At 42.0% G+C, this 126,167-nt stretch overlaps 3 protein-coding genes across 5 annotated transcripts; all 3 read right to left on the reverse strand.

The window, feature by feature from the left end:
- Positions 1–44,055: 44,055 nt before the first annotated feature.
- Positions 44,056–55,081, reverse strand: crlf2 (cytokine receptor like factor 2). The gene is made up of 4 exons (XM_064944873.1): positions 54,726–55,081; positions 47,838–47,983; positions 44,418–44,562; positions 44,056–44,222 (listed from the first exon to the last, which is right to left on the reverse strand). Exons 1-4 carry the CDS (start codon positions 54,853–54,855, stop codon positions 44,056–44,058), a joined length of 588 nt encoding a protein of 195 aa, XP_064800945.1. The 5' UTR covers positions 54,856–55,081.
- Positions 55,082–72,393: 17,312 nt separating this feature from the next.
- On the reverse strand, positions 72,394–88,717 carry asmtl (acetylserotonin O-methyltransferase-like). The gene is made up of 15 exons (XM_064945134.1): positions 88,662–88,717; positions 87,500–87,608; positions 87,124–87,255; positions 86,946–86,993; positions 86,788–86,852; positions 86,628–86,692; positions 86,339–86,447; positions 85,504–85,804; positions 85,082–85,321; positions 83,633–83,801; positions 83,295–83,476; positions 82,323–82,455; positions 81,961–82,101; positions 74,685–74,807; positions 72,394–73,841 (listed from the first exon to the last, which is right to left on the reverse strand). Exons 2-15 carry the CDS (start codon positions 87,593–87,595, stop codon positions 73,636–73,638), a joined length of 2,010 nt encoding a protein of 669 aa, XP_064801206.1. The 5' UTR covers positions 87,596–87,608; positions 88,662–88,717; the 3' UTR covers positions 72,394–73,635.
- Positions 88,718–89,177: 460 nt separating this feature from the next.
- On the reverse strand, positions 89,178–117,259 carry upf3a (UPF3A regulator of nonsense mediated mRNA decay). 3 transcript variants are annotated; one of them, XM_064945140.1, is made up of 11 exons: positions 117,071–117,259; positions 113,748–113,854; positions 113,272–113,378; positions 110,402–110,500; positions 109,829–109,939; positions 109,696–109,751; positions 106,993–107,151; positions 103,672–103,796; positions 99,856–100,081; positions 93,941–94,018; positions 89,178–90,906 (listed from the first exon to the last, which is right to left on the reverse strand). In XM_064945140.1, exons 1-11 carry the CDS (start codon positions 117,206–117,208, stop codon positions 90,739–90,741), a joined length of 1,374 nt encoding a protein of 457 aa, XP_064801212.1. In that variant the 5' UTR covers positions 117,209–117,259; the 3' UTR covers positions 89,178–90,738. The 3 variants fall into 3 exon arrangements, with proteins under 3 accessions (XP_064801212.1, XP_064801211.1, XP_064801210.1); XM_064945139.1 differs by having other exon boundaries at positions 99,796–100,081; XM_064945138.1 differs by having other exon boundaries at positions 99,784–100,081.
- Positions 117,260–126,167: the final 8,908 nt, after the last annotated feature.

A 126,167-nucleotide genomic window follows, 5' to 3' on the forward strand; every position in this document is an offset into this window, starting at 1 on the left:
ACCAGTCAAATGTTTGGACATACCTACTCATTTCAGGGTTTTACTTTATTTTTTATTATTTTCTACATTGTACAATAATAGTGAAAGACATCAACACGATGAAATAACACATATGGAATCATGTAGTAACCAAAAGGTGTTAAAAATCGAAATATATTTTATATTTGAGTTTCTTCAAAGTAGCCACACTGCCTTGATGACAGCTTTGCACACTCTTGGCATTCTCTCAACCAGCTTCACATGGAATGCTTTTCCAACAGTCTTGAAGGAGTTCCCACATATGCTGAGCACTTGTTGGATGCTATCGCTTCAATCTGCGGTCCAACTCATTGCAAACCATCTCAATTGGATTGAGGTCGGGTGATTGTGGAGGCCAAGTCATCTGATGCAGCACTCAATCAATCTCCTTCTCGGTCAAGTAGCTTTTACACAGCCTGGAGGTATGTTGGGTCATTGTCCTTTTGAAAAACAAATGGTTGTCCCACTAAGTGCAAACAAAATGCGACGGCGTATCTCTGCAGTATGCTGTGGTAGCCATGCTGGTTAAGTGTGCCTTGAATACTAAATAAATAACAGACAGTGTCACTAGCAAAGCACCCCCACACCATTCCACCTCCTCCTCCATGTTTCACGGTGGGAACCACACATGGGAAGATCATCCGTTCACCTTCTCTGTGTCTCACAAAGACGTGACAGTTGGAACCGAAAATCTCAAATGTAGACTCATCAGACCAAAGGACAGAATTCCTCCAGTCTAATGTTCATTGCTCGTGTTTCTTGACCCAAGCAAGTCTCAAATTCTTATTGGTGTCCTTTAGTACTGATTTCCATGCAGCATTTTGACCATGAAGGCCTGATTCACGCAGTCTTCTCTGAACAGTTGATGTTGAGTTGTGTCTGTTACTTGAACTCTGTGAAGCACTTTTGGGCTGCAATATCTGAGGCTGATAACTCTAATGAAGCAGCAGAGGTAACTCTGGGTATTCCTTTCCTGTGGTGGTCCTCATGAGAGCCAGTTCCATCAGAGCACTCGAAGAAACTTTCCAAGTTTTTGGCATTTTTCGGATTGACTGGCCTTCATGTCTTAAAGTAATGATGGACTGTCATTTCTCTTTGCTTATTTGAGCTGTTGTTTCCATAATATGCACTTGGTCTTTTACCAAACAGGGCTATCTTCTGTATACCAACCCTACATTGTCACAACACAACATATTGTCTCAAACACATTAATAAGTAAAGATATTTAAAAATGAACTCTTAACAATTAATTAATTGAAATGCATTCCAGGTGACTACCTCATGAAGCTGGTTGAGAGAGTGCAAAGAGTGTGCAAAGCTGTCGTCAAGGCAAAGGGTGGCTACTTTAGCATCGAATAGTCCCAGCGATATGCAACTGTTCAGGGAAGTCAGGAACCAATACACGCAGTCAGTCAGGAAAGCAAAGGCCAGCTTCTTCAGGCAGAAATTTGCAATTCCAAAAAGTTCTGGGACACTGTGAAGTCCATGGAGAACAAGAGCACCTCCCCTCAGCTGCCCACTGCACTGAGGCTCGGTAACACGGTCACCACCGATAAATCCATGATTATCGAAAACTTCAACAAGCATTTCTCAACGGCTGGCCATGCCTTCCTCCTGGCTACCTCGGCCAACAGCTCCCCCCCCCCCGCAGCTACTCGCCCAAGCCTCTCCAGGTTCTCCTTTACCCAAATCCGGATAGCAGATGTTCTGAAAGAGATGCAAAACCTGGACCCGTACAAATCAGCTGGGCTTGACAATCTGAACCCTCTATTTCTGAAACTATCCGCCGCCATTGTCGCAACCCCTATTACCAGCCTGTTCAACCTCTCTTTCATATCGTCTGAGATCCCCAAGGATTGGAAAGCTGCCGCAGTCATCCCCATCTTCAAAGGGGGAGACACCCTGGACCCAAACTGTTACAGACCTATATCCATCCTACCCTGCCTATCTAAGGTCTTCGAAAGCCAAGTCAACAAACAGGTCACTGACCATCTCGAATCCCACCGTACCTTCTCCACTGTGCAATCTGGTTTCCGAGCCGGTCACGGGTGCACCTCAGCCACGCTCAAGGTACTAAACAATATCATAACCGCCATCGATAAAAGACAGTACTGTGCAGCCGTCTTCATCGACCTTGCCAAGGCTTTCGACTCTGTCAATCACCATATTCTTATCGGCAGACACAGTAGCCTCGGTTTTTCTGATGACTGCCTTGCCTTGTTCACCAACTACTTTGCAGACAGATTTCAGTGTGTCAAATCGGAGGGCATGCTGTCTGGTCCTCTGGCAGTCTCTATGGGGGTGCCACAGGATTCAATTCTCAGGCCGACTCTTTTCTCTGTATATATCAATGATGTTGCTCTTGCTGCGGGCGATTCCCTGATCCACCTCTACGCAGACGACACCATTCTGTATACTTCCGGACACTGTGCTATCTAACCTCCTAACGAGCTTCAATGCCATACAACACTCCTTCCGTGGCCTCCAACTGCTCTTAAACGCTAGTAAAACTAAATGCATGCTTTTCAACCGTTCGGTGCCTGCACCCGGACGCCCGACTAGCATCACCACACTGGATGGTTCCGACCTAGAATATGTGGACATCTATAAGTACCTAGCTGTCTGGCTAGACTGTAAACTCTCCTTCCAGACTCATATCAAACATCTCCAATCTAAAATCTAGAGTCGGCTTTCTATTCCGCAACAAATCCTCCTTCACTCACACCGCCAAACTTACCCTAAAACTGACTATCCTACCGATCCTCGACTTCAGCGATGTCATCTACAAAATAGCTTCCAACACTCTACCCAGCAAACTGGATGCAGTTTATCACAGTGCCATCCGTTTTGTTACTAAAGCACCCTATACCACCCACCACTGTGACCTGTATGCTCTAGTTGGCTGGCCCTCGCTACATATTCGTCGCCAGACCCACTGGCTCCAGGTCGTCTACAAGTCCATGCTAGGTAAAGCTCCGCCTTGTCTCAGTTCACTGGTCACGATGGCAACACCCACCCGTAGCACGCGCTCCAGCAGGTGTATCTCACTGATCATCCCTAAAGCCAACACCTCATTTGGCCGCCTTTCGTTCCAGTTCTCTGCTGCCTTTGACTGGAACGAATTGCAAAAATCGCTGAAGTTGGAGACTTTATCTCCCTCACCAACTTCAAACATCTGCTATCTGAGCAGCTAACCGATCGCTGCAGCTGTACATAGTCTATCAGTAAATAGATCACCCAATTTTACCTATCTCTTCCCCATACTGTTTATATTTATTTACTTTTCTGCTCTTTTGCACACCAATATCTCTACCTGTACATTACCATCTGATCATTTATCACTCCAGTGTTAATCTGCAAAATTGTAATTATTCGCCTACCTCCTCATGCCTTTTGCACACAATGTATATAGACTCTCTTTTTTTCTTCTTTTTTTTCTATTGTGTTATTGACTTGTCAATTGTTTACTCTATGCGTAACTCTGTGTTGTTGTCTGTTCACCCTGCTATGCTTTATCTTGGCCAGGTCGCAGTTGCAAATGAGAACTTGTTCTCAACTAGCCTACCTGGTTAAATAAAGATGAAATTTAAAAAAAAAAAAGTGAAAAAATGAAAAAACTTTGAAGAATCTCAAATATACAATATATTTTGATTTGTTGGAAACATATTTAACTTTTTTGGTATACGACATAATTCCATATGTGTTATTTCATAGTTTTTATGTCTTCACTTTTATTCTACAATGTAGAAAATCCTGGAATGAGTAGGTGTGTCCAATCTTTTGACTGGTACTGTGCATACAGTGCATTTGGAAAGTATTCAGACCACATCACTTTTTCCACATTTTGATATGTGACAGCCTTATTTTAAAATTGACTTTATAGCTTTTTTCCCTCATCAGTCTACACACAGTACACCATAATGATGAAGCAAAAACTGATTTTTAGACATTTTTGCAAAGTATTAAAACTATGAAACTTAAATATCACATTGACATAAGTATTCAAACCCTTTACTCAGTACGTTGTTGAAGCACCTTTGGCAGTGATTATAGCCTCGAGTCTTCTTGGGTACACTTCCCCAACTTGGCACACCTGATTTGGTGAGTTTCTTTCATTCTTCTCTGCAGATCCTCTCAAGCTCTGTCGGGTTGGATGGGGAGTGTTGCTGCACAGCTATTTTCAGGTCTCTCCAGAGATATTTGATCGGATTCAACCTGGGCTCTGGCTGGTCCACTCAAGGACATTCAGAGACTTGTCCCGAAGCCACTCCTGTGTTTTCTTGGCTGTGTGCTTAGGGTCGCTGTCCTGTTGGAAGGTGAACCTTCGCCCAGTCTGAGGTTCTGAGCACTCTGGAGCAAGTTTTCATCAAGGATCTCTCTGTACTTTGCTCCATTCATCTTTCCCTTGATCCTGACTAGTCTCCCAGTCCTTTCCAAATCATGTCCAACCAATTGAAATTACAACAGGTTGACTCCAATCAAGTTGTAGAAACAGCTCAAGGACGATCGATGGAATCAGGATGCACCTGAGCTCAATTTCATAGAAAAGGGTCTGAATACTTATGTAAGTAAGGTATTTTTGTATTAATATTTTGTATAAATTAGCAAAAAAATCGAAAAAACTTTTTTTACTTTGTCAATATGGGGTATTGTGTAGATTGATGAGGAAAACGTGTTTTACAATACATTTTAGAATAAGACTGTAACGTAACAAAATGTGGAAAAAGTCAAGGGGTCTGAATACTTTCCGAATGCACTGTACATACATGCAGTAGGTAAAATACCAGTTGCAGTAGTTCTACCCTAGCCTGATCCCAGATCTGTTTGGGACAACAGTGTGTAAAATACCAGTTGCAGTAGTGCTACCCTAGCCTGACCCCAAATCTGTTTGTGACAGCACAAACAGATCTGGGATCAGACTAGTTCTGCCACATCATCTCTAAGAACCTGTGGCAGGTTCTCACAACATGCAAACACTCTTGTGTATGCTGAGGAGGGTAATGAGAAGCATTACGACTGGCTGGCCAGGGTTAATCTTCTTTTTGTTTCCCTGCCAAACTCAGGCCTCGCGGAGCACAGCCACATTACCCAGTCTCCATTCTCACGTCAATGCCTTACCATACAGAATAAGGAACCACGTTCCTGACACTAGTGTTCCAGAGCGATTAGTGACCGGTGATGTTTTAACCTGTTGAGGAGGATAGTTTACGTTAAATCTATGAAGCCTAGGAATTACCGTTGTTTACTACCATGCCTCTTTTATGGTACTGGCACTAACCCTGTATATAGCTTAAATTCTCATGTTTTTCTTATTTCTCGTCTGTGTTTTACTTTACCTTGATATTGTAAGAAACATTTTTGTGACATTTTTTGGGGGAGTGAAAGAGCTTGCAAGTATGCATTTCACAGTACTGTTTAACATCTGCTGGATCCTGTGCACATGACAAATACACTTGACATGACTAGTTTTAACCTATGCTCATTATACTCTATCATGCTGTACATAAGTATAAGTGTTATAGCATTTTTTTCAGGAGGTCCAGAGCTAGACTTATAGGCCTTGACTATTTAAAGCCTTAGCATGTCACTAAAACCTGTGTATATCTAGTCTTGATGAAGGTGATGATTGCCGTTGCTCATCATCAATGACCGTGATGAATGAGTTGGTTGTGAATGCTTATAGCAAATCTTATAATGCACTATGGTGTGATAATAGGTGCAGTAAGTGCATCCATAATGCATTTTAAACAAGTCTTACTCTTCCCCATCTTTCTCTCTCCCCTCCTCTATTTCTCCCTCTTTCTCTCTCTTTCTTCCTTCTCCATCTAACTTCCTTTCACACTATTTTCCTTCTGTAGTGTTATGCTTTATATGAAGAATCTAAAGGCGAATATCACTTTGGTTAACTTTAATGAAACAATAAGTAACAGTGTACGACGGGTGTACGCGGACCGACTTGCCAAATCACCTTATGTCGTCATAAATATACTTGTGCAATAATAAAATAGTTCCAATACAATACATCATTTTTTCTTTGAGTCTTTTGAGACATGTCTTTTTAAAAGATCAAAACATCACATACTGTTTAAAGTTCATCACTGTCACGAGTCCGACCGAGGGTGGTTCCCTTTCCCGGGCGGGTGGCGCTCGGCGGTCGTCGTCACCGGCCTATTAGCTGCCACTGATTGTCTTTCCTCCCCCTCCTTGTATGTTTAGTGGTAGCACCTGTTTATGTTTAATTAGTTTGTCTTTATTAGACAGCCGGCCCGCCTGGTTGTTGTGCGGGATTATTTCAATGTAACCTTCGGCTCTGTTGTAGAGGTACGTGTTAGTACTTGGTCGTGTATTTTTCGTTGTACATTTTGATTCCCTGTGTTTGGGAACGTACCTATTGTGAGCACCCTGTGGTGCGTTGGTGCTATTAAAGACGCACAGCATTGAACTCTCTGTCTCCTGCTTTTGACTCCACACCCACGACACCCGGAGCATTACAATCACTCTGTAATAAAGTTTTGAAATACACCATCTTTCTCTCTTTCTAAACCCATCTCTTTCTCTTCTCTCTGACTATTTTCTCACTTTCTCTATCCATCTTTCCGACTCTCTCTCTCTAGAATGTAAAGGCGAGGTCTCAGTTTATTAATCTGAAGCTGAAAATTTACCAACCGCTCAATCTTGGCTCTTCTTTGATCTGGAGAAACTTTGGGAAATTCTCCGGTCTTGAGCTGGCTCCCCTCCCCCCAGCCCCCATCAGCCACTGCTTCATTAGCCAACCTTTAGCTGCCATGCAACAATTAGGCCTGTCGGGCGCTCACTGTAGATCGAACTCCGCTTGCCAGCTCCGCTCGCTATCTATACCCAGGAACAAATCCTCACTAATGACTGGCTAAAGAGACCTGACAGCGTGTAACAGCTGGAGACGTAATTTCATAGAAGCTCTAACAAGCATTTGAAGTAGTGGAAGAAATATTTCATAAGCTTGATGCAATTTGGTGGGTGCACATAATGAAAATAATGAGTGCGCTCCCTTCAGATTTTAACACGTAATTGATGCCTCTTCTTTTAGTTCATTGCAAATAATAACAAGCGCAGACACAGACAGCAGATCATCAGATGTGGTTCCTTTCTCCCTCTGCATGTCGAGTAGGCTAGATAAAACCATTGTTTCCTGCCATTTTACATACTAATATTTTTTTGGTCCCTTGCGTTTTTAACGAGATTGATGTTCCCATCTGCGAAACACCTGTTATACACCAAACATGGTGGCCGTTGACAACCAACTTATTAATACATGGGCAATGCACAATGAAACCAGTGTGTTCTTCCATGGGGAAAACCATTCTGGTTGTATTTAATCATTAAGCTATATCCATCTGTTACAGCTCTGCCTCTTTTAGTGTCAGCCTGTTTTTATCTATCTTGTCGCACCCAGTCAAACTGGCTTAGTTTGTAATTCAACTATGTAAAAACACACAGTAATCAGGACCTTCTGAAAAACAAACATTTTGTTATGTTAAGCACCCAGACTATCAAAATAATGGAGCATTTATGAATAATAATCCTGTTTTGTTGGCGATGGAATCTGCTCATCCTAAGAGTTAGAGAAAGGAGCAACAGAGAGGGAGAAAAGTTTTCGGCCCCCACAGTGGCCAATAAATGATGCCAAAAAAAGAAAAATATGAAACATCAAAAGATAACCCGATATCATAGAGTCCGGTTAATCAGGACATCTAGATCAGAGTGATGCCACAGGAGCCAGTAAATTAAAGGAACAAAATTATTAATAGGACCAAATGACATTGAAAAAACAATCAAATATTAAAAGAGTGTACACTACGTTTAACTTTGGCATCAAGGGTGCACAGAGAGTAATCGCCAGGCTGAAGTATCATCATTTCCTCCATTTAGTGTAACAGTAATAAAAGACTTGTCAGAGGTTTGAAGTGAAGAAGCACCCAGGCCCCTCATTACCGCCATGGGAAATACAATGTTTTCTGGCCCCTGATAATGACAATATTTTGCCAAATAAAGTTATTTTGTTAATAGGAACGCTAATAATAAGGCACTTTCTGCTTGTTTGTTTTCTAGTTTGGACATATTTACATTATATTACACTGATGAACAAAAGGACAGTCCATTTGATTGCATCCATGTCTTTGATTTTGGTTCTGGGAGCGGAGGATGGGTGCGTGTGCTTTGAATTCACTAGGGATGAATCTGGATGGGGTTTGAATATTTAAACAAGGCCCTCCTCTGAGCTTGTTTTATGAGATGATATTCCTCTTTGTATTAGGCTCCTCTATAGGAAATCATTACCTGGGCTAGTTAAGTCTAAAGTAGGTTACCACCGGACAAAGTTTGGTTGTATTGAAAAGTCCTCAGAACTCAATTGGTTTGGTAGAGTAAACTTGAGACATTTTCTAAACTCTTCATTATGTGCCAATATTCCCTGTAGAAGGCAAATAAGTAAACAGATGGTCATACTATCAACAAACTATTTGTTGATAAGCAACTGCTTATATGGGGTTTGGTTTAGAATAAGCATTAGGGTACGGGTTAAGGTTATGCTTAAAGTAGAAATGTTACGATAGTCAGTAGATAGTGTGTAGAGAGGATTTAGAGATGGACTATCCAAATAAACTGTAACAGCTCGTTACAGTTTTTGACGTTTATTCAACAGCCACAAATGGCTGCAAACGGCGAATTAGGAAAATACGAATATGACGATCCATATGGGAGATGCACCTTGTCAATATTATGAGTTTTGCTCATAGAAATGATTACTTACGCTTATAACTTCATAGACGCACCTTGGGTGAGGTGCCATTGCATGTCTAACAGAGCAGATTGACAGTCAACTGGAATTGAAGGCACCATTTTATTTTTATTTTTATTTGATTTTTCTTGCTTGTATATTTTTGTTTCTAATGGGGCACCTGGAGAAGGAAGCAAAGAACATTGTTGTGTCTCTATATTTACCTCTGTATGTATCTCTATAATGTACTAGGGCCTCGACCAAGAGGTTTGGACTTTTACTGTGTGCCACAGGAGGTTGTGTGCTTGTCCTGCTTTCACATGATTGATGGTTCAAGACCTGCTTTGTCTGTTCCCTTTTAATCACTACAACAGTATTTACCCAGAGACCATCCCTGGGCCTTGTGTCAACAGACAAAGGGCTGTGTGGCCTATCCAGCAGTCAGACAGCAACAGAGTGAGGTATTTTCCTTTTGAAACCTCTTACCCTGAAGTCAATTAAGTGATGCTGACATCTGCAACACCCGGCCCTGATCAAAGGTTAGATCGCCTGCTCGGCGGAGGGTCATTAAATCTTAGCTGCCTCGCTGCAAGGCCTGAGACGAGGCCTGATGCAGATCAACAGGTCAGGTAATTATCAGAAAGTTGGTGTTTTGCTACCTCTGCATCACCAGCGATCCCTTTTATTTATTTTGTTACTATTATAGGCACGGAATTCCCGGAGAGACGTAGGAAAATAGCTCCTCCAGGAGAGGAGCGTGTGACATGAAATGGTCCCTGCCTCAGACAAGGGCAAGAGGGAAAAAATACGGAATTAATTTGACTATGAGTAAGTGCCAGCCATTCCTGTCGTTTAATGCATCGCTCACTCTCTTCCTTTTCTAATTGCACTGTAGACAGCTTCAAGCACATTGGGGAATTCCTGGCAGAGAATACCAGTCCCCCAATCCTTTGTTGCTGCGTTATTTGCATGATAATTAGTTGATGGCAATATCTATTCTAATTCATTTATTATTTCACAACCGCAGTGAGAGGGATAGTGTGTAAGAAAGACGGGGAGACCCCATACATTAATTATAGTGATCATAGCATTCACTGAACTTGAATATGCTTATTAAATTAGTAAGTCAATTTACAGATGAGTCTTTGGTTTCCTCATTGTCATTTACTCTGGACTATTTTGGTGAATCCGTATCCATTTTTCAGCTCCTACACTTCTCCACCAGGGTCTCTATCCTTATATGGCTTTCTACGGAACATGCTGCTCAGGTTATAGCCTGTGTATTTACACTGGTTTGAACACATGACACATTAGGGCACATACAGACATGAATGAGGTGTGCTTCAACAGGGTTGGAGCAGAAACCTGCACACCTATAGTTGCACTCCAGGAGGAGACTTCACCGTCCCTGATGTAAACCAAAGTGAGTACAATTCATCAGTGCTATGCAGTGCTAACATCCTTTTAAAAATGTATGAATATCAGTACATATTACTGAGAGAAAAAGATAATTATGACCCCATTATCCACGAACAGTGAAGAATCGGTGCTCTGCAAAATTCAGAGCAACACAAAATAAAGGTTGCAGGCCAAACAAAAACGCATCAACACAAAAGTGTAGAAAGACCCTTGGTACTTCATTGCTCCTTGACAGATGGAGAAGCCATCTCCCCCTCTCCTCTCTTACTTTCCTCTTTCCTGGAGGGTCTGGGATAGTACAATGGAGGAACCACTGTGGTCCCGTTATGTTTGTGTACACACACACCACCCCAGCCTACATAACACTACAGCACATAAAAATTAAAGCACCACCTTATTGTTCTCCTGTGTGTCTATCTCGCTCCCCCAACACATCTCAAGGTGGAGCAAAGGGAACAACATGTGTGTGATAGACAGTTGGTAAGATATTTGAGATGAGTGCGTGGAGTGGTGTATGATGCAATTTGCCTAGAGAACGCCTGAGGATTCAGGCCAGTCAGTGCTAGCGGTGGAATAGGCCTGTCAGCTGGCAACCAGCAATAATTGCTTCCTATGGCAGGGCCTGATGAAGAGCGGAGAGGAGGTATAAGCGGTCCAGGTATCCCATCTCCACAACAGCCCCAATAATTGTTTGGTGAGGGATGCAGAGAGTTGTTGCCAATCTGCACGCTGGGCCGAGGCTCTGATTGACCGGAGAGATCTGGGAAGATGGAAGGGAAGGGGAATGCCTATGGTGCTGCAGACAATTTTGCCTCGAGTATCACAGCATTTTTCATTCAGAGAGAGGAGATGAGAAAGGGTAAAGTGGGGGAAAAGTTAGAGGAGAAAACAGGGAGTGGGGAAAATGTAAAGTAGGAAAGACAGAGAAAGCAGGGGATATGTTTATCACAGCTTGTGTCACTCAGAATGGATGATAGGAGAGGGAATGGAGACGAGACGAGACGAGAGGGAGGTATTCAAATCAAATTGTATTCGTCACATGTATTTGTGAACACCAGGTGTGGAGACAAACAGTGAAATGCTTACTTATGGGCTCTTCCCAACTATGCAAAGAGAAAGAAAATATAGAAATAAAAAAGCATCAATGCAGATAGTCCAGGTAGCTATTTGGTTAACCATTTAACGAGCTATTTAGCAATGTTATGGCATGGTGGAAGAAGCTGTTCAGGGTCCTGTTGGTTTCAGACTTGGTGCATCGTAATCGCTAGCCGTGCGGTCGCCGAGAGAACAGTCTATGACTTGGGTGGCTGGAGTCTTTGACCATTTGTAGGGCCTTCCTCTGACACTGTCTGGTATAGAGGTCCTGGATGGCAGGCAGCTCAGCTCGGCCCCAGTGATGTACTGGGCTATACGCACTACCCTCTGTTGCCATACCAATCAGTGATGCCAGTCAAGATGCTCTCAATGGTGGAGCTGTAGAACTTTTGGGGAATCTCAAGGCCCATGCCAAATGGTTACAGCATCCCAAGATATTCTCTTGCCCTCTTCACAACTGTATTGGTGTGTGTGGACCATGGTAGATTCTTAGTGATGTGGACACTTGGAAGCTCTTAGCCTGCTCCACTACAACCCCATCCATGTGAATGGGGGTGAATTCGGCCCTCAATTTGCTGTAGTCCACAATCAGCTTTGTCTTTCAGGAAACCCTCTTGTGCTGTAACTTTGCCGTATAATTATCCATACGTAACATTATTATTCATTTGACATGTGTTTAATTTGACAAGTGTTTCAAAAGGGTTCTTTGCAGAGGGATAGGGTTCTACCAAGAACCATTTTCATCTCAAGAACCCTTTTTGGAAGACAAGGGTTATTTGTAAGGTAAAGAACCTTTTTTTTATTGTAAGAACTGTTTATGAAAGAAAACAAGGAGCAATCTTTGGAAGACAGGAAGGGTTATACTGTCACGTTCTGACCATAGTTATTTTGTGTTTTCTTTGTTTTAGTGTTGGTCAGAGCTGAGTGGGCATTCTATGTTGTGTGTCTAGTTTGTCTATTTCTATGTTTGGCCTGATATGGTTCTCAATCAGAGGCAGGTGTTAGTCATTGTCTCTGATTGGGAACCATATTTAGGTAGCCTGTTTTGTGTTGGGTTTTGTGGGTGGTTGTTTCCTGTCGTCTGTCTTTGTGTCTATGCACTAGATAGGACTGTTTTGGTTTTTTGCACATTTGTTGTTTTGGTATTTTGTAGTGTTCAAGTTTAGGGTCTTTATTAAACATGTTGAACTCTAACCACGCTGTGCTTTGGTCCGATCCTTCGTCCACAGAAGAAAACCGTTACATATACATAGAACCCTGCTGAATCTGAATAAGCTTTTATAATGTATTTTTTCTTTTTCTTTTAAATGGTGCCTTGAACATTAGTGTTTACCTTAGTGTTTGAACTTTAACCCTCTAGAAATAAAAACAAATTGCTGTGAGGATTTTTTAACTGTACCTACATTATATGGGAATATTTGTACACAGCAAACTGGCCAGTGTTACCAAGTGTAGATTTTTCTGTGTAACATTTCTAGAGTTGATTCAGGAGTTAAATTAACACTGTAAAGAGGTAAATTAACATTTAGTTGTATAAAATAACCACAGTGCTGGTGTTAATAACCAGAGGTGAGTGTGATTTGTAAGTTTTACTCTGTGTAGAGTAAAACATTCAAAACCATGCCCATCCTTATCATATTTCCCAGCATACTCCACAGCAAGTCGATTTTTATTGTTTCAAAATCTGTTGTCTTTCCATTGATTGATTCAGCTTGTGCTACACAAAGATACACAACATCCATTTTTCTACACTAATCAAATCTGTTAGTTGTTGGACTTATTGCACCCATTACTGAGGTGATTTTTCCAGTTTAGATGGTAGTATCATTTATCAATCTTCCCTACCCTGGCAGTCATTCTGAATGTATGTTGCGAGTGATTAAAAGTTTGAATTGTTGGATATCCTAGCACTGGATTCCAATAGGAATTACATATCCCTTTGCAAGCCAGCATAATGTGACTTGTAGATCTTGCACCACTGTGTTAGGGTATAACTAGGCCGTCAAAGAAAGATAAATGATAATGATAAATGTAATGTACAGTGTATTGTCATAAAGAGTTTAATTTAAAAGCTAACAAGTCTGGTGGAACCGTTCATAGAGGATTCTAGGTAGAACCCTTCAAAGATAAAATGGTTCTCGATAGAAGCCTTTATAGGGGGTTATAGGAAGGCAGTGGGGTGCCTGGGGCCTGGGCCTTCAGTGAGGTCCTACACAGTCCCACCCGAATTAATCCACCTCTTATTACCATCATTAAGATGCCATGGCTCTAGACACTATACATTTAGACAGAAACGCAGTATAACCAGGCGTTGCGTCACCTTGAAATTGACATTTGTATTCAGAGAATTGCAGGGGAAGAGTACAATACCTTTTCCTTGTGCTGCTCCCGTTGCCCTGCGCGCTTGTTCGTTGAGCTGTAGATCCACTCGGATGTCCCCAAAAGTTTTCAAAAGCACCATTGCTTGTAAGTGCCCAGCCGTACTTTGGTGTCTCGTTGCTGCCTTGGTTAGACAACTCAAGTTTGCAAAGCCAGTGTGGCTCCAAATACCAAATCGATCCCTTGCAAATAATAGGCATTCCCAGCAGTACAGTTTGCAGTGCTTCTCGGAGCCTGTGAGCCATTTTGATAGCGCTCGTAGTTGGAGCTTTGAAAGTGGCGAACGAACCCCTTTCCCGCCTGTGACAGGTTTTGTAGCGTCGGCGTCGGCGACCTCTCCTGACATTGTCTAACTTTTCTTGAAAAGTTTGTCTTGAGAATGGCGTTATAATTATATCCTTGACCAAATCGATATCTTCTCCTCCTTCCGCCATTGTGGGTTGAAAAAACAGCTTAGTAGTACGCAAATTAATTTGTTTATCAAATTCAGTTTCCTAGTTCTGAGGTTCTGCATAGACCTGCCCATATAGGACCTGCCTCTCAATATTGGTAATCCAATCAAAAGACGTGCACGCACTACGCCTGCTAGCTGGCTCCTGTGTAACACTGGAGCCAGCAGGCGTACAATAGCCAACTCTAAAGCTGATTGGTTGACACTACAGTTTCATTTCCATTCACTTTAAGCTACAAGCGCCCGCACTGTTGATTCTGAAGGCCTGAGGGCAGATTTTAGACCCCTGGCAACACATGATGGCTGAATATGATTGGATAAAAGATCTAACAAAGACCAGCCCTCCAAATCTCAACCTGGGGCTGGAAGCAGTGCAACCAAGAAGAAAGCTATGAAACGAAGAGTACTTATAACTCTTACTCTGGGGAATAATTGAATACACATTTGTGGGAAAATATATTTAAAAAAATATATATTCTGATGATGTTTAGGCCAGCAGAGAAGGCCTTGCTGGCCCTGACGGCCCACCACTGTAGGAAGGGTTGTAGGTAGAACCATTTACAGAGGGTTCTATGAAGAACCCTACAAAAGGGTCCTACCAAGTACCCATATTTGTATACTATGTATCCCATGTGAGCTATCAGTTAGCAAACGTCAATAAAAGTGTAACCCTGACAGCTTATGACAATGCTCTATGGGGAGTGAGGCATATTTCATCCTCCGTAAAATGCAGGAAAACTCTTGATCAGACAAATAATTGATACGCTTGTCTTTAAAGAGACTAAAATCTGTCTGCCGATCTCAAGAGGTGATATCTATCATTGACCGTTTTTAAATGGGTCATTATCATATCCTTTTACTGTTCAATCTCTCTCTTCAGGCACGACCTAATCTGTCTCGCTACCGCAACACTCTGGTCTTCTCTGATCCTGGTGAAAGTAGTGCTCTGTCCCAAATGGCACCCTGTTCCCTATGTAGTGCACTACTTTTTATCAAAACATTATGGACCTGGTGAAAAGTATTGCACTAGATAGGGAATAAGGTGCCATTTGGGATGCAGCCCAGGACCTTATCACTCACCTGTCTAAAGCAAATTCCTGCCAGTGTCAAGCATAGGATTGGATTTAAAGGCACTGGAGATGCGTGGGTCGGTCTACTGTCAGCAGGTCCCGGTGCCCCTACTTAGATGTCACTTCTGGAAGAAGGCTAGCTGAACCGCTATCACAAGACATTCAATGTCACTTCTAGAGAACGCTAACTTGCTAAATTGCTAGCACGGAGCATCTTAGGTCCTCAGTGACAAGTGTCGTGCTATTATCTATCAAGGAGAGAAAGGAGAGCGAGAGCACTGTGTTGTCAAGTCTCTACATGTGTATCCATCACAGACGTCTGGGATCAGGCGGGTGTCGTGTTAAAAATGGTCCCACATGAAGGCTTGAAATCTGACATGGCCGCATATACTTCCTGTATGGAGGATAATAGAAAAGCATCTTGGGAGAAGTCTGCGACGTGACCAAGGGTAGGATTTGGGTGTTTTTGTTTTGCATGTAGCTAAGCTATAGTTCAAACATAATTTAAGAGAATGGAGCATTTCTCTATGATTCATGTATCCATTTATCAATCTTTCAATCAGAGGGCTTCCATTTTCAGGCTAGATAATCAAAGTCACACAAACATGAACACACACAGAAGTGTGTTGCGCATGTGTTTGTGTGTGCGGTCGCTGACGGCAAAAATTCAGAGGGAAATAATAACCACACACAACCACACCACCAAATCCACACAAAAGAAATCACAATGTTCGAATATAGCAAAATCAGTACAAAGCAACCCATAGAAACTCTAAGTGTATGGCTTTCTTGTCATAGCTGTATTTAAGGGCCTACCAGATTTAAGCCAGTGATTTGTAGGTCTCCCATTCCCCCTCAGGGTGCCACAGCAATGACAGAACACTGCAGCGCTACCTTCGCTAAAGCACTGTACAACACATGCCCTAAATAAAATAGTGTATAATACAGGCCTCACTAAGGAATAACCTGCTGCTGTATTCCCCCTAGCTCACTCCACTCTGAAAACACATGATTAGGTGCATCTCATTGGCGATATTTGCACATATTATTGTTAATAATTGACGGATGCTTTTGCTTCTTGCCCCTACCTCATGTCGTTAAAGAGACAGATTGGCAGGTCGTTGCTGTGTGATAGAAGGATGTCTACAGTATGTGTGTTTGTCTGTTGTGTGTGTTTGTTGACTCTCTGTGTGTGTTACCGCTACTGTCCTGTGATCTGTTTCCTTCCACCTGCATTTACACGAAGCATACGGGTGCTGTAATTACTGTGTGCCGATAGACACCCCACTGAATGTGTGTGGATGCGGTGGCTGTCGTTTTCTGTCACACTTTGTAATGCCTGCCGCAGGTCAGTGCACACCGCTAACATCCATGGAAGAGCCCAGTAATTGCCGTGGTAACAGAGCTGTTTAGGGATTGGTCGCGGTCAAGGGTGAGGGATTATCCTGAAAATCTTTCCTGATTTAAATGGCTGCCTCAGCTATCTGCCTGACTGGTTGGTTGGCCTTGAGGCATTCAAATTGACAGGATTCAAGTTTCTCACACACCCCCAATTCTCTTGTCTTTCTCCCATCTTGTGCACTCTCAGTCCAAACCTGCGTGTCCATCTACTTACACTGTATCACATCACCCCTCTCTTCACCAGAAACAGCTCAGAGCCATAGCAGGAGAGTGTATGTGTGTGTAATTAACTTACCTGTCTGATATCTTCTTGTGTGTTTGCCTGCATGTCTTTGTGTGCATAAAATGGGCCTGTTGGCTGACAGTCTGACAAGATTCCCCTTGTAAACAAACCTCAACAACTACCATGATCTGATCTTACCCACAGCATTGTGCTTTGAATTAGAATTGAATCCTCTGTCTGTCTCTTATTACACACACACACAACACACACACACACACACACACACACACACACACACACACACACACACACACACACACACACACACACACACACACACACACACACACACACACACACACAGTCAGTACCTTTGCAGAATCTTAAGTACCGTATGCAAACTGTGTGTTTGTTGGAGAAAGCACAGGCAGAGCCCTGATGAGTGTCTCATTAAGGCAACACCAGCAGTACACACTGGGTATTGCATAATCAAAGCCTGGGGGTACGGATTAATTATCTGTTTGAATAGTGATGACATTTAAAAAATGCTCTCCTTAAGGCTCCCATCATCAGCAGATGAAACAAAGAGTGATACAGCTTGCGCACTCAGGCTCACATGTGTCTTTACATCTGTTCAGGATATTTCAATTTGGTGCTCAACAAGCTGAGACTCAGATTAAAGGATAATAGTGTGTCATCCTCTCTCACAAACATCTCTTCCACGGCGTGGTAATAGCACGTTGCTAGACAAGCAGCTCTGCTCCTGGAGAAAAGAAGCTAGCAGCTGTCACAGATGACACAGACTCTACAGTCACACATGTGTCTCCTATTCGTCTATAGCCACGGCGGCTGAGGCAATGCCTCTCTCACATCACACGTACAAGTTGTCGAGGAAGAGAGGGAGAAAGAGAGAGAGGGAGTTTTTGTATCGAGATTTGCTTGATATAAATATTTATGAGATGCTTTTCTTTTTAAGAAAGCATTGTCTTTAATGAACATGTTTCAGTATTGTTTCAGCATCTATACAGGTAATTTATAAGGTAAGGCTTCATTGGCAAACAGGGCTAGTTTGTAAGGGTGAATTCTTAATAATGATGAAAAAGTGCATCCTGCACAGCCGCTGCTGAACTGGAGTAGAGGGCGGCAAGAAGCCTAGCGGTTAGCGCGTTGGGGCCAGTAACCGAAAGGTTGCTAGTTCGAAACCCAGGGTGACAAGGTGAAAAATCTATTGTTCTGCACTTGATCAAAACAGTTAACCCTCCACAAAAACAGCTCCCCAGGCATCCAATGTGGCAACCCCCCGCACCTCTTTCATTCAGAGTGGTTGAATTAAAAGCAGGAGTCAAGTTTCGGTTGGACCTTGTTTGCAATTGACCATAAAAATACATGTATTTATTTAAGACATTTCTGGAGCAGGGTTCCATAGAAGGACTATGTGTGTGTGTTCAAAATTGCAGTTGGGCTAAGCCAAATCCAACTAGGCTCAACCTACAAGCCAAGTCCAGCTAGGCCGGATTACAAGCAAAGTCCAGCTAGGCCCGACCTATATTTCCGTACAGCTCACCAGTGATCCACAGAGAAAGCCTTTCATCTGCACTAGTGGCAAATCCCCCATAAAAAAAAGCCTCTCACAAAACCGAGACATTAAACTTTGTGTTTTTGAATTAAAAACAGGATCCTAAGTCAAGGAGCTAAACCCAAACACAACACACAGTAGACTTCCTTTGGATTTGTGTAACAAGTTTGTCTGGGTGTCTCCTTTTATGACCATGGTAGAACAGTTGGAGATACACGCTTGGGAATGACAGTGTTGGTGAACAGATGAGGTTACAACAAATAACCAACGAATAAAAGGGAGATCAGCCTCGGCACTATAAGTCTGGAGAAACTCTATATTCTGTGTATTTGGGTGGGTGCATTAGCATAGAAATAAAAATACTGTAGCTGTCAAGCTTTCACCCTGTCTAAGTTTCACTTTTAGGAGTGTCTCACTCTATGCACACACCACACACACTGTTTGCAAGATATTCTTCCATTTGTCAGGGATGTTGGCAAACATGTCACCCTCACAGAGAAAATCAAATGTCTTTATTTGGCTTCTAAGTAATTAGAGGCGTTACTGTGGCGCCTCACCGTGACAACCCTTTCTACAATCAAGTGTCAGAGTGCGGAGAGAAGAGAACGCGAGAGTTCTCCTCTTCTAATCTTTAATGAAATTAAATAGGTGAGCACTGTTTTTCCCTCTTTTGCCCACCCCTCCCTCTCTCTCTCGAATATGTCAGAAAGTAAAAACATTGTGGAACAGTTTGGAATACATCTAGATAGCACGGAAAACATTTCCAATCAGTACTTCGATAGATGTTGGTCCTCAGGAATTGTTCAATTTGACTGTACAAGTGAAGAAGGCACAGCGAAACACTAGTGCCAAGAATCCAATTGAAGGTATTTGTTTCCATGTCCAACTATTTGGCAAAGACGGGACTAGATAGATATGAACGCAAAGGCTTAAGAGGAAATATGTTGATACTGTTGCCTCTTTTCTTTGACTCAAAATAATGGAACAGAGAGAGGAAGGCCTCTGCAGGGTATACAGTATATTGAATTTTACAGTTTCACCCACATCTGTTTCACCCACTTGTCTCCCCACACACACACATCTCTGCATACACCAGGTGACAAAGTGCCTGTCTGTGCTTCAATTTCTTTTAGCTTTTTGACAAGGCAAAAAGATTAACACTAGTATACAGGTACGACTTGGTCAGACTCTGCTAGGTTTGGCCAGCAGTAACACTCCTCCTCTACCACTAGACACCCACGCCGCCCCAGAGCCCTGACATATATGACATATTAAAAACAGAGGACTGGAACAAAAACAACTTCCCCTTTAAAGCTGCCTGTGTTCAACATCTCCCTCACACGACAGCTTCGGGGACAGTTTATGTGAGAAAGACAAAGACTTTGACACTGTCAGCTTCTGTCACTGATGCAGCAGATGGGTTGAGAGTTACAGTCATTGTTACAGCAAAGCCATACACAATTCATTCCCGCACCACTTGTGTGTTCTGTGCTGTCTTTGGCAGCTTGTAAAAGTGTGTGACTTGACTAACTCGTTTGTGCGACTGACTGAATATCTGAGGGGTCTTATAATAATGAGTGCATGAGCCAGGCGGTAGGTTAGGTCTTCCCACACTAAAAGAGTTCAATAATACATGAAACATTGCAGCTCCTGGTTGATTCACCAACATCATTGGAACAACAAGAGGAGCGGAAGAGCTTACTTTCACTTTAAGAGCAAAGTCGAGCTTTGATACTCATTGACTATCCTAAGCCACCTAAGAGCAGGAAGAAGGTTTCTTTTCCCGGGGCAAAGGGAGGATAATTTAGAGAGTCAAGTGTAAAGATGTAATCATCTGGGTTGTTGATTATCCTGATTACCATTATAAAGTAGCTTTTAAAGAAACATGACTGAGACATATTTACAAGGGTTGATTTATTAATCAGCAGCTATTTGTTCGAGCACACAAGAGATACAGTAGTAGAGGTATTAGCTTGGTTATACTGTTGCGTTAGGGAGAAACATACAAACAGTACAGTGGTGCAGAATAGGGGGTTCCCCAGAAGCTTCAGAGATAACAGGGATTTTTTATTTAAATGCATGATTTGCTTAGAGTTAATTGCCATGCAGGTGTTTTTTTCTGAGCAGCATACTCACAGAATGCTAGGTAGAACCAAGTATCAACAGTCTATCCATCACAGGCTGGAAGCTATCAAGCCTCGATTGGTCAATTACACATGTGATTTTGCCCGGAATTTGCATTTAGTTCAGCTTCCCCAACTTTATGCATGCTCTGTTTACCGAGCTCCTCTTACTGAAAATTACTGATACATCATTTTGTCAGCAGCCATCACCCCCAGTGAACCAGATATTGAGTACCGCATTGTTGGGAAAGAGCTTGTAAGTAAGCATTTACTGCACTGTTTTACACCTGCTCTACCCTGTGCACGTGACAAATGAACTTACCGTTTAACATCAACTGAGTTCCACAATTCTCTCTCACTGCAGTGTGGAGAAACAAAGTAACACATTAGCTAGAAGGCTCTCAGTTCAGTACTGTAAGATAGGGGTGCACTGACAGTGATACATGCACTCCGACTTTATAAACTGTGTGTGAAGAGTATTTACTCAGACAATGGTCCTTTAACACACACCATTATATTTATTAACCATTATCCTATCTTGCTAAATATTTTGAGAGTCACTGATATACAATTTATCCCGTACTCAGGTTTTTTATGGCAATAAGTCATTATACCATTAAACCAGAATTTATTCATATTATTGTTATCTGCAGTTTTTATGGAAGTCTGTGCCACCTTTCCTGGTTGTTGAGTTGCCATAAAAATAAATGATAGATTGCACATACAAAACAAATCCATATTTCAGACTGTACACAATTTTCAATCTCTTATAGTCTTGCTACCTTTCGCACTACAGTAGATCTAATTTCAAAATCAAAAGATGACTTTCCAATAGAACAGCAAAGCTTTATGGAATATGCATGTGGGCAATAATTATCAACCAATAATTATCAACCAGATTTTGTTTGGGAACCTGTCCATCAAAGCCCGTAGACATCTAAGAGCAACAGTACAAAAATTTTGCCCCATTAGTTCCATAGGATGCTTGCCTGACGACTCATCCTGAATTTAAGTCCACTTGCTCTATTGATCACTCCATGCATTCAGTCTGAAACTGCCATCCTGTCATTTATTTGTGTTGATGTCAAAATGAGGGGCATTGTACAAAATAAGTTAATCAGCGATTGGATCTTCTCTAACCAATCAGAGTATCAAAGGCAATTATGTGATTCATGATTCGTGTAGGACGGTTCTGGCCCAACCCATCAGTTTTGTCACGATCGTCGTAAAGAGGAGACCAAGGCGCCGCGTGATATGAATACATGTTCTATATTCAATGAAGAAAGAAAACAAACAAACTTACAAAACAACAAACGTGCCACTTTAGAATCTAAATGTGCAGCCACAGGGAACTAGACATAGATAATAACCCACGAAATACCCAAAGAAGATGGCTGCCTAAATATGGTTCCCAATTCGAGACAACGATAAACACCTGCCTCTAATTGAGAACCAATCTAGGCAACTATAGACATATACAGTGCCTTGCGAAAGTATTCGGCCCCCTTGAACTTTGCGACCTTTTGCCAAATTTCAGGCTTCAAACATAAAGATATAAAACTGTATTTTTTTGTGAAGAATCAACAACAAGTCTGACACAATCATAAAGTGGAACGACATTTATTGGATATTTCAAACTTTTTTAACAAATCAAAAACTGAAAAATTGGGCGTGCAAAATTATTCAGCCCCCTTAAGTTAATACTTTGTAGCGCCACCTTTTGCTGTGATTACAGCTGTAAGTCGCTTGGGGTATGTCTCTATCAGTTTTGCACATCGAGAGACTGAAATTTTTTCCCATTCCTCCTTGCAAAACAGCTTGAGCTCAGTGAGGTTGAATGGAGAGCATTTGTGAACAGCTGTTTTCAGTTCTTTCCACAGATTCTCGATTGGATTCAGGTCTGGACTTTGACTTGGCCATTCTAACACCTGGATATGTTTATTTTTGAACCATTCCATTGTAGATTTTCCTTTATGTTTTGGATCATTGTCTTGTTGGAAGACAAATCTCCGTCCCAGTCTCAGGTCTTTTGCAGACTCCATCAGGTTTTCTTCCAGAATGGTCCTGTATTTGGCTCCATCCATCTTCCCATCAATTTTAACGATCTTCCCTGTCCCTGCTGAAGAAAAGCAGGCCCAAACCATGATGCTGCCACCACCATGTTTGACAGTGGGTATGGTGTGTTCAGGGTGATGAGCTGTGTTGCTTTTACGCCAAACATAACGTTTTGCATTGTTGCCAAAAAGTTCAATTTTGGTTTCATCTGACCAGAGCACCTTCTTCAACATGTTTGGTGTGTCTCCCAGGTGGCTTGTGGCAAACTTTAAACAACACTTTTTATGGATATCTTTAAGAAATGGCTTTCTTCTTGCCACTCTTCCATAAAGGCCAGATTTGTGCAATATACGACTGATTGTTGTCCTATGGACAGAGTCTCCCACCTCAGCTGTAGATCTCTGCAGTTCATCCAGAGTGATCATGGGCCTCTTGGCTGCATCTCTGATCAGTCTTCTCCTTGTATGAGCTGAAAGTTTAGAGGGATGGCCAGGTCTTGGTAGATTTGCAGTGGTCTGATACTCCTTCCATTTCAATATTATCACTTGCACAGTGCTCCTTGGGATGTGTAAAGCTTGAGAAATCTTTTTGTATCCAAATCCGGCTTTAAACTTCTTCACAACAGTACTCAGACCTGCCTGGTGTGTACTTTGTTCTTCATGATGCTCTCTGCGCTTTTAACGGACCTCTGAGAATATCACAGTGCAGGTGCATTTATACAGAGACTTGATTACACACAGGTGGATTGTATTTAGCATCATTAGTAATTTAGGTCAACATTGGATCATTCAGAGATCCTCACTGAACTTCTGGAGAGAGTTTGCTGCACTGAAAGTAAAGGGGCTGAATAATTTTGCACGCCCAATTTTTCAGTTTTTGATTTGTTAAAAAAGTTTGAAATATCCAATAAATGTCGTTCCACTTCATGATTGTGTCCCACTTGTTGTTGATTCTTCACAAAAATACAGTTTTATATCTTTATGTTTGAAGCCTGAAATGTGGCAAAAGGTCGCAAAGTTCAAGGGGGCCGAATACTTTCACAAGGCACTGTATAATCACCTAGATGATAAACAACCCCATAAACCTTCAAAACCCCTAGACAGTACAAAAACACATACATCAGCCATGTCACACCCTGACCTAACCAAAACTATGAAGAAAACAAAGAATACTCAGGTCAGGGCGTGACAAGTATATGGAACCAATCAGAATGGTCAGAATAGGTTTACTGTCTACAAGACATGGGGGAGGAAAGCAAATCCAGACTCATTGTGGAAGAAAACTCTAGTGGGCATGGCGTTTGGCTGGAGCGATGTGTATGGGTGGTCCGACTTATAAGATGCCCAGAAGTCCCGAAGAATATTGGGAATTCCTAGTGAACATTCATGGTGAATATTGTGTTGTGTGAAAGCAGCTGAAGGCTGCCCTGCAGACCAGGCCAAATAAATGTAACCAACCCGCTTAGTCATGTTAAAAGTTTGGTGAAGACATTTAGAGAGCCTCAATTTTGTTGAAGGACGATGAATTCGACTAGAACACATTCACGATCACTGATAATGAAACATTTAAAGAGAAATCCCATGATGCTCTCCACTTTGATTATCAGAGAGACAAACAAATTATTCCCAAAAAATTCCCTTTAGAAAAAAATAGACCTCTGTTTTCCCCTGATTGTAATAGTCAGGTTGTGAGTGGTCCCCCAATGTAAGGTTAGAGCTTAGGTGCCTGCAGGTTGACTCTTCAAAGAGATGTTACCCACCACAGACTAGTTGGTTGTAAAAAATTAAAAAAAACATGAAACATGGAGATAAAATATAGAACTATTTTCCAGAAGCATGGTTGTAGTTATGAAAAACTCAAATTAGTTACATTTGATGAGGTGATGGTATAAGGGCACAAGGCAAGACCCAGATGCAGACATGGGAGGCAGATGGATTGAGTCTTTGATATTTATTGTAATCCAAAAGGGTAGGCAAGAGAATGGACGTGGACAGGCAAAAGGTCAAAACCAGTTCAGAGTCCAGGAGGTACAGAGTGGCAGGCAGGCTTGAGGTCAAGGCAGGCCGAATGGTCACGGTCTACAAGACATCTAGATAGGCAGGTACAGTCCAGACACAAGCAAGGGTCAAAACCGGGAGGACTACCAAAAAGGGAATAGAAAACGCAGGCGCACAGGAAAAACACACTGTGACAGACGGTTTGATTTAGCCTGGATGACTTGTGACACGTGACTACACAGTGAGTCAAAAACGTAGAGAGGCTGGTGTTAGCAAAATTAGGTTTGATGATGATGTTATGTTAATTATTTAGTTGTGTATTCATTAATACATTACACATACTATGTCGATGGTAATTTTTCCAGACACTAATTTAAAAAAAAATATATATATATATATATATATATATGCTGTACACTGAGTGTGTGTGGCTTAATAGTGGAAATATAGTAATAAGATGATCAAAGAATTTGTTCATTGGTTTGTCAATGTGGCAATACGCACTAGAGTATTCAGCCATGCTCTTTCTATAACCTGTGTGCTGCTGTGTCCTACCCAATGATGTATACAAACCCTGGTGATGCTGTGTATTGACCTTTAAGAGGCTTTGAAGCCCCCGGTTGGCCATATTGGCACTCCCCCTTATGAGCAGTCCTCCATATCAATCAATCAAATGTATTTATAAAGCCCTTTTACATCAGCCGATGTCACAAAGCTCGATACAGAAATCCAGCCTAAAACCCCAGACAGCAAGCAACGCAGATGTAGAAGCACGGTGGCAAGGACAACTCCCTGAAAGGCAGGAACCTAGTTAGAAACCTAGAGAGGAACCAGGCTGAGGGGTGGCCAGTCCTCTTCTGGGTGTGCCGGATTGAGATTATAACAGGCCAAATTGAAATTAATGGAATCCTACAGTATTTCAAATATATTTTTCAAGGACAAAATTAGAACAATTATTTGTTGTTGTGGTGGGGAAAGTAAAATTAGCAATCTATAAAATTATACTTGAAGGAAGCTTTATAAGTTCATTTTTTCAAATTGTATTTGTATGTTTAGCTCTAATAATTTAATTATAATTTAAACGTATGCATTAAAGTGAAATGCAAAATGTGGCAAAAACTAGATAAATTAATTTATATAGCTTCCAACAATGGGGTTGTGCTAAGATTGAGGCACGGTGGCTTCAACACAGTGCACCCCATCGGTCATTTAGTGTATAGATAAATCATTGGTCCTATCCCTCAATTTCCTGTGTCTATTTTCCTATTGCTCCAATTCATCAGTTACAGAGTCCCGGCATGGTAGAATTACAGACATTGTCAGGATTCCCCTTACAAAAAAAGATTGCAGTGTTTTGGATGCAGTAATTTTTGGATCCCTTTTTCGTATCTGTACCCGATGGTAGGCATTCCGCAGGTCCAACTTGGAGAAGATGGTAGCCCCCTGGAGAGGCTCGAAAGCCGAGGTGATGAGTGGAAATGGGTAACGTTTATGAACAGTGATGTCTTTCAGGCCCGGTAGTCAATACACGGAATTATCTGTCTGGAAGGACAGATACCCCCTGCAGCCAGAGAGTCCTCAATGTTTGTCTCCATCGCCTTGGTCTCCGGACCAGACAGGGAATAAAGTCACCACAGAGGCGGTGTAGTGCCGGGGAGAAGGTCGATGGCACAGTCATAGGGCCGAAGGAAGACGTCCCGGGGCAATGAGCGTGGCAGAACAGGCTCCAACCCTTGATCAAAATCACATCCAATTTTATTGGTCACATACACATGGTTAGCAGATGTTAATGCGACTGTAGCGAAATGCTTGTGCTTCTAGTTCCGATAGTGCAGTAATATCTAACAAGTAACATCTAACAATTCCACAACAATTTCTTAATACACACAAATCTAAAGGGGTGGAATATGAACATATAAATACATGGATGAGCGATGACCGAGCGGCACAGGCAAAATGCAATAGATGGTATAAAATACAGTATATACATATGAGATGAGTATGTAAGATATGCAAACATTATGTGGTATCCCAGGAGGTCTGCCCCGGGGGGTGGTAATAGATGGGAGATACGTGATGCAACGTTGTCTCCCTCTGCTGGGAGTACACGAGCTGGGCACCCCCAACACGGATGGCTCCAAGTGGAGGTAATTAGGAGAAAGTGCCAACCAGCCGTGGTGGCCACATAAATGGAGCACTGTGGCACACCGTGAGAGAAAACCGTGAGGGACCGACACAGAGCCAAAGCTGAGAAGAAGGACTGAGCCAAACCTATGTGATTTTCTTTGTTATATTTATTTTATGGCCTAGTAAAGTTGTTTGCTGACTAAAACCTCCCTGTCTCTGTGTTAATCTCTGCAAGCTCAACCCAACACCCCAAAGGTTACCACAATTATTAAAGTGACTAGTGATGCATTTATTAAAGTGGCCAATTATTTCCAGTCTGTGTATGTAGGCAGCAGCTTCTGTGTGTTAGTGATGGCTGTTTAACAGTCTGGCATTGGCATTGAGATAGAAGCTGTTTTTCAGTCTCTCGGTCCCAGCTTTGATGCACCTGTGCTGACCTCGCCTTCTGGATGTTAACGAGATGAACAGGCAGTGGCTCGGGTGGTTGTTGTCCTTGATGATCTTTTTGGCCGTCCTGTGATATCAGGTGCTGTAGGTGTCCTGGAGGGCAGGTAGTTTGCCCCCGGTGATGCGTTGTACAGACCGCACTTGCCGTACCAGGCGGTGATGCAACCTGACAGGATGCTCCCAATTGTGCATCTCTAAAAGTTTGTGAGGGTTTTAGGTGATAGGCCAAATATATTTGCGCCTTCTTCACCACACTGTCTGTGTGGGTGGACCATTTCAGTTTGTGATGTGTACGCCGAAGAACTTAAAAACGTTCCACCTTCTCCACTCCCTCTCCCTTCAATGTGGATAGGGGGTGCTCCCTCTGCTGTTTCCTGATGTCCACGATCATGTCCTTTGTTTTGTTTTGTTGACGTTGAGTGAGAGGTTGTTTCCTGACACCACACTCCGAGGGCCCTCACCTCCTCCCTGTAGGCTATCTCCTTGTTGTTGGTAATCAAGACTACTACTGTTGTGTCATCATCTGAAAACTTGATTGAGTTGGAGATGATTGAGTTGGAGGTGTGCATGACCACGTAGTCTAGGGTGAACAGGAGGGGGCTGAGCATGCACCCTTGTGGGGCCCCAGTGTTGAGGATCAGTGAAGTGGAGATGTTTCCTACCTTCACCCCCTGGGGGCAGCCCGTCAGAAAGTCCAGGACCCAATTGCACAGGATGGGGTTGAGACCCAAGGCCTCAAGCTTAACGATGAGCTTGTAGGGTACTATGGTGTTGAATGCTGAGCTGTTGCCAATGAACAGCTTTCTTACATAGGTATTCCTCTTGTACAGATGGGATAGGGCAGTGTGCAGTGTGATGGTGATTGCATCGTCTGTGGACCTATTGGAGCGATATGCAAATTGAAGTTGGTCTTGGGTGGCAGGTAAGACTAGTCTCTCAAAGCACTTCATGACAGAAGTGAGTGCTACGAGGCGATAGTCATTTAGTTCAGTTATCTTTGCCTTCTTGGGTACTGAGACAATGGTGGCCATCTTCAAGCATGTGGGGACAACAGACTTAGGGAGAGATTGAATATGTCCGTAAACACACCAGCCAGCTTTTCTGCGCATGCTCTGAGGATGTGCCTAGGGAAATCAACCAGCCTTGCGAGGGTCAGCACGTTTAAATGTCTTCCTCACGTCAGCCACGGAGAAGGAAGGGGGAAGGGGCCGCAGTCCTTGGTAGCGGGCTATGTTGGTGCCACCGTTTCCTCAAAGCGGGCAAAGAATGTGTTTAGTTTGTCTGGAAGCAAGACGTCAGTGGCAGTGACATGGCTGTTTTTCTTTTTGTAGTCAGTGATTGCCTGTAGACCCTGCCACATACTGTACGTCTCGTGTCTGAGCCGTTGAATTGCGACTCCACTTTGTACCTAAACCGACATTTAGTTTATTTGATTGCCTTGCGGAGGGAATAACTACACTGTTTATATTCCGCCATATTCACAGTCATCTTTCCATGGTTAAATGCGGTGGGTCGAGCTTTCAGTTTTGCACAAATGACGCCATCCATCCACAGTTTCTGGTTAGGGTAGGTTTTAATAGTCACAGTCGGTACAACATCTCCAATGCACTTCCTTATGAACTCACTCACCGAAAATCAGCGTATAAATCGATGTTAATCTCTGAGGTTGCCCAGATCATTTCCCAGTCTGTGTGATCAAATCAATCTTGTGTGTGTGTGGATTCCGATATGTCAGACCAGCATTGAATAGTTCTTGTCACGGGCACATCTTGTTTGAGTTTCTGTCTCTATGATGGTAGTAGCAAAATGTAGTCGTGGTCAGATTTGCCGAATGAAGGGCGGGGGAGGGCCTTGTATGCATTACGGACGTTAGAGTAACAATGATCCATTGTATTGCCTGCACGAGTGCTACATTCAATATGCTGGTCGAATTTAAGTAACCTTGATCTCAAATTTGCTTTGTTAAAATCCCCAGCTACAATAAATGCAGCCTCAGGATATAATTGTTTCCAATTTGCATAAAGTCCAGTGTAGATACCGTCGTGGTATCGCCTTGAGTGAGGATTATACATGGCTGTGACCATTACCGATGAGAATTCTCTTGGAGATAATATTATGGTCACAGCCATGTATATCCTCCCACCATATGGTCAGCATTTGATTGGTCAGGTGAACAAAAGGAATGGAGTTCCTGCATGTTATGATTACACCATGAGTTGTTAATCATGAAGAATACACTCCCGCCCTTGTTCTTCCCAGTGTGAATCCCGATGGCTCTGCCAACTCTGACAACATATCCCGAGAGAGCCATATTTCAGTGAAACAGAGAATGTTACAATCTCTCTCTGGAAAGCAACCCTTGCCCTAATTTTGTTTGTCTAGTTTACTAAAGACTGGACATTGGTGACTAATATACTCGAAAGCGGTGGGTGATGTGCTTGCACGCCTTCGAAGTCTGACCAGGAGGCCACTCTGTTTACTTCTTCAGCTGCGACGTTGTTTTGGGTCGGCCTTTGGGATTAGATCCAATGTCCTGGGTGGTGGTGCGAACAAAGAATCTGCTTCGGGAAAGTCGTATTCATGGTCGTAACATTGGTAAGTTGATGTTGCTCTCATTTCCAATAGTTATTTTTTTTACCCCTTTCTCTCCCCAATTTCGTGGTATCCAATTGTTGTAGTAGCTACTATCTTGTCTCATCGCTACAACTCCCATACGGGCTCGAGAGACAAAGGTTGAAAGTCATGCCTCCTCTGATACACAACCCAACCAGCCGCACTGCATCTTAACACAGCGCACATCCAACCCGGAAGCCAGCCGCACCAATGTGCCGGAGGAAACACCGTGTACCTGGCTTGGTTAGCACGCACTGCGCACGTCCCGCCACAGGAGTTGCTGGTGCGCGATGAGACAAGGACATCCCTACCGACCAAGCCCTCCCTAACCCGGACGACGCTAGGCCAATTGTGCGTCGCCCTACGGACCTCCCGGTCGCGGCCAGTTACGACAGAGCCTGGGCGCGAACCCAGAGTCTCTGATGGCACAGCTGGTGCTGCAGTACAGCGCCCTTAACCACTGCGCCACCCGGGAGGCCTTCCAATAGTTCTTACCGGCTGTATGTATTAACATTTATAAGGGGATTGTGTCTCTGGAGCCATGAAAACCACAACACAACGGGAACCTGAAGGGATTCAATAAGTAGAAACTGGATCAACTCGCTGACACTCACAGGTTGATAGGAACTGTGATAGGAATGTGTTGAACAAGGCTTCCGGGTTCCTGGCTCTCTTGGCGGCCAACATGCGGAAATCGAAACCGCATAGTCGGCCACGTTACAGGAGACTTGGCGTAGCCGGTGTAGCTTCTGAGCAGCCTCTCTCTCGGACAATGATGAATCAAACACTTTCTTCACCTCTGCCATGAACTCCTCCAGAATTAAACAAATGGTGGCTTGTAGCTCCAACACCGCTGTAGCCCAGACGAGAGCCCTCCCGGACATCAGTGTTACAGTGGCTTGCGATAGTGTTCATCCCCCTTTTTCCTATTTTGTTGGCTTACAACCTGGAAATAAAATAGTTTTGGGGGGGGGGGTTGTACCATTTGATTTACTCAACATGCCTACCACCATGAAGATGCAAAATAATTTTTTTGTAAAACAAACAGGAAATAAGACAAAAAAACTAAAAACATTGATCGTGCATAACTATTCACCCACCCTAAGTCAATACTTTGTAGAGCCACCTTTTGCAGCAATTACAGCTGCAAGCCTCTTCGGGTATGTCTCTATAAACTTGGCACATATAGCCACTGGGATTTTTGCCCATTCTTCAAAGCAAAACTGCTCCAGCTCCTTCAAGTTGGATGGGTTCCGCTGGTGTACAGCAATATTTAAGTCATACCACAGTGTCACGCCCTGACCTCAGAGTGCCATTTTATTCCTCTATTTGGTTAGGTCAGGGTGTGATTTGGGGTGGGCATTCTATGTTCTCTATTTCTTTGTGTATGGCCGAGTGTGGGTCCCAATCAGAGGCAGCTGTTTTTCATTGTCTCTAATTGGGGATTATACTTACGCAGCGCTTTTTCCCTCCTTCAGTGTGGGATCTTGTCTAGTTTGCACGGCAAAGCTCTCGCCGTAGTTGGTGAAGAAATGGTGCATGTAGTTGATGAATGCGCTGCTGCCTTTGCTGGATGACATGCCTTCAACAATCAAGTAGTTGACTTATTGTGGTATTCCTTCACAGCAGACACCAATCAAGCCAAACTTGCGAGGAGTTAAAAAGTAGCTGCATAAGGTCAGAAGGATGCACCTGCACCTGCAAACAACAAAATAATATTAAGATAAATGAAAAATAATTGTCTCACCCCTGTTAATCTGTCTTTACACCGCTGAGTGAAATATACTTGCCTGCCTCATATATATATATATATATTTTTTTTTTATTGGTGTATATCTATCCATCTATGTCGTTAATCAGCATAATAGAGGAACTGTTTCTTACTGAGCAAAATCAAAGCTGGAATGCATCCTGATGTCTTTGCTTGCTGGTTCAGAAGGGGCCCTCAGAGACAACTGCAGGTCTTGACAGGTGGTCTTGCAGTCAGCAACCATTTCTGGTAGACAGACCGCTCACTCTGAACAAGCAGGAGATGCTGCTCTTGCTTCTTCAGCTTGGCTGACTTAACAGCTTCTGGAAGATAAGCAGATCTGAAGTTGTTCCTCTGGCACTGCCAGAACAGGTCTGTCCTGTGCTAAGTGCTTGAGACGTGGGGGCATCAATTTTCTCCACAGATTCCTGAAGGAAGACAGCCTGACTCCACATACCTCTGGTATACATAAAAAATGTGAGATCAATAAAAGTAGTGCCAATTATGTTGGAAGCCAATTAAATAATCAAAATGTGTTTATGCTTTACATACCAAGTGTCGTCATCGATTCCTTGTAGAGATGCCACACTGCTGCACACACCTGGTAATACTATTTATTATTATCTGCATAGTTCTTAACCTCTAGTATCCGGGAGTGTAATCATAGCCTCAAGCTCATTACCATAACGCAATGTTTCCTATTCATGAAAATTGCAAATGAAATAAATATATTTAAACACAAGCTTAGCCTTTTGTTAACAACACTGTCACCTCAGATTTTCTAAATATGCTTTTCAACCAAAGCTACACAAGCATTTGTGTAAGAGTTTTGATAGCCTAGCATAGCATTAAGCCTAGCATTCAGCAGGCAACATTTTCACAAAAACAAGAAAAGCATTCAAATAAAATAATTTACCTTTGAAGAACTTCAGATGTTTTCAATGACGAGACTCTTAGTTAGATAGCAAATGTTCATTTTTTCCAAAAAGATTATTTGTGTAGACGAATAGCTCCGTTTTGTTCATCATGTTTGGCTAAGAAAAAGACCGTAAAATGCAGTCACTTACAATGCCAAACTTTTTTCCAAATTAGCTCCATAATATCGACAGAAACATGGCAAACGTTGTTTAGAATCAATCCTCAAGGTGTTTTTCACATATCTATTCAATAATCTATCAGTGGTGGCAGTTGGCTTCTCATCAGAAGCAAACGGAAAAATACTGCAGCTGGAGATTACGCAATAATTGCGACGGAGGACACCAAGCGACCACCTGGTAGATGTAGTCTCTTATGGTCAATCTTCCAATGATATGCCTACAAATATGTCACAATGCTGCAGACACCTTGGGGAAAACGTGGAAAACGTAAGCTGACTCCTAGCTCCTTCACAGCCATATAAGGAGTCATTGGCATGAGGCGGTTTCAAAAAATGCGGCACTTCCTGATTGGATTTTTATCTGGGTTTTTTCTGTAACATCAGTTCTGTGGCACTCACAGACAATATCTTTGCAGTTTTGGAAACGTCAGAGTGTTTTCTTTCCAAAGTTGTCAATTATATGCATAGTCGAGTATCTTTTCGTGACAAAATATCTTGTTTAAAACGGGAACGTTTTTCATCCAAAAATTAAAATAGCGCCCCCTATATCCAAGAAGTTAATGAAGTTCACCAATCGCTGCAAGTCCTCATGCTTCAGGTGTAAACTGATCTTTCTTGGGCCAGCTCTCTTTCTCATTGGAGGTATTAGACCATTCTCCTTGTATGACTGGTGAAGAGTCAGGTGTGTTCTACTGATGCTGAAAGACAAACTCCAGATACTAACATTACACACACCTCATACATGTAAGTTAATGTTAGCTAGCAAGCCAGCCATCTAAACTCAGCTAACATTAGCTAGCTAACAGCAAGCTTTAACCTCTAGCGTCGAGCAATCCCGTATCCGGGAGCGTAATCATAGCCTCAAGCACATTAGCATAACGCAACGTTAACTATTCATGAAAATCGCAAATGAAATGAAAGAAATATATTCACTCACAAGCTTAGCCTTTTGTTAACAACACTGTCATCTCAGATTTTCAAAATATGCTTTTCAACCATCGCTACACAAGCATTTGTGTAAGAGGTATTGATAGCTAGCATAGCATTAGCCTAGCATTCAGCAGGCAACATTTTCACAAAAACAAGAAAAGCATTCAAATAAAATCATTTATCTTTGAAGAACTTTGGATGTTTTCAATGGGGAGACTCTTAGTTAGATAGCAAACACCAAGGACACCAAGCGGGCACCTGGTAAATGTAGTCTCTCATGGTCAATCTTCCAATGATATGCCTACAAATACGTCACAATGCTGCAGACACCTTGGGCGCATTCACAGCCATATAAGGAGACATTGGAACACAGCGCCTTCAGAATCTGGGCCATTTCCTGTTAGAAATTTCATCTTGGTTTCGCCTGTAGCATAAGTTCTGTGGCACTCACAGATAATATCTTTGCAGTTTTCGAAACGTCAGAGTGTTTTCTTTCCAAAGCTGTCAATTATATGCATAGTCAAGCATCTTTTTGTGACAAAATATCTTGTTTAAAACGGGAACAATTTTTTATCCAAAAATTAAAAGAGCGCTCCTATATCGAAGAAGTTAACTTGGTATTTTGTTTAGACATGTAATGTTAACGTTAGCTAGCTAGTTAAAAAATGAACTAAAATCCCAATCCATAGAGTAACGTAACCGTCAAACTCCTGCTGGCTAGCTAGCAGCAGGCTTTAACTAGCAATACAAACCGATTGTCATAGCTGGCTAATTTGGCTTAACCAAATTAGGTTCAATGTTAGATTCTTACCCATATACATGGATGAAATTTTCACAGCAGACTGCAGCCCCTTTTATTAAATAAGATGTCCTGTGTCGTTTCAGTTTAACTTGAACATGTGAGGAGTTATGTTTTGCCCGTTGTGTCAAGTCACTCTGGTTCACACTGACCATGTGCAATGCCATAAGAATCATCAGATCTTTCTCCCTCTCTGTCACCAATGCCATGGTTGCCTTTAGTTTGAAGATGTAATCAGGAGACGTGTTTTATACAACAGCCTTCTGTGTTCTCTTTTCGACTCCCATTTGTCTTCAAACTCCTTATCATTTGGGGCGGCAGGTAGCCTAGTGGTTGGAGTGTTGGACGAGTAACCGAAAGGTTGCACGATCGAATCCCCGAGCAGACAAGGTAAAAATCTGTCGTTCTACCCTAGATCAATGCAGTTAACCCACTGTTCCTAGGTCATATTTGAAAATAAGAATTTGTTCTTAACTGACTTGCCTAGTTAAATAAAGGTAATATTATATATTTTTTTTAAATCATACCAGACATTCCACAGATTTCAAAACTCGGTCAACTTCTTCCATGACAGCAACACTGTTGATAGTAACCGTTTCTTCTATATCACTGTCATCAGAAGACTCATATGTTTTTACCTAAATCAGGGATTTCCTCGTCTGATTAATTTTCTTTGTCAGAGAGAATGAGCATGGAATGATCGTCCTACAGAAAGTAGTCCATCATACATTTTTCCCACTGATCTTTGTTGATAGCGCCTCATAAATTCAGGGCAGTAATGTTATTGAGAGCAGTAGGAACATATTTTCAGTTCTCCATGGCTAACGTTATTTCTTTTGAAAAAACTGCAATAGAAAGGATTATCTACGCATTACGACCAGCTCATTTTATAGACACAAGATGCTACACCGCAGACCAATCCAAACTCATCTCTCGGCATGTCCAGCCCACTCATTATCTCAGCCAATCATGGCTAATGGGAAGGTTGCCCCGTTTTTCTGTTGCTAAACCAACTAGGCTCGTAATTTAACAATTGTATTCCAATGTACAGATGGCATACAAGTTTGATATTAAGGCAAATTAAAGTTTACATGTTCGAGAAGGCATTTTTGCCAAAAAACGCATTTTGATAAAATATTTTTTACATTCAAACGGCTCTCCTGTGAAGTCGTGACTTCCGACATAAGCCTATTTTTCTGAATCGGGTCACATATAGATAAATATATGGCTTTGGCCCTAGCTAAGTGCAGGAGCAAACTAGCCCAACCCTTACATGATGTCAATTAAAACATTTAGAATATCATCTCATGCCCTGAATTGACATGTAATGACTGACTCTGTTTTCTAGAAGAAAAAGAAACGCACACCTATTAAGACGAGGTGCTGGCTAGCGAGGTAGAAACTTGAAAATAAAAGAGAGCCGCACACTCTTGGAGCTCAGATGCAAAAATTTAATACCAACGTTTCGACAGCCAAGCTAACTTCATCAGGGTATAATCACAAACACTGCGGGATGACTCGTTTATATAGTGTCAAAGGACACAGGTGTCTGTAATCACTCTGTTTTCTACCAGTCAACATCACCAATGACTCTCTGTTTATACCTGCCAGGGAGGAAATGGAAGAATGAGAGGGTTGGTGGAACAGACATGAGGATAAGACAATGAACCGTACTATCTCTGATTGTATCTTTGTTAATTTTCTCACATCTTTGTATCCTTCTATTCATGCCTCCTCCAATCATTTATTAGGAGGAGGAAAGACGAATTAGGACTAATATCTATTTTTTTGTTTTGTTATTCTGTTATTCTTTCAGGTGATCCAAGAAGACCTGTGGGTTATTCCAAACAGGCCAAGAACTGGGAAGAGAAGAGAGCGCCTGAAGAGAAGACATTCAACTTTAGAACCCGATTGGTCCAGCAGTCTGTCAAGCGGTGGGAAGATGAACGGATTCATATACAAAGACCCAGTCTTCAAATTTGACACACCAGACCTACCTACCAACTTTAACCCTGTTGAAACTCCTGTAACCAACGAGGAGTTGGTGGAATAACGTTTCACCCTAATTTTGTAATTAACTTTAGCTGGCCTAATGATGTTGTGGAATGTCATCAAAAACATGTCATGCAATCATTGGGGTTGTGTGCAATATGACTGCTATGTAGACCACCCTGAACAGCATTATTCTCCATCTAAGGGGTGTATTCATTCTGGTAAATTCATGGGAATAGAAATCAGAATAACTAGAACGGGCTTTGAACCGCTAACCCTGGTAAACTCATGGGTACATTTGCAATGGTGCCTGGTATTGTCTTGAAATCAAATATTATTGTGGTTGCAAATGCTTTGTAAACAACAGGTGTAGACTAACAGTGAAATGGTTACTTATGGGCCCTTCCGAACAATGCAGAGAGAAAGAAAATAGAGAAAGTAAAACACATAATAATTAAAATAGTAAATACACAACTTGGCTATATACACGGTGTACCAGTACTGAGTTGATGTTTAGGGGTACGAGGTAATTGAGGTAGATATGTATGTATAACTAGGAATAAAGTGACAGTTAATAAACAGCAATAACAACGTATCAGTTAAGTCAGTTAAGAACAAATTCTTATTCACAATGACGGCCTAGGAACAGTGGGTTAACCGCCTTGTTCAGGGGCAGAATGACGGATTTTTACCATGTCAGCTAGGGGATCAATCTTGCAACCTTTTGGTTACTGGCTCAACGCTCTAACCACTAGGTTACCTGCCACCCCAATCATGTGATAATTGAAAAAGTTTGTGCAAAAAGGGTCAGTGCAGATTGTCCGGGTAGCTATTTGCTGAACTATTTAGCGGTCTTATGGCTTGGGGGGGGAAAGCTGTTAAGGTTCCTGGTGGTTTCAGACTTGTTGCATCAGCATCGCTTGCCGTGCATGATGCAATAATTTCCATAGTCATGTGGAATGTTCATTCAAATCATGCTAACTGATATGGCTTATGCAATGGATTGTATTTTTTGTAATGTCAGTTGAGTTGATTCAACAAATCACAGTACAGATTGATGGGTACACTCCCTGCTTTGCTCCTCTGGGTACACTCACAATGGCCGTCAGTACACTCATTATGCCATCATTGTCTTGAATGGGAACACCCGTTCTATTCAACAAGGGGATTCGATTAATCTGGCCCGGGTAATCGTGTTTTGCACCAGATAAAAGTTTGATAGCCCATGGAGAAATGAGTAAGATTCTGAGGGAAGATCTCAGTTGCATACTCCTTGCATCCTCTCTCCACGTGTCCTTTCTTAAAACACATTGGATGAGAAAGACAAGTCAGAATGCGAAGAGTATGCAATTGGGATCTTCCCTGTGATTCACATGCAAAAGTGATTGCTTTTGACAAAAATGCTCTACCTTTCTTCCCAATGAAAACTATTTACAAAAATCAAACATATAATTTATGTAAAAGTTGTATGTTTCTGGATGATGCACCATGCTGCCTTGTTGACATGACCAAGTGGTGCTGCCTTGTTGACAACATTACCGCTCCTTCCTTACCGCTTTTACCCGTTCACGTTGGTGCTCCCGGCTCAGCATAATCAAATCCGCCAATTCTGTTTCTATTACCCCACAGTTCTCAAAACTTGTACCTAGAGAGCTACCGTCCAAAATGGGTTTTCAAGCTAACCCAAACCTAGTCAAGCTCACTCGTTGGGAGTGAAAACCTACAAGACAGTTGCTGTCCAGGAACTTGTTTGTAAACATGGTCTAATGCTGAATGATAGTGTAAATGTAATTGTAAAAGGGTTTGTACAAACAGTGGAAAGTCAAATTCAAGGACTTTCAAGTACTTTTTCAAGCACTAATATTCAATGTGTGTTGCTATTATGCAACTGTTTCTAGTCGCCACTAGATGGCAGTATATCGCCACAACCGTCATGAAAAAACCACCTTATTTACTACTCAACACTACCTTAAAGTTCTACTCAACAATACGAGTTTCACTACTTATTACTACATACATGAATGGTTAGTCAGAACTTATGATGTTGACTGGTTTCCTTATATGAATTGTAACTCAGTAAAATGTTTGAAATTGTTGCACGTTGTGTTTATATAAAATCGTTTTTATGTTTAAATTGTCTTTCTGTTTCAAAATATTTGGTCCCACAGGCTGTCCCAACACATAATTACATGAAAGTGAATTGTGACAGTGGTATAAAAGGCCTTCTGATGACTGTGAAATGTTGTGTGCTATACCCATTTGAAGAGAAACAAGTTATTAATGTGTTTGATAAGATTTAAAGACTCTCTCAGGTGACCCAATTTACATTTTAGGGGACCCCACATGGGTCTCCCTGCTTACTCCAGTGCTTCCTTTCTGTGTCTCCAGGGCACTCTGGCGTCACCCCAGGTGAGTCTGCACCACTCTCATCCAGAGTCCTCTGTTGTCCAACTGTTTGTACCTGTTTGTTTTCCTGATTTACCCCCGCATTCCCATCATAAGGCTCTCGATTTATGATCCCAATTATCCCTGTGGCTAGACCTTTCCCAGTGCACGCTCTGGATAGTCAACCATTGGGGTCCGGGCTAATCACCGAAGCCACTATCTCCCTGGCCATGGTGATGCAGGTGAGTCACGAGGAGAGAATCAGTCTGTTTCTCATTGGTACTGGGCCTTCCCTGGTTAGCTCATCATAACCCCACTATTTCATGGCAACAGAGGGCTCTCACGGGGTGGTCGTGAGAGTGCTCAGGGAGGTAGGTAGGGGTTTCCGTTGGTGCTACTACGGTGGAAAGTCCAGACCAGGTCTCCACTGTGCGCATCCCCCTGAATATGCTAATTTGGCTCTTGCCTTCTGCATAAAGAAGGCGACTCAATTAATAACCACCCCATTGACGGGGGGATTGTGCGATAAATCTCCTGGTAGACGCTGCACTTCCCAGGAGTCATGTGTATCCCCTGTCGCAAGCGGAGATGGTGGCTATGGAGACATATGTCTCCCAATCCCTGCATCAGGGGTACATTCGGTCACCCACTTCACCCGTCTGCTCGAGTTTCTTTTTTGTGAAGAAGAAGGATGGACGTTTGTGCACTTGCATTGATTATCGAGGTCTCAATCAAATCACAGTGAGGTACAGTTACCCGCTACCTCTTATCGCCACAGCGATTGAGTCAATGCACGGGGCGCGCTTCTTCACAAAACTGGATCTCAGGAGCACATACCACCTGGTTCGTATCCGGGAGGGAGATGAGTGGAAGGCGGCGTTTATGTTCCACTTCTGGACATTATGAGTACCTCGTCATGCCGTACGGGTTGATGAATGCTCCATCAGTCTTCCAATCCTTTGTAGACAAGATTTTCAGGGACCTGCACGTGCAGGGCGTAGTGGTGTATATTGATGACATTCTGGTATACTCCGCTACACACGCTAAGCATATGTCCTTGGTGCGCAAGGTACTTGGATGACTGTTGGAGCATGACCTGTACATCAAGGCTGAGAAATGCCTGTTCTTTCAGCAAGCCGTCTCCTTCCTAGGATATCGCATTTCCACATCAGGGGTGGGGATGGAGAGTGACCGCATTTCAGCTGTGCGTAATTGGCCGACTCCCACCACGGTAAAGGAGGTGCAGCTTTTTAGGGTTTGTCAATTACTACCAGAGATTTATCCAGGGTTTTGGTCAGGTGGCTGCTCCCCTTACCTCACTGCTGAAGGGGGGTCCTGTACGTCTGCAGTGGTCAGTTGAGGCGGACAGGGCTTTTGGGCAACTAAGGGCTCAGTTTACCTTGGCGCCAGTGCTGGCCCATCCGGATCCCTCTTTGTCGTTCATAGTGGAGGTGGACGCGTCCGAGGCTGGGATAGGAGCGGTGCTCTCAGCTCTCGGGTACACCACCGAAGCTCCGCCCTTGTGCCTTCTTCTCGAAGAAGCTCAGCCCGGCGGAGCAAAACTATGACGTGGGGGTCCGGGAGCTGTTGGCTGTAGTCAAGGCCTTGAAGGTGTGGAGACATTGGCTTGAGGGGGCTAAACACCCTTTTCTCATCTGGACTGACCACTGCAATCTGGAGTACATCTGGGCAGCGAGGAGACTGAACCCTCGCCACGCAAGGTGGGCCATGTTTTTCACCCGTTTTGTTTTCGCCCTTTCGTACAGACCAGGTTCCCAAAACGTTAAGGCAGACGCACTGTCCCGGCAGTATGACAGAGAGGAGCGGTCCATGGATCCCACTCCCATACACCCCGCCTCTTGCTTGGTGGTGCCGGTAGTATGGGAACTGGACACGGACATTGAGCGGGCGTTATGTGCAGAGCCCGCTCCCCATCAGTGTCCAGCTGGGCATCTGTACGTTCCATCGGCTGTCCGTGACCGGATGATTGGGCCCACACGTCACCCTCCTCTGGTCATCCTGGGATCGGTCGGACAGTGCGCTGTCTTAGTGGGAAGTACTGGTGGCCCACTTTGGCTAAGGATGTGAGGGTTTATGTTTCCTCCTGCTCGGTGTGCGCCCAGTGTAAGGGCTCCTAGGCACCTGCCCAGAGGTAAGTTACACCACTTACCCGTTCCACAACGGCCGTGGTCGCACCTGTCGGTGGATTTCATAACCGATCTTCCACCTTCACAGGGTAACACCACGATCCTGGTCGTTGTGGATCGTTTTTCTAAGTCCTGTCGTCTCCTCCCTTTACCCGGACTCGCTAGGAGGCCCTGTTTACTCTTCCGGCACTATGGGGTGCCTGAGGATATAGTGTCTGATCGGGGTCCCCAGTTCACGTCGAGGGTCTGGATGGCGTTCATGGAACGTCTGGGGGTCTCGGTCAGCCTTACCTCAGGTTTTCACCCCGAGAGTAACAGGCAGGTAGAGAGAGTTAACCAGGATGTGGGTAGGTTTCTGAGGTCTTATTGCCAGGACCGGCCGGGGGAGTGGGCAGCGTTCGTGCCCTGGGCAGAGATGGCCCAGAACTCGCTCCGCCACTCCGCCACTCCGCCACTCCTCCACTAACCTCTCTCCCTTCCAGTGTGTGTTGGGGTATCAGCCAGTTCTGGCTCCTTGGCCTCAGAGTCAGACCGAAGCTCCTGCGGTGGATGACTGGTTCCAGCGTGCGGAGGAGACCATGTCCATCTTCAGCGCACCATGCTGCGCCAGAAAGTTGGTGCAGACCGTCACCGCAGTGAGGCCCCGGTGTTCGACCCGGAACCTGCCCCTCCGCCTGCCCTGTCCGAAGCTGGGTCCGCGGTTTGTGGGGCCATTTAAATTCCTGAGGAGAGTGAACAAGGTATTTTATAGGTTACAGCTTCCCCCCCGATTACCTCATTAACCTCTCATTCCATGTGTCTCTCCTCAGGCCGGTGGTGGCTGGCCCGCTCCAGGAAGCTGAGGTGCGGGAGGTTCCTCCACCTCCTATGGACATCGAGGGGGCCCCGGCGTACTCCGTTCGATCCATCCTGGATTCGAGACGTTGGGCGAGGGGCCTTCAATACCTCGTGGACTGGGAGGGGTATGGTCCGGAGGAGAGATACTGGGTTCCGGAGGAGGATGTGTTGGACCCTTCTATGCTGCGGGATTTCCACCGTCTCCGTCTGGATCGCAGTGCACCTCGCCCTCCGAGTCGTCCCGGAGGCCGGTGTCAGCTCGCTGCTGAAGCCGCGCGTCAAGGGGGGACTTCACTGCTACCAGTTACGCACCCCTTACATGAGCTCAAAACATAATCTCTTACCCAACATCATGAACCCCAAATATTCTCAAGCTAAGCCATTCCTTTTATTTGTTTATTGTTTTTGTATGTTTTATTCAGCATTTACATTTGTGTTTGTGTTATTCTTTGTTTATCGTTCTATAACACTGGAAAGAATATAAACATCCAGACGATATAACATATACATAATTCAAAATCATATTTTTTAACATGTATGTATTAACTAACGCTGCAAAATGTACAAAATGTGTAAGAATATGTCAAAACAACAATATACACTGAACAAAAATATAAACGCAACATGTTAAGTGTTGGTTACAAGCATTTCGCTATACTTGCAATAACATCTGCTAAACATGTGAATGTGACCAATACAATTTGATTTGATTTGGTCCCATGTTTCATGAGCTGAAATAAAAGATCCCAAAAATGTTCCATATGCACTGAAAGCTTACTTCTCTAAAAGTGTGTGCACAAAGTTATTAACATCCCTGTTAGTGAGCATATCTCCTATGCAAGATAAGCCATCCACCTGACATGTGTGGCATATCAACGGATTAAATTGCCTGATCATTACACAGGTGTACCTTGTGCTGGGGGACAATAAAAGGCCACTCTAAAATGTGACTTTTTGTCACATAGCTCAATGCCACAGATATCTCTAGTTTTGAGGGAGAGTGTGCAGTTGGCATGCTGACTGCAGGAATATCCACCAGAGCTGTTACCAGAGAATTGAATGCTCATTTCTCTACCATAAGCCACTTCCAACATTGTTTTTAGAATTTGGCAGTACATCCAACCGGCTTCACAACCACAGACCAAGGGTATGGCGTTGTGTGGGCAAGCAGTTTGCTGATGTCAATGTTGTGAACATGTGCCCCATGGTGGTGGTGGACTTATGGTATGGGCAGGCACAAGCTACAGACAACTAACAAAATTGTATTTTATCAATGGCAATTTGAATGCACAGAAATACCGTGATGAGATCCTGAGGCTCATTGTGAGGCACAATTTTTTAAAGGTATATGTGACCAACAGATGCATATCTGTATTCCCAGTCATGTGAAATGCATAGATTAGGGCCTAATTAATTCATTTAAATTGACTGATTTCCTTATATGAACTGTAACTCAGTAAAATCTTTGTAAATTGTTGCCAGCTCTTATATTTTTGATCAGTATATAATATAAATTGTCCTTATTATTATTTATTGTACTACTGTTGTTTTATCTATCAGAAATAAAGAGATAAATAAGATTTCAAATAATCTATTACAAGTGTGCAAAAAAGACAACAGTGTGCAAAATTTCAAGTCCTTTGGTTGAATCATGTCACATACAGTCATATACAGTACATCATTGGTCCAAGGCCATCATCGTCACAAGCACCTCATCAGCACAATTTCAGTAATGTTAATTTAATTAAAAATGAAATGAAGATCTTGGTCCGTCCCTCACCAGAACACGTACGTTCCATTGACCTCCAAGTCAGGGTAGCTCTGGAGGCCTAGGTCTGTTAGATGAGAAACTGGGTCAATATGAGTGGATTCTTCTTCAGCTTGTCCATCTTCCCTCTCTGCTTCTTCTTCCTCTTCCTCCTCAGTCTTTGCTGTGCTGACAATTTCTATGTCAACTGTCTCACATTCCACACTGGGCTCTGTGAAAGTACTGTGCCACTGCCAACAGAGAGATAGAAAGGTAAGAGGTTAATTGAGGTACTGTAGGTCGCTACAACTCTTGTGCAACTCTGTAGAACTAAAACTCCATATGAATGGTGTTAAATAGATGTATTGTGAAGAATACCTTGTTCATACAGGTTTTATGACTACTTTATGTATACCCCTCAAAGTAAAGGTAAAGTAAGTGTTTACCAAACTATATTATCAACTATGAATATAACTTCAGTCTGTTACCTGAAACTGGTCCATACTGAAGAGAGTTTCACAGGTGTGTTTGGGGTCTGGAATGTGAGGTAGGAAGAGTCTTCTGACCCTATTGGCAAACAATTATTGCATTATGATTATATGTATGTATGACCTACTCAGGATCTACACAATTCTAAATTGCTCTTTAATCGTTAGCATATCATTGCAGAATAGAATAGACTTTACCACTTGCCTTTTCTGTGAGAAAGTGACTATCAGCAGGAAACATATCAACAAAGGTAAAATGGTCACAACATAAACAATGGCATTTATCTCTGTGGCACAGGGACCTGTTGACAGAAAGAGTACGAGTATTTGAAAAAGTCATTTTAGCCTCATTCATCAAATATACTACTGTTCCCTTATTTTGTTAATGGGCTAAACAATTGACCTATGGTTAAATGTGAGAGAGTGAGAAATAAAAGGAAAGTGAGGGGGAGAAGGAATGGAATATAGAAAGCCAAAGGCAGAACGAATCGCTCTACCTGTCTCGGTCTCATTTCTCCAGTATCTAGTTGGTGTCCATCCACTCCAAGTCTTCAGGTCACCAAACAGACAGTCGTATCTCATCCGTATCCTGAAGTAATATCTCCTCTTCCTGTCTGGCTTGTCCACCTGGTAGGAGAACTCCTTCAATACAACAACCTGTTCAGAATCAAACACAGTAATATACAGTGCATTCGAAAAATATTCAGACTCCCTGACTTTTCCCAAATTTTGTTAAATTACAGCCATGCACGGTGCCTTGCAAAAGTATTCACCCCCTTGCGTTTTTCCTATTTTGTTGCATTACAGCCTGTAATTTAAATGGATTTTTATTTGGATTTCATGTAATGGACATACACAAAATAGTCCAAATTGGTGAAGTGAAATAAAATAAAATAACTTGTTTCAAAAAATTCAAAAAATAAAAAAAGAGAAAAGAGGTGTGTGCATATGTATTCACCCCCTTTGCTATGAAGCTCTTAAATAAGATCTGGTGCAACCAATTATCGTCAGAAGTCACAAAACAAATGAAATAAAGTCCACCTGTGTGCAACCTGATCTGCCACATGATCTTAGTATATATACACCTGTTCTGAAAGTCCTAAGAGTCTGCAACACCACAAAGCAAGGGGCACCACCAAGCAAGCGGCACTATGAAGACCAAGGAGCTTTCCAAGCAGGTCAGGGACAAAGTTGTGGAGAAGTACAGATTAGGGTTGGGTTATAAATAAATATCCAAAACTTCGATCATCCCACGGAGCACCATTTAACCCATTAATAAAACATGTAAAGAATATGGCAGCACAAAAAACCTGCCAAGGAAGGGCCACCCACAAAAACACAAGGACCAGGCAAGTAGGGCATTAATCAGAGGCAACAAAGAGACCAAAGATAACCCTGAAGGAGCTGCAAAGCTCCACAGCAGAGATTGGAGTGTCTGTTCATAGGACCACTTTAAGCCGTACACTCCACAGAGCTGGGCTTTACGGAGGAGTGGACAGAAAAAGCCATTTCTTTAAGAAAAAAATAAGCAAACACATTTGGTGTTCGCCAAAAGGCATGTGGGGTTCGCCAAAAGACTGACCAAACATAAGGAAAATGCTATGTCTGGCACAAACCCAACACCTCTCATCACCCCGAGAACACCATCCCCACAGTGAAGCATGGTGGTGGCAGCATCATGCTGTGGTGATGTTTTTCATCGACAGGGACTGGGCAGCGCTAAATACAGGGACATTCTTGAGGGAAACCTGTTTCAGTCTTCCAGAGATTTGAGACTGGGATGGAGGTTCACCTTCCAGCAGGACAAGGACCCTAAGCATACTGCTAAAGCAACACTCGAGAGGTTTAAGGGGAAACATTTAAATATCTTGGAATGGCCTAGTCAAAATACAGACCTCTGTATCTGTGGTATGACATAAAGATTGCTGTACACCAGCGGAACCCATCCAACTTGAAGGAGCTGGAGCAGTTTTGACTTGAAGAATGGGCAAAAACCCCAGTGGCTAGATATGCCAAGCATATAGAGACATACCCCAAGAGTCTTGCGGCTGTAATTGCTGCAAAAGGTGTCTCTACAAAATATTGACTTTGGGGTGGTGGATGGTTATGCAGGCTCAAGTTTTCCATTTTTTTGTCTTATTTCTTGTTTGTTTGACAATAAAAAATATTTAGCATATTCTAAGTGGTAGGCATGTTGTGTAAATGAAATGATACCAACCAACCAAAATCTATTTTAATTTGGGTTTGTAAGGCAACAAAATAGGAATTATGCCAAGGGGGTGAATACTTTTGCAAGGCACTGTATTTGGGGAGTGTATGTAGTTTCTCCCATTCTTCTTTGCAGATCCTCTCAAGTTCTGTCAGCTTGAATGGGGAGCGTCGCTGCACAGCTATTTTCAAGTCTCTTCAAAGATGTTCGATCTGGTTCAAGTCCGCGCTCTGGCTGGGCTACTCAAGAACATTCAGAGACTTCTCCCGAAGCCACTCTTCTATTATCTTGGCTGTGTGCTTAGGGTCGTTGTCCTATTGGAAGGTGAAAATTCGCCCCCAGTCTGAGGTCCTGAGTGCTCTGGAGCAGGTATTCATCAATGATCTCTCTCAGCTTTGCTCTGTTCATCTTTCCCTCAATCCTGACTAGTCTCCCAGTCCCAGCCGCTGAAGGACATTCTCACAGCATGATGCTGCCACCACCATGCTTCACCGTAAAGATGGTGCCAGGTTTCCTCCAGAAGTGACATTTGGCATTCAGGCAAAATAGTTCAATATTGGTTTCATCAGACCAGAGAATCGTGTTTCTCATGGTCTGAAAGTCCTTTACGTGTCTTTTGGAAAACTTCAAGCGGGCTGTCATGTGCCTTTTACTGAGGAGTGGCTTCCGTCTGGCCACTCTACCATAAATGCCAGATCGGTGGAGTGCTGCAGAGATGGTTGTCCTTCTGGAAGGTTCTCCCATATCCACAGAGAAACTCTGGATCTCTGTCAGAGTGACCATTGGGTTCTTTGTCAGCCCCCTGTCCAAGGCCCTTCACCCCCGATGGCTCAGTTTGGCCAGGCGGCCAGCTCTAGAAAGAGTCTTTGTGGTTGCAAACTTATTCCATTTAAAAATGATGGAGGTCACTGTGTTCTTTGGGATATTCAATACTGCAGACGTTTTTTGCTAACCTTTCCGAGATCTGTGTCTCGACACAGTCCTGTCTCCGAGCTCTACAGATAATTCCTTTCACCTCATGGCTTGGTTTTTGCTCTGACATGCGCTGTCAACTGTGGGACCTTATATAGAGAGGTATGTTCCTTTCCAAATCATGTCCAATCAATTGAATTTACCCCAGGTGGACTCCAATCAAATTGTAGAAACATCTCAAGGACGATCATGGAAACAGAATGTACCTGAGCTCAATTTTGAATCTGAATACTTATGTAAATAAGATTTTTCAGTTTTATGTTTAATACATTTGGGAAAATTTCTTAAAATCTGTTTTTGCATTGTCATTATGGGGTATTGTGTTTAGATTTATCAGATAATTTTTGAATAAGGTTGCAACGTAACAAAATGTGGAAAAAGTCAAGGGGTCTGAATACTTTCCGAATGAACTGCAATTCATATCTAGTATCTGTTAGTATCAATATAATCTGTTTCCACATCTTTATGTAAACTGGCAATGGCAAGATATCTGAGCCTCTATATTGGATTTTTTTAAACCCTTTGGCAGTATGTGGGTATTTATCTTTCTGTTCGAAACCTATGCACCTGTGACTGACCGTTTATTAGGGACTGAGAAAAAGGAGCAGACAGCAACCTTCTGTTTCTATGGTAGCAACCATTTTACTTTCTTTAGCTATTATCCTACTATAGCTAACATGCGTCCTAAAATAGTTTCTCTCTGTAGGAACTTAGAAGAGCATTGAAAGTTCTGTACCTGCCAGTCCGTGTCACAGTGGTTCCTGTATTGTAGTGTGCTCTCATAGCAGTGGTCTCCTACTACACGGTTAGGGTTCCTCCACGACACAAAGACAACATCAGAGCTGTCAGATAGGTCCAAACAAATTTTGTTTGGGTTTATAGCTGGGGAAAAAATGTTGTCAGTCACTTTTAGGGTTTTATAAAAAGGTTAAGGTCCCAAATAGCTTTAATACCCTGTCAGTTTGGATGAGGCCTCAACAGTCCAGTGTTATGGATAGGATCCGTAAGAAATAATATATTAATTTAGGATATGAGAAAAAATGAATGCATTATTATGTCATTATGCTGTGGTTTGGCTATGCATTGTAAGACTTGTCATAACCATGTGTGACCCCCTAATGTCTAATTGTCATATGGTAATGATCCTGATAAATGGCAGCCATTTTTTAATCAAAAATGTAAAAATGTAAAAAATGCCCTTCATATAGAGACATAACATATATTATAATACATTATCAAAGCCCACCCGATTGTTGTTATTAAATAATTGCTTGCAAAAAAGTAAAGAAAGCCATATACAGTACCTTCGGAAAGTATTCAGACTTCTTGACTTTTTCCACATTTTGTTAAGTTACATCCTCATTCTAAAATTGATTAAATTGTTTTTTCCCTCATCAATGTACACACAATACCCCATAATGACAGAGCAAAAACAGTTAGTTTTTTTATCGGGTGTGTGCTTTTATAGAGAGCTGTGTGCTTTTTTTTATGCTCATTAAACCATTCAGTTACCACTCGTACCATGTGGATGTGGCAGTGGTGTAAAGTAACTAAGTAAAACAATGTTGAAGGGTTTTTACACATAAACGTACAACGCTTGATGTCAAATATGGACCTTCTGGATGTCTGGGTGCATGACACAAACCCTGACATTCTGGTTCTCACAGAGACCTAGCTAAACGGCTCAATCATGGAAAACAACAATGAAATGGACATTGCAACATTTTCAGATGTGATAGGCTGACAAAAGAAGGGAGGGATGGCTATATACGTGCTACACTTGTAGCATAATGTTCCCTAAGTGTCACTATTCCCAACAGATTTGAATGTTTGGTTATAGAGGCCTTGTTTGTACGCACTTGTTTGTAGCAGGGATTTATCACCCTCCTTCTGCACTGGCGGATGCTGTTTGGCACTATCTTGGAGTATGTAAAAACTTTTCTGTCATCTACATTATTACCTTATTCTAAAATGTACTAAATACAAAAATCCTTATCAATCTACACACAATACAAAGCAAAAACAGGTTTATAGAAATGTTTGCAAATTTATTAAATATGAAAAACATGAATACCATATTTACATAAGTATTCAGACACTTTGCTATGAGTCTCGAAATTGAGCTCAGGTGCATCCTGTTTTCATTGATCATACTTGAGATCTTTCTACAACTCGATTGGAATCCACCTGGGGTAAATTCTTGTTGATTAGACATGATTTGGAAAGGCACATAACTGTCTATATAAGGTCCCACAGTTGACAGTGCAAGTCAAAGCAAAAACTAAGCCATGAGCTCAAAGGAACTGTCCGTAGAGCTCAGAGACAGGATTGTGTCGAGGCACAGATCTGGGGAAGAGTACTAAAGAATTTCTGCAGCATTGAAGGTCCCCAAGAACACAGTGGCCTCCATCATTCTTAAATGGAAGAAGTTGGGAAACACCAAAAGTCTTCCTAGAGCTGGCCGCCTGACCAAGCTGAGAAATCGGGGGAGAAGGGCCTTGTTCAGGGAGGTGACCAAGAACCCAATGATCACTCTGACAGAGTTCCTCTGTGGAAGTGGGAGACCCTTCCAGAAGGACAAACATCTCTGCAGCACTCCACCCATCAGACCTTTATGGTAGAGTGGCCAGACAGAAGCCACTCCTCAGTAAAAGGCACATGACAGCCCACTTGGAGTTGGCCAAAAGGCACGCAAAGGACTCTGACGATGAGACACAAGATTCTCTGGTCTGATGAAACCAAGATTGAACAAGATTGAACTCTTTGCCAAGCTTCACATCTGGAGGAAACCTGGCACCATCCCTACAGTGAAGCATGGTGGTGGCAGCATCATGCCGTGGGGATGTTTTTAAGCAGTAGGGACTGGGAGACTAGTCAAGATCAAGGGATAGGTGAACGGAGCAAAGTACAGAGAGGTCCGTGATGAAAACCTTCTCCAGAGCACTCAGGACCTCAGACGGGTGAAGATTAACCTTCCAAAAGGACCCTAAGCACACAGCCAAGACAATGCAGGAGTGGCTTCGGGAGAATAAATGTCCTTGAATGGCCTTGAATGTCCTGAATGTCATTGAGTAGCCTAGCCAGAGACCAATCAACATCTCTGAAGAGACTTGAAAACAGCTGTGCAGCTGACGCTCCCCATCCAACCTGACAGAGCTTGAGAGGATCTGCAGAGAAGAATGGGAGAAACACCCCAAATACAGGTGTGCCAAGCTAGTAACATCATTCCCAAGAAGACTTGAGGCTGAAATCACTGCCAAAGATGCTTCAACAAAGTACAGAGTAAAGGGTCTGAATACTTATGTAAATGTGATATTTCTATCTTTATACAGTGGGGAGAACAAGTATTTGATACACTGCCGATTTTGCAGGTTTTCCTACTTACAAAGCATGTAGAGGTCTGTAATTTATATCATAGGTACATTTCAACTGTGAGAGACGGAATCTAAAACAAAATTCCAGAAAATCACATTGTATGATTTTTAAGTAATTAATTTGCATTTTATTGCATGACATAAGTATTTGATACATCAGAAAAGCAGAACTTAATATTTGGTACAGAAACCTTTGTTTGCAATTACAGAGATCATACGTTTCCTGTAGTTCTTGACCAGGTTTGCACACACTGCGGCAGGGATTTTGGCCCACTCCTCCATACAGACCTTCTCCAGATCCTTCAGGTTTTGGGGCTGTCGCTGGGCAATACAGACTTTCAGCTCCCTCCAAAGATGTTCTATTGGGTTCAGGTCTGGAGACTGGCTAGGCCAACTTGGGATCTTGAGATGCTTCTTACGGAGCCACTCCTTAGTTGCCCTGGCTGTGTGTTTCGGATCGTTGTCATGCTGGAAGACCCAGCCACGACCCATCTTCAATGCTCTCACTGAGGGAAGGAGGTTGTTGGCCAAGATCTCGTGATACATGGCCCCCTCCATCCTCCCCTCAATACGGTGCAGTCGTCCTGTCCCCTTTGCAGAAAAGCATCCCCAAAGAATGATGTTTCCACCTCCATTTAACATTTCTACAAACTTCAAAGTGTTTTCTTTCCAATGGTACCAATTCTATTATATATGCTTCAGGGCCTGAGCAACAGGCAGTTTACTTTGGGCATGTCAGTCAGGCAGAAATTGAGAAAAAAGAACCCTATCCTGAAGAAGTTAAAAAAATTGTATCTGTTTGGGCTTCTTGCGGTCCATTTGCAGTCTGCAAATGATTTGTAATTAGGGGTGCATCAGCTAGGACTTGACATAAAGGTAAACGATTTAATTTGATTGCTTTTCTGATTTCCGTGACAAGGTTGCCTGCTGCTAGCAAGGCATAATGCTATGCTAGGCTATGATAAACTTACACAAATGCTTGTCTAGCATTGGCTGTCAAGCATATTTTGAAAATCTGATATCACAGGGTGATTAACAAAAGGCTAAGCTGTGTTCCAATATATTTCACTTGTGATGTTCATGAATAGGAAGATTTTCTAGGAAGATTTATTTCCGTTGCGTTATGCTAATTAGTGTCAAGTGATGACAACAGTCCCGTTCACGGGATGGGGTGTCACTACAGGTTAACAAAGTTTAACGGTAGATTTTAGGATTCCTTTCTCTTCATGTTGAACAAGTGGATTACTCAAATCGATGGTGCCAACTAAACAGACGTTTTGGGATATAAAAATGATTTTATCTAACAAAACAACATAACATGTTATAGCTGGGACCCTTTGGATGCAAATCAGAGGAAGATTTTAAAAAAGTAAGTGAATATTTAATCGCTGTTTGTGAATTTATGAAACCTGTGCCGGTGGAAAAATATTTGTATGTAGGGCGCCGTCCTCAAACAATCGCAGGGCATGCTTTCGCAGTAATGGCTACTGTACATCGGACTGTGCAGTTAGATTAACAAGAATTTAAGCTTTTAACGATATAAGACACTTGTATAAACCTAAATGTTTACTATCCATCATTTTTATGATTATATATTTGAATTGCTCGCCTTCCCGTTTCACCAGAAGTTGTCCTGCTAGTCCATATTATGGCAAGAACAGCTCAAATAAGCAAAGAAAAACGACAGTTCATCATTACTTTAAGACATGAATGTCAGTAAATCTGGAAAACTTCAAGAACTTTGAAAGTTTCTTCAAGTGCAGTCACAAAATCCATCAAGCGCTATGATGAAACTAACTCTCATGAGGACCAACACAGGATAGGAAGACCCAGAGTTAGCTCTGCTGCAGAGAATAAGTTCAGCCTCAGAAATTGCAGCCCAAATAAATGCTTCAGAGTTCAAGTAACAGACACATCTCAACATCAACTGTTCAGAGGAGACTACAGGAATCATGGTAGAATTTCTGCAAAGAAACCACTACTTAAGGACACCAATATTAAGAAGAGACTTGCTTGGTCCAAGAAACAGCAATGGACATTTAGACCGGTGGAAATCTGTCCTTTGGTCTGATGAGTCCAATTTTGAGATTTTTGGTTCCAACCGCTCTGTCTTTGATGAGATGCAGAGTAGGTGAACCGATGATCTCCACATGTGTGGTTCCCACGTGAAGCATGGAGGAGGAGGTGTGATGGTGTGGGGGTGCTTTGCTGGTGACACTCAGTGATTTATTATGAAATCAAGGCACACTTTAACCTGCATGGCAACCACAACATTCTGCAGATATACGCCATCCCATCTGGTTTGCGCTTAGTGGGACTATAATTTGTTTTCAACAGGACAATGACCCAACACACCTCCAGCATGGTTTCGGTCTATTTGACCAAGAAGGAGAGTGATGGAGTGCTGCCTCAGGTGAGTTGAGGTCGGGTGATTGTGGAGGCCAGGTCACATGATTCCATGTGTTATTTCATAGTTTTCTACAATGTAGAAAATAGTAAAAAATAAAGAAAAACTTTTGACTGGTACAATACACTGAGTGTACAAAACCATTAGGAATGCTCTTTCCATGGCATATACATAGGTGAATCCAGATAAAAGCTATGATCCCTTATTGATGTCACCTGTTAAATCCACTTCAAATTAGTGTAGCTGAAGGGGAGAAGACAGGATTTTTAAGCCTTGAGACAATTGAGACATGGATTTTGTATGTGTGCCATTCAGAGGGTGAATGGGAAAGACAAACGATGTAAGGGCCTTTGAACGGGGTATGGTAGTAGGTGCCAGGTGCTGCTGGGTTTTTCAACAGTTTCCCGTGTGTATCAAGAATGGTCCACCACACAAAGGACATCCAGTCAACGGCAGGCCAGTGGTCAAAAGTGGGTCATTGATGAAAGGAGGCTGACACATTGTGCAGAGAAACAGACGGGCTACAGACAGTCAACTGACAGTCCAGTACATCACTGGTGCCCAAAGACCCATAAATGAATGCACAACTCATCGTACCTTGACTTGAATGGGTTATGGCAGCTGACGACCTAGCAGATTTCCACTTTCAGCAAAAATCAAGAAATTGCGGTTGCAGTGGGCTAACGAACGAAAACGTTGGACACTGGAGAATTGGAAAAACATTGCCTAGTCTGATGAATCCCGGTTCCTGCTGTTTCACGCTGATGTGAGGACTAGAGTATGGAGAAACCCACATGAGGTAGGTGCATACATCATGCCACCTGTCAACATTGCAGGCTGGTGGTGGTGGTGTGATGGTGTGGGGTGTGTTTTCATGGCACACATTGGGCCTTTGATAAAAGTTGAACAACGTTTTGAATGCCACAGGATATCTGAAAATCATTGCCAATCAGGTGCATTCCTTCATGGCAGCAGTGTATCCATCTGCAAATTGATTTTTTTTCAACAGGATAATGCCCCATGACAGTGAATTCAGCTTAATGCAGTGACCTGCCAGGTTACCAGATCTCAATCTAATTGATCATCTGTGGGATGAGATGGAACAAGCTATTCAGAGTAGCGATACACTACCACTAACGTAAAGGATTTGGGGATTTTTTTCACCCAACTTTTAACCAAAATCTAAAGACATGGTGACATTTTTTTGTTGATTTCATATTGAATTCATGTTAGTTGACAACCAAATGTAAATCAAAACTAGACATTGAAATGATGTCTGTGCCCAGTGAGTTGTCACTTTGCAATCATGAACCTTTAATAAATAACCTTTTTCATTGTACATACCTGTCTCTGTGGCTGTGTTTGCCTTGGGATCCTAGAACTCTGCTGTTTTTGACATACATTTACGCTAAGTGCAAATATCATTTGTTTTCTTTCAAATATTTTGAGCGTGTTGAGCCTTGCACGTTTGGGACTATTACATTGATTCCATTGCGCCAGGCAAGTTCAATCAAGCACAGCAAAGATACAGTATTTGAAAGAAACTGTATGCTATTTGAGCCCAGGTATGCAATCCACGATCATGAACGAGAGGGGGAAAGGAACTCCTAAAGAGTTTTGGAAAACAGACTTGTGTATTTTGTCTGGAGATGGTTTGCTCTGGCAACCTGATATATTTTGCAGGTAACTAATTTTGTGTTAACTACTGTGCACATTATTCCTAAAGACCATAGCTGATTCTTACCATGGCACAGTATAGAGTGGCACCAATGTGTGAATATTTTCATCATAAAATGCTAATTATGAACAGTAACCTGATAGTTTACAGTAAAGCACCTCTTACCTTCTCTAATGGACTTTTGATGATCTAATGGTATTCTTCTTTCTTTGGTCTTCTTTGGATAGTCTTTCCTAGCTTCGGAGCAGAGCACCAGCATAGACAAGAGCCAAGCGAAGAGAGCACTGGTACACATGGCATGCTACCCTAAAAAAATCTCCCGACACATACACGACACTCCACACACACACCAGCCCCCCTTACTCTGCAGATAAACACTCCTGAACCCTCTGTATGCAGGCACAAACATGTGAAGGCACCTGCCCTCTGCTCCTAAAAAAACTCTCTGTATCCTGAACGTTAGATTCACAAACACACACTCAAAATCTGAGCTACTGTCACTAGTCCCCACAGAAGGACACAGTCTCAGCTACTGAAGCAGTATCAACCACATCAAGACACCTCCACCTAACTCAGAGGTGGCTCATATTCTGACGTGTGATGCCTCACCAGTCAAAGGTCATATTTAATATTTTCCCATGCCTCCCACTGCCTTCCTGTAGTACCCATGATGCTACAGTGTATTCCTGCTCTTCTGCCTATAAAAGGTCATCTGTACCCACACACAGGGGTCTCCCCAGATACTTGATGCCCACCTTGTTAACCCCCCCCACCAAAGGCTGGTAGTAGGGGGAAAATGTGTTCGTGTTAGAGGTAAACAAAGGCACAATAACCTTGCAGTGATTCGACGTGTGACGAGGCTCTCTTCTTCGCTCACAAATACCAGTATTAGGGGCAAAATGACCCCTCAAAATTAGGGGTCAATGGGATAGGACACAAACCATTTTGATTTCATATTGACGCTTTGTTGTATCAAAGCTCCCCTAACTTCTGCTCTCAAGATTTTCAATCACCTGACCTGAGCAGACTGGACAGTCTGCGAGTGAAAAGTTTGCTCTCCATCACAGCACCACTGATATGAGACATATGGCTGTGGGAGTGACTATAGAATGTTATGGGAGGGAACCTACTGAGTAAAGTATTTGTTATTTGCTTTTTGCGAATCATATGACTACAAGGCTTGGTTCAGGAACTTGTGGTGTGCTAGCAAAAGCATTCCCCTTGGCCTCAAAGAGAGACAAAACTACAGGCCCTACCATAGCTAGCTATGGCTTCACTTAAGAGAAGAATGACTACACCCTTTAAATCGGTGGTCGATGTGTGTTGCGCTTGTGGGGAATACTATCCCAATAAGAGTTACAAACACAATATCTTTAATGCCAAGATTTTGGACCGATATGACAGAGGTGTACAAGACAAGTGAGGGAAGGTGTTGTGGATTATTATTGGTTATTAGATTTAGCCGAATAAACCAATTCCTATCATGGCAGGAGTTTCACAAGTCTTTCTTATTGGCTAACAAAGGCCAAGTCTGACGCATTGGTCCACCAGTTTCTCCTCACAATTGGGGTGGAAGTGAGTCTGGGAACAAGATTATCGATATGCTAAGATTCCATTTTTTGTACAACCTCAAATATATATGATCGAATTCACAGCTAGGCAATTTTTTAAGAAGCTATTGATCCTCTGTGGCTAATTATAGGCATTTTCATGATGTAGTAGGCTATTCTAAATTATTTCATTTCTTTCTGAACAGATAGCAGTAACTCTATAACTTTAGCAAATTTACTTCAATTTATCACGGGTCCTGCAGTTTCTCCAGAACCCTTCACGCGGCTATGATTCTATAAGGAAATAAATGATGAAGTGCAACGCTGTAGAGATGAGAGTTGTAGGCTCACGTCTATCACAGCATAGAGAGATCATAAAAAGTGAATCTCAAATTGGTTCTGGAAAGAAACAGTCCAAAATCGAGAGGTGCAGGATCCAGCTCAAATTAAGCACTGGGAAAAGCGCAATTGCACATTCAGGTGACACCTTCTCAATATGGATGAGTAGTAGTAGTAGTATGTTAGTATTTGTTGCTTACTGCATACGTTTTCACGAAACAGTATGTTCTAAATAGTATGTAGTAAAATGAGTACACAGTATGCAGTTTAAATAAGTAGTAGGCAAGACAGATTTCAGGCACAACCACTGTGATATGGCTGCACAAGCAGATGCTACCTACAATTGTGCTCAAAGCTGTAAAATCACTAAGGCATTTTTATCCTAATGTGAATGAGTATGATAGTAATCATACATCGACATAAAAATCCTCCTTATCCTCTTCAAAAAGGTCTTTAAATGTTTTCAATTATGATTTTTTTGTTCCATGACTGATAACACAATGCATGTTCACCCTGGCCACCCATTCTCAATCAAACCATCAACACTCGGATGGAAAGCAAACAATTCCAAAGGCGCTCGTGATCAAATCAACAAGAGGATAACAATGGAAATACGTTTTTAAATGTTTTTGTGTTATCCTCAAGGAATTTTAAATGCATTGCATGTTTAGTTTTTTTGGTCAAATAAAAACATTTCCCCACAGTTTCCACAGCCACTAATTACAGTAGACTCTGTGACATGCAGGAGGCTGAGTGTGAACCGTTTATCTCCACAGCCCATCAGACAGTTCTGTGAACATCTCACCTCAGCCAGACAACAACATTACTTAGAAGCTGTCCCCAGTATTAGGAGGAGGAAGAGGGGGAAGACAAAGATGATAGCCAAGCTCTCTTTCTCTCTTTCTCTCTCTCCCCCTCTGTAGGATGGGGGCAAGAGGTGTGTCGCAGTGCTCTAGTCATATCAGTCGTGATATTTTAATGTGGTCTGGAAATGTGCCTGTTGTGTTAATGCATGTACTTAGCGTTTGACTTCTGTACATTTAACTTCTGTTTGGTAGTGTTGAGGATATGTAGATCTGTGTTGCTGTAACAGAAACCACTACATGGTATTGCAAATTTTCAAATTGGACTTCTCTGGGTTCATCTATGGGAATTGTCTTTTTGGGCTAGATTTCAGCTAAACTGCAATACTGGAGCTAGCCTGTAGATGCAGTGGAAAGCGTGCTTCCAGACCCGAACCCTGGGGCCTTCCTTGCACGCTGCACTTTCTATTACACACTCACTGGCTACTCTTAGTTTCCACACTGGACTGTGAATCCAAACGAAAACATACAAACAATTGTGACAATTTAAAATACCCAACATTTTTTTCCAGTTCAGCACACCTGTCTCAAATAATAAACTAATCATAATTGTCCAAAAAGATCTCAATCAAGTTGAAAACAATTAAGAGCTAGGCTGGAACATAAACCTGCACACCAGGGCTGCAGTTCCTCAGCCTTGACTCTCTACTCATGGTACTCCTGGGCTGGGCTGTGGGTTCAGGATGAGAGGCGTCAGACACTCACAGACAGAACAGGTCAACGTAGGGAGGGGGAAGGAAAGCAAAGAGTCAAAGAAAGAAAACGGAGAGGATAGGTAAAGTCTTTGAATCCCGCAGATTCCTCTCCTCCTCCACTGCATGCATCCTCTGGGAAGAGATTGGAGCCTGTGGTGAGAGCAAGGTAAGACAAGGCCTGTCAGGAACAAAGCTCCAAATTCACATGATATGTTTAGCTAAAAGGGTGAAAGAGAAAATGAATCAAAGCTTTGGCAGGATAAGCGACGACGGAACAATAAAGACAAGGCATTTGCCGTGGGACCAGCAGGAGATGAACATCATTTATAAGTTGTTCTCTGAGTGGGTTGGCGGTTAAAAATAGTATGGGGGTTAAGAGCAGGGGTCAGCTTATCACAGCGAGAGAGAGCTAATGCCTCGTCTGTTTTAACCAGCAGCATTCTGTTATCTGTGGCTGAGGGACACCAACTTCACTTGCACTTGCACAAAAACAGATTCACAGTGCACTCCGTAGCCAACATAAATATCTACTCAACACAAACCACATAGGCTAAGTTGTCTATTTGTTTTGTGGTATGCGAAGGGTTACGAATGTTCTTGTGAATTATTTGAAAGGAAATTACATCCTGCCAGATGTAGTAAAATAATTTTTTTCATACATGTAACTATAGATTTGAAAAGCAGAATATTGTTGCCTATTGATGTAGTTCTCCGCATACACAGTAAAATTCACCATCTTTGATAGAGATCAGAATATAATCATTGTCATGGGAACAGTGACGTCATGACAACTTGTGTTTAGTGTAATAGTTCCACAGGTGTCAACCACAACCCAGACCACAGGTTCCTCTCAGCAGACAAGACGGAGCTCGAGTTACAATACACGTCAACAAAAAAAAAGACAAAAAAAAAAGCCTAGAACAAGTCATATCTGTTGCTGTGTTTCCTTCCGTTATTGGGGGGGGACTTACATTTTTGGCAAAATATCCAGAAAAAAAGACTAATGATACAGAGCCTTCAGAAAGTATTCATACCGTTTAACTTATCCCCTTTTCTGAACAATCTCCACACAATACCGCATAATGACAAAGTGAAAACATGTTTTCAGAAAGGTTAACAAATGAATTGAAAATTAAATACAGAAATATCTTATTTACATAAGTATTCACAACACATTGCTATTGATCCTTCTTGAGATGTCACAACAACATGATTGGAGTCAACCTGTGGCCAATTCAATTGTTTGGACATTATTTACAGTATAATTGGCTCATTCATCCCCCTCCTCTCCCCTGTAACTGTTCCCCAGGTTGTTGCTGTAAATGAGAATGTGTTCTCAGTCAACCTACCTAGTAAAATAGTGGTAAAATAAAATTTGGAAGGAAACACACGTGTCTATATAAGGTCCCACAGTTGACAGTGCATGTTAGAGCAGAAACTATACTATGAAGTCCAAGGAACTGTCCGTAGATCTCCAAGACAGAATTGTGATAAGGCATATATCTGGGGAAGGGTATGAATCAATTTCTAGTGTGTTGAAAGTTTCCAAGAGCACAGTGGTCTCATCATTTAAAAAATATGAAACTACCCAGACTGCCTAGAGCGGACCATCTGACCAAACTGAACAACCGAGCAAGAAGGACCTTGGTCAGGGTGACCAAGAATCCAATGACCTCTCTGACAGAACTGGAGAACAGAAGGACAACAATCTCTACAGCACTTTACCATTCTGGCCTTTATGGGAGAGTGGCCAGACGGAAGCCACTCCTGAGAAAAAGGCACAGAGCATAAGGCAAAATGTTCTGTGATCTGATGAGACAAACATTTTACTGCAAAGCACCATGTCTGGGGAAAAAACAGGCACAGCTCATCACCCAGCTAACACCATCCCGACCATGAAGCATGGGGGGGGGGCAGCATCAGTGCAGCAGGGACTAGGAGATTGGTAAGGGTAGAGGGAACAATGAATGGAACCAAATACAGACAAATCCTTGATGAGAACCTGCTTCAGAGTGAAAACGACATGGGGGATAGATTTACATTCCAACAGGACAATGACCCCAAGGTTACAGCCAAAGCAACACAGAATAAGAATGTGAAAGTCCAGGGCCCAGCCAAAGCCCAGACTTGAATCCCATTGAAAATCTGTGGAACGACTTGAAGATTGCTGTTCGCTGCCGCTCCCCATCTAACTAACAGAACTTGAGAAAATCTGCAAAGAATGGGAGAAAATCACCGAATCCCGATGTGCAAAGCTGATACAGACATACCCATGATGACTCAAAGCTGTAATCGCCACCAAAGGTGCTTCTAAAGTATTGACTCAGGTTTGACTACTAATGTAAATGAGATATTTCTGTGTTCCATTTTCAAAAAATGTAATTGTGATGTATGGGTAATTAATGTTACTATTAGGCTACATAAATAACTTAGCAGTTTCTAAGTCAAATGATGTAGGTTAGTAGAGCGTCCAATATGAGTATTGTGTGGTTAAGGCAAAAGTAGTATGTGAAGCGGTATGAAAACGATAAAACATGTTCCAATTAAAGCTCTGAAAATATAAACCAATTGGCCCAAATACTAAAAGGCAACTATTTTCATTTTCCATCCTATAGTCGAAGTGACAGCAATGAATCAATGGCCAAAATAATGAGAGGGTAAAACATATTGAAAGCACAAAATTAAGAAATACAGTGCTTTCAGAAAGCAGTCACACCCCTTGACTTTTTCCACATTGTGTTGCATTACAGCCTGAATTTAAGATCTTTTGTGTCACTGACCTTTGTCACACAATACTACAATGTCAAAGTAGAATTATGTTTTTCGAATTCTTACAAATTAATAAAAAATGAAAAGCTGAACATTTGGACTTGGTGTGCAATAATAGTGTTTAACATTATTTTATGAATGACTACCTCATCTCTGTACCCCACACATACAATTGTTTAAAAGTTCCCTCAGTCGAGCAATGAATTTCAAACACAGGTTCAACCACAAAGACCACAGAGGTTTTCCAATGCCTCGCAAAGGGCACTATTTGGTAGAAGTAAAGAAAAATGTAAGCAGACACTGAATATCCCTTTGAGCATGGTGAAGTTATTAATTAGACTTTGGATAGGGTATCATAAACCCATTCACTACAAAGATACATGCGTCTTTCCTAACTCAGTAGCCCGAAAGGAAGGAAACAGTAAAGAAATTTCATCATGAGGCCAATGGTGACTTTAGGAGTTTAATGGCTGTGTTAGGGGAAAACTGAGGATGGATTAACAGCATTGTAGTTACTCCACAATACTAACATAATTGAAAAGAAGGAAGCATGTACAGAATAAAAATATTCCAAAACATGTACAGAATAAAAAATATTCCAAAACATGCACCCTGTTTGCAACAAGGCACTAAAGTAATACCGCAAAACATATGGCAAGGCAATTCTCTTTTTGTCCTGAATAGAAAGTGTTATGTTTGGGGGCAAATCCAATACTGAATACCACTCTCCATATTTTCAAGCAAAGTCGTGGCTATACCATGTTATGGGTATGCTTGTAATCGTTAATGACTGGGGAGTTTTTTAGGATAAAAAGAAATGGAATGGAGCTAAGCACAGTCAAAATCCTAGAGGAAAACCAATGGGAGATTAATTCACCATCCAGCAGGACAATAACCCAAATAACCCAAAACACAAGCCAAATCTACACTTGAGTTGCTTACCAAGAACACAGTGAATGTTCCTGTTACAGTTTTGACTTAAATCTGCTTGAAAATCTATGGCAAGACCTGAAAATGGTTTGTTTTGAAAATAATAATGGCCGAATGTTGCACAATCCAAGTTTGGAAAGCTCTTACAGTCTTACCCACAAAGAGTCACAGCTGTTATCACTGCCAAAGGTATGTATTGTAAGGTAAAATGTATTGACTCAGGGGTGTTGAATACTTAACTAATGAAGATATATTAGTGTTTTATTTGTCATAACATTTTGACATGTTAGAATTCTTCTTCCACTTTCACATTACATAGTAGATTGTTGACAAAAAAATGACAAATCCATTTTAGTCCAACATGTTGAAAAGGTCAAGGGGTGTGAATACATTCTGAAGGCACTGTAAGTCAAAACACACCTAACACACACAAACACACACTCCTCTCCACCACAACATGCAAGCTGGTATGATTGACAGTCACAGTGAACGTTGCAGCGTATTGTGTGTGTGTGTGAATGAGTGGAGATTGGACCAAGTCTGTCTGCTGCTAGCTGAGATTGCCCCCGTGAGAGATCCAAAATAACAAGAAAGGGGCCCTCAGTGGGTCGGATGAAAGCCTGTCTCCAACCATTTCAGCACTGAAAGAAATGGAAAGTCCCCTCCCCTACTGTAGGTCTGACTAACTGACATCACACGCTTCATACTCGTCGCCAAACCCACTGGCTCCATGTCATCTACAAGACCCTGCTAGGTAAAGTCCCCCCTTATCTCAGCTCGCTGATCACCATAGCATCTCCCACCTGTAGCACACGCTCCAGCAGGTATATCTCTCTAGTCACCCCCAAAACCAATTCTTTCTTTGGCCGCCTCTCCTTCCAGTTCTCTGCTGCCAATGAGTGGAACGAACTACAAAAATCTCTGAAACTGGAAACACTTATCGCCCTCACTAGCTTTAAGCACCAACTGTCAGAGCAGCTCACAGATTACTGCACCTGTACATAGCCCAACTATAATTTAGCCCAAACAACTACCTCTTTCCCTACTGTATTTAATTTATTTATTTATTTTGCTCCTTTGCACCCCATTATTTTTATTTCTACTTTGCACATTCTTCCATTGCAAATCTACCATTCCAGTGTTTTACTTGCTATATACATTTCCGGTTCCGGGTTGGAGCGAGCGGTCGCATCTACACTTCGGCCCGCAGGTAGTATAACTTTTCATTACATTTCATTATAGTACAACGGTTTGATTTGTCTAATCTTAGCAATTTCTTCTTAGCTAGCTACATAGCCGTCTTTGTATCAAAGATAATTGCGTAATTATCGTATTTCGTCGTCCTAACGTAGTCTACACTGCTTTCTGCCCAGCAGCTAGCTAACGTCCACTAGCACAGCAGCTAGCTAACGTCCACTAGCACTGTAGAAACTATTACACTCAACGACTCGATTAGTGTAGTGTTAGCTAGCTACATAGTTGTCTTTGCTGTCTTCATATCCAAGGTAATTGTGTAGTTTCGAGTGTGTTGACTTAGAGTGATTATCTTAATTTACCGAGGTTAGCTAGCCAGCTATTTGTCGTCCTTAACGTAGGAGTCACTGCTAGCTAGCTAGCCAACAGCTAGCCAACGTCTTCCGAATTGAACTTCAACAACCCGGTCAACATTCCGCCTCGTTCCACAGGTAGTATCACATTTTCATTTCACTTCATTACAGTACAACGGTTTGATTTGTTTGATCGTAGCTAGCTAGCTACATAGCCGTCTTTGTATCTAAGACTATTGTGTAGTCTGGAGCGATTTTCTAGGTTAGCTAGCCAGCTATTGTCGTTCTTTTAACGTAACGTTACGTAATCAACACTGCTAGCTAGCCAGCTAGCCCCCGAATAGCAGCACTGTAGAAACTATTACACTCGACGGAACGACTTGATTAGTGTAGTGTCAACAACGTAGCCACTGCCAGCTAGCCTACTCCAGCAGTACTGTATCATTTCAATCATTTTAGTCAATAAGATTCTTGCTACGTAAGCTTAACGTTCTGAACATTCGATAAGTGTAGTCCACTTGTCATTCCAATCTCCTTTGCATTAGCGTAGCCTCTTCTGTAGCCTGTCAACTATGTGTCTATCTATCCCTGTTCTCTCCTCTCTGCACAGACCATACAAACGCTCCACACCGCGTGGCCGCGGCCACCCCAATCTGGTGGTCCCAGCGCGCACGACCCACGTGGAGTTCCAGGTCTCCGGTAGCCTCTGGAACTGCCGATCTGCGGCCAACAAGGCAGAGTTCATCTCAGCCTATGCCTCCCTCCAGTCCCTCGACTTCTTGGCACTGACGGAAACATGGATCACCACAGACAACACTGCTACTCCTACTGCTCTCTCTTCGTCCACCCACGTGTTCTCGCACACCCCGAGAGCTTCTGGTCAGCGGGGTGGTGGCACCGGGATCCTCATCTCTCCCAAGTGGTCATTCTCTCTTTCTCCCCTTACCCATCTGTCTATCGCCTCCTTTGAATTCCATGCTGTCACAGTTACCAGCCCTTTCAAGCTTAACATCCTTATCATTTATCGCCCTCCAGGTTCCCTCGGAGAGTTCATCAATGAGCTTGATGCCTTGATAAGCTCCTTTCCTGAGGACGGCTCACCTCTCACAGTCCTGGGCAACTTTAACCTCCCCACGTCTACCTTTGACTCATTCCTCTCTGCCTCCTTCTTTCCACTCCTCTCCTCTTTTGACCTCAACCTCTCACCTTCCCCCCTACTCACAAGGCAGGCAATACGCTCGACCTCATCTTTACTAGATGCTGTTCTTCCACTAACCTCATTGCAACTCCCCTCCAAGTCTCCGACCACTACCTTGTATCCTTTTCCCTCTCGCTCTCATCCAACACTTCCCACACTGCCCCTACTCGGATGGTATCGCGCCGTCCCAACCTTCGCTCTCTCTCCCCCGCTACTCTCTCCTCTTCCATCCTATCATCTCTTCCCTCTGCTCATACCTTCTCCAACCTATCTCCTGATTCTGCCTCCTCAACCCTCCTCTCTTCCCTTTCTGCATCCTTTGACTCTCTATGTCCCCTATCCTCCAGGCCGGCTCGGTCCTCCCTCCCGCTCCGTGGCTCGACGACTCATTGCGAGCTCACAGAACAGTGCTCCGGGCAGCCGAGCGGAAATGGAGGAAAACTCGCCTCCCTGCGGACCTGGCATCCTTTCACTCCCTCCTCTCTACATTTTCCTCCTCTGTCTCTGCTGCTAAAGCCACTTTCTTCCACTCTAAATTCCAAGCATCTGCCTCTAACCCTAGGAAGCTCTTTGCCACCTTCTCCTCCCTCCTGAATCCTCCTCCCCCTCCCCCTCCTCCCTCTCTGCAGATGACTTCGTCAACCATTTTGAAAAGAAGGTCGACGACATCCGATCCTCGTTTGCTAAGTCAAACGACACCGCTGGTTCTGCTCACACTGCCCTACCCTGTGCTCTGACCTCTTTCTCCCCTCTCTCTCCAGATGAAATCTCGCTTCTTGTGACGGCCGGCCGCCCAACAACCTGCCCGCTTGACCCTATCCCCTCCTCTCTTCTCCAGACCATTTCCGGAGACCTTCTCCCTTACCTCACCTCGCTCATCAACTCATCCCTGACCGCTGGCTACGTCCCTTCCGTCTTCAAGAGAGCGAGAGTTGCACCCCTTCTGAAAAAACCTACACTCGATCCCTCCGATGTCAACAACTACAGACCAGTATCCCTTCTTTCTTTTCTCTCCAAAACTCTTGAACGTGCCGTCCTTGGCCAGCTCTCCCGCTATCTCTCTCAGAATGACCTTCTTGATCCAAATCAGTCAGGTTTCAAGACTAGTCATTCAACTGAGACTGCTCTTCTCTGTATCACGGAGGCGCTCCGCACTGCTAAAGCTAACTCTCTCTCCTCTGCTCTCATCCTTCTAGACCTATCGGCTGCCTTCGACACTGTGAACCATCAGATCCTCCTCTCCACCCTCTCCGAGTTGGGCATCTCCGGTGCGGCCCACGCTTGGATTGCGTCCTACCTGACAGGTCGCTCCTACCAGGTGGCGTGGCGAGAATCTGTCTCCTCGCCACGCGCTCTCACCACTGGTGTCCCCCAGGGCTCTGTTCTAGGCCCTCTCCTATTCTCGCTGTACACCAAGTCACTTGGCTCTGTCATAACCTCACATGGTCTCTCCTATCATTGCTATGCAGACGACACACAATTAATCTTCTCCTTTCCCCCTTCTGATGACCAGGTGGCGAATCGCATCTCTGCATGTCTGGCAGACATATCAGTGTGGATGACGGATCACCACCTCAAGCTGAACCTCGGCAAGACGGAGCTGCTCTTCCTCCCGGGGAAGGACTGCCCGTTCCATGATCTCGCCATCACGGTTGACAACTCCATTGTTTCCTCCTCCCAGAGCGCTAAGAACCTTGGCGTGATCCTGGACAACACCCTGTCGTTCTCAACTAACATCAAGGCGGTGGCCCGTTCCTGTAGGTTCATGCTCTACAACATCCGCAGAGTACGCCCCTGCCTCACACAGGAAGCGGCGCAGGTCCTAATCCAGGCACTTGTCATCTCCCGTCTGGATTACTGCAACTCGCTGTTGGCTGGGCTCCCTGCCTGTGCCATTAAACCCCTACAACTCATCCAGAACGCCGCAGCCCGTCTGGTGTTCAACCTTCCCAAGTTCTCTCACGTCACCCCGCTCCTCCGCTCTCTCCACTGGCTTCCAGTTGAAGCTCGCATCCGCTACAAGACCATGGTGCTTGCCTACGGAGCTGTGAGGGGAATGGCACCGCAGTACCTCCAGGCTCTGATCAGGCCCTACACCCAAACAAGGGCACTGCGTTCATCCACCTCTGGCCTGCTCGCCTCCCTACCACTAAGGAAGTACAGTTCCCGCTCAGCCCAGTCAAAACTGTTCGCTGCTCTGGCCCCCCAATGGTGGAACAAACTCCCTCACGACGCCAGGACAGCGGAGTCAATCACCACCTTCCGGAGACACCTGAAACCCCACCTCTTCAAGGAATACCTAGGATAGGATAAAGCAATCCTTCTCACCCCCCCCCCTTAAATGATTTAGATGCACTATTGTAAAGTGGCTGTTCCACTGATGTCAGAAGGTGAATTCACCAATTTGTAAGTCGCTCTGGATAAGAGCGTCTGCTAAATGACTTAAATGTAAATGTAAATGTATATTGTATTTACTTTGCCACCATGGCCTTTTTTTGCCTTTACCTCCCTTATCTCACCTCATTTGCTCACATTGTATATAGACTTGTTTATACTGTATTATTGACTGTATGTTTGTTTTACTCCATGTGTAACTCTGTGTCTTTGTATGTGTCGAACTGCTTTGCTTTATCTTGGCCAGGTCGCAAATGTAAATGAGAACTTGTTCTCAACTTGCCTAGCTGGTTAAATAAAGGTGAAATAAAAAATAAATAAAATAAAAAATCTTTAAGGAAAGGAAAGAGAGGAAATCTCTAGTTATATGTTTGACTATGATGCATTTTTTCCAAATACAATGTTACCTAATGAGATAATATCAAAATGAACACTCAATTCTGGTCTAGTCAGTAATTATTTACAGTTGAATTCAGAAGTTTACATACACTTAGGTTGGAGTCATTAAAACTCGTTTTTCAACCACTCTCAAATTTCTTGTTAACAATCAATAGTTTTGGAAGGTCGGTTAGGACATCTACTTTGTGCAGGACACAAGTAATATTTCCAACAATTGTTTACAGACAGATTATTTCACTTATAATTCCCTTAATCACAATTCCAGTGGGTCAGAAGTTTACATACATTAAGTTGACTGTGCCTTTAAACAGCTTGGAAAATTCCAGAAAATTATGTAATGGCTTTAGAAGCTTCTGATAGGCTAATTCACATCGTTTAAATCAATTTGAGGTGTACCTGTGGATGTAATTCAAGGCCTACCTTCAAACTCAGTGCCCATGTGCTTGTCATCATGGGAAAATCAAAAGAAATCAGCCAAGAACTCAGAAAGACAATTGTAGACCTCCACAAGTCTGGTTCATCCTTGGGAGCAATTTTCAAATGCCTGAAGATACCACGTTCATCTGTACAAACAATAGTACGCAAGTATAAACACCATGGGACCACGCAGCCATCATACCGCTCAGGAAGGAGACGCGTCTGTCTCCTGGAGATGAACGTACTTTGGTGCAAAAAGTGGAAATCAATCCTAGAACAACAGCAAAGGACCCTGTGAAGATGCTGGAGGAAACAGGTACAAAAGTATCTATATCCACAGTAAAACGAGTCCTATATCGACATAACCTGAAAAGCCGCTCAGCAAGGAAGAAGCCACTGCTCCAAAGCCGCCATAAAAAAGGCAGACTACGGTTTGCAACTGCACATGGGGACAAAGATCATACTTTTGGGAGAAATGTCCTCTGGTCTGATGAAACAAAAATGGAACCCTTTGGCCATAATGACCATTGTTATGTTTGGAGGGAAAGGGGGAACGCTTGCAGGCCAAAGACACCATCCCGACCGTGAAGCATGGGGGTGGCAGCATCAGGTTGTGGGGGTGCTTTGCTGCAGGAGGGACTGGTGAACTTCACAAAATAGATGGCATCATGAGGGAGGATAATTATGTTAATATATTTAAGCAACATCTCAAGACATCACTCAGGAAGTTATAGCTTGGTCGCAAATGGGTCTTCCAAATCAACAAGCATACTTCCAACGTTGTGGCAAAATGGCTTAAGGACAACAATGTCAAGGTATTGGAGCGGCCATCACAAAGCCCTGAGCTCAATCCTATAGAAAATTTGTGGGCAGAACTGAAAAAGTGTGTGCGAGCAAGGAGGACTACTAACCTGACTCAGTTACACCAGCTCTGTCAGGAGGAATGGGCCAAAATTCACCCAACTTATTGTGGGAAGCTTTTGGAAGGCTACACAAAACATTTGAGTTAAACAAGTTAAACATTTTAAAGGCAATGCTACCAAATACTAATTGAGTGTATGTAAACTTCTGACCCACTGGGAATGTGATGAAAGAAATAAAAGCTGAAATAAATCATTCTCTCTACAATTATTCTGACATTTCACATTCTTAAAATAAAGTGGTGATCGTAACTGAATTTTTACAAGGTTTAAATGTCAGGAATGGTGAAAAACTGAGTTTAAATGTATTTGGCTAAGGTGTATGTAAACGTCCGACTTCAACGGTAGGTGCCTTTTTGTTCCATTTTAAAGAATTATTAGACAATTAACTAATTGATTGTCTAAAAGCACACATGAATAGCAGTGATACTGTACTTAACAAATTATTGTAAAAAATGTTGATCATCACACATTTATTTGAATTGATAGTTTTGTCAACTGAAAAATAGCACAATATAGTACGACATAATAATAATTGCACAACAATTAAACAAAATGGGAGTAGACAGACAATCTCAAAATGTATATATTTTTTTGTCCAGTTCCCGAGTGTCGCAACGGTCTAAGACATAGCATCTCAGTGCTTGAGGCGTCACTACAGACACCCTGGTTCAAATCCAGACTGTATCACAACTGGCTGTGACTCAGAGTCCCACAGGGCTGCGCACAACTGGTCCAGTGTCGTCCAGGATTGGCTGGTGTAGGCCGTCATTGTAAATAACAATTTGTTTTTGCAAAGAGAAAAATAGCAATATATTGGTGAAGATATACTGTATATTGGTGTAGCTTCACTTTAACTCTAAATTATCCACGTTGCTGTTTTCTTGGCCAACATTGCCCTCATGTGGGTAAACTATGGGGTGCACCAAATGCCTCACTATACAACAAAACAGTATGACTTCCCTACAACGCCTGGGCATGTTCCTGATGAGGTGGCGGATGGTCTCCTGAGGGATATCCTCCAAGACCTGGACTAAAGCATCCGCCAACTCCTGGACAGTCTGTGGTGCAACGTGGCGTTGGTGAATGGTGTCCCAGATGTGCTCAATTGGATTCAGGTCTGGGGAACGGGCATGCCAGTCCATAGCATCAATGCCTTCCTCTTGCAGGAACTGCTGACACACTCCAGTCACATGAGGTCTAGCATTGTCTTGCATTATAAGGAACCCAGGGCCAACCGCACCAGCATATGGTCTCACAAGGGGTCTGAGGATCTCATCTCGGTACCTAATGGCAGTCAGGCTACCTCTGGCGAGCACATGGAGTGCTGTGCGGCCCCCCAAAGAAATGCCACCCTACACCATGACTGACCCACCGCCAAACCGGTCATGCTGGAGGATGTTGCAGGCAGCAGAACGTTCTCCAGGCTCTGTCACGTCTGTCACATGTGCTCAGTGTGAACCTGCTTTCATCTGTGAAGAGCACAGGGCGCCAGTGGCAAATTTGCCTATCTTGGTGTTCTCTGGCAAATGCCAAACGTCCTGCATGGTGTTGGGCTGTAAGCACAACCCCCACCTGTGGACGTCGGGCCCTCATACCACCCTCATGGAGTCTGTTTCTGACCGTTTGAGCAGACACATGCACATTTGTGGCCTGCTGGAGGTAATTTTGCAGGGCTCTGGCAGTGCTCCTTCTGCTCCTCCTTGCACAAAGGCGGAGGTAGCGGTCCTACTGCTGGGTTGTTGCCCTCCTACGGTCTCCTCCAAGTCTCCTGATGTACTGGCCTGTCTCCTGGTAGCGCCTCCATGCTCTGGACACTACGCTGACAGACACAGCAAACCTTCTTGCCACAGCTTGCATTGATGTGCCATTCACCACCTGAACCACTTGTGTGGGTTGTAGACTCCGTCTCATGCTACCACTAGAGTGAACGATTCGCCAGCATTCAAAAGTGACCAAAACATCAGCCAGGAAGCATAGGAACTGAGAAGTGGTCTGTGGTTGCCACCTGCAGAACCACTCCTTTATTGGGGGTGTCTTGGTATGTTAATATATTTAAGCAACATCTCAAGACCTGGTACGGCAACTGCTCTGCCCTCAACCGTAAGGCTCTCCAGAGGGTAGTGAGGTCTGCACAACGCATCACCGGGGGCAAACTACATGCCCTCCAGGACACCTACACCACCCGATGTTACAGGAAGGCCATAAAGATCATCAAGGACATCAACCACCCGAGCCACTGCCTGTTCACCCCGCTATCATCCAGAAGGCGAGGTCAGTACAGGTGCATCAAAGCTGGGACCGAGAGACTGAAAACAGCTTCTATCTCAAGGCCCTCAGACTGTTAAACAGCCACCACTAACATTGAGTGGCTGCTGCCAACACACTGACACTGACTCAACTCCAGCCACTTTAATAATGGGAATTGATGGGAAATGATGTAAATATATCACTAGCCACTTTAAACAATGCTACCTTATATAATGTTACTTACCCTACATTATTCATCTCATATGCATACGTATATACTGTACTCTATCATCGACTGCATCCTTATGTAATACATGTATCACTAGCCACTTTAACTATTTCACTTTGTTTACATACTCATCTCATATGTATATACTGTACTCGATACCATCTACTGTATCTTGCCTATGCTGCTCTGTACCATCACTCATTCATATATCCTTATGTACATATTCTTTATCCCCTTACACTGTGTATAAGACAGTTTAGGAATTGTTAGTTAGATTACTTGTTGGTTATTACTGCATTGTCGGAACTAGAAGCACAAGCATTTCGCTACACTCGCATTAACATCTGCTAACCATGTGTATGTGACAAATAAAATTTGATTTGATGAGTGAACAGGGAGTACAACAGTGGGACTGAGCACACACAGGGCCCCATTGTTGAAGCTCAATGAAGTGAAAGTGGTGTTTCCTACCTCACCACCTGGGGGCAGCCCGTCAGGAAGTCAAGAACCAGTTACACAGGGCAGGGTTCAGTCCCAGGGCCTCGAGCTTAATGATGAGTTTGGAGGTGTTGAATGCTGAGCTATAGTCAATGAACAGCATTCTTATATAGGTATTCCTCTTGTCCAGATAAGATGGGGCAGTGTGACGGTGATTGCATCATCTGTGGATCTATTGGGGCGGTAAGCAAATTGAAGTGGGTTTAGGGTGACAGGTAAGGTAGAGGTGATATGATCCTTGACTCGTCTCTCAAAGCACTTCATGATGACAGAAGTGAGTTCTAGGGGGCGATAGTCATTTAGTTCAGTTACCTTTGCTTTCTTGGGCACAGGAACAATGGTGGCCATCTTGTAGCACGTGGGGACAGCAGTCTGTGATAGGACATATTCAATCTCTCCCTTAAACACAGCTGGTCTGCCCATGCTGTGAGGATGTGGCTAGGGGTGACGCCTGGGCCGGTAGCCTTGCGAAGGTTAACACGCTTAAATGTCTTATTCACGTCGGTCACGGAGGAGAGTCCACAGTCCTTGGTAGCGGGCCACGTTGGTGGCACTGGGTTTTTCTCAAAGCGGGTGAAGGAGTTTAGCTTGTCTTAGCTCATCTTAGTTTAATCAGGTGTGACATTGCTGGGCTGGAGTAAAATCCTGCACACCATAGCTTTCTGAGACCAGGATTAGGTGATCACTGCTCTACACAGTTGCATTAACATTTCATGAGATGTTATTCAAAACACAAAGACAAATCAGATTTCAGACAAGCCCCGCAAAAGCAGAAATACCGTAAACACATGGTTACAAATAGTGTACACAGAAGAGAAAAAAAACAACAGCTGAATTATTTCAGACAAAATATTTATTTAATTATTAAAACAATTCAGACAGGAAAATTGTCAAACGGCAAACAACGAAGTGTTGTGGTGGTCTCAAAAGTCTCACAATGTTGGGAAAGTGGTCAGTTAAACAATGTTAGTTGTCTTTGCTGTCATCAGCTGTCATGACAGTTTTATGCTACCAGTTCTCACAGTCTCAGAATTAGAAGTTCATCCATGTTTCTCAAATGTCAAATTTAGAAGTTGTTCCAACCATCACATTTTGAAGTGATTAAGGTCAAGTTTAGGTATTAACTCTGAATTGTTAGGGTTAAGTTCAGGCATTATCTCCAAATGGTTATGGTAAGGGTTAAGGTTCGGGATAGGCTTACGCTCATCCATCATCCCCAACACCCTTAGTACAGCGTTTCCCAAACTCGGTCCTCTGGACAGCAGATTAAAATGAAAAAAGCTTGATGATTAGTTTATTATTTGAGTCAGCTGTGTAGTGCTAGAGCAAACAACTAAACATGCACCCCTTTTGGGCCCCGAGGACCGAGTTGGGGAAACCCTGGCCTACCAAAACCTACTTGAAGGTAAAGGCACTCACTGTTGCCACCAGTGGCCGGTTTCCACGTCATCCCCCTGCGTCCTCAGAAATGGACGGACATCGAATACTTACTTATATCACAGGTGACCTGGCTGGCTTAATGACAGAGACTTCAAGGATTACTGTGAGATCCAAGTCAGCTGCATAGACGTACCTCTGATAGTCTATATTGCAGTGCTTGAAAGAAATGCCTTCAATGTGGTCCATTGAAATTCACAACATTGTGGTCCATTTTTATAATGAATTAAAAGCCAAATTAAACTGTCTTGGTCATTGTGGGGAACAGTAACATGTCTCACAGCCAAGGGAGGTGGCGGCTCCGTAGTCACAGAATCTATCATCCAAAATAAACCCCTAACCCCATTTCCAACATTTCCTGACCCCTTTGAAGATCAACATGAAATGGATGGGTAAAAGTAATATGGAGTGAGGCCCTGTTTGAACAGTTCTAAAAAAAGAGTCCTTCCTTCCTACCTTTCTTGAAGTAATCGTTGATCTGACATGACAGGATGGCTGTCAGCAGTTTGCGATCAGTGAACCTTTAGTATTTAAACAGGGCCTCAGTGTCTAGTGGTTGGGGCAAGAGTTTGATTCTAGACTGGGGAGGCATTTCATTGATTTATATTCTTTATTGGTTTCAAGGTTGTTTGTCTCCAAGTCACTCAGTGACACACAGGATGGCATCCAGGAGGTTGTGTGTGTGTTTGACTTGTGGTGCTGTGAAGCCGTGGCTCTTCAGTAGGAGGCTGTATTCGGAGGCGCTCCTTTGTCTCCCCTCGGTCATACTGAGGGCCTGAAGTAGGCCTCTGCTCGGCCCCTTCCTGTCCTCATCCAAAAAGATCTCACTCACCAGCACGCAGCAGCCTGGGACGGAGATGGTGTACACAGGATGTATGCATACATATTTAACGTTGTGTATACAATCAGTATTTACATTAGCATGTGAAAGTCACATTCATAATATGCAATAAAGGCATTTTGAACTACGATACACATAAATTGGACTAGTCAATTGGTCGTTTTTTTAATAAGGCAATAATGTAGTATTTCTTAAAAGCATAAACAGTCAGGTACCTAGGCTAGTCAATGATGTGTGCCCTCTGCTTTTTACATGCAACTTGCACACTGTTAAAACACTACGCTGTTATAACCTTGTGGTTCATTCCGTTTAGGCTTGAGCCAACTCCTCTGTGTTCATTCAAGTTCATTAGAACTTATTTAATCTGCCTAATAAACTTTTGCTTTTTGCACACTTTGGTGGGGGCAACATAACAGAACAAATCATCGCGTGACTCAAAGTTTACTTTGACATGATGGTTGTTATTACCAATATTTGCGTATATGAAAGCATTTACAACGTAAATGTCACAATCTATTTCACCGACTAAAATGTCAACACGAGGACATTTTACCGAAAGATTTTCTGTTTTTATCAGGCCTGTCGTGAGTTTTTTTTATGGGTCAGGTAATTCCATCCACATAAAATTGTTGGATAGAAATGTTAATTCTGTTGCTAAATGTATGAGTGATGTATGACATGACAACAACAGATGAGTTGGCTTTGGCACATACAGCATGGGACCAGGCTAACTCTTTACACAAGCACAAGTGATACACAAAAACAATGTCTAGCCCATGTGTGAATCATTATCCTCATCAGGGTCAGAAATCAGAATCCAAAAATAATATTTTGTTTTTCACTCTTACCAGGATTGCATGCTTTCGCAATTTTACTCAGCAAAATGTGTACTTTCTCATCCGACCAGTCGTGGAGAATTCTTGCCAATATGTATACATCTGCCTTGGGAAGCTCATCTTTGAAGAAATCTCCTGTTCAGACATTAAAAAGAAAAAACATTCATTACATTTTACATGTACCCTGACAGAAAACAAATTCATGATCAAAATGGCACTTATTGCTAAATGTTTTTTTGTTAAAAACATTTATTATGAACACAACAAATACAAAAAAACAGAACTATACAAACAAACAAGAGTACATAAACCTAACAGACAGGGGTATTACATATCAAGATTCATTTTCAATATGTTAAATACTTTTATGGTGGGTATTGCTTTTTTGTTTTTACATTTACTGATCATTTCAAAATAATATTTAAATTCTATCTTAAATAATGTGAAAAGGGGATTGTTCTCTACCCACTTAATTTTATGGCCAAAGAATCTTCCATGAAAGATAAACAAATTAACACTAAAAGTTGAATCCATATCATTTGATTCAAAATAAAACATAATATCAGAGTCTTTCAAATTAACATTAATAGTTGTTTCTTTTAAAATAAAATCTTCTGACACAAGAGCAGTCCCAAAATAAATGGTCAAGAGTCTCTGGGTCACAATCACAAAATGCACATTTGTTATCAATAGCTATTTTAAATCTGTGTATAATAAAGGTCTTTATAGGGTAGATTCTATGAATGAGTTTGTATGATACTTCTTTCACCTTATTAGATATACAATATTTACCAGATAACAATGAAACTTTGTTCCAGTTCTCTTGTCCTAGGGCTGCATTCCAGTACATTTTAGCAGAGGGAATAGTAACATATTGACAGTTTCCTTATATACATGTTATTACATTTATAGTTTAAAATGTCAATTCCTTCTAGTTGTATTGAGGCTACAAAATCCTCAACAGTTGCAATTGGAGTACTGTTATATTCTCCTAAAAGAAGATTGCACCTTTAGGGACAGCTCTAACAACAATTTGATACTCCTCAGGAGTGAATGTAACATTGTGTGTTCTAATACATTTTGGATAATCATATAGTTGTCCATCATTATTCAATAATTGTTTAACCCAAATAATGTTGTCAAACCAGTTCTGGAAAAACAAAGACTTGTTTTGTATTTTATGTCTTTATTATTCCAGATTGTATACCTATGAGGGGAATAATTGTGTTTGTACATGAGGTTCCAAGTTAGAAGTACTTGTTTATGAAAGTTTGCAAGCTTAATAGGGATTTTACCCATATCAAAGTTGCATATTTGAGTAAGAATTCTAGACCACCAATTTGTTGGAATATTAAATTAGGGATGATATTCCAGATGCAATCCTTATTTCTTAAATAGTTTTGTATCCATTTAATCTTAAATATTATATTAGAGGCTTTAAAATTCAGAGCATTCAACCCTCCCTCACCTTGGGTGCTACATATTACCCTTTTTCTTAAATAATGAGGTTTATTCCACCATATGAAGTTAAATAATTTAGTATCAACCATTTTAGTTACTGACAGAGGAACACCCAAGGCAAGGGAGGTATAAACTAATCTGGACAGACCTTCAGATTGTGATAAAAGTACACATCCAGATAAAGAAAGATATCTTAATAACCAGGAGTTAAATCTCTTTCCAATTTTCTCTACAATAGGAGAGAAATTTAAGTTGGCCCTTTCTTTCTGATCTTTGCTAACTGTAATACCAAGATAAATGATCACATCTTTTACAGGGATATTACATACTGAGTTTAAGTCACATTTTCAACGCAAATAATTCACATTTCCTAATATTCAGAAATAAACCTGATACATGTGTGAAGGTATTAATACGCTCAATAGCTTTCTTGACTTCATTATGATCTTTCAAAAAAAATGGTGGTGTCGTCAGCCAATTGTGAACATTCTATCTCTTTGTCTTGTATCCGAATACCCCTAAAACTATCCTTATTTATATGAAGTGCCATAACAAGTGTGACCAATAAAAATAAGAAAGGAGAAATTGTTTAATTCCACGTCTAATGTCGAATCTTTGTGAAGTTCCATGGGAGAAGCTAACAGATATGTTACTATTATTGTAAAGTGTCTTAATTATATATTATATATATATTATAATAATGACCCAAGCCAAAAAAATCAAAGTCTCAAAAAGAAAATAATGTTCAACTGTATCAAATGCCTTGTAAAAGTCTACAAATAAAATAAATCTATCTTCCATAATGTGCTCATTGTAGTCTATCAAGTCCAATATTATTACATGCATGTCTGCCCTTCATAAAAATAGACTGGGTATCGTCAATGATTTGGTCAAGACCTTTTTTAAGTCTTTCTGCAAAGATGTATGCAAGTATCTTTCCATCATTGTTCATTAATGTGATTGGTCTCCAATTTTCTAACATCATAGAATCTTTGTTTGGTTTGGGTATTACAGAAATTAGGCCCTGTGTCATAGAAACAGGCAGGACCCCAAAATCAATTGCCTCCTTAAACATTAAATATAAATTCAATAATATCCTCCTGAAAATATTTATAGAATTCACTGATAATGCCATCATTCGCTGGAGATTTGTTCTTTTTTAACTTGCCGATACATTTTTTTATTTCATTAATATAAATTAATTCATCACAAGACTTTTGGAAGTCTTCATCTATGAATTATGCACAGTCTTTGACAGAGTCTAGAAAATCAGATATGTCACGAGGACAGGCATTACTGGTATAAAGGTTACCATAGAATTCTTAAACATATTTTGAAATATCTTTGGGGTTTTCATTTTCTTTGCCATCTATATTGAGCTTATGAATAGATGTCAATTCAGAATTATTTCTTTCTAATTTGTAAAAGTATTTTGTATTTTTTTCACCTTCCTCCAACCATCTCCTACTTGATCTTACAAATGCCCCTTTTGCTTTCTCTTCATACATTGGGTCAATTTCTAGTTGTAAAGAGAACAACTGACCCTTTCCCTCTTCATCAAGGTCTTCCAGAGATTAGAGAAAATGTTTCCTTAACAAGTTTAACTTCCCTCAATCTTTTAAGTTCAGCAATTTGTTTACCTCTCTTCATGGCTGTTTGTCTTATTTCATACTTCATTAATTCCCAATATTTCCCATAAGACTTAAATAGTTGGGCTTTCCTCCAATTGTCTTGTATAATATCTTTGGCATCCATCTTGAAATGATCCTCTTCCACCAGTCTACTATTGAGTTTTCAATAACTCCGATTTGGTTTAACTTCAGATCCATTCATATTTAAAGATAAGAATATAACTTTATGATCAGAAAGAATTGATGGTTCAATTGATACCTTGACTACAGAATTATCTAATGAATTAGAAATCAACCAGAAGTCAATTCTTGACCGTCTGGACATGTCCTTGTTACTCCAAGTGAATTCCTTTTTATTAGGATATTTAGATCTCCAAATATCTACTAATCCAAGACCAAGACATAGGTTATTAAACTCAGGATTAACTATGCTGGATCTGTCATTAGATACAGAATTAAAATCTCCACCTAAGATAATTTTGATATCCTTGAAATAAGGTCATCGGTAGTAAGACTCACCACTCTGGACGTTGGGTAAATTTCAAAGATATTTCAAAATATGTTTCAGAATACCATGGTAAACTTTATACCAGTAATGCCTGTCCTACTAGTGACATACAGTGCCTTGCGAAAGTATTCGGCCCCCTTGAATTTTGCGACCTTTTGCCACATTTCAGGCTAAAAGATATAAAACTGTATTTTTTTTTGAAGAATAAACAACAAGTGGGACACAATCATGAAGTGGAACGACATTTATTGGATATTTCAAACTTTTTTAACAAATCAAAAACTGAAAAATTGGGCGTGCAAAATTATTCAGCCCCTTTACTTTCAGTGCAGCAAACTCTCTCCAGAAGTTCAGTGAGGATCTCTGAATGATCCAATGTTGACCTAAATGACTAATGATGATAAATACAATCCACCTGTGTGTAATCAAGTCTCCGTATAAATGCACCTGCACTGTGATAGTCTCAGAGGTCCGTTAAAAGCGCAGAGAGCATCATGAAGAACAAGGAACACACCAGGCAGGTCCGAGATACTGTTGTGAAGAAGTTTAAAGCCGGATTTGGATACAAAAAGATTTCCCAAGCTTTAAACATCCCAAGGAGCACTGTGCAAGCGATAATATTGAAATGGAAGGAGTATCAGACCACTGAAAATCTACCAAGACCTGGCCGTCCCTCTAAACTTTCAGCTCATACGAGGAGAAGACTGATCAGAGATGCAGCCAAGAGGCCCATGATCACTCTGGATGAACTGCAGAGATCTACAGCTGAGGTGGGAGACTCTGTCCATAGGACAACAATCAGTCGTATATTGCACAAATCTGGCCTTTATGGAAGAGTGGCAAGAAGAAAGCCATTTCTTAAAGATATCCATAAAAAGTGTTGTTTAAAGTTTGCCATAAGCCACCTGGGAGACACACCAAACATGTGGAAGAAGGTGCTCTGGTCAGATGAAACCAAAATTGAACTTTTTGGCAACAATGCAAAACGTTATGTTTGGCGTAAAAGCAACACAGCTCATCACGCTGAACACACCATCCCCACTGTCAAACATGGTGGTGGCAGCATCATGGTTTGGGCCTGCTTTTCTACAGCAGGGACAGGGAAGATGGTTAAAATTAATGGGAAGATGGATGGAGCCAAATACAGGACAATTCTGGAAGAAAACCTGATGGAGTCTGCAAAAGACCCGAGACTGGGACGGAGATTTGTCTTCCAACAAGACAATGATCCAAAACATAAAGCAAAATCTACAATGGAATGGTTCAAAAATAAACATATCCAGGTGTTAGAATGGCCAAGTCAAAGTCCAGACCTGAATCCAATCGAGAATCTGTGGAAAGAACTGAAAACTGCTGTTCACAAATGCTCTCCATCCAACCTCACTGAGCTCGAGCTGTTTTGCAAGGAGGAATGAGAAAAAAATTCAGTCTCTCGATGTGCAAAACTGATAGAGACATACCCCAAGCGACTTACAGCTGTAATCGCAGCAAAAGGTGGCACTACAAAGTATTAACTTAAGGGAGCTGAATAATTTTGCACGCCCAATTTTTCAGTTTTTGATTTGTTAAAAAAGTTTGAAATATCCAATAAATGTCGTTCCACTTCATGATTGTGTCCCACTTGTTGTTGATTCTTCACAAAACAATACAGTTTTATATCTTTATGTTTGAAGCCTGAAATGTGGCAAAAGGTCGCAAAGTTCAAGGGGGCGAATACTTTCGCAAGGCCTGTATCTGCCTTTCTAGACTCTGTCAAAGACTGTGCAAAATTCATAGATGAAGACATCCAAAAGTCTTGTGCTGAAATTATTTATATTAATTAAATAAATAAAAATGTATTGACAAGTTAAAAGAGAACAAATCTCCAGCAAATGATGGCATTTCGTTGGGTATTCATTTCTTTTTCAAATCCTTGAAATTATAACTTGTTGTTTTGTTTGTTGTTGGATGCATAAATATTCCCTAATAAAAACATTTCACACAGAGTGGTTGTTGCCATATGATAACTAGATATGGTTACCTCATTGATTTAAAAAAAAAAAATTGATCGGAAGAACAAGCATGAGTCTCTTGTAAAAAAGTAAAAGTCTGCATTAAACCGTTTGCAATACAGGAAAATAGCCTTAAGCTTGAGTACATTTTGAATACCCTTGACATTAATTGAACAAAGAGATAAAGACTAACTTCAACCAACAACCTTGTTATGCTAATATAAGCTTTTCCTAAGGATATGTAACTCAAAAGGATTTCCATCCCATTATTTAACCTCTCCAACAAAAAACAAATATTGGTCATAAAGTTACCAAAGTATTCTTACTCCCACAAGGGGGAGACATTGTGTAGATTTTACAATAAGCAGTTATTCACCTATAGTTAGTGTTTAGCTTACCAGTTCTCAGGTCAGCCTATTCTCATTCAAGTGTTTGTGTACATTTTTATAATAAAAGGCTACTTTTCACCTGGTAATCAGTTTTTTGACCTGACAGTTCTGTCCGAGTTAGACTCTGGCTCTCACTCAAATGTTCTGATTTGGCCGCATTTCTTTGCCATCGATGATCACTCTTGCACCAATAAAAATTCAATTTTCCCTGCCTTTCGAGCTGCAGCCACCATCGTCCACAGTTTCTCTCTTGTCACTTTGTCTGCTGAGTTCAGATCCTCCGTGAACCTCAATTTTTGCTTGATGAGGAATTCACAATTCTTCGCTCGCCTCCAAAGAAGATCCCGTGTAGATCTGTTGGTGAACCGGATGATGGTCATCCTCGGTCTCTTGTCTTGATCCTTAAGTCTTCCCAAACGATGGACGAAGTCTACATTTTCCTGAAGTTTGGCTTTTGATTCAGGAATGACAGCTCCACAGATGTCAACAACTCTGCATTTGATGTCCTCACCCGCCTGCTCTGGAATTCCATGGAGCCTCAGGTTCCACCTGCGCTGGTATCTCTCCGCCTCATTCACCTTTTGCTCAAGTTCAGCCACCTTCTTTTCATTTTCCTGGCAGATAACTTCCACTTTCTTCATGTCACTTTTGAGGGTTTTCACTTCTCCAAAGAAATTACAATATTGTTTTGCATCAAGAAATGACATCCTCTTGGCCTCATCTTTTTCCCCTGGGCTTGTCTGGAGTGCCGGGGTCGTAAGGTAAAGGCCTGAGCTGGATACTGGAGGTGCGCAAGTTGTGAGCATTGTTGCTCACCACATTTTCATCACCCATGACCACATTTTCATCACCCATTGCAGTATTTCCACCCAGTTACATTCTGAAGAGGAGTACCCAAAATCATACTGAAGAGGAGTACCCAAAATCATACCATCTTTTGTGGTTAATTGTGCATCTGACGATATTTCCATTTCTTTCCTTTTGGTTCTGGTCGTGGCAGTTTCCATGTACGTTCGTTTTTGGGCTAGCTAGCTTATCAGGCTATCTAGTGTTGTTGCAAACTTTGTTTTGGAGAAAGTAATATGCGGAAAGTAATCTTGCAGAAAGTAATCAATTACTTTGGTAAATAAACTAAACCATATTCATAGAGTTTTATGACCGTAGAAACAATCCAAAACAAATTATCTGCACTGACCGCCATCTTGCTAGCCCAACTCTAAATGTTATTGTGTATCTACAGACCACATTACCCATGATGATAACAGTACTCTAAAATCCATTCCACCCGCTGTAAGTCATTAAACAAACCTGCTACAAACGATACTCTGTCATCTGCGTCATGTGGCCGGAAGTGACCGCTCATCTCAATGACTTCGGGTAAGTCGAACATGGTCACAGACAACCCCGGGTGTGCTTTGGCAAACTCATACGCCATGGCCCCAGTGCATCCTAGGTGAAGGAAAAAAACACTGATGATTGGTATGGATTGATTCTGATAGGCTACACCCGATTCCCTATTTAAGGGCATACTTCTCGCCAGAGGGTTTCTAATGTAAATCACATTGAAGATAATAACGGAAGGGCCATTTGAGATTTTACTACAATATTGTAGCAACACAATGTGATGGCCATTATAAATGGAATTGAGGTTCAGGTTACTATGACCTCACCTCCCAGGTCGCAAGCCGTCTTATATTTGGAGAGGTCAAAGGCTGTCGCCACGTCTCTACCAGAAACCTTTGCGATGCTGTGCATGGCCTTCATGAATCGCAGCTTCACTTCATGTCTGCTGTAGTAGGAATCCTATAACAATAAACAACAAGGACGAAAACAAAAACAGTTACCACTCCAATAATCAGTTCTACAGTGAGAAAACAAAACATTAGGAACACTTTCCTAATATTGAGTTGCACCCCCTTTTGCCCTCATAACAGCCTCAATTTGCCAGGGCATGGACTCTACAAGGTGTTGAAAGCATTCCACAGGGATGCTGGCCCATGTTGACTACAATGCTTCCCACAGTTGGCTGGATGTCCTTTGGGTGGTGGACCCTTCTTGATACACACAGGAAACTGTTGAGCGTGAAAATCCCAGCAGCGTTACAGTTCTTGACACAAACCGGTGCACCTGGCACCTACTACCATACCCCATTCAAAGGCACTTAAATATTTTGTCATGTCCATTCACCATCTGATGGCACACATACACAATCCATGTCTCAATTGTCTCAAGGCTTGAAAATCCCTCTTTAAACTGTCTACTCCTAAAAGGATAAAGTGGATTCAACAAATGACATCAATAAGTGATCATAGCTTTCACCTGGATTCACCTGGTCAGTCTATGTCATGGAAAGAGTAGGTGTTCTTAATGCTTGTATATTCAATTGTTTACTTATAAACAATAATACAAAACCATTCTATCTAGTGTTAACTGGAGAGCTGCATTGACTGTACATGTTAATCCCAGTTTAGTGCCTTCCCACCTGATACAACTAATCAACACGTCTCCCACACCTTGACTAGCTGATTCTGCTAAGCTTGAACAAAAAGCTGCCGCACTGTGGCTCCCCTGGAACAAGACTGATCTGTTGAATAATTACCAAGGTAACTGGAATGTGACATGAAACTTGAGATTGTTATTACCTGGAAAAGGTTAGAGGTTTTCCCGAAGGCCTTCTCGTGCTGGTTGGTACCCTCCCTCACAGCAGTCTCCAGGTGGGTGAAGAGAGGCCACACCAGTTCGTTACAGTGCTGGATGTACCCCTGCAGAGAGAGGGGACCATCCGACAGCAGGAAATGCCTGGACATCGCTGTGTTTGTGTACTCTAGGGAGAAATTGGCATGTCAGAAGGCATGTCATAAATCACTCCTTGACACACACAGCTTAAGACTCCATGAACAATGTCTAGGAAAAAAGAAAGAATATGTCTAACAGAAGGAAACAAATTGGAGGGAGACAATGTGAGAAATTGAGAGTATACCTTTTCCCGTTCTTTGCAGGAGTCCCAGAGAGACGCAGGCCTCCAGCAGGCGTTCGGTCCCCTTAATAGATGCTTTGATCTCCTGGGCCACATCCTCAGCCTGCAGCTCCCCTGTCTTACTGCTCCTTAACACGTCAAACACACGCAGCTTGGATGCTGTGAACAACACCTAGGATACAAAACAAAGGGAAAACGTTCAATACGAGACTAGAGAAAGAAGAGGAGTAATAGAAAATTCCAAGCACACGCTTTTTCAGGTCTGCCCACAAAGTTTCTATGGGATTGAGGTCAGGGCATTGTGATGGCCACTCCAATATCTTGACTTTGTTGTCCTTACGCCATTTTGCCACAACTTTGGAAGTATGCTTGGGGTCATTGTCCATTTGGAAGACCCATTTGCGATCAAGCTTTAACTTCATGACTGATGTCTTGAAATGTTGCTTAAATATATTCACATAATTATCCTCCCTCATGATGCTATCTATTTTGTGAAGTGCACCAGTCCCTCCTGCAGCAAAGCACCCCCACAACATGATGCTGCCACCCCCGTGCTTCACGGTCGGGATGGTGTCTTTGGCTTGCAAGCATCCCCCTTTTTCCTCCAAACAAAACAATGGTCATTATGGCCAAACAGTTATATTTTTGTTTCATCAGACCAGAGGACATGTCTCCAAAAAGTACAATATTTGACCCCATGTGCAGGTGCAAACCGTAGTCTGGCTTTTTATGGCAGTTTTGGAGCAGTGGCTTCTTCCTCGCTGAGCGACCTTTCAGGTTATGTCAATATAGGACTTGTTTTACTGTGGATATAGATACTTTTGTACCTGTATCCTCAAGCATCTTCACAAGGTCCTTTGCTGTTGTTCTGGGACTGATTTACACTTTTCGCACCAAAGTACGTTCATCTCTAGGAGATTGCACTTACTGTAATATAGACTTGTTTTATTTTTTTCTACTGTATTATTGACTGTATGTTGTGTTTATTCCATGTGTAACTCTGTTGTTGTATGTGCCGCATTGCTATGCTTTATCTTGGCCAGGTCGCAGTTGCAAATGAGAACTTGTTCTCAACTAGCCTACCTGGTTAAATAAAGGTGAAATAAATAAAAAAGGAGACAGAATGCATCTATCAGAAGCTTCTAAAGCCATGACATCATTTTCTGGAATTTTCCAAGCTGTTTAAAGGCACAGTCAACTTAGTGTATGTAAACTTCTGACCCAGTGGAATTGAGGTACAGTGAATTATAAGTGAAATAATCTGTTTGTAAACAATTGTTAGAAAAATTACTTGTGTCATGCACAAAGTAGATGTCCTAACCGACTTGCCAAAACTATAGTTTGTTAACAAGAAATTTGTGGAGTGGTTGAAAAACGAGTTTTATTGACTCCAACCTAAGTGTATGTAAACTTCCGACTTCAACTGTAAATACATATCCATGCACAGGATACCTTTGAGGCTTTAAATCCATCCATGAGCTCGGTCATCTTGCTCAACTTCTCCTTGCCGTCTTCTATCTCGTGCTCCCTCACATTCTGCATCTGAATGGTGCCCCTGCTGGTCAAGTCTGGTGCTGCAGGGTCGCTGATGCCCTGGGGCTCAGCCTCCCCGTTCTCAGAGCACTTAGACAGGTTGTTGACCAACGTCCAGGGCACCTCGCCCTCTCCACACCCACTCTCCTCCTGTTTCACCTAGATGGATGGATGAATGGGATAAATTATAAATGGATTCAATTCAATTAACTTTATTGTCCATGTAACACATTAAAAACAATTAATTGAAAACACCAACACTGACATATGACAAATTACATGTTGTGCAATAATTGCTAAGGGCAAAAGACGTATTTCAATGCATTGACATGTGTACTGACATTATGGGCTGTACTGGCTGAAGGGATGTTTTGTCCTTGGCTGTCCGGAGGGCCGTTATGGGTTGGGCTGCCTGGGGGGCAGCTGGCGACTGGCTCGGCTGGTGGGACCGTGTCGACAGGGCTGCCTTGGGGGCTGGTCTGGGTGCTGTTGTGTGTCAGACTGCCTGGGGGACTGAAGATGAGACCCAGCTTCTTGCAGAACTGGTTGAGCGGGAAGCCCACCACATTCAGGAAGTCTCCGTGTACATACTCCACCAGCATACCACCCAGAGCCTGGATACCATAGCCACCAGCCTTGTCCCTGTCACACACACACACATACAGAGAGACCCAGACGCATGCATACACAGAGACACAACAAACACACATGTCTCACATAAATTGACAGACAGTGAGACACACAGAGACAGAGCGATAGAGAGTGGGGCCACATAGAAAGACAGGACACCAAGACACAGGGAACACACACACACACACACACAGAGGTGACAATCATGTGACGTGTCAGGCAATACTGTGTCAGAACTGGCCACGGTACACGAGACCACACAGCAGAACATGCTTCTATGATTGAACTAAGGCTCATTGACCCTCACTTGTTTCTTTCAGGCTGAAATTATATAACAAAATCCATACCTTATCTCAATAAAGCGACACAAAATGGACTGTTTGGCTGTATCAAAGTCCACAAAACCATGGGTTCACAAGGTTTGAATTCAGGGAAGTGACCCCAATTGCCTCTGCGAGAGGTGAGGTGAGGTTCTAAACTTAGAAAAATCTATTGGCATTACACCATAGCCAGTAATGCAAACAGAAGAAGAGAGGTGAAACTCACATGGGTTCTCCGCTATTGATGTACTCCCAGAGTAAATCATCAGACAGATCTGCAAACTTCACCTTGGTCTCCTCATAGAAGTCAATAACTTGATAATCAATCTCTTCATCTGGAAAGAACGGGAACTAGTCAGTTGTAAAACTGAATGCATTCAACTGAAATGTGTCTTCCCATTTAACCCAACCCCTCTGAATCAGAGAGGGAACCATTGAAATAAATAAGCATGTACAACTTTAAAGCAGGCAACTTCCCAACCTACCCTTTTACCTATTTTATGTTTAAGGCATACCTTCTTTCTCATGGCAGAGAATGATCGCCACTCCGGTAAAAACACTGTGTTCTTTACCACTCAACCTGTTCAGAAACACAAAAACAAAGATAAAATGGGATAACTACGTTTTCCTATTGTTATTATTATTTAAAAAATGTACACAGAATTCTCTCAAAACCTTGAAAGCATTCGGTAGGCATCTTGCTTGTCCACTGGCTTCTCAAGAATCAGTCCATCCACTGTCTGAGAAAAGAAGACAACCAATACAGTGTAAAGGAAATAATAACCACTATGATATGAAGGATAGAAGACATCGATATAGCTGACTTTGCTTACAACAACAGTGTCTGCTCCGATCACAATGTCTGGAGTTTTCAGGTGTTTCTAGAACAAATTAAGAAACCACAGACATTCAAAATTATATATTTGTTTCTTCAGTGAGGTAAGAATATCAACAGACAAATATGGTAATGATATTGTAATAATAATAACAGTAAGCAAAGGCTTCACTGACAAACGGCATCCTCTTGGCCACCTCCAGGGCCTTCTGCTTGGCAGTCTCCACAGCATACTCATGGGGTGTTTTGAACAGCCTCTTGTCTAACGTTTCCTTGAACCAGGATGGGACAACCTCAAATCGTAAACCCTATGACATAAATGGAATAACAAGGCATCATCACCATCAGATACTACATGTCATTACTGTACCTTAGAGGCTCAGTTTGATTAGGCTTTAAAAAAGTTTGCTTTCTTACTCCCTTAACGGAAGTAATCATTGAACTTTCATGACATGGATAGGTGATTGCAAATGTCCAATATTGTAGAAACCTTGCTTTCACTTATTTATCCTATCAAAGTGGAAGAGGGTAAGGAGGAGGCCTTGGTCTTACCACATTGGTGAGTATCTCCAGCCTCCTTGGAGATGCACTAGCCAGGACAACCAGCTTACCGGTCAGCTTGGAAATGACAGGATTCATCAACACCATGGTGACCTCCTCACTGCAGCATATACAAGTTAAACATTAGGCTACTAGTTCGTCTCAGTCAGCTGTTTGGTGTCAGATGCCTGTGACTTTGCCTTGAAGTAGGTTACATACCATTTGCGGTCACACTTTACTGCCTACATACAATGCACGTATTCAGGTCAATATGCTTTTGTAGGCTACACCTCATTGTTCTCTTGTATCAAAAATACACTGACGTGGAATTTGTGGCAAGGGATCAAAGGGCTATCCTAGAATGAACCTATCCATTGATGCGAAATACATTTCGCACATATTGGCAATATTATCTTCTGGCTAGTGTAGCTTTGTTAACAGCCCCGACGATCGTTCTGAACGCGGTACGGTTTTGGAAACACAAGGAACATACCTTTGATATCGGCTATACATTTTTTTTTAAACTAAAGGTTAAATTACTGCACATCTTTATAGGGTTATGGTTAAGGTTCCCACACGACCATTTGTCCATGTTACTGCTCTTGTTTAGAAAAAAATACTGCTGCAACGGTGTTAAAACAGTGTACAGTATATGTATATTTAACATTTGTGAAATTATGTAGAGCGTTTTATGTTTATAGAAGCATCCCGCAATTAAGAATCCATTCACTTTTAGATTGAGTGTTTTATCTGCCAGAGCCATTTCCCATTTAAAAATAAAATGTAAAGTCACTGGACAAGAAGGTCGGAGTAACGTTAGGCTCCATTTCGTACTTTATTGGGCTATCCTAGAATATGCCATGAATAGACCGAATTATTATGTTAGCTGAGTTAGAAGTTAGTTGACAACTTAAAATGGAAAGGTCGGGTTAGTGTTTGTAAGGATCAGTGATAATTATTGACATGGAAACAAGTAACGTTACCATGTTGCACATTTCAGTTAGCTTGAGAAACTCTTCCTCAGATCATGCAAGTTCAGCTATTCAGTTACGACATCTCAATCCTCAAGAAATGTCTACAACATGCAGCATACAATCTTAGGCAAAGCTGCTTTGAAGTGTCATTCAATAAATTACACTTTGAAATCTACGGTCGCTAAATGAAAAAACATTACCTGCAGATCTTCCATGCGAATGAATTCCTTGTTGCGCTTACAAGAGACAACGCATGCGCAAGCATAGCGGAAGAAGAATCGAGAGATTCAGCCAATCCTATGACATCTTTTTGCGTGTCATCATAAAACGTAACAGAGGGCGTACATCAAGTAAGAGTAGAATGAATGGAGTTCAATGGATATTCATGGCAATCAACCCTCATTGCACAAACAATGCGTCAGAATATGGATTATATCATTTAGCTTTCTAAAACATTGTGCTGTCTTTGTCGGCTAGTAATGCTTTATTAATAGAACAGCCATGCACCTATGTTGAGCACCATACTGCCAGTATGCATAGCCCATGAGGCATTACAATGTACTCATCATGAAAAGTGTATTCATAGAAAGTGTAATGAAAATATTAAGATATTACTGAGTGGATATTATACATGTACTCCGAGTCATAAAAGAAGTGGACATCCTTTTTTTCCCCAAACAGAAAAAAATATTAATTCAATCGAGGAACAGGAAAACCTCTATTGGATCATTTTATTTAACTTTTTTTCAAATCTCTTCATGAAAACAAAAAACAAACAGAAGGAAAGTGTCTTAAACAGAATGTGATTTTACTGTCATGTGCAAAAAATATCTAAGGCATGTTACACATATCTATAACATAACACACTGCAGTTCAGGAATCAGCTGAATCCAACAGTTCACAATTTGGTAGAAAACCGTGCAAACAGTTTAGAAAATGTAGACTTTCAACAGCATTAAACTCAGCACCTTTAATGTTATTTTGCCTCCTTTTCATCATGACATTTAAGTGGCAGAAGTTTTTGTTGATCGTGTAACCTGACCAGGAAAAACTCTGGGCTCTAAAGCCATGATGAATAATTTTGTTCTTCTTGGCTCAAGTGTGAAATACTGTTTTATAAGACAGTTCACGCCACCTTGTTTCCTAACACAAATAGCTACTGTCTATGACAACTAGAAACTCGATGATGTAAGAATTGTCATAAGTCACATTATACAAGGGAACAATTGACAAAGCATATTGTTGAGAACCTAAACATTTTATTCTCTGTCTCCTATCACACACTCAAAACACTGAAACACACACGCACATATGCACACACAATTATTTGCTTAATATATTCTAAAAGGTTCTACATCCAACACTGCAAATACATTTTGAATATCTTAAATATAATTCTCACTACTTCATATATTTTCATTGTGATAAAATCTATATACTTTCTTTGAAAAACATCCCAGTCAAATGGAATCACTAAAAAGGCTTATAAATATGATCTCACTTGCTGAGATATTCCTTAGTAGACAGACACATAGGGGAAGTTTACAGGACACAGCTACATTTTAGCCCTGGACTAAAAAGCTTCTCCGTTGACCATGCTTTTTTATTCCAGGACTAGGCATAATCTGTGTCCGGGAAACTGGCTTGTAATGTGCTGCCTCAGGTACACTCTCATTAAAACAATGACACAATGTCTCATGTGGAATATACAAAATATAACTATAACATATATATAAATAACTGTTATCAGGCAGTGGTTTCTGAAATGTGAATGTACCAGACATGTAAACCCCACGGATTAACTATCCTGTCATGAAACAACTGTACATAGGGTAAAAAAACATAATGAATGTAGGTCATTATTGTGCTATTGTACCCAAGGGTGAACCAAGATGGGAATAACACACAGGCAAGAAACAAACAACTTCCTATAACCTCAGTCCCATCATGCTTAGAGAACATTCTCTTGTGATGCACAGTATACAACCAAATGGGAACACAATGAAAATGTTCCCATTATGTTTTGGGAATGTTTGATTTTTGTTACCCTCCTCCTCCTGTCAGGGCAGGCCAATCTTACAAGCCTTTCACATTATTTGCACAAAGGTTTTGATGCAGAAGTGTCGGAAAGTTCAAATGATGTGACCTGTGAGTGCAGCTCCATCAACTTCAAAGTCTTGCGCATGCGTGTTGTTTAGTAATGCACAAGCCTACAATCTGGCAGCCCAATACGCATAAAGAATGTGAAAGGCCTATCAGAGCGGACTACGGACTGGACTAATCTTCACTACTCTTTTCCGAGCCTGTTCCCATGGCAATGGCCTCATAGCAGTGATCTACCGCAACGTGTTCTGGCGATTGGCCGATGGGTAGCTCGTAACCTTTGCTCGCTGAGCCCATGCATTTGCGAGTGCCAGGCTGGTAGAGCTGCATGGCCGGTCGGTCCTGTATGGATAGGAGGCAGGAACACGGGAGAGAAAAGCGACACAATCTGGTTCACAACAACAACAACAAGCAAAATGGCTGATAAACTATCAGTTGTTTTCCTTGACACACATTGAGCCTAGTTCTGGACAACAACAAAAACTATTTCAATGGAGATTCTACATTGAGAGCGCTTTTAATCCAGGACAAGGCTTAATCTTTGTCCGGGAAATCAACCATAAGAGGGCTATTTACAGTAAGTGAATAACATTCAGGACAGAAAGAAAATGAAACCTGTCTAATGGAAGTTTACTGTAAGATTCTGATATTGTCAGAGTTTTGTGCCTATTCTGTACTATTCTTTCAAGATCTACATTTTTATCATTGAGAATGGGAGTGTCTATATTAATTAATTAAACGACTTTGGGTAATTGAAAAGCTCTATATAAGTCCCATATAAACTCAACAAAAAAAGAAACACTCACTGTCAACTGCGTTTATTTTCAGCAAACTTAACATGTGTAAATATTTGTATGAACATAAGTTTCAACAACTGATACAGATACAGAAACTGAACAATTTCACAGACATGTGACTAACAGAAATGGAATAATGTGCAAATTTAAAAGTAACAGTCAGTATCTGGTGTGTCCACCAAATGCATTAAATACTGCAGTGCATCTCGTCCTCATGGACTGCACCAGATTTTCCTGTTCTTGCTGTGAGATGTTACCCCACTCTTCCACCAAGGCACCTGCAAGTTCCCGGACATTTCTGGTGGGGGGGGAAATGGCCCAAGCCCTCATCCTCTGATCCAACAGGTCCCAGACATGCTCAATGGGATTGAGATCCGGGCTCTTCGCTGGCCATGGCAGAACACTGACATTACTGTCTTGGAGGGGAAATGAAATCACGCACAGAACGAGCAGTATGGCTGGTAGCATTGTCAAACTGCAGGGTCATGTCAGGATGAGCCAGCAGAAAGGGTACCACATGAGCGATGAGGATGTCTTTCCTGTAACGCACAGAGTTGAGATTGCCTGCAATAACAACAAGCTCAGTCTGATGATGCTGTGACACACCGCCCCAGACCATGACGGACCCTCCACCTCAATCAGGTGTAATGCTCATTCCTTCAACAATAAACGCGAATCCGACCATCACCCCTGGTGAGACAAAACCTTGACTCGTCAGTTAAGAGCACTTTTTGCCCGTCCTGTCTGGTCCAGCGACGGTGGGTTTGCGCCCATAGACAACGTTGTTGCCGTGATGTCTGGTGAGGACCTGCCTTACAACAGGCCTACAAGCCCTCAGTCCAGCCTCTCTCAGCCGATTGCGGACAGTCTGAGCACTGATGGAGGGATTGTGCATTCCTGGTGTAACTCGGGCTGTTGTTGCTATCCTGTACCTGTCCCGCAGGTGTGATGTTCGGATGTACCGATCCTGTGCAGGTGTTGTTACACAGTCTGCCACTGCGAGGACGATCAGCTGTCTGTCCTGTCTCCCTGTAGCACTGTCTTAGGCGTCTCACAGTACGGAAATTGCAATTTATTGCCCTGGCCACATCGGCAGTCCTCATGCCTCCTTGCAGCATGCCAAAGGCACATTCACACAGATGAGCAGGGAGCCTGGACATCTTTCGTTTGATGTTTTTCAGAGTCAGTAGAAAGGCCTCTTTAGTGTCCTAAGTTTTCATAACAGTGACCTTAATTGCCTACCGTCTGTAAGCTGCTATTGCCTTAACGACCGTTCCACAGGTGCATGTTCATTAATTGTTTATGGTTCATTGAACAAGATTGGGAAAAATGTGTTTAAACCCTTTACAATGAAGATATGTGAAGTTATTTGGATTTATCTTTGAAAGACAGGGTCCTGAAAAAGGGACATTTCCTTTTTTGCTGAGTTTATTATTATTAGGTGTTCAGCAACTAAGCTGGTGAAATCCTATTGTATTTGTTGCCGTTGATTATTAGGTTTCAAGCAGTGAAGCTGGTGAAACCATTTTTGTATTTCTCGTCATTATTATTATACCAATTCTGCAAATTTGGTGAGAACAAATATATATATTCCCGCGAGATAATAAGGCCTATGAGGAAGTAAAGTTGCATGATAGTAAATGGCCATGGGCCACACCCACTGATGCAATGCCATTAGCCACATGGTGGAGCTACAACAAGCGATTAAAAATGCAACCTTTAAAAGGTCACGCCCCTCAGCTCATAATTCGGTACATTGGTCACTCTCCTCACAAGGAAACAATTTGCCTCATGAACCCATAAAGTCCACCATAATGGATTTTATGCCATTTTGAATTTTGTGAAAAACACTTAAATGACATCTACTCTGGAACCACTGGACAGATCTAGAATCAATTTAATATATAGCATCTATGTATCAATGTGTCTCAACACAATATGTTCCAGATTAGCATCTCAAACCACATGGTCATTACTGACCAATACACATTTATATTCTAAACACTGTCAAGACTCAAAATATGCAATCACATTGAGATTGACACAGTGGTGCTATAATGGGGACGTTTATATGTCTTGTTCTGTTTGCCTCAGAGTGATACAATTTGTCATAAATGCTCAGGGATATGAATCCAGCTAACCTGTAAAGTATGGTTCAGTTCGGCAGCATGGTGGTACTGTTGGACAGGGAAAAAATATTCCTGCAAGCTCATTGGCTTATACCGGCCATATTGTTTCAGCTACAGTCTTGGAAATATTGAAGATGTGTATCCATAGATGCTATATAACGACTTTGGTGCCGATTGCTCCAGTGATTCTGGAGAAGATGTTTCATATTTTTCTCTCCAAATTACATCAAAAGCACATTGTTAGATGTTGATATGTTAGATGCTGTACTAGCAGATGCCCCAACCAATCAGACCTGGGTTTAAAAAATATTTTGTCTTTCTTGATCTGCTTTTAATTGAGCTTGCCTGGTGCAATAAAATTACTCCCAAAAGTGCAACCCCCCCCCTCATCGCCCATGTAGAAAGCCTAGCTGTACCTTAGCTGGTTGTGGAAAGGATAGCTGACTGTACCTTGTTTGGCAGTGCCCCTCCTATCTGGTGTGGCCCCTCTGACTGGGACGTCCCTCTGTCCTGATGGGCTAACACAGACTGAGAGACACAAGCCTGGATCAATAGGAGTAACATGTAGATATGTAATGTTCTTATGTGTGGTGCATACAGTGGGGCAAAACAGTATTTTGTCAGCCACCAATTGTGCAAGTTCTCCCACTTAAAAAGATGAGGCCTGTAATTTTCATCATAGGTACACTTCAACTGTGACAGACAAAATGAGAAGAAAAGAAATCCAGAAAATCCCATTGTAGGATTTATTATGAATTTATTTGCAAATTATGGTGGAAAATAAGTATTTGGTCAATAACAAAAGTTTCTCAATACTTTGTTATATACCCTTTGTTGGCAATGACAGAGGTCAAACGTTTTCTGTAAGTCTTCCCAAGGTTTTCACGCACTGTTGCTGGTATTTTTGCCCATTCCTCCATGCAGATCTCCTCTGGAGCAGTGACGTTTTGGGGCTGTTGCTGGGCAACACGGACTTTCAACTCCCTCCAAAGATTTTCTATGGGGTTGAGATCTGGAGACTGGCTAGGCCACTCCAGGACCTTGAAATGCTTCTTATGAAGCTACTCCTTCGTTGCCCGGGCGGTGTGTTTGGGATCATTGTCATGCTGAAAGACCCAGCCACATTTCATCTTCAATGTCCTTGCTGATGGAAGGAGGTTTTCACTCAAAATCTCACGATACATGGCCCCATTCATTCTTTCCTTTACACGGATCAGTTGTCCTGGTCCCTTTGCAGAAAAACAGCCCCAAAGCATGATGTTTCCACCCCCATACTTCACAGTAGGTATAGTGTTCTTTGGATGCAACTTAGCATTCTTTGTCCTCCAAACACGACGAGTTGAGATTTTTACCAAAAAGTTATATTTTGGTTTCATCTGACCATATGACATTCTCCCAATCTTCTTCTGGATCATCCAAATGCTCTCTAGCAAACTTCAGACGGGCCTGGACATGTGTGCCCCTGCTTAAGCTAGTACGTCTGGCACTGCAGGATTTGAGTTCCTGGCGGCGTAGTGTGTTACTGATGGTAGGCTTTGTTACTTTGGTCCCAACTCTCTGCAGGTCATTCACTAGGTCCCCCTGTGTGGTTCTGGGATTTTTGCTCACCGTTCTTGAGTTCATTTTGACCCCACAGGGTGAGATCTTGCGTGGAGTCCCAGATCGAGGGAGATTATCAGTGGTCTTGTATGTCTTCCGTTTCTTAATAATTGCTCCCACAGTTGATTTCTTCAAACCAAGCTACTTACCTTGCAGATTCAGTCTTCCCAGCCTGGTGCAGGTCTACCATTTTGTTTCTGGTGTCCTTTGACAGCTCTTTGGTCTTGGCCATAGTGGAGTTTGGAGTGTGACTGTTTGAGGTTGTGGACAGGTGTCTTTTATACTGATAACAAGTTCAAACAGGTACCATTAATACAGGTAACGAGTGGAGGACAGAGGAGCCTCTTAAAAGAAGAAGTTACAGGTCTGTGAGAGTCAGAAATCTTGCTTGTTTGTAGGTGACCAAATACTTATTTTCCACCATCATTTGCAAATAAATTCATTAAAAATCCTACAATGTGATTTTCTGGATTTATTTTCTAATTTTGTCTGTCATAGTTGAAGTGTACCTATGATGAAAATTACAGGCCTCTCTCATATTTTTAAGTGGGAGAACTTGCACAATTGCTGGCTGATTAAATACTTTTTTGCCCCACTGTATGTACTGTAATTTTCACTGTTTTCAACATGTAGGATGACAGTACATACGATCAACTTATGCTGTAAATCATCATCTCGTGCACAATAAAGTTGTATTGAAATAAAAATGTCTCCACTGCAACAGTATAACACTGTCTTCACAGCTGACGAAACACAGACTTGGGTATACATGCTGCGTGACAAGCAACTGGAAATGTTTTCAGTGGTTCCTCCTTTAAAAGTTGCGTCTTACTGTGGCACACCTTGTGTGCTGCCGCAGCATTCTGTGGCACTGCATTTCATTCTCAACCATTTTTTGTTACTGCAAGTTATTGTTAGTTTGACCACCAGAGGGCATCTTTGAGAAGCATTTGATCGTGTTCCGTATTGGCATTACCAGAGAATTTAAAACCTTTTAGTAATAACATAGAATATGGGAATGATTTTAAGAAATTTGGCTTAATTTTATTAATGTTATGGTGCTTCTATTCAGAGAAAAACGAAAAACAAAACCCTCAGGGTTTCCGTTAGGATGGAATGGAAAATACGGCGATGTACAACATGATGGTCGGGAGTAGGCTACAGGACTGGAGGATTCTAAATTGTTTGCCTTCATTAGATTCCTCTTCTGACAACAGAACTTGACCAACTGCTCACCAAGCACAGCAAGGGTCGCCCGGACCATTATGCTGTTCTGCTATTCCAAGGATGTGTAACCGGAGAGAGACCACGAGTGGGCAGAGAATTTTGTTCCAATATTTCTGTAAATCAGTGATATTTATTCCCATAGTAATTCATTATGGATCCATAACTAAATCAACATCTGCATTTTGAAAGAGTCCCATGTTAACTACAGTATGTATTGTAGACTGCAAAGTGGCCTAATAAACTAAACTAACACATTTTGTTAATAAAATAATTATAAAAAAACTATTTCAAAATGCAGATGTTGATTTAGTTATGGATCCATAACGAATTACTATGGGAAAAAAATATCACTGATTTACAGAAGTATTGGAACAAAGTTGTAACCACAACGGCTATGTATTCTGTGCCTACTCGTGGTATCTCTCTTCGGTTACATATCCTTGGAATAGCAGAACAGCATAACGGTCCGGGTGGCCCTTGCTGTGCCTGGTGAGCAGTTGGTCAAGTTCTGTTGTCAGAAGAGGAATGGAAATGTCAGGGTGAACCGATGACCTGACGAACCTGCCACATTCTGTATGTTGACTCTGCCTGTCAGAGGTGGAGTTCCAGAGCTCACAGGTGTGCCTGGCATGGATTGTGACGCCATCTCGTTCCTTTTCAACGCGTGAGTGAGTCAATGACGATTCAAGCGATTGACTCACTGATGAATAAAGGTGATGAGCGATCGGCAAAGGCAATCTGTAATCTGCAGGCATCACGGCTCGGTAAGAAATCTATTTTTAATTCTCAGAACATTAAGTATGTGTGTTTTCTTGTTTTGTACTGTTCTGTAGTTTCGACCCAATGATTCGTCTGAAAAACAAAGAACTTTGCATCCTGCAGGCCCAGATCAAAGCTGGTGAGACATTCAATAATGTCATCTTCACAGACGAATCAACCGTGGCCCTTGAGCAATTTGCTCACATTTGCTACAGAAAGAGGAAGAAGATCAAGAAGATTAACAAAAGCATAAAGATGTTGATAAATAAATGTTTTTTTAGTTAGAAATGTAACACTTTAGAGTACTTCAGCATCGAATACATTGCAAGTTGAGGGATTTTAACAACAGTAGCCGGGCTATAAAAAGTATTTTGTCCTGCTAATAGGAATCATTTGCATGATGGGCTACATTCTTTATTGTAACCACAATGTCACACATAATTTGTATATACCTTTTCAATTACAATTAGATTTTGGGAATTACAAATGTGCACTTTATTTTTAGTTACATTGTTTTAGTTTGAACGTGCAGACTTTTTTTTCTTTAAATGATTGATCTATGTAGGATGCTACATTTTTGACCGGTTACAATTGTAAATAGGCCTAATAAAGCCTCATAACTGGCTAAGGTAGGCTGTTATTTTTTATAGGTCTAGGCTCCGAAAAAATAGTCTCCAATTAAGCCCTCTTGTTGTTTGTAAAGTCAAATTCAAAAAGGCACTCGCACATCTGAGCTATCTTTTTTGCAGGTGCATGGCAACAGCGGGATAAAGATGAGGAAAAAGAAGAAGGAACCCGCACACTGCTCTTGATCGTATCACTGATCTTTAATAAGATTTACGTATTGGCCTCAGCCTTCGTCAGAGCTTTTATGAGGTTTTTTCAAATTAGCACCCTTATGTAGACCTAGCCACACCCACATCCGTTCCACACATTGAAAGGGGTTGGAGGCAAAGGAAAAACAAATCAGTGCTACCAAATATAACAATATCCATTTCATAAATATTCAAATAAAGTGTTTACATAAAACGTATTAAACACGTCTGTAAAACCACAAATGAGGACATTAATCTACCAAGCAAGTTTTCATAAATCATTGGGTCCCGTGTAAGTAAAACATCAGAGTAATCTGAAATAGGGGCATAATTCATGTTCAAATTTACAACATAACATACATAGGCACTTCATAATTAAGACCTTTGGGAAATAATGTCTGGAGGGTGAAAATCCAAAAACATTCTGGCTGATTTTCTTTTGTGGCTGGCAGTTGGCATGGACCAATTTATCGCGTAAATAAAACAGGCCAGTGTTTCTTGACCGCATCTCCCACTTTTTGCGTGTTCAAAGTATATATGGTTGTGAACATTACAGACTGTTCTTTAGCGGGTCTTTTTTGTAGCAGTTCATTGTCGTGGTTTCCCCAATGCCAAATTAAGAGCTTCATCCACACATTGTGGAGAACAGCCTCCTCTTAGAAACCTATTGCGCATCTCCGCTGCTTTTTCTAGATAGTCCTGAAAATGATTTGTTGCAAGCTGGGGAGGAGGGGGTTTCACACCTAGCTCGGCAATTAGACAATTCTTTAGTAAAGGTTGAATCGTCTATTTTTCAGCTAATAGCCCATCCTGCTATGCTTGTGAAAAAGTAATAATAATACTTTTTCCCCTTTCCACGTTAAAGACTCCAATTGACCCAGTGTCTTTAGCCACAATCGACCCCAACCCAAATGAATACATTTGGCACAGTCAATAGCATGCTGGACTTCAGGCAAGAATGTTGAGGGTTTGAAAATCTGCTCCCTGCTTGCTAAAAATGAATGAGTTTGATACACCTGGTATTGGATATGGCTGGGGGGAAAAAACTTGCTAAAGAGAGTTTTGTAAATTAACTTTATAACAAAAAAGTATTCACAATCGTTAGTCTCTACATTAACTAACATATTCCTCTCAATTGTAATTGTTTTGCTTGACCAGTTTTGATGTTATAACTACATACATTTGCTTCCAGTAATGTTTTGTCAGCCATCTTTGCTGAAGTCACCAGGGACGGGTGGCCCGCGTCAAATTCGTCATTGGAACCATTCAATATGATTGGTCATATAAAAACCTTTGGACCCAAATGCATAATGAGTTCTCTAACTCCCCCTTGTGGTGCTCAGGAGCAATGAAGCTGTGACGCGTAGTACCTCTAAGTCCCGCAGTGTAAGCTCAAAACTTTTAAAGGAGAAACCACTGTATGGTGAGGTTATATTATAAAAATAAAAAAAAGAATATATTACAAGAATGTAAAACAACTTTTGTTAACTTAAAAATACTTAAAAGTCCAAACGAATCCAACCTTGCAACAATTTTTCTTTTTTTTTAACCTTTATTTACCTAGGCAAGTCAGTTAAGAACAAATTCTTATTTTCAATGATGGCCTCGGAACAGCTGGTTAACTGCCTGTTCAGGGGCAGAACGACAGATTTGTACCTTGTCAGCTCGGGGGTTTGAACTTGTAACCTTCCGGTTACTAGTCCAACACTCTAACCACTAGGCTACCCTGCCGCCCAAACAATACTTTTTACAGTGTACGGAGAGGAACAATTACACAGTAATAAAGGCAATGTAATGTAAAACGTAACCTACTGTACATTACCAATGTTATTTCAATAAAAATTAACCACAAAAAGAACAACCTACCCCAACACCAGAACATCTCTTGCTCACCTTGTCGCTCACCTTGTTCCGGGTGCGGTCCTTCCTGCTAGCGCCAATGCCCTCCCTGTCCTCCTTACCCACCTTGTCACCCGTACTGGGGCAGTAGGAGTAGGAGCCGTGGTGGTGGCCATCTTTCTTGGCCCGGTCCTGGCAGTAGCCTTTGCCCCACTTGGTCTCCTCCTTGCGCCGTATGAACTTGTCAAACTCATAGTGGTGGCGCTGTCGTTTCCTCTCCTCGTCTCTTCCTCTGTGGTCTTTGTCTCTCTGCCTGCGGCCGTGTTCTCCCTTATCGCTCTCCATCTGACTCCTAGTGGCAGGAAAGGGAAGAACAGTTAAAATGGTTATCACACTGGAGGGTTGTGGTATCAGTTTAAGACCTTGGCCCTGAATAGAGACATTCGTTTTGTAAAGGTAAGGTTGTAGGTGGGTCAAGGCCAAAGTTGGCATCCCACTGTGAAAAGGAAGTTTCGCTCAAAGTAAAAGGCTCTTTCTTACCAAGTCCGTGATTTGGCCGAAAAAAAATTATACGCGCACCTCGTGTTTTTTTCCCCAAACCTTTTCTCTCCCCAATTTCGTGGTATCTAATTGGTAGTTGTTACAGTCCTGTCTCATCGCTGCAACTCCCGTACGGACTCGGGAGAGGCGAAGGTCGAGAGCCATGCGTCCTCCGAAACACAACCCAACCAAGCCGCACTGATTCTTGACACAATGCCCATCCAACCCGGAAGCCAGCCGCACCAATGTGTTGGAGGAAACACCGTACACCTGGCAACCGTGTCAGCGTGTACTGCGCCCGGGACCCCACAGGAGTCGCTAGTGGGCGATGATGCAAGGATATTCCGGCAGCGACAGAGCCTGGACTCGAACCCAGAATCTCTAATGGCACCACTGCGCCACTCGGGAGGCCCATGTCTCATTTTTTAAAATCTGTATTGTTTGTCTATCACTTGTTTTCTTTGGTGCAATTAAATACAACAAGAACAATAAAACAAAAATATTGTCCTGCTGCAATCCGTCAAATATTTATTCAGCACTGGATAGATTTTTGCTTTCACATGTGAAAATAGAGGGGTTGGTTGTTTAGCAACAACCACTGCGCTGACAACTATGGGGCAAAACAGACAGTTGGCTGAGATTGTTGACAATATGTCAACTATATTTAATCTCCAAATGTTTATTGAAAACAAATACATTTGCAGAATGAGCACTCTCTCAAATAGATCTTTACAGTTGTTGGTTAGCTAGCTAGCAAATTTTTTGCCATATTAGCATTGACATGAAATCAGTCAAAACACCTCAAAACAAGACATGGTGTCAAGAACAAGATAAAACTAGCTGAAATGAGCCACCATCTATTCCCCACATGGCAGACCTTGTCACTTTTGCTAGCTATCTGACTGTTCAGAATCATAACAAAGCATGGCTTCCGGCCACATTGATGCGCGCAAATAATTTGTGTGAACTTGTCAGCCAACCGTCTAAGCTGAAATTATTATCTGGGACACTGACAGGTCGCGCACTGCCACTGACAGGTCTGTGGGTTTCGTTCTGTGAATGAATGAATTAATACATTTCTCTGCCTGTTTTTTACATTAATATTACATCAGTGCAGCAATGTATCAATAGCCAATCTGATCACATCACACTAGCTACACGTCGCTCTCGCCATTCAAAAGTCCCTGCCAGTTCATTACCAACGCTGTAGCCAAGAGGATTGATCTATGCTTGTCTCCTCGAATAGGCCTAGGCATGAAATAAGTTTCAAACTATATTGCTGTTCATTGTCAATATAGGTTGCTCATTCAAGCGCTAGAGAGAGGGGGAAGAGAAAGTCGAGTTGCCAGCAGAGATGCATGAATTGCGCATGAAGGGAAGACAGAGAGCTGTGTAACATGCTGACTACACCGCCCGCGTCGCAAAATACATTGACACACACGTTATTCAATCATTGCACCCATACCGCTCGCGGGCGTCAGCGAGCGTCTGCATGGTCAGGCGCTAAAATAGAAATTGGTTATATTTGTGACGTTCAACGTGCTGTCCGGCCGCTCCCATCTCCGCACTGGCTTTTAGGAGCATATACCAACGTGCCATCACCTCATTGGTTTTTAGGAGCATATACCCACATGGGTGATTGAAAGATGAACTTAGGTGCACACTCCAGTAGGTTGCTGTAAAGTTGATTGCCAACCGCCATATAAAGTCTAATGAAGAAAAATAAGCCTTAAGAAAGGAGGAGAGATGATGAGAAACAAATTCTGTTTACAGTTTTATCTGTGGATTAATTGTCAGAGTTGAGGACCTTGTGCATTTCAGGTAAAATAACAACTCAATGTTTATATAGGGGTTGGGTTAAATGCAGAACATTTCAGTTGAATACATTCAGTTGGACAACTGACTAGGTATCCCCCTTTCATACCAGGACAAATTAGCTAGCAACAGCAAGTAAAAGTTTAACGATTTTCTGTCCCCAAATAAATCATTGTTCAGAGTTTGTTTTGATATTTCAACCTGTGTGTCCTGATCGCTTCTGGGTGTGGGTGAACAAAATCAACGTGACCAGTTTGGTCAGCATGTAAGTTAGACATTAATTAAATGCTTAATTACAGGCCAACAATTCAGAGAGAAAATAGAAGTAATACAAAAGTAATAACATGTAATAATACACAATGAGTAATGATAACTTGGCTATATATATATATATATATATAAAAATAAAGTACCGAGTCTGTGCAGGGGCATAATAATATATTAATGAATCATTCGTATAGCATATATATATGATAGACCTACTAAAGTGAATCTAGGCGATCACCTGTTCTATAAGCAACCCTAAAAGACAGACAAAATCCGTCGGCGTTTACCCTAATCGTTAAGTGGTTGCACAGATTTAGATAAAACACTCAAGTTAAAATGAAGTGTCAAAATAACCACACACTGCTTAAAAAAAATGGCTGATCATTAGGCTATGGAAAGGTTGAATGCATGCGTTATTTTTTAATGGTTGTCAATTTCATCTTCATATAGCCTATATCAACGCTGTCTCTATATCTCCCACTTAAAACTTTCCTAATCAATTTTAATGATAGGCTTCATTGATTGAGCACTACTCTATAACGTAGACTAGTTTTTGATATCCAACAGAAATTATTTTGAAGTTAATGGAGAAATGTGATTTGCTTATGTGTCTGAGTAAGATGCGCTGCAGGAGGCTTTGATTGATGGGTCCTTTTCGGTCTGTGGGCAGGTGGGTATACGTGTAGGCTATGAGTTCGTTAATTCTTTATGTCCATTCATATAGTTTAATAAAATAGACCTAGCCTGTCTGGACTTCATCTCTTTAATCAGATAGAAAGAAAACTGTAGGTAGCAAGCATCATGATGGTCAGCATATTGTATGTGTGAGAAATGATGACAGGTGCCAGTTTTACATTTCCTCTCTTATTAAAATGTGCCACTGAATGAAACATAGCCAATAATAACATATTGAGTCATGATTCATCCTATAGATGAATAGCCTATCCTAATATTTTCAGTTGCATATTGTTTTTCCAGTAGTGTATTATTTTTCTCATTACTGCATCGTCTCCAGCAACTATGAACAGCATATTAGTACTGAGAATGACCACAGCAGCATTGGTGATATTATACGAATTGTTTGGAAAAGTGGAAGGAAATATGCATCAGATTTTATGTGAATGGTTTAGTGCGTCAAAATCTGAATCTGTATTTTTGGTGAATTCGGATGAAAAGATTGCTATGCAGTTGGTGAGAAAAGGGCTTAAGGCATAGAAAACATCCCACCACTAGCTAACTCCAATTTTGGTTTGTTATAACTGAGAAAAACAAAAAAAACAGAGTTATCTACATGAATAGTTCACTTAAAAAGGTACTTACTTGTCCTTGAACTTCATTTGTCCACTGGGTTTGTCCCACTTGGCCCTCTCCGTATCCCCACTGTCCCCTTTGTCCTTGAGCCTGTCAGAGTCCATGTCATCGTCCCGGTCACTCTTCTTTAGGAGCTGAGGCAAGCCCAAAACACACTTACTAACCAAAAACTACGAACACTTATTTGCAAAACACAGTAACTAACTGTCTGTTCTTTCTTTAAGCCTTAAATGGCCAGTTGCTACATACATTCTTTGACTTATAAGTGATATTTGATTCTTGAAAAATCCATAAAAAATGCCTCATGAGCTGAATTCAACTCTTCTACCCAATCAGAACCCAAAATACAGTTGAAGTCAGAAGTTTACATACACCTTAGCCAAATACATTTAAACGCAGCTTCACAATTCCTGACATTTAATCCTAGTAGAAATTCCCTGTCTTACATCAGTTATGATCACCACTTTATTTTAAGAATGTGAAATGTCAGAATAATAGTAGAGAGAAGGATTTATAGCAGCTATTATTTCTTTCATCACATTCCCAGTGGGTCAGAAGGTTACATACACTCAATTAGTATTGGGTAGCATTGCCTTTAACTCTTGAAACTCCCCATCCCGGATCCGGGATTGTGACTAAGCCTCAGGCTCATTAGCATAACGCAACGTTAACGATTTCTGAAAATCGCAAATAAAATTAAAATAATGCGTTTGCTCTCAAGCTTAGCCTTTTCTTAACAACACTGTCATCTCAGATTTTCAAAATATGCTTTTGAACCATAGAAATTGACTAATTTGTGTAAGAGTATGCAAAGCTAGCATAGCATTTTGTGTAGCATGTAGCACGCAACATTTTCACAAAAGCCAGATAACCAAATAAATAAAATCATTTACCTTTGAAGAGCTTCTGATGTTTTCAATGAGGAGACTCCCAGCCACATACCAAATGCGCAGTGTTTCCTGAAAGTGTCTGTGTGTAGGAGAAATCGTTCCGTTTTCTACATTGCGCCTGGCTACCGAAACGAACCGAAAATGCAGTCACCTACAACGTGAAACTTTTTCCGGATTAACTACATAATATCGACCGAAACATGGCAAATGTTGTTTGGAATCAATCCTCAAGGTGTTTTTTCACATATCTCTTCATTGACATGCAGTTCGTGGAAGCTTGCTTCTCTCTCTGTGCCCCATGGAAAAATACTGGCAGGTGACTTTTGCGCATCAATTTCGGCGCAGGACACCGGGCGGACACGTGGTAAATGTGGTCTCTTATGGTCAATCTTCCAACAATCTGCCTACAAATACGTCACAATGCTGCAGACACCTTGGGAAAACGACAGAAAGGGCAGACTCATTCCTCTTGCGTTCACAGCCATATAAGGAGATCATGAAAGACAGAGCCTCAAAAATCCTTGTCATTTCCTGGATGCCAAGTCATCTTGGTTTTGCCTGAAGCTCACGTTAAAGGGCACGCACAGAGAAGATATTTGTATTTCTGGACACGTCAGAGTGTTTTCTTTCGAACAGTAGCAATTATATGCATAGTCGAGCATCTTTTTGTGACAAAATATCTTGTTTAAAACGGGAACGTTTTTCTTCCAAAAATGAAATAGCGCCACCATAAGTGTAAGAGGTTAAATTGTTTAACTTGGGTCAAACGTTTCGGGGGGGCCTTCCACAAGCTTTTTGGCCCATTCCTCCTGACAGAGCTTGTGTGGATGAGTCAGGTTTGTTCGCACAAGCTTTTTCAGTTCTGCCCACAAAATGTTCTATAGGATTGAGATCAGGGCTTTGTGATGGCCAGTCCAATACCGTGACCGGGTTGTCCTTAAGCCATTTTGCCACAACTTTGGAAGTATGCTTGGGTTCATTGTTGATTTGGAAGACCCATTTGCGACCAAGCTTTAACTTCCTGAACGATGTCTTGAGATGTTGCTTAAATATATTCACTTAATTATCCTCCCTCATGATGCCATCTATTTTGTGAAGTGCACCAGTCCCTCCTGCAGCAAAGCACCCCCACAACATGATGCTGCCACCCCCATGCTTCACGGTTGGGGTGGTGTTCTTTGGCTTGCAAGCCTCCCCCTTTTTCTTCCAAACATAACAATGGTCATTATGGCCAAACAGTTCTATTTTTGTTTCATTAGACCAGAGAACATTTCTCCAAAAAGTATGATCTTTGTCCCCATGTGCAGTTGCAAACCGTAGTCTGCCTTCTCTATGGCGGTTTTGGAGCAGTGGCTTTTTCCTTGCTGAGCAGCCATTCAGTTTATGTCGATTTAAGACCCGTTTTACTGTGAATATAGATACTTTTGTACCCGTTTCCTCCAGCATCTTCACAAGGTCTTTTGCTGCTGTTCTAGGACTGATTTGCACTTTTTCGCACCAAAGTACATTTATTTCTAGGAGACAGAACGTGTCTCCTTCCTGAGCGGTACGACGTCTGCATGGTTCCATGGTGTTTATACTTGCGTACTATTGTTTGTACAGATGAACGTGGTACCTTGAGGTGTATGGAAATTACTCCCAAGGATGAACCAGACCTGTGGAGGTCTACAGTCTTTTTTCTGAGGTCTTGGCTGATTTATTTTGATTTTCCCATGATGTCAAGCAAAGAGGCACTGAGTTTGAAGGTAGGCATTGAAATACATCCACGGGTACACCTCAAATTGACATCATTTGAGTCAATTAGCTTATCAGAAGCTTCTAAAGCCATTACATCATTTTCTGGAATTTTCCAAGCTGTTTAAAAGGCACAGTCAATTTAGTGTATTTACACTTCTGACCCACTGGAATTGTGATACAGTGAATTATAAGTGAAATAATCAGTGTGTAAACAATTGTTGGAAAAATTACTTGTGTTATGCACAAAGTAGATGTCCTGACTGACTTGCCAAAACTATAGTTTGTTAACAAGAAATGTATGGAGTGGTTGAAAAACAAGTTTCAATGACTCCAACCTAAGTGTATGTAAACCTCCGACTTCAACTGTATATGTTTGTTTTACTCCAATGTGTGTAAACAAAGTAAATGTACACAAACAGTATATAGCATCAAAATATGGCTTAAACTCACATTTTGGTCATCCTTAGAACTATAAATTTGAGAGTGATTACATTTCTCCAGCCCCATCCCTCAGTTTTTTACCGAAACTGGCTGGGAGGGCGATTTGTTATTATTTTTACTGCTGATTGCAGCTTTAACCCTCGGTCCCAAGTTTACTAACTAACTAATACTTAAAACTAACAAAACCCAGCACACAAAGGGCTTCCTAAACTCTTGAATTTAGTGAATGTGCATATACTACTCAAAATGAACCAGTGACCACCTTTATCTTGATCTCCTTCTCCGACAGCTTCTTCAGTTTATCCGCCTCCTTGCGTTTGCGTCTCTCCTCCTCCCTCCGCTTCCTTTTCTCCTCCTCCCTCTGGCGTTTCTTCTCCATTTCCCTGCGTCGTCGCTCCTCTCTCTTTTCCTCTCTTATCCTCTGCAGAAAAATGGCATCTCATAGTGAGAGTTAATCTACAGTGGTTCCTAAATTAAAAGTTTTGAGTTTATGCTGTAGAGCACAGAGGTAGATTGTTGTATAGTGTGGTACTTTGCATCACTGCAAGGGGGAGCTAGAACACTGATTATGCATTTGGGTTCGGAGTAAAGCGCTGGTACCCAGGTGCTAATGTGTCTCTCTCCTCACTGAATGATGTGCATTGATGAATGGGTGATAGAAACTGATAATTGCCTCTTGAAAGACAAACAAAAAAATGTAATGTTATATTCCATTATAGTCTTAAAATATGTGTTGACCCCCAAATTAATAAATTGATGGTACAGCCATATAGCCACGGCTACTAAGCAGGGGTAAATAATACTCAAACCATGCTATTCTGTTATTTTGAAATACATTGTCATAGTATCATATCAATAGACCCTTGACGCCAAGTTGATTTCTATTTTTAGACTTGTATCAAACAGGTGAACAATATTTTTTACCATTTACCATACAACACAAATACAAAAATAATTTATAAAGAATGTTTTATTTGTTCTAAGATGAAAAACATTTGCATTTATTCGTGAATGCAATTCCTTTAGCCAACATGTTGCGGTTTATTTATTGTTTACTTAGTCAAGGCTCCCTTTGATTTGATGAATTCAGGTCACTAATTAGTAAAGAATTCCCTTCACATGGTTATCTTGGTCTTATTTGAAAGGAAAAACCCAAAACCTGCAGACACTAGGCCCTCCATGGAATGAGTTTAACACCCCTGATCTACAGTATTTGTTCATCAACATCTTAATATCAATAAAATAATGATTAAAAAAAAGTATGTTTTAAAATGCAGATGTTTATTTCAACTGCATTTGAACTAAATTTAAGTTGCACTTCCACTCCATGACCATGGGTAAAATGTTGCCGAGATGATCAATGTATTTACTGCATTGTTGTATTGTAAGTTGAGCCAAAACGTCTTCTCGAGCCAAAACGCTTGTAGGCTTGGTAGAACTATGGCATGAATGTTTTCAGTTGATAAAAATGTTTTAAAAAGAGTTAGATATACTGTAGGCCTATCCAGCTGCCTGCCTCAACAGCGTGTGACCTCTGAAGCGATAGGAAATCAACAACATCCCTCTTTCACAATAGCTGTTATCTGCAGTTTTGTGCTGGGAACTGTCCCACTCCGTGATCAATTGCTCCCTCTCCACAAGGACCCACTCTTTGTTTATATAATGGGCTGTAAGGCACAAGTATCCTTTTTTTTTCTCTCGCTCAACTCCAGGACCACCCGCCAACTGATTTTTGGGCTGATGAGATAGCTCTTTATTTTTATTCATGGTAATTCACTACGAAGCTGTATTTTTGCAAACCTCTATAGTGTGAGAGGAGAGACTCTCGGACAGAAACATTCACACCACCAATAACTCGGCAAGGTGTTAAAACCCCAATTTGTGCCACAGTTTAGGCTACCGCGAAATGCTGCGGTCAGTCATCTGAGCGAGGATAGGAGCGAGCGCAGTGTGCCTATTGATTTTTACCTTCTGAATGAATAGATTTATGGAATGTTACCGAATAGATAACAACAATAGAAATAAACATCTGGTGGCATCTCGATTTACAGAATATCCCTCCCTCATTTACACAACAAATATACAAAAGTATCCCAATTAGCGGGAGAGATAGGGGCATCTTGTCACACAGTGCTGAAGTTTATAATGGCTGTCAGTCAAAACCCATACAGTGATGTGAATAAGAGAACCTTCTACAACTAAAATGATCATAAATAAAGGCCAGGATATAATGGAACGAGTCATATATGAATAGAAACAGATTTTGGCCTATAACCATTCAAATAATTAATTCTTCCTATAAGTCTACAATTATATATATATATATATATATATATATTAAAATTCAATTTTAATCATGAAGTGTATTCGCCAATTGCATGTCATGGTGATCTTAAAATGAGCATTAACGGCAAGCACTGTAAAAGGCGCTGCATGGTCAATCCGACGTCTGCTTTGGCCACATAGCATTTACTGGTGATGTGGCCTCTGCAGAAGTCAGAGCAAACATACTTTTGGAAGTTTTGGTATTTATTAGGATCCCCATTAGCTGCTGCAAAAGCATCAGCTACTCTTCCTGAGGTCCACATGAAACATAACATAATACATAGTACAGAACATTATTAATTGTCAAGGAAGTGAGTTTGTACAGGACCTCCCGCCCTCACGTACCGTCAACCAATTATGTCAATGCGGAGCTATACAGAGCCCTCCGTATTGTTACAAAATTTGAGAGGTGCACAGCGATGTGGTACGGAGCTCAATTTGGCCTCTCTATGACTCCGGAGACTCCGTAATTGCGTTACACCATCCATACGGCACCTCCGACCACATTTTCAGATCAAGCATAATTTGGCTTTACCGTGGTATAACGCAACTTTTAATTGAGGAACCACTGTATGTCTGGATAAGAGTCCACAATGGACAACTACAAACACATTATTTTCCATTGTGACATTGCTCTTACCTGCTTCTCAAGTTTCTTATTCTTGATGTACTCCAGAAGAGGTGTTGTTCTTTTGGCTGAAATTAAATCACATTAATGCAAAGTCAGATTGATTGAATGCCTGACTTATTGGTTAACTGATTGATCCTAGTACCTATGAGTTCCCTTGTCTTGGCCTCTATCTCGCCCAGCAGGGTTTCAGGGTTGGCCATGGACTTCTCCTCATCACAGGAGTAGTTCTCCAGAAACCGACAGTACTCTGGGTCTGCGAGGGGAGAAGGATTAGGATGAGTCAAGAAGAGGGATGAGGTCCATCAGTCACATTGTTACAAAGGATGTGGTGGTAAAGAATAAGGGGGGTAAAATATAGGGTGAAAGCCTCAGATGACAGGAGGCGATGTTATCAAAGCTAAATACGTTAATTTGGTGTAATAGGTGTGTATCCCTATTCAGAAAATAGAAAGGTTTGTTATCTGCATTTGTGTGCGTTTATCCTTCACTACATCCCAGATTTTTTTTATTTGCGTTATTTATCAGATGCTAGGATACATCCATAAAGTACAATGAGGGGGCTAAAACCCAATATACTATAAATGTAAAGGGTAGCATGGGTTCCAGTCTGTGTTTGCCAGTCCCGACATGTTTTGACATTGAATGCAGAAACAATCAGGCATCCAGGCTATATGTCTGAATAGTTTCTAAAAAAAGACACAGGTCCAGCACCCACCTTCTTCAATGCTTCCGGCTTTGGCATCTTTCTTTTTGAGTTTCTTCTTGGATACTTTCTGAAAGGGTGCAAACTCTACCACAGCTGGGTACTCCTGGCCTGAGCAAATATTGACATGGAGACAGATCATCATTAGACAACACCTGACACAATGATCAAACCATTACCATGGTATCTGGGGTTGTGAAACCCTTCTGTCTCATGACAGATTAGAGCCTACACACACACACACACACACACACACACACACACACAATAAAGCACCACAAAAAAAAGAAGCATCACAAGAAAACACTGAACGTTGACCATTGAGGATGTGTTTCATTGCATTATATATATCCAGCAGCACTATACTTCTACCCACTATTTACAGTGCCTTCGGAAAGTATTCAGACCGCTTGACTTTTTCCACAATTTGTTAAGTTACAGCCTTATTCTAAAATTGATAAAATAGTTTTTTCCCCTCTCAATCTACACACAAAACCCCATAATGACAAAGTAAAACCAGGTTTAGAAATGTTTGCCAATTTGTTAAACAAAAAAACTGAAATATCACATATGCATAAGTATTCAGACCCTTTACTCAGCACTTTATTGAAGCAGCTTTGGCAGTGATTACAGCCTTGAGTCTTCTTGGGTATGACACTATAAGCTTGGCACACCTGTATTTGGAGAGTTTCTCCCATTCTTCTCTGCAGAACCTCTCAAGCTCTGTCAGGTTGGCTGGGGAGTGTTGCTGCACAGCTATTTTCAGGTCTCTCCAGAGATGTTCGATCGGGTTCAAATCCGGGCTCTGGCTGGGCCACTCAAGGACATTCAGAGACTTGTCCCGAAGCCACTCCTGCATTGTCTTGGCTGTGTACTTAGGGGCGTTGTCCTGTTGGAAGGTGAACCTTCGCCCCAGTCTGATGACATGAGCGCTCTGGAGCAGGTTTTCATCAAGGATCTCTGTACTCTGCTCTGTTCATCTTTGCCTCGATCCTGACATGTCTCCCAGTCCCTGAAAAACATCCCCACAGCATGACGCTGCCACCGCCATGCTTCACCATAGGGACGGTGCCAGGTTTCCTCCAGACGTAATGCTTGGCAATCAGGCCAAAGAGTTAAAGTTTGGTTTCATCAGACCAGAGAATCTTGTTTCTCATGGTCTGAGAGTCTTTAGGTGCTTTTTGGCAAACTCCAACTCATGTGCCTTTTACTGAGGGTTGGCTTCCGTCTGGCCACTCTACCATAAAGGCCTGATTTGTGGAGTGCTGCAGAGATGGCTGTCCTTCTGGAAGGTTCTCTCATCTCCACAGATGAACTCGAGAGCTCTGTCGTCGGGTTCTTGTACACCTTGACCAAGGCCCTTCTCCCCTGATTGCTCAGTTTGGGGCAGCCAGTCCTGGTGGTTCCAAACTTCTTCCTTTTAAGAATGTTGGCGGCCGCAGTGTTCTTGGGGACCTTCAATGCTGCAGAAATGTTTTGGTACCCTTTCTCAGATCTGTGCCTCGACACAATCCTATCTCGGAGCTCTACGAACAATTCCTTCGACGTCATGGCTTGGTTATTTCTCTGACATGCACTGTCAACTGTGGGACCTTACATAGACAGGTGTGTGCCATTTTCAAATCATGTCCAATCAATTGAATTTACCACAGGTGGAGTCCAATAAAGTCATAGAAACATCTAAAGGATGATGAAAGGAAGCATGATTGACCTGAGCTCAATTTCGAGTCTTACAGCGAATGGTCTGAATAATGTAAATAAGGTGTCTGTTTTTTATTTTACATAAATTAGCAAAACATTCTAAAAACCTGTTTTCACTTTGTCATTATGGGTTATTGTGCGTAGATTGCTGAGGAATTATTTGTATGTAATACATTTTAGAATAAGGCTGTAAACATAAAATGTGGAAAAGTCAAGGGTTCTGAATACTTTCCAAAGGCACTGTACTTCTACCTACAGGACTATCTGCTTAAAAACATTGTGTAAACACTAACTACTGAGCACTAAGACATTGGTAATAGGAAATATTTAGGATAGGTTTCCCAGACATAGATTAAGCCTAGTCCTGCACTAAAAAGCAAGATCAATGGAGAATCTCCAGAATAGGAAGAAGATTGGCAGGCCCCGGTGCACAACTGAGCAAAAGGACTAGTACATTAGAGTGTCTAGTTTGAGAAACAGACGCCTCACAAGTCCTCAACTGGCAGCTTCATTAAATAGTACCCGCAAAACACCAGTCTCAATGTCAATAGTGAAGAGGCGTCCCCCGGGATGCTGGCCTTCTAGGCAGAGTTACTCTGTCCAGTGTCTGTGTTCTTTTGCCCATCTTAACCTTTTCTTTTTATTGGCCAATCTGAGATATGGCTTTTTCTTTGCAACTCTGCCTAAAAGGCCAGCATCCTGGAGTCACCATTTCTCAGAACAAGAATAGAATGACAAGTTTCAATAGAAAGGTCTTTGTTTCTGGACATTTTGAGCCTGTAATCGAACCCACAAATGCTGATGCTCCAGATACTCAACTAGTCTAAAGAAGGACAGTTTTATTGCTTCTTTAAATCAGGACACCATTTTTCAGCTGTGCTAACATAATTGCAAAAGGGTTTTCTAATGATCAATTAGCCTTTTAAAATTATAAACTTGGATTAGCTAACACAACGTGCCATTGGAACACAGGAGTGAAGGTTGCTGATAATGGGCCTCTGTAAGCCTATGTAGATTTTCAGCTACAATAGTCATTTACAACATTCATAATGTCTACACTGTATTTCTGATCAAATTGTTGTTATTTTAATGGGCAAAAATGTTTTGCTTTTCTTTCATAAACAAGGACATTTCTAAGTGACCGCAAACTTTTGAATGGTAGTGTACATAAAAAAATATACCTTTGTTATCAATGAAAACATAGCCATCAAAGCGGTCTCTGAAGAGCAGGATGTCCTCTGGGTTTTTGAAGTTGATGTAAGCTCTGGAGAACAAGTGTGGGTAGAGGCTGCATGGAATTAACAGGTTGTTTTAGAAAGCCATTCCATCAAGAGCAGCCTATCTAAAATGTGGAGTTAAAAGAGTGATGATGACATATTCTCTGATATACCTTGATTTTAGGTGGTAACCTAATGATTAGATTACTGTGCTAGTGTTTTAGCAAGATCATTTAGAATTCATTCAGTCAGGCTGAATCGGCATTAACAGCAAAGGCGGTATGGACTTCACAAACCAAGGTTTGGTGAAGCCAATTGTTTAATAACTGTGGGTAATGTCAATATCATGATGTTGGCATCACCCGATGCAGATCTGAGAAAAACAATGATCTGTGCAGGCACCCTGTCCCAACACATGGAGTATCCTACTAAATATTCACCTTTGATCTGCAGGGAAGAACTCAAAGTAGTCAAAGGATGGAAGAGGACTGAGCTGTTCTTCCAGCTGGTCCTTGGACAGGTTGGGTGGAAGTCGCCTTATTACTACCTGGAACCGAGAAGGACATACATGCACAAACACAAGATAGTGGGTTGAAATTACACTAGAATTGGCAAGACACCAAAGACATTCATGGTCACATTAATAGTTGGATGGAATTTACTCTTAATCAATTAATTTGTACTGTGTGTCTTGGTTGTTTGATTACATACACTTCAACTATGACAGACAAAATGAGAAAAAAAATCCAGAAAATCACATTGTAGGATTTTTAATGAATTTATTTGCAAATTATGGTGGAAAATAAGTATTTGGTCAATAACAAAAGTTTCTCAATACTTTGTTATATACCCTTTGTTGGCAATGACAGAGGTCAAACGTTTTCTGTAAGTCTTCACAAGGTTTTCACACACTGTTGCAGGTATTTTGGCCCATTCCTCCATGCAGATCTCCTCTAGAGCAGTGATGTTTTGAGGCTGTTGCTGGGCGCCACGGACTTTCAACTCCCTCCAAAGATTTTCTATGGGGTTGAGATCTGGAGACTGGCTAGGCCACTCAGGACCTTGAAATGCTTCTTACGAAGCCACTCCTTCATTGCCCAGGGCGGTGTGTTTGGGATCATTGTCATGCTGAAAGACCCAGCCACGTTTCATCTTCAATGCCCTTGCTGATGGATGGAAGTTTTCACTCAAAATCTCACGATACATGGCCCCATTCATTCTTTACACGGATCAGTCGTCCTGGTCCCTTTACAGAAAAACAGCCCCAAAGCATGATGTTTCCACCCCCATGCTTCACAGTAGGTATGGTGTTCTTTGGATGCAGCTCAGCATTCTTTGTCCTCCAAACACGACAAGTTGAGTTTTTACCAAAAAGTTCTATTTTGGTTTCATCTGACCATATGACATTCTCCCAATCTTCTTCTGGATCATCCAAATGCTCTCTAGCAAACTTCAGATGGGCCTGGACATGTACTGGCTTAAGCAGGGGGACACGTCTGGCACTGCAGGATTTGAGTCCCTGGCGGCGTAGTGTGTTGAGCAATGTGATGTAGGCATTCTTTGGGGCAGAAGTGCACCGCCTATACCTTTGCAACTTTATCAACATAGCATAAGCTACAGTAGCGTTACATGCATACGATAGTACAACAAACATACATATTACTTTGTTCAAACATAGGCCTACTACATCAGATACACTATATATACAAAAGTATGTGGACACCTCTTCAAATTAGTGGAATCGGTTATTTCGGATGGTTCCGACCTAGAATATGTGGACATCTATAAGTACCTAGGTGTCTGGCGAGACTGTAAACTCTCCTTCCAGACTCATATCAAACATCTAAAATCAAATCTAGAGTCAGCTTTCTATTCCGCAACAAAGCCTCCTTCACTCACGCCGCCTCATAAAACTGACTATCCTGCTGATCCTCCACTTCGGCGATGGCATCTACAAAATAGCTTCCAATACTCTACTCAGCAAACTGGATGCAGTTTATCACAGTGCATCTGTTTTGTTACTAAAGCACCTTATACCACCCACCACTGCGACCTGTATGCTCTAGTCGGCTGGCCCTCGCTACATATTCGTCGCCAGATCCACTGGCTCCAGGTCATCTACAAGTCCATGCTAGGTAAAGCTCCGCCTTATCTCAGTTCACTGGTCACGATGGCAACACCCACCCGTAGCACGCGCTCCAGCAGGTGTGTCTTACTGATCATCCCTAAAGCCAACACCTCATTTGGCCGCCTTTCGTTCCAGTTCTCTGCTGCCTGTGACTGGAACGAATTGCAAAAATCGCTGAAGTTGGAGACTTTTTATCTCCCTCGCCAACTTTAAACATCTGCTATCTGAGCAGCTAACCGATCGCTGCAGCTGTACATAGTCCATCGGTAAATAGCCCACCCAATTTACCCACCTCATCCCCACACTGTTTTTATTTATTTACTTTTCTGCACAACAGTATGCACCTGCACATGACCATCTGATCATTTATCACTCCAGTGTTAATCTGCTACATTTTAATTATTCGCCTACCTCCTCATGCCATTTGCACACAATGTATATAGACAATTTTTTCTACTGTGTTATTGACTTGTTTACTCCATGTGTAACTCTGTGTTGTTGTCGGTTCACACTGCTATGCTTTAGCTTGGCCAGGTCGCAGTTGTAAATGAGAACTTGTTCTCAACTAGCCTACCTGGTTAAATAAAGGTGAAATAAAAAATAAAATAAATTTCAGCCAAACTCGTTGCTGACAGGTGTATAAAATCAAGCACACAGCATGCAATCTCCATAGACAAACATTGGCAGGATTATGGCCTTACTAAAGAGCTCAGTGACTTTCGACGTGGCACTGTCAAAGGATGGCACCTTTCCAGTAAATCAGTTTGTCAAATTTCTGCCTGGAAATGCGTTCTATGGAGTGATGAACCACGCTTCACCACCTGGCAGTCCGATGGACAAATATGGGTTTGGAAGATACCAGGAGAACACTACCTGCCTGAATGCATAGTGCCAACTGTAAAGTCTGGTGGAGGAGGAAAAATGGTCTGAGGCTGTATTTCATGGTTGAGCTAGGCCCCTTACTTCCAGTTACATTCTAGATGATCCTGTGCTTCAACTTTGTGGCAACAGTTTGTGGAAGGCCCTTTCCCAGTTCAGCATGCTACCATGCACAAAGTGAGGTCCATACAGAAATGGTGTGTCGAGATTGGCGAGGAAGAACTTGACTGGCCTGCACAGAGCCCTGACCTCAACCCCATCAAACACGTTTGTGATTAAATTGGTAAGCCGACTGCGAGCTAGGCCTAATCGCCCAAGTCCCCGCAGCAATGTTCCAACATCTAGTGGAAAGCCTTCCCAGAAGAGTGGAGGCCGTTATAGCAGCAAAGGGGGAGGAACAACTCAATTTGAATGATTTTGGAAAGAACTGTTCAACAGCAGGTGTCAACATACTTTTGGTCATGTAGTGTATGTTGTTGTTGACATATATTGCATGCACCTAATGCAGATCGTTAGACAATTTGGTAGGCGCATGGCGATGCAGTAGAGAGCTCAATTCGGCCTCTGCGTGCCTTCCAGAGGCTCCGTAAATCCGTCACACCCTCCATAAGGAGAACCGACAACATTTTCGGATCAAGCATAAATTGTATCTTAGCATACCTCTCGCGTTCGCTGCCTGTGGTGCCGATTATGTTGCCTCGTCCATATCTGCGGCCGACTGCAATAACAAACACGCCATCACAGCGCTCTGCCTACCTTAGTAAATACCTCCTTCTTCTCTTCTTTCTGCTTTGAGTTGACAAAGACGGCGTCCTGTTCCCTCGGAATGTCTCTAAATTGTATCTCGACACTTTTCTCCCTGCCTCCGGGCATTTGGTCCTTTTCAGACCTCATCTCTCTCCATCTCTCTTCCTCTCCTGTGGAAGTCACTATGTCCCCTCGCGAGAGTTCTAAACCAAGTACCGCGATTATTCAATGCCTCAGCAACGACGCTGTCCGCTAGAGCTTGTGCTGCTGTGTTGTTTATGTCGTGCGCACTTCTCATTTATCAGTTTGAGAAAATATCTATTAAAAAAATACGTTGTTAATATACAATAAGTGAGACTTCTATAGTTTATTGATTTATTTAGTATTCACATGTTATAAACAGTCTTAACAGGTCTGAGCTGCGAATATGACAATATTATGTTAGTAGTCTGGTCGCTGGTGGGATGTGAGGAAGTAGGTCTACTGCATCTTAATAAGATGTTTTAACAAATACTGTGTTCATTCCCGGGAGATTATTGGCAATAAAAGATAACATCAGTGACATCCATAAGGGAAATCAACATGAAAAAAAAGATAATTTTGATTCCTTGTGGACCACTGTGCGCGTCTGATGTTGCAAGGAGAACCTACAGTTAATGCCTCAATCAGACCGAAAGTGAGTTGCGTTTGGTACTCCAAAAGTAGGCTACATTAATTTAAAATGGAGCCCTGCATTTTTTATTTATTTCACTAGGTAAGTCAGTTAAGAACAAATTCTTATTTACAATGACGGTCTAGTTTCTTTACCTTGTCAGCTCAGGGATTCGATTACGCAACCTTTCAGATTACTGGCCCAACGCTCTAGCCACTAGGCTACCTGCATTGACAGAAATAGAGGATGTTGAACTTTGTCGCACACATATCCACAAAAATGTTTACATGATGAAATCGTTTGACTGCAGAATTTATTACTCAGCATTGATGCCAAACACTGTCTGTATGATCAAGGCGTTTAGTCTCATCACACCTGCAGCTCCTTGCGTTTTGGTACACCAGAAGTACATTTATTTTCAGTGGAACGTTTGCCTTGCAGCATTGCATTGCAGGGACAATGTGTTGGATTTATCAAACATATGCCTCCATCACACAGATAGTGTCGGGCGCAAAATGGTATGCAGCATCATCTGGATATGTGTGGAACAAAAGTTCAACATTCACCTTCTGCTACCATTTCTATCAAGCCATCGACACATAGTCAATCTATTCATACAGTTTCGATAAATCCAATGTACAGCTGAAGTCGGAAGTTTACATACACCTTAGCCAAATACATTTAAACTCAGTTTTTCACAATTCCTGCCATTTACTCCTAGTAAAAATGCACTGTTTTAAGTCAGTTAGAATCACCACTTTATTTTAAGAATGTGAAATGTCCGAATAATAGTAGAGAGTGATTTATTTCAGCTTTTATTTCTTTCATCACAGTCCGAGTGGGTCAGAAGTTTACATACACTTAATTAGTATTTAGTAGCATTGCCTTTAAAGTGTTTAACTTGGGTCAAATGTTTTCGGGTAGCCTTCCACAAGCTTCCCACAATAAGTTGGGTGAATGTTGGCCCATTCCTCCTGACAGAGCTGATGTAACTGAGTCAGGTTAGTAGTCCTCCTTGCTCGCACACGCTTTTTCAGTTCTGCCCACAAATGTTCTATATTGAGATCAGGGATTTGTGATGGCCACTCCAACGCCTTGATTGTGTTGTCCTTAAGCCATTTTGCCAGAACTTTGGAAGTATGGTTGTCATTGTCCATTTGGAAGATGCATTTGTGACCAAGCTTTAACTTCCTGACTGATGTCTTGAAATGTTGCTTCAATATGTCCACATCATTTTCCTCCCTCGTGATGTCATCAATTTTGTGAAGTGCACCAGTCCCTCCTGCAGCATAGCATCCCCACAACATGATGCTGCCACCCCCGTGCTTCAAGGTTGGGATGGTGTTCTTCGGCTTGCAAGCCTCCCCCTTTATCCTCCAAACATAACGATGGTCATTATGGCCAAACAGTTCATTTTTGTTTCATCAGACCAGAGGAAATTTCTCCAAAAAGTATGATCTTTGTCACCATGTAAACTGCAGTAGGCCTTTTTATGGTGGTTTTGGAGCAGTGGCTTCTTCCTTGCTGAGCGGCCTTTCAGATTATGTCGATATAGGACTCGTTTTACTGTGAATATAGATACTTTTGTTTCCTCCAGCATCTTGACAAGGTCCTTTGCTGTTGTTCTAGGACTGATTTGCACTTTTCGCACCAAAGTACATTCATCTCTAGGAGACAGAACGCGTCTCCTTCCTGAGCTGTACGACGGCTGTGTGGTCCCATGGTGTTTATACTTGGGTTCTATTGTTTGTACTGTTGAACGTGGTACCCACAGGTGTTTGGAAATTGCTCCCAAGGATGAACCAGACTTGTGGAGGTCTACAGTTTTTGTTCTGAGGTCTTGGCAGTTTTCTTTTGATTTTCCCATGATGTCAAGCAAAGAGGCACTGAGTTTGAAGGTAGGCCTTGAAATACATCCACAGGTACACCTCCAATTGACTCAAATTATGTCATTTAACTTATCAGAAGCTTCTAAAGCCATTACATCATTTTATGGAATTTTCCAAGCTGTTTAAAGGCACTGTTAACTTAGTGTATGTAAACTTCTGACCCACTGGAATTGTGATACGGTGAATTATAAGTGAAATAATCTGCCTGTAAACAATTGTTGGAAAAATGTCATGCACAAAGTGGATGTCCTAACCAACTTGACAAGATTATAGTTTGTTAAACAAGAAATTTGTGGAGTGGTTGAAAAATTAGTTTTAATGACTCCAACCTAAGTGTATGTAAACGTCCGACTTCAACTGTATGTCCCACACAGAACGCACTGCAACTGCCTCTGCAAGGCAATGCTGTAAGGCAAATGCAGAGTTCCATTGCAAATGAATATACTTCTGGTATACCAAACTGCAAAAACACTATCGGTGTGATCAAGGCGTTATGAATCAAATTGTATGTGTAGACAGCTTGACAGAAATGGTAGCAGAAGGTGAATGTTGAACTTTTGTTGCACCCATATCCAGATGATGCTTCCATCACACTTACAGTGTATTTGTGTAATGACGCTGTAGGTTTGTACAAGGCGTAAGGCGCATCCCACTAGGCAAAAACTGGTTGAATCCATGTGGTTTCCATGTAATTTCAACCAAAAAATGTTGGGCATTTTGTATTTTTTCACCCAACTTTTAACCAATGACATTGTGAATTTGTATGTTAATTTCACATTGAATTCACATTAGTTGACAACTCAAACAAATGCCAATTAAAGCTAGACATTGAGCTTACGTCTGTGCCCAGTGGGAGATCTGTCTCGTGTAGATTGTATAGACCATACAGCGGTAAATTGCCGCACATGCATCTATTTATCCAATGTTATCATGATTTGTTATGAGATATTATAGTTTAGTAAATCAACAATGACCTGGTGATGTAAAAGTCTAATAATTATGTTATCTTCCATATTCCTACAGATACCTTGCAACTGAAGATTCCTTCAAGACGAATGCCTACAGTAACTATGTAGGGCACTGCACCATCGCAAGTGTGACCAAGGCCATCTGTGACTGCCTCGTGGGGAATTCATGTCTGTCCCAACCAAGGATGACTGGAGGCCCATAGCTGCTGGCTTTGAAAAACAGTGGAAGTTTTCTCATTGTCTGGGATCAATGGGAGGCAAGCATGTCGTCCTGCAAGCCCCCCCAAACTCAGATTCCTATTCCACAACTACAAGGGGACATTTTCCATTGTCCTCTTGGCGGTTGTGGATGCCAATGACCTCTTCCTGGTAGTGGATGTCAGCAGCTACGAGAGGACGAGCGACTGAGGCACTCTGGCCAACTCTGCCTTTGGTCCTCAGATCACTCCCGGAACCTCCCCAGACAGCCTGATTCATGGAGCAGAGCCCCAGGGACCTCATCCCCATGTGTTCATCAGAGACAAGGCCTTTCTTCTCCAGAGAAACATCATGCAGCCCTTCCCTGGAGCGAACATCCACTGGAGGACCAGAGTCTTCAACTACTGCCTCTCCCGAGCCAGGCTGACCATCGACTGCACCTTTGGCATTCTTGCCGGATGTACCAGCGAATGATCGGGGGCCACCCTGCTAATGCAGAAGGGTGTATGAAGGCTACCTGTGTCCGTCATGGTAAATAAGAATTTGTTCTTAAATCGGTCTTCTCAAGACAACAGCTGTAGCATCCAAACGGTTTGGCCTACAAACTGTTACGGAAGATGAGACTCTCACGAACACGATGGTGGTCTTCAAAAGTAACAGTCAGTATCTGGTGTGGCCACCAGCTGCATTAAGTATTGCAGTGCATCTCCTCCTCATGGACTACACCGGATTTGCACGTTCTTGCTGTGAGATGTTACCCCACTCTTCTACCAAGGCACTTGAAAGTTCCCTGACATTTCTGGGGGGAATGGACCAAGCCCTCACCCTCCGATCCAACAGGTCCCAGACATGCTCAATGGGATTGAGATCCGGGCTCTTCGCTGGCCATGGCAGAACACTGACATTCCTGTTTTGCAGGAAATCATGCACAGAACAAGCAGTATGGCTGGTGGAATTCTCATGTTGAAAGGTCATGTCAGGATGAGCCTGCAGGAAGGGTATCACATGAGGGAAGGGGATGCCTTCCCTGTAACGCACAGCATTGAGATTGCCTGAAAAGACAACAAGCTCAGTCCGATGGTGCTGTGACACACCGCCCCAGACCATGACGAACCCTCCACCTCCAAATCGACCCTGCTCCAGAGTACAGGCCTCGGTGTAACGCTCATTCCTTCAACGATAAATGTGAATCCAACCATCACCCTTGGTGAGAGAAAACCGCGACTCGTCAGTGAAGAGCACTTTTTGCCAGTCCTGTCTGGTCCAGCGACGGTGGGTTTGTGCCCATAGGCGACGTTGTTGCAGTCCAGCCTCTCTCAGCCTATTGTGGACAGTCTGAGCACTGATGGAGGGATTGTGCATTCCTGGTGTAACTCGGGCAGTTGTTGTTGCCATCCTGTACCTGTCCCGCAGGTGTGATGTTCGGATGTACCGATCCTGTGCAGGTGTTGTTACACATGGTCTGCCACTGCGAGGACGATCAGCTGTCCGTCCTGTCTCCCTGTAGCGCTTTCTTAGGTATCTCACAGTGCAGACATTGCAATTTATTGCCCTGGCCACATCGGCAGTCCTCATGCCTCCTTGCAAGGCACGTTCACACAGATGAACAGGGACCCTGAGCATCTTTCTTTTGGTGTTTTTCAGTCAGTAGAAAGGCTTTTTTAGTGTCCTAAGTTTTCATAACTGTGACCGTAATTGCCTACCGTCTGTAAGCTGTTAGTGTCTTAACGACCTTTCCACAGGTGCATGTTCATTAATTGTTTATGGTTCATTGAACAAGCATGGGAAACAGTGTTTAAACCTTTTAGAATGAAGATCTGTGAAGTTATTTGGATTTTTAAAGACAGGGTCCTGAAAAGGGGACGTTTCTTTTTTTGCTTAGTTTAGAATAAGCATCCCTTCCATCTCAGCATCTGACCTTTGAAGTGTTTGTGTGACATCTTGTCTCTGCTCTCCAAAGATATGGTGTAACACAAACAGACGGACAACCCGAGAGTTGCTCTTTTCTATTACATGGCTGTGTAAGTAGACTTGAGAAGTACAGTGCCTACAGAAAGTATTCACACCCCTGAATGGCACACAAGTATTTATTGTTTTGAAGTAGTAGGGGGAGTGACGGCAGTAGTAGGGTTTTCAAAGGCTGTGTGTTAGGTCACGAAAAACTATTTGGGGGTGGTTTGTAGATGTGGAGTTATTATAGTGGGCAAGTATAGTAGGCTAAAGTGAGTACCATATGTGTTTTAAGCTCAACATGTTTGTTTGAATATTCAACATTTTTTTGTGGCAGTGATTTCAGTTTTGAATGTTGAAGCCTGTATTCCGCCATTTAAATGAATGGGGATACAACAAGCTTTATAGTCTATGAAGTGGGAATGATAGCAAAATCCTGTGTTGAAGCCATCTAAATTGAGCCAGTCAGCACATGTCAACGTTGTAGCTGTGGTCAGTAGTTGTGTGGTTAGTAGTGGTCAGTAGTTGTGGTCAGTAGTTGTGTTTCTCAGTAGTTGTGTGGTTAGTAGTTGTGGTCAGCTATGTGGTTGTGTTCAGTAGTAGTGGTCAGTTATGTGGTTGTGGTCAATAGTTGTGTGGTTGTGGTCAGAAGTGATGTGCAGTAGTTGTGGTCAATAGGTGTGTGGTTGTGGTTAGTAGTTGTATTCATTCAGTAGTTGTGGTCAGTATACAAGCACACTACTCCAGACTGGTCTGCACATTTTAAAGTTTGAATGGCGTTTCTAAGGCACCTGAAATACATTGGGATTCATGCAAATATGGTGTAGTAGTATAACATTATTATTATTTTTTTTACAATCAACAGTACCAGCACCAATTTTTAAGTTGTTTTTGTGTTGGTGGCGTGAACAGTTTATGAGGAGTGGCATATCCAAATATTTTCCATTGGGGTCTATGGGAGTTCAAAACGTATAAATGGTATCAAAAAGCTGTACAGTTGTTGGCCAAAAGTTTTGAGAATGACACAAATATTAATTTTCAAAGTTTGCTGCTTCAGTGTCTTTAGATATTTTTGACAGATGTTACAATGGAATACTGAAGTATAATTACAAGCATTTGATAATTGTCAAAGGGTTTTATTGACAATTACATGAAGTTGATGCGAAGAGTCAATATTTTCAGTGTTGACCCTTCTTCAAAACCTCTGCAATCCGCCCTGGCATGCTGTCAATTAACTTCTGGGCCACATCCTGACTGATGGCAGCCCATTCTTGCATAATCAATGCTTGGAGTTTGTCAAAATTTGTGGGTGTTTGTTTGTCCACCCGCCTCTTGAGGATTGACCACAAGTTCTCAATGGGATTAAGGTCTGGGGAGTTTCCTGGCCATGGACCCAAAATATTGATGTTTTGTTCCCCGAGCCACTCAGTCATCACTTTTGCCTTATGGCAAGGTGCTCCATCATGCTGGAAAAGGCATTGTTCGTTACCAAACTGTTCCTGGATGGTTGGGAGAAGTTTCTCTCGAGGACCATTCTTTATTCATGGCTGCGTTCTTAGGCAAAATTGTGAGTGAGTCCACTCCCTTGGCTGAGAAGCTACCCCACATATGAATGATCTCAGGATGCTTTACTGTTGGCATGACACAGGACTGATGGTCGCGCTCACCTTGTCTTCTCCAGACAAGCTTTTTTCCCGGATGCCCCAAACAATCGGAAAGGGGATTCATCAGAGAAAATTACTTTACCTCAGTCCTCAGCAGTCTGTCCCTTTTGCAGAATATCAGTCTGTCCCTGATGTTTTTCCTGAAGAGAAGTGGCTTCATTGCTGCAATTCTTGACACCAGGCCATCCTCAAAGTCTTCGCCTCACTGTGCGTGCAGATGCACTCACACCTGCCTGCTGCCATTCCTGAGCAAGCTATGTACTGGTGGTGCCCCGATCCCGCAGCTGAATCAACTTTAAGAGACGGTCCTGGTGCTTGCTGGACTTTCTTGGGCGCCCTGAAGCCTTCTTCACAACAATTTAACCGCTCTCATTGAAGATCCGATAAATGGTTGATTTAGGTGCAATCTTAATGGTACCAATATCCTTACCTTAGCCCTTTTTGTGCAAAGCAATGATGACGGCATGTGTTTCCTTGCAGGTAACCATGATTGACAGAGGAAGAACAATGATTCTAAGCACCACCCTCCTTTTGAAGCTTCCAGTATTTTATTCGAACTCAATCAGCATGACAGAGTGATCTCCAGCCTTGTCCTCATCAACACTCACACCTGTGACATGATGTCAGCTGGTCCTTTTGTGGCAGGCCTGAAATGCAGTGGAAATGTTTTTTTTTTAGGATTCATTTCATTTGCATGGCAAAGAGGGACTTTGCAATTCATCTGATCACTCTTCATATCATTCTGGAGTATATGCAAATTGCCATCATACACACTGAGGCAGCAGTCTTTGTGAAAATTAATATTTGTGTAATTCTCAAAACGTTTGGCCACAACTGTATACAAGCAACCTATTCAAGACCACATTTTAAGGTTTGAATTCCGTTTCTAGCTTAAACGGTGGAAGACTAGTTACGACCAGAATTTTTTCATTCATGTCTATAGCAATTGAAATGCATTGGGATGTACAGTGCCTTGCGAAAGTATTCGGCCCCCTTGAACTTTGCGACCTTTTGCCACATTTCAGGCTTCAAACATAAAGATATAAAACTGTATTTTTTTTGTGAAGAATCAACAACAAGTGGGACACAATCATGAAGTGGAACGACATTTATTGGATATTTCAAACTTTTTTACAAATCAAAAACTGAAAAATTGGGCGTGCAAAATTACTCAGCCCCTTTACTTTCAGTGCAGCAAACTCTCTCCAGAAGTTCAGTGAGGATCTCTGAATGATCCAATGTTGACCTAAATGACTAATGATGATAAATACAATCCACCTGTGTGTAATCAAGTCTCCGTATAAATGCACCTGCACTGTGATAGTCTCAGAGGTCCGTTAAAAGTGCAGAGAGCATCATGAAGAACAAGGAACACACCAGGCAGGTCCGAGATACTGTTGTGAAGAAATTTAAAGCCGGATTTGGATACAAAAAGATTTCCCAAGCTTTAAACATCCCAAGGAGCACTGTGCAAGCTAATATTGAAATGGAAGGAGTATCAACCATCAAATCTACCAAGACCTGGCCGTCCCTCTAAACTTTCAGCTCATACAAGGAGAAGACTGATCAGAGATGCAGCCAAGAGGCCCATGATCACTCTGGATGAACTGCAGAGATCTACAGCTGAGGTGGGAGACTCTGTCCATATGACAACAATCAATCGTATATTGCACAAATCTGGCCTTTATGGAAGAGTGGCAAGAAGAAAGCCATTTCTTAAAGATATCCATAAAAAGTGTCGTTTAAAGTTTGCCACAAGCCACCTGGGAGACACACCAAACATGT

This window comes from Oncorhynchus masou, chromosome 29 (assembly GCF_036934945.1).
Source record: "Oncorhynchus masou masou isolate Uvic2021 chromosome 29, UVic_Omas_1.1, whole genome shotgun sequence".
Classification (NCBI taxonomy): Eukaryota; Metazoa; Chordata; class Actinopteri; order Salmoniformes; family Salmonidae; genus Oncorhynchus; species Oncorhynchus masou.

What these genes read in the sequence shown, in the direction of transcription:
- upf3a (XM_064945138.1), bottom strand. Translation starts at nt 117,208, where the DNA reads ATGAGGTCTGAAAAGGACCAAATGCCCGGAGGCAGGGAGAAAAGTGTC. An exon ending in AGAAGGAGGTATTTACTAAG is followed by an intron (nt 113,855 to 117,070) that starts GTAGGCAGAGCG and finishes TCTCGGTTCCAG; the next exon opens with GTAGTAATAAGGCGACTTCC. An exon ending in TTCTTCCCTGCAGATCAAAG is followed by an intron (nt 113,379 to 113,747) that starts GTGAATATTTAG and finishes AATTCCATGCAG; the next exon opens with CCTCTACCCACACTTGTTCT.
- asmtl (XM_064945134.1), bottom strand. Translation starts at nt 87,595, where the DNA reads ATGGTGTTGATGAATCCTGTCATTTCCAAGCTGACCGGTAAGCTGGTT. An exon ending in TGGAGATACTCACCAATGTG is followed by an intron (nt 87,256 to 87,499) that starts GTAAGACCAAGG and finishes TTTATGTCATAG; the next exon opens with GGTTTACGATTTGAGGTTGT. An exon ending in TGGCCAAGAGGATGCCGTTT is followed by an intron (nt 86,994 to 87,123) that starts GTCAGTGAAGCC and finishes AATTTGTTCTAG; the next exon opens with AAACACCTGAAAACTCCAGA.
- crlf2 (XM_064944873.1), bottom strand. Translation starts at nt 54,855, where the DNA reads ATGTGTACCAGTGCTCTCTTCGCTTGGCTCTTGTCTATGCTGGTGCTC. An exon ending in ACTGTGACACGGACTGGCAG is followed by an intron (nt 44,563 to 47,837) that starts GTACAGAACTTT and finishes GTTGTATTGAAG; the next exon opens with GAGTTCTCCTACCAGGTGGA. An exon ending in GAGAAATGAGACCGAGACAG is followed by an intron (nt 44,223 to 44,417) that starts GTAGAGCGATTC and finishes TTCTGTCAACAG; the next exon opens with GTCCCTGTGCCACAGAGATA.